This window comes from Lonchura striata, chromosome 16 (genome assembly GCF_046129695.1).
Source record: "Lonchura striata isolate bLonStr1 chromosome 16, bLonStr1.mat, whole genome shotgun sequence".
NCBI lineage: Eukaryota > Metazoa > Chordata > Aves > Passeriformes > Estrildidae > Lonchura > Lonchura striata.
Window position 1 is genome coordinate 6,788,875 of NC_134618.1, and position 144,179 is coordinate 6,933,053.

A 144,179-nucleotide genomic window follows, 5' to 3' on the forward strand; every position below is an offset into this window, starting at 1 on the left:
AAAATTTCAGCTGCAACCTGGGAGTTCATTAGTACAGAATGACATTGGAGGAGAAAGACCTGCTGCTGGTTAATGACAACTTAAATACAAACCACCAGCGTGAGGTGGCTGGGAAAAGGAAATAAGTGCTGCTGGATTATCCTGCAGACAACTTTTCCATTAAATACAAGATGACATTCATACCATTCCATAGGCTGAGGACAGAGGTCACCAACCATTCATGGACAAGAAGGATGAATTCACTGCTCAGAAATGAAAAGGACTCAAACCTTGCTTAGTCCTGAGAAGGGAAGGCTGCAAAGGGACAGGAATATTCACTGAGTGGCTCAAGGGGAGAAGGTTTTCTGTAAAAGCATGATGCTGGCACAAGCGCACACAGCCAGAAACTACTATTAATAATTCCAGACTAGAAGGTTTGTGAAAGTTTACAGTGTTTGGGATTGCTTAAAGGTGAGAGCAACAGGAGCAGTAAATGTGCTGAATTATTGACCAGGGCTCCCTTCATGGAGGACTGACCTGACACAAACATCTGATGTGGGACAGGACTGGAAAACCCAGGCAGTGCCTGCCTTTCCAGCAGCCTTGTGAGTGCACATATCAGGGAGTGAGGCAAGGCAGTCAACAGACAAGAAAAGGGAACCAGGTGAAGAGTTTGCAGCAGGAAATATGGTTCATATTCAATCAGTCCCCCTCAGCTACATCCTCTCCATTTGAAGAGGCTGGTAACCTGATCCAGAAAGCCAGAATTAAAAGCCAGAATAACTGTGATATTAAAAAATTAATTTCATGAGTAAAGAATAGAGAATTGGCAGAGCATTCTTCATCTCCTTGAAAAGGTTGTCTACTCCAGATATAATGAATACTTTCTAAAGTCCAACTTCTCCTTTGCTGCCAGCAGTCCTCCCTTTTAGCTTCTATTTAAGAATGAGAATAGGAAAACACCTGAGTGCTGCTCCCCAGTTATGTTTTTCTGTATTTGAGCTGGAATTATTCCTTCTTGAACATCTGAAAACCCTCAGCACATTGTGAATGTTACCCAAAATGACCGACTCAGGACTAAAGGAAAAAAGATCTCTCCACTGAGCAGTTCAGTGTTTCATTGCTAGCCAAAAACTGGAATTAACTGCTTCAATCAAGAGAAACAGGCTCTTGATATTGTTCAAGCCCTAGATGTAATTGCATGCCAGCAATGGCATTTTATAGCCATTCTTCAAAATATCAGAAATTTAAATTGCCTTATAAACACAGCTGGAAGGGCTAAATGCCCAGGAAAACATTAAACCAGTGATGACAGGAGAACCAGAACACATTGCAGCAAACTGAAAGCCTTTGGGCCAGTGTCCTAGAAGCCAACTGGCCACTGGAGAGAACTGCTATTCCTCCACATATCCATGAAATGTGGAGATTATTTGCTATAATATTTTAATGCTAATCTTCCAAAATACCAAACTTTTGAATGTAGCACCCTATATTCTTCAAATACCCGAATCTTAGATTTTCCTCCCAAATTCCATTATCCCTTTTTTCTGTCTATGCTCTCACTGATTGGCAAATCCCACACTGACAGCAGATGAAGCTGGAATGGAGATCAAGCACTTTGTATAAAGTCACTGTTTGCTGAGATGCCATCCTTGAGAGCCAGCTATGACCCTGGAAAAGTATTAGTACTGCAGCAACTTTCATTTTCACATGAAATCCCTTTCCAAGCAGAGAAGACTTGGAATTAATCCGGCCTGTGGGGTTATTTAGCTAACAGGGACATTCAGGAGGGACTGCAGAGCTGCTGCTGGGAGTGGAGAGGGGCTGTGCCCTGGAATTTCACAGCTCACCAGCTCTGCTTGACTGCACCAGCTGCTCTTCACACCCAAACACAAGGTCCTGGAGCAAATCAGAGGAAGATGATGGAAACTGCCTGCCCATCCTTCCCTGGGATCTCCTTCCTGGAACAGAAGGGCTTTGTCATTTGTGCCTTACTTGCCCTGAATTGGCTCTTTGTGCATATACCTCAGGGTATGATTTACTTCTTTTTTTTTAAATACTGATTTCCACAGAACTTAAAGTCAGCTTTATTTTCTCGTGCAAACCGGTTTGTATGCATATGTAGACGAGACTAAAACTGGAGAGAGCACAGGGGACTGTGGGACTGGGCAGTTCTGCCTGCAAATGGAGCAGTTTGAGTGGTTTGAGTCCATCTGCTTCGGACAAAGCCAGGAGAGCCCCGGGGCGGGCGTGCCCTGCTCTGTTTGCTGGGGTGGCTGCGGAGAGGGCAGCTCCATCACTCCTCAGCAGTTCATTGTGACCCTCCTGGTGTTACTGCAGGCAAGTTTAGAGGGCTTTTCCCTGCTCTTCAGGACCTGCTTCCTGATATTTCTCCTTATGACTTTTTCCTTCGGGGCTGCTCACACTGCTCTCTCCCATATCTTCCTCTCCAACACCTGAAAAAGAGGGAAATAGCTTGCTCTGATTTATGGCAACAACACCTGCAGGTTTGGGAGCCACAGCCCTAAAGGGCTCTCAGGCACCTTGCACACGGCTGGAACCAAGAGCTGAGAGAAAGCGCTTCTATGCCAAATTAAAGGGTCTGCAGAGTTGCAGAAACAACCCTAAAAACCTTGCCTGGCCCTCTGGAGGTGCAGCTTTCAGGCCCAGAGGGTGTCCAAGCCCCAGTGCTGTGTCCCAGACAGGCTGAGGATGCTCCTGCAGGAGCTGAGCCCCCATGCCTGGGGCAGCTCCTGCCTCCCAGCACACAGAGCTGCCAGGGTGACAGAGCCCACCCTGGGTCAGGGGTGGCTCCGTGTGGTGGAAAAGTCTCTCCTCCACCCTGAGCTTCCAAAGAAAGGCTCAGCAGTCTCTGTTGTTCGGTCTCAAGGCAGTTTATTGCAAGTTATCTAAAAGATTTTCTTCTGGGGCTGCTGTGGTTTGCTCAGAGCTCAGGCAGAGGCACACACACACCCTGACATCCTCTCTGACCCCGACTGCTTCTTCTCTCCCACCCAGGGCTGCTGCTCTCTTTTATATGGGACATTACGTGTGACATGGTTACAGTTTTTCCCCAATGCCTATTCCCTATATTAAATGGTGCTTTTCTACTCTAAACCAGTCTGTGAGTGCCAACATCACCAAGAACATGGAGGGAAGGAAGAAGAAAGAGGGAGGACAGGGCAGGCCCAGATCCCTCCATCCTAAAACCTCTGACCCCCATGTACAAAACCAAAACCCCCCTGTACAGCACTCAGAAATTCTTCCCTCTACTTTGTGACTACTTCTACTATAATATCTAAACTTTTGTGACTTCTTGTTCTTCCTGCAAAGTTGGTAAATGATTCCATGGTTCAAACCCAAAATCACAGCTGTTTCCAGCTGCCTGCCAGGGTCTCAAATGCTTCTGACCTGGACCCGGAACATCCAAAAATGTCTGAGGGACATTTTGAGTTCTGACACCAGGGTACTGAAAGACAGAATCCAGCCTCAGCCCACAGCTCCTGTGCTTGGCAGCTCCAGCAGATCAAACACAAACCTGGCATCCCACACCATTCCCCACTCTGCTGCTGACTGGTTTTGCACCTGTGTCCTCCACATTCACATTCAGGGATGCTCTCCTGGTCCCTCGCAGGGTGGAGCCAGGATTGCTCAGTGTGCGCTTGCACTCCGCAGTTTCCTTGACAAGTTCTCACTCTGTTGCCCATTATTATTATTATTCCCTCCTACCCTGCGCCTCTTGCAGGTGCCTGCCTGGGCTTACAGGCACTGGATGGAATTCAAAAGCTCTTTCCTCTTTTTCCTGTTTCACAGCAAGATGAATTCTGCAGCAGTGTCACCCAAATGGACACCACCCAGTATTTAGTGTACCAATACAGGAATGGGATGAAAACTTGGAGACTCCCTGTAATTTTCCCCACTAATCCCTGTCCCAGGGGAGCAGCTCTTGGCCAACACCGGCTAATGTAGATAATAGATAATGTTTTATCTATCTCCTCACTCCTGAGCCCTCAGTCACCACTGACAAACTATTTCTTCTCCCTTGGTTCTCACAGCTTCATCCTACTCTCCTATTCTCTTGACCCATCTTTTCTCTTCTCAGTGGGATCCTCATGAAGCTTCAACAATGTCCTATTAACACCTCTGCCATCCCCAATCCTCTGGTTTAGCTCCTTTATAACAATTATACTGAGATGCACCTTTCTCCAGCCATCTTCTCCAATCCCAGTATTTGCAATTTCCTTCTTAAGGCATCTTTGGCCTTAACATGGCCAATACTGTATTTCTGATTTTTTTCTCCACACCATCCTACCTATTCCCTTAATGATTCATTCTGCTACCATTTTTCATATCACCTGCCGTTCATCCAGATTTGTGAAAATTACAGCACATCTTTTCTGGTGATATTTTCAAATTCCTCTTTTTTTTTTTTTCTCTTCCTGAGGGGCTGATGCTTTATCTCAGCATTACTGATCCTCCCTCTTTTGTCCTCCCCCTCCTACGCTCCTTGCAAACAAACCTGCTGAGACCATCCTGCCTTGCCCAGCAATTCCTCTGCTGCTTTTCTTTGACCTCACACATTCGGGCAGTTTGTGCATCTGCGCTCCTTTTCCCCAAAATCTTCCCTTGTCCCCCAAAACACTCGCTGACCTGTGCAAAAAGGTTGTGCTTTTCTTCTGCAAAGGACTCTTTATAAAATGTTAGTAGGAAATCAGCCAGTCAATACCGGTGCGAGGGGCAGCTAGGAATAATCCTCGCTTTCGGCTGGCAGGGATGCAAACACACTTTATCCGTGTCCTCTTCCTCCCACCCGCCTTTATTGCAAGATCAGCTCCTGCTCACCCCTGCAAAACACACATTTTGTGGCCTCATCTTGCTCAGAGCCTCAGGCGGCGCAGTCACCCATAATGAGGGTGTTTCCCAACAAAAGCCTGTCACCTACCGATGAGACAATGGTTTCACAGGACAAAACTGGTCACGATAACAATGCTGATAAGTTTGCACAATAACCCGAAGATAGACGGATCCGAATTGCCGCTGATTGCACTAACTTAGTCACACTTGAAGGCAGGTGCTCCAAGTGGCTCTTCCTTTTTCTTTTTATTACTTTGACAATCCATACAAAAAAATAGCTTAACTTTTCTGCACAGTTAACTCTTTCAGTCCCGAGTTTGCACAATTTGAATAGTGTTTTCTGGGAGAAAACTTTTAGCATCCCAGCACAAATAAATAAGTTAAGATGGTATTTTCTGCCCTCCACTTTCCTCATCATGAAGTGCGTCAGGAACTGACTGCTCTCCATCCTACAGAAAAAACAGAGTGTGAGAACTGCTGATTTCCCTCTGAGCAACAGCCGAGTGAGAGAAGCAGGAGCTGCAGAACGCAAACGCAGGGCAGGGAGAGTCAGGCAGGGAAGTGTCAGAATCTGAGCTATTGATGATTCTGAGATTGTAGAAAGTCTCTGTCTGTCAGCCCCGCTACCAAAGCAGAAGCCATAATTGGTCTGTGCTGGTTCCAAGGTTGTTTATTCTGTTTATCTCTCACATGTTCTGCTGCCCTGCCCAGCTCTGTCCTGCAGGGCAGCGTGTGGGGCTCTGCCCTCAGTGGGATGTTACAAACATTAAATACCAGAAACTCCCTGGGCTGGATTTACAATAACGTGCCAATATCTGTCACCTACGTTGGACAGTGTGTCCCCAGCCTGAACCAACAGAAAAATGCCAACACCACAGTGAAACATGGAGGGCATGAAGAAGGAGAAAAAGGACAAGGCACACCCAATTTCCTCATCTTGTCCCCTTTGAAACCCTATTCTAGAATCCTACAATTTTCCTTTTGCACCCGTGCCACACTTAATTATTATATCAAACACTCCGAGCTGGTAATTATCCTGTAAGATTGAAAACTCTTTTCCATGGACAGAGATCACAGCCAGTGTCTCTGGGGGCTCTGTCCAGGGGGGTTCCTGACCCCTGCCAGGGTCCCAGACCCTCCAGGGCAGCCAGAGGGATGCTCTGGGTTCCCACAGGGAAGGTTTGACTTTGCCCTCCCTCGGCAGGTGGGTGCAGAGATGTCTGCAGAGAAGCAGCGCCCCGAGGTGCCCATGGTCATGTACGAGCCGCGGCACCGAGCGGAGCCCTCGGCCCCGGCGCTGGGCCAGGACGGTGAGCGGGGCTGGGAAGGGGCTCGGGGGGATCCTTGGCTCGCTGGGGGTTGGCTTCCAGCACGGCACCGAGCACGTCTGGGGTCCAGCCTTGCCGGGATGTGATGGGTTTGGAAAGTGTCTGTGCCAGCATAAAAAACCCAGGCTTGGGTTAGGATCTCCTAATAGGAACATCATTAAAATGGTTCTGTGCCTTTCAGCACAGCAAGTTTAAAATTCTCAGCATTCACAGTTCCAGCTAATGGCAATAAATATTTTGTTTGTTTAGTTAATATTAAAAACAAACAAACAAACACGTGGTTTATTGCAGTTGTACCGCTACAATAATTTCACATCCCTAACGTGCAAATGTTCATCCAACAAACTCTGTACGTGGATGGGCTTTGTGCTGCTTAAATTGTCATCTAGTTTTACAGAGGACTGGCCTTTTCCCTACCATCCCTGCTGGCCAGGCTGCCCTCCCAGGCTCCTCCAGGGATGAGCAGCCCTGCCCAGGGCAGCGCTGACAGCTCAGCTCCAGGGCACCAGTGCTGCTCTCTGGCTGGGCTTTTCCTCCTGAGCCCAGGCACTGCTCTCACACCTCCACAAGCACCTGGCAGCACTCCCCATCCTCAGCGATTGTACCTTCCTTACCTTCCTGCTGCTGAGGAAATTGCCATTTTCTGGACAGGACTGGAGGAAAAATCCAAATGGGAGATCAGGCAGTAACTAATAGGGCTCGATGTGTCACCTGTGACTCGTTTTCAGAGCATTTCACTCTGATCAGCTCTCTCTGTAAATATTTTTGTCTTCCACAATCTCTCTGGCCTGTTTCTAAGCTCAGCAGAGCTCTCAGAGAAGGAGCCTGACCTGTGAGCACCCAGCCGAGGCACAGGCACTGCCATCCAGCTTGTCCTTGGGCAGGAAGCAGTGATGGGAACTCACTTGTACTAAGCACATTCTTTTTCTAAATCAGAAGGAAATTATTTAGTTTTTCATTGTTTTAAATTTTTTTTCCCCCTAGAAATAACACCCCCTAAAAACCAACCAAAAAAAAACAAACAGAAAACTCTTCAAAACCAAAAACCACCCCACCACCATGAAACCTAAATGCCATTGCAAATCTTTACCACTTCTGGCAAGCCATTCAAGACAATATTGCTTTGCCACTATATTTTAGATCACTCTGGAAAATTCTGGTTTTATATTCCATTTGCACCCCTGTGGGCTCATTCCCTGGCTGCACCCACATGGTTTGTGAAAAGCTTGAGCACAGGCTGGACTCCCAGCTCAGGGCTGCTCTGCCTGAGGGTGAGAGTTTCTCCAGCGCTGCCCAGGCTTGACCAGCCAAGATTTCTCTAAGGGACTGTCCTCCTGTCCCAGAGCAGTCCTGTGTTTGGTACCACATCCATGCCAGCTGGCTGTAAAGCTTTTTATATTGATTTATTTTGAATGTATTCATGAACGTATTCCTTTAATGCAGTCATTTATTTCACCTCAGGTAGGCTGATTGCATTCTTAATTTGAAAGATTAGCAAAAGAACTGAAAAAGCTTGAGGTGTCTTAGTCACCAGCTTCCCTTCTTCCAAAGCACAAGGAAAAAGATATTTTAACTTTTTTTGAAACAGAGTATAATGAAATATCTTTGTTGAAAGCTGATAAAGTTTAAACTAGTAAAAAGGCTCTAAATACTAAATAGTAAGGGTAATTACCACTGAAAGTAGAAGTAGTGTGGTTCCTTTATCAGTGGAGTCCTTAAATTAAAATTGAGTATCATGAGAGTGTTATGCTGGAATGAATGATGGAGCTGCTGCCTTTCCTAAGAAATTATTTGGTTTCTCAGCTTTGGTTACAAAAGTGAGGCCAGCAGCCACTGCAGCTCTTCTGGCTTTGAAAACCCAGGAATTGTTTCCGTGGTTGTTCTCCCTGTGCTGGATTTGCACTCCCTGTGAGGCCCCTCTTTTGGGAACCAGAAGCTGTTGGCAGTTTCACATTTTTGCACTGTTTTTCTTTGCACAGGGGGCTATGAGTATCCTTCTCCCCCACCTTACTCCTACCGAGAAACCACGGTCATCGAGGAGCCCGGTAAGCCCAGGGCTGTGACATGGGTTTGGTTTTAGCATCAACAGAGAGGGTGGGAGCTTTCTGACCCAACCACAATCTCATAAGCTGGAAAATTTCCACAGAAATGTCAGAAGATAAACTAATACAAGGAACTCAGACTTGATTTTCCAGCATTAGCCAATCTACAGAAGTACCCATTAAAAAAAAAAACAACAAAAAAAAACCAAACCAAAATGGCCAGAAGCCAGGGCTTTCAGAACAAATAATTTTAAGGCCAGTGTTCCTGTTCTAGTCACCTTTATGATGTGGAGAAGCTCAAAGGACTTGCTGAGGAAAGGCTTTGAAGAACAGTCAGTAACACCTCATACAGAAAGAAAGGAGACATACATTTTTAAATATCCCTAAAACCAGAAGGCACTTGAACTCAGACATGCTCTATCCTGTCTATCTAACAGATACCTTCCCACTCCTCAAGTTTTGCCTCAGGCTACAGTGTGAAGTTGTACCCTAAACTTGTTTTAGGATCCTTAAAATGGTATTTTTTTACTGAAAACATTTCTGAAAAAAATATCCTTCATGTACCTACAAGGGGTGTGCCCCTCAGGGAATATGATAGTCAAGTCTAGCCTGCAAAAACATGAGCTAGAGACTAACTGAGGACAGCACCAGCAGCTGTTTGAGGGCATTTAGCTGTAAGAGTAACTGCTTTGATGAATTTCTCATAACTACTGAAAAGTTGATCCAAAAAGTTCCCCAACCTCCTTCAAATCTCTTCTTCAGGGAGAACAAGCGTTTTCATATAATTTTAAGTATCAGAAGACAAATCTTCAGTGTCAGAGTACATCCAGCAGAGGGTGTGGGGACTGCCTGCCTGGGGATTATCCCACAGACAATTCCCTGTGTATGTCCTTGTTCAAATAAACACTGGCTGGTTTTAGGTGCAATGTACTGGGATACACAGAACAACCAGCACAGTGGCTTTAGAAATTCACCTGAAATCAACAATAATAACATGGATGCCACATTAAGAACCCACATTCTCCCAGTTAAGGCTTTATAACTTGCAAAATATTTCCCCTGCTTCTAATGTGGCTGCTTCTCCTTTCCTCCTGAACTCAGTTTATTTGGTGCCCCAGCCTCCCATCATCGTCGCAGGGATCTTCTCCAGCAAACCAACATCCACGATCTGTCCTTCCTGCCGCCAGCACATCACCACCCAGGTCACCTACAGACTGGGCAAGCTGTCCTACCTCCTGTGCACCAGCCTGTGCATGGTCGGGTAAGTTTTCATGGGCACTGTGCAGATTCAGCACAGCAGAAGGCTAAAAATGAGTAATTAAAAAATCAAAGTTCTGGTTAGTGCCTATACAGACAGTTTGCCCTTCTCCACTTGATGAGAAGCCATCCTGTCCTTTCTAGATACAGTCATCATGGCTACAGGGGATGCAAACTTGCTAAATTTAACTCAGTATGCTTCACTTTTCATAAGACAAGCAGAAATTAGTACAGCGTTGTCTACTTCCCAACTGCAATTTGGAATCAGGCTCAGAAACAGACTCATGCATAAGACGTCAGAAGCAAAGATTAATTTTTTGGGAGATACTTTAAACATTAATAGACTTGTGAAAGAAGTGGATTCATGCAGTGAAAAGGCAGGCAGAACAAGGCAGGGGAATATCACAGCTGTGGCCAGCAGAAAAGGGAAGCAGTAATCATTCTGTGCATGTCCATCCCCCCTTTGGCTCTAGGTGCTGCTTCGGATGCTGCTTCGTCCCCCTCTTCGTGAAGATCTTCAAGGATGCAGATCATTACTGCCCATGCTGCCATTTTCACATTTATAGATACAAAAGACTATAGAAACAAAGTTTGTGCAATCAGATGATGTAAAGCTTCCATTTCCTAATGGCATAAGATTCTGCACATAAAACTACTGCTAGGAAACTCACAGGACTATGCTTAGGTTCTGCAGCTCCCTTGCAGGTGAACCCACCTGGTGAACTCTAGTTTACCACCACATGGTTGCACTGGCTTTAAAACAAAAAAACACTTCAAGAATAATTTGCACTATCATTTAATTTATGCTCTATTTGATTCGCTGGCCTGTGCTGCGAAGTTTTCAGCTGGTGAGTTCTTCAGCTCCTCTCAAATCTCCCACCCAGCCGGGACACAGACTCCTCTGGACCTCTCAGCCCACCACAAACCAAGGTTTGGACGTGGACATTTCAGAGAAGCTCTTACCTTCTCTGCACTGGAACTGCCTGGCTGGGATTTCATTTCTCTCTGCTCTTCTCCTGACAGGATCTACCCCTGCAGGGCTGTGGGTGGCACAGTGTAGCTGATTATTTATTAACAAAACACTAATTTATGAAACTGTCTTTACTCTGTTATGTATGAGGTAAAAAAATAAACCTGCCTTTGTTCACAATACTGGCAATTCTGCTGTCTGCATTGCTGCCATGTTGCACCCAGAGCAGAGATGCAGGTCACTGGGACATCCCTTTTACATTAAGAAGCTACAATGCAAAAGGCAAAGACACAAAGAAGAAAAATCAGCAAACAAAGCTTGAAAAAAGTTACCACAACATAAGGCCTATATTTTACCTCTTGGCCTTCTCACTGCAGTGCATCATCTCCCAAAGCAGGGAGACTTTACAGAACTTAATAGTTCCTTATCTTCGGCAATCAAATATCTGCAATTACAATGGCCAGGAGGTGCCCAGATCCCTCTCAACACTGACAGTAGCAGCAGCTGCTCAGCTTATTGCTGGCTGGAAAAATAATCAGAGAAGAAACTCGTGTATTTCCATGTTATACCATCCTGAATACTTTCCCATTGGCACACGCGTTGCTGAGGGCAGGGGGGATGCAGGGCAGCGGCACCGGGGCTGCACTGCCGGCCACGCAAACAGCTCCTGATCCAAATCCTGCCGGCGCTGGGACCACGCTCCCTGTCCCTGGTGTGTCCCTGTCCCTGTGCAGTGTCCCTGTCCCTGTGCAGTGTCCCTGTGCAGTGTCCCTGTCCCGGTGTCCCTGTCCCTGCTGTGTCCCTGTCCCTGCTGTGTCCCTGTCCCTGTGCAGTGTCCCTGTCCCGGTGTCCCTGTCCCTGCTGTGTCCCTGTCCCTGTGCAGTGTCCCTGTGCAGTGTCCCTGTCCCTGTGCAGTGTCCCTGTCCCTGTGCAGTGTCCCTGTCCCTGGTGTGTCCCTGTCCCTGTGCAGTGTCCCTGTCCCTGTGCAGTGTCCCTGTGCAGTGTCCCTGTCCCGGTGTCCCTGTCCCTGCTGTGTCCCTGTCCCTGCTGTGTCCCTGTCCCTGTGCAGTGTCCCTGTCCCGGTGTCCCTGTCCCTGCTGTGTCCCTGTCCCTGTGCAGTGTCCCTGTGCAGTGTCCCTGTCCCTGTGCAGTGTCCCTGTCCCTGTGCAGTGTCCCTGTCCCTGGTGTGTCCCTGTCCCTGTGCAGTGTCCCTGTCCCTGTGCAGTGTCCCTGTGCAGTGTCCCTGTCCCGGTGTCCCTGTCCCTGGTGTGTCCCTGTCCCTGTCCGGTCACTCACTGACCGGGGCCGCAGCCGCCGTCCCGGGGCACCGCCCCCTGCCGGGCACGGGGCGCACTGCGCGCTCCGCCCGCGGGGCACCGGGACAGGGACACCGGGACAGGGTCAGGGACATGGACAGGGACACCGGGACAGAGACACCGGGACACCGGGACACGGGCAGGGACACCGGGACAGGGGCACCGGGACAGAGACACTGGGACAGGGTCAGGGACATGGGCAGGGACACCGGGACAGGGACACCGGGACAGGGTCAGGGACATGGGCAGGGACACCGGGACAGGGACACCGGGACAGGGTCAGGAACATGGGCAGGGACACCGGGACAGGGACACCGGGACAGGGACACCGGGACAGGGGCAGGGACACCGGGACAGGGACACCGGGACAGGGTCACCGGGACAGGGACACCGGGACAGGGACACCGGGACATGGCAGGGACACCGGGACAGGGTCAGGGACACCGGGACAGGGACACGGGCAGAGTCCAGGTCAGGAGTCCCCAGCGAGGGCAAATGGACACTGGGGTTGAAGGTGGCCGTGGAAACGAGCTTCAGGAATGGCACTGCCCTCCAGCCCTGTCACCCTAAGCCAGCTGTCAGTGTGCACCACAAACTGCCCCTACTGAGCAGATCCCACCTCAGATAAGCTAGGCTGGGCATATATACCGATTTTTACTTCAACACCTACACCACTGCAGTCCTTAGACCACAGAAACCCCAGTCTTCTGAGTGCGAGATGTGCAAAGACATAATCAATACATGTAAAACTGTTCAGCAACCATTTTCCCAGCCCTACATGAAACCCAGAGCCAACATTCTGCAGCCTCAACACCCAAGGCCATTCCCAGAGCAGCTGCCCAAGCTTTTGCTCCTCTGTACCAAGGTCAGTGACTGTCCCCGCCAGTCACCCAACCTACTGTGATCTAATGGAATCCAAACCCACAAGGATGAAAGGCAGCCACACAGATGGCAGCACAACAGGTTTTACCAAATCACACTTTTTTTTAGGATGCTAAGATTTTTCTCTATTTTCAAATCTGGCTGTGAAACCACAACTGTTGCTGTTAATTAGTGGTAAATAATGCACCAAGTCAGTGACATTTATCAGGAAAGGTGCAAAACCCAAATTCACATGAATATACACACAGTAAAGAAAATACATAAATACATGAGTTGAGATGTGCAAGAGGTTTTTAACAGAAGTAGTTAGGACATTTTTACACCACTATTTATAGGTACAATAGTTTTACACAACTATTTAATAAAAAATAAATGCTTCCAGCCATAACAAATATAATTTCCTGCTGTGCTTGCTATACAGCTAACTTCAACATCACTTGGGGCAGAAATTAAACAGAATACAGGAGCCAGATTAGGACATATCACACATGAACATTTCCCCATTTTTCTGACCCCAAAGACCAGGCAGATTTAGCAGTCAACAACGACAATTACTGCTCTCAGATCAAACACTCTCCACCTCAGTGTTTCAGGAAAAACAAGGACTCAAAATGTGGAAGCTGACATACAAGTCAGATTTTACCTTCTGGCCAGCACATCTTACATTATTAATGCCATACCTGACACACAATTGGCTGAATTTTGTAAACTTCATCTATTTGATTTAACCAAAAACTCCCTGAGTTCCGAGCGGCCTGATAGCTGTAACTCCCACTCCTCTCCAAAATGAAGAGCCGAGAGACACCGATGCAGCGTTTACCCTGGGCTGTTTTATTTACAATATGTACAGTTCCTACAGAAAACGATTTCTCACAGAGGATATCAAACAGCAACCCCCCAGCGTGGCTCCGATGTGGGCGCTGCCGCCTGCAGCCAGCGCAGCGCCCGCGGCCGGGCGGTGCAGCTCCGGAGGCTGGCACGGGGACGCTGGCACGGCTGGCACGGGGACGCTGGCACGGGGACGCTGGCACGGCTGGCACGGGGACGCCGGCACGGGGAGGCTGGCAGGGCTCCGGGGGCAGCAGCTGAGGTAGATCCGGGATGCGGGAGGCACTCGCTCTGCTCGTCCTGCGGGAGGCCACGGCCGGGTGGCTCTGCCGGGTCAGGTCGCCGCGGCCGGGGCGGGTGAAGGGGCTGGGGCTGGCTGTCACTCTCTAGTCAGCAGCTACCACTGGTGTGATCTGCTCAGATTTCACAGAATGCTTTGGACTCCTTTAGGATAAAAGGCACTATAAATCTACAGGAACCACGCTCTATTTTCTTAGGGAGAATTCGGATGGGCTGTTAACAACATTTTGCTCTGATGCTGTGTACCATGAAATTCATCCTTATTGCTTAACACTTATATTACCAATACCTTAATTTAATGCATTCACTGTCTATTATCCAGATAATTCCAAAATCTAAATAAAGAAATGGAAAGCATGGCAATTTTGAAGACTCTTATAAGTTTTTTTTTTAATGAACAAACATACTGCACCTGAGAAACCCTCCTGCCCTCCTCTTCATAGGTGTTTCCACATTTCAGTAACAAGTTACTTGTGCTCCAAAACATTTTTTTTTTTTTTTCCAGAAAATCCTTCAGTAATTGAAAACTGCATATGGAATGCATCAAAGTATGGACATCACCAAACTAGTGATGTCTGAAGCACATAAAATCCAATCATCTAAAACCCAAAAGGCACCCAAAATCTACTGTTAGTGGCTTTTTCTTCTGAAATAGGAAGGATTGTGTTTCTTGAGATAGTCCCTAAAAGCTGCCACCATCCCATAAATGAATATGAAAACTTAGTGACATTCAGATACAAGCTCAATTTTATATCAGTCTAAACAACACTAAATATAATTAGGGCTTACTACTGCTGACCAGAGCCTCTGACTCACAGAAACAGTTTGGAAACAAATCCTGACATTAACTGAAAGCCTGTAGAGACAATCCAAGTACCAGTTAAAACTCGCTGGGATGGTGCAACTCTCCCCAGCCTGATGGAAATGCAAAGCAAAGGAAAGCTTTCTCCACTTAAGGCATGCCAGTTAAGCACTTCCCTCTATGCTAACCTACACACACAGACAGCAAAACAAAAGTAAACAACTAGTTTGCCTTGACTGGAAATAAGAGACAGTTAAAAGCACTGCAAGATACAAACTAAAAAGAGAATCAAACATTCCTAGAACTTGCACCTTCTGTTTTGGTTATGAATACAGGAAACACATTACAGAGGGAATCTATCACTCTATGAAGACACCTTACCTTTAGAGACTCCAGATTTCACTTTACACCATTTATAATATTAGACTTGAGAACCTGGACCACAAAATTTTGTACAGGCAGGCAGAGTCCAGTCTATCACAAAGACTCTAGTACAAGCTTTACAAACAAACTAATAAAATAATTTTTCCATTTGTCTTTTTTGTACATGGCTCCTTTCCTGGAAAATCTTTTATTTGTTAAGCTCAAATGTGACTAGTTAGAACATAAAAAAACCAAACCCCACAAAAACCTCCAAACCCCAAAACTATTAAACAGAAACTCCCACAAAGTTTCCCCAAAACAATGAATGAGGATTATACAATTGTCAACACTTAAGGAAAAAGAAAACCACACCTTTAGCAAAATCTCATGAATGAAAACATTTCCCAAAACTCTATTTCCAAGGAGAGGAGAAATCTTCTTCAATGTCCATGTCATCACTCATCGAAAAAAATTTTATAGAAAATTTTATTCAACATACAACATTTTCCAGCAAAAAAAGGCAATATACAGGAAGAGGAGTTGTACACTGCGGCTACAGAAACAAAATAAAATACTGGAAAAAAATGTAAAATTAAGTGTGAATTGCTGATTCTATCTTTACTGCACTCAAAACTAGACACGCGGCTGGCATTAGCTCCAAAGAAAAGGAAGCAGTCTGGGGACTGAAATAAAACTACACACAATGAATATCAACATCAGTGAAATTCACTTGCAGACTCACCCAATAAAATTAACCTCCAAGTGTTAAATTGTACATGTTCATTCATTAAATATACAATTGCTTTTTTCGGTTTTTTTTTTCTTCTTTTTTTCTTTTTTTTTCCTCCTTTTTTATACAAAGTCAACAGCTTACTAAACACTAGTGAGCATGCCCTCTGTGCTAAAAGGCTAGTTCTTGTGTTTTCCCCATCTCTTCCCATGGTAACTAAATTAATGATATTTATAATCTTTTCACTTGCTTTTGCCAACTTTTGAGTGTCATTCTATTTGCCAGAAGATGGCATAATCAATCGCAACGGTATTCCTCAATGGTTGGAAATTTCACATAAAGACCCAAATATCTGTTTTTAGGACTCGGGGCATCCACTTGGTAAAACAGGATGCAAAGTATTGACTAAATTAAATGAAAACTAGTTTATTAAAAAAGATTCTATGAAGCTGGAGGAGACAAAAATCCCGAATAAGTGCCAACAATGTACACAATAAAGTAGAGATTGCTATTTATTGATGATGTGAGTTTTTCTTTTGCATTTACAAATGCACAAAAATGTCATTTAAAGTATAACTGAAGGAAATAAATCTGATGTGAGTCTAAACATAAGACTTACTAGCTGCAGTGATGTGAACACCACACGGGAAGGGCAGCCAGTCAGCTTATGCCATCTATAAACGTACTACAGACAAATAATTTTGCCAATGTCAACTGTTCTACTAAACTCTTCCCTCATTATGCTGACAATTGCCTTGCATTACGTTTACCATAAAATAACTCTCATTGGCATCCAAGCTTTTATAAAAACACCTTCATTTTTGCTCAAAAAGGGCAGTCAATAGATACAGAGAAGCCAAACTGAACAGCCTCAACAAAATAAAATTAACATCAGCAGCAAATCCTCTTGCTGAAGACTTCAGATATAGTGCACGTGTACCAAAGTTCTACAGTTGTTAAAAAGGTGCACACACACACTTATTTTTGTCCCTTGCCTTGACAATCTGGTTAAGTAAGTCAGTTATGGATTTTAATAGCTTTTTCAAGGTAAGTGTAGCGACTTCTCTTTGGGGCTTTATTGAAATGGTCAAGCCCTAGCCATGGCCTTGGATGAGACATGTTGCCTAAAAAAGAAAAGAGAAAAAAACATAATGAAGTTTTAAGACTAAATTGTGAAAATGTTTCCATTACACAAACTAGTCCTGTGTGCCTGCCCACAGAGTGCTGGGAACCACAGGGAGAGCAGAGGAGTGCAGAGCAGCCCCACAGCCAGAGGGGCAAGGTTTTCCTTCCAACAGCACATTCATTCCCCAGCTCCTTCTGCAGCAGGCACCTGCTTTTTCTCTTCTTCAGTCACCTCCAGGACTTTACAGCAGTGAAGGGTGTGTTAAAGCAAGATAATCACTGTTATGGCCAGAGGCACATCACAGTACCAGCTTTCACCAAAGTGCTGAGCCTGTTTCAAACAGGGAGGATGTGCCATTGAAATATGACAACCAACAGTATTTGCCATAATCCCTGCTATTCCTATCATCTGGTTTAACTGGGAATACCTCTTTAATTCATGTAAAAAGCAAGTAATGCTAATTAGAATTCATGAAACTGACCCTCCTCTTTATTTTCTAAGAAAAAACCCTAGTCACTTAGATTGCAAAGAAAATATACAGATTTTTTTCATTTGTTCAACCCAATATTATTTATTCTACTGCTAGATTTAATGAAAAACACAGTCCACATACTTTTTGCAAATGGGAGAAATTCTCCTTTAAGACGTTCTCAATGCAGAGCATCCAATGCTCTTTGAAGTGAAATGATAAAGGCAGAAACTAAAGAGGCCCCCAGCAAGGGAAGTACATTCTATATTCAAAGCCATCAGCTGCAACCACTAAAGCATAAAACACATGACCTTGTTGGTTGCCTGCATCTGCATTTTGTGATAAATTTTCTTCAAACAAAATGATTAATTTTTTTTTTTCTTGTGTGACACAGTGGTCAATATCAAATTAAAAGAGAACTGCCAATCTTAGTGGGAGAATTTGAATGATTCCAAAGAAAAAAATAGATCCTACATGGTTGGTGCCAGCACAGTCACAGCTAGAGTTAGTGTACCTTGGGAACAGCAGAGGGACACTACTGACATCAGCTATGCCAATCAAACAGGACAATGCCCCAGCTTTGGTTCCATCAGTGTAGTGTGTGTTAAAATTTGGCATTTGTAGACATTAATTCCATCAAAGTATATTCTATCACAGGGGTGAATTCAATGAACAATCAAATTAAAACATTTTGCTGTCACAGGCCTTACAATTCCTACAAACAGTTGAAGTTCTCCCTCTTCCACATTCTGACATTTCTGTGCCTTTGACCTGGTCGGTTTTTCAAGCTGTTTTGGCACCACTGGCTCTGCCTTGCTCACCAAACCCAGCAGTTCATTCCAGACTATTGCCCCCCCTCCCTGACCCAAGAGGGATGACTCCCAGAATAAAATCAGGACTCTGCCTGCTCTGAGCACACTGGGTAGAGTTTATCTGTCTGTGGAGAAATGTCCAGCTCCAAGCTGACCACCCAGAGACCCTTCACAAGTGGTGCACAGAGAGGTCCTGCAGTGCCACACTCCTGGGCTCTGGGGTGACTTGTGCAGCTGCAGGCACCCACAGCTCTGGCAAGCCACGAGCCTGCCTGTGCTACACACACAGCAAAAGGACTGCTAGGCTCCTGCAAGTGCTCTCAAATAACACAGGTCTAACTCTGCAGGTTTTGAAATAAATGGACAGTTACAGGATTTCTTTACAGCTGTTACATCAATCCAGAGCACAGCTGGGAAAAATTGGAGAAAGCTTGACCCTAGCTAAACCTACCAATGAAAATCAGAATTCCTAATTGTCAGAAAAAGAGAACTGCAGCAAGTCTGTGCAACTCAGAGAGGAACACAGCTAAGCTGGGAGAAGAAACCCCAATGAATTCAAGGGTTTCAATGGATCCCTGACTGTGGATCCAAAGGTGCCATTCCCAAACAAAACTCTCCAAAGAGGAAAAGGAGAGATTTGGATTTAGAAGCACTGGTGCAGTTTGCCCAGAGGAGCTGTAGCTGTCCCACCCCTGGAAGTGTCCAAGGCCAGGTCTGATGGGGCCCTGAGAGACTGGTTTGGTGTGTGGCATCCATGGCAGCAGGGTGGAATTGGATGGTCTTTAAGGCACCTCCCAGCCCAACCCATTCTATGGCTATGAAAACACTCCTGGGGTGGAACTCCTGAAGGATTAACCTGGTTTCTCCAACACATAAATGTCTAAGAAAATAGAGGTTTAAATGTCAGTCAAGTAAACAAGATGGCAGCCCATCCAGAGACAAATTTAGAATGGAGCTTTATTTGTTCCTTGGTGAATCATTTCTTAGGGGAAAAAAAATATAAACAACATCTAACTGACATGTTTAAGATTCTTGTTAGAATCTTCAGATTCCTTGAAGATATCAAGAATAAACAAGAATTATTTTTCCATAAGAATCAAATATGCAAGGGGGTAGATGGACAATAAAGACAACATGTAACTGATGCTGTAAAGTGTGTTATACTGACACTGCACCCATTTGGTCATTCACATACAATCTTTTAACTCAAAAGGAAAGATTATTTATCTAAATGCCTATAAAATACATATTCTTGGACTAACACGTTCATGTAACACTGCCGAGTGTGCACACTGATGTATATAAATACTTGCTTGGTCACTACATCTAAGGTAAGTCACACAAAAAGAACAAACTCTTTCTGCATCCTGAGTTAAGGATGAACACATCATAACAACTGGCAGAGCAACTTCAGCAGGCCAAAAGAAAAGTGAGGTTGTCTAGTAACTTACCAGGTTGGGACTCAAAATCTTTCAAGTTCACTTCATACTCATCTTCGTTGAGATACTGGTGTCGGCCCATCATTACAATGGCAAATTTAAACTATACAAAGAAAAAAAAACCCTCAAAAACCAAGTGGTAGGATATGACATTAAAATTAAGTCTTCAAGCCTAGTTCACAGTCTAACTTGCAGCTGGTTATAAGTAGAAAACTTGTAACTTCAACTTATAACTTTCACCTTCAGGATTAGAATTGGAAAGGCCAATCCTAGTTAAAACCTCATCAACAACCTGGATAACAGGACAGAATAAATGCACAGAAAATCATGAACTCAGATCCTGGAATACTGAGTCCAGGTTCAAGCCCTCCAGGGAAAAAGACAGGGCAACAAACTGCAGCAAGTGCAGTAACAGTCCAGTGAGACCTGGTGAGGACTGGCAGGGAACCTGGCATTCAGGAACCTCTGGGAAATGGATTCTGTTTAGCCCAGAGAAGAAAAGGCTGACAGGAAGTTTTCCACCATCTGAAGGATGGGCACAGGAACAGGCTCTTCTCAAAAAGCTGCACAGAGGTGACCTCCACAAGTTGCAAAATGAAACATTCTGATTATGTGCAAGGAAAGCAAAGCTTTCCCAGTGATAGTGGAAATATTCTAAAACACAGTGTCCAGAACAGGGCACAATTCCCACCCTTGGGAGTTTACAAATTGCAACTAAAAAGCCCTGCACAACCTGACTGAGTCACGTTCTGCTCTGAATAGAATGTGATGTGGGGGTGGCTCCTAAAGGTCCCACACCAGCTACACTTTTCTGGGTTACTGTAATGTTTTCCAGAATATCTCTCTTGATGTAGTACAGAAATACTGATTCTACCCATCCCAACTAATTAGTCCTAGGAAAAGCATTATTTTAGTCAAGCAGCTGTTCTATCACACAAAATTCACACTTATCCCAGGTCTGGGGTGTTCCAACCTACAACAATAAACTCATTTAGAGTTTACAGCCAGCAATAAAATCTCTCTCAATCTGATATTACCTTTTCAAATTCTTTTTCTTGTATGTCCAGCATTGTCTGAATCCGCTTCATAACCTCTCTGAAGTGTTCACCCTAATAATTACAACAAGATTTTAATGTCAAAAAATCTAGGGAAAAAAAGGGAAGCTGTTAGTATTTCCTGCTTTAAGCTTCGTTGAAATAGATTGCCTCAATGTCTGTTATTTACAAAATTACACAAGTGTCAACATCATTCTCTACAATATGAAACAACAGCAGGCAATTTGCTCTACCTTCAGGAACTTTAAGTCTTACTGATTTATCATTATTCAAACTGCCCCATAAATTGGCCAGGCACTGCCACTGATGTGTCCAAGTCAGGTTAAAGTTAAGTAGCAAAATTAGAAAATAGGAATTTATAAAAAAAAACCCATATTCTTGCTAAGCTTGTTGCTACTTTTTGTACTGTGTTTCTGCATGCTATGTAAAGTGCCCAAAAAAGTGACAGATAATGTCAACTTAAAGAAGAATAATACATATTAACTGCCACATCAAGGAAATGCAGAACAAATGGTTTCCACCAAAAAAGTTTTACTCTTTCATCAAAAAAATGGAAATTAGTAAAATTATAATTTTAGAGTTTTAGAGGTAGAGAGACACGGACATATTTCTCATTCCAAAATTTTTAAAGTAGGTAGTTTTCATACAAAGTAACATACATGAACCAGAAAAAGCTTAGAAGGAAATGGCTAACTGCTTCCAGAAATACATTTTGATATTAAGAGAATCAGGGTGACATTCAGCTAGAACAGCACCACAGGAAAAGCTTGAGAATTTAAATTAAGCTTTCAAAATTAGCTTTTGTTCTTGTACCAACTTTCAGCCCTAGAAGATAAAGCACATCAAGTTACAGAAAGGATGAAATGCAAAGTCATCTCAAAGTGATGGAGAAAGCAACCCCATTTTCCATAATCCTGTCTCAGTGAGAACAGGGCCACTTTGGCCAACCATGGCAGGGCCACTTTGGCCAACAACTCTGCACTGCAGTTACTCAAGTGCTGCTGGAATTAGGGTTCTGGTTTGTTGGGGGATTCTGCAAGGGGCAGGGGATGACAGCTGCTGCCAAGTGACAGCTTTTTAGGTGTTGCACAGGCTCGCTGAAACACTGAACAACCTGGATATGCAACAGGAACTGAGCTGGGAAATTTAACCACAAAAAGGCACAGACGGGGCAGAACCTTTGATACATGAGCTGTATTTTCCTACACACTTCTTACATTAATGCATTTCTTCAACAGTACTTAAAGGAAACATCATCAGTATAATCCCACAGGGAGAAAAAGGGAGGCATACTGTACCTGGTGTATCCTCAGCAAGAATGGAATTCCAAATGTCCCAAAAACCTCTTTGTGGAAATGTGCCACTGTGATTAGCATCTCATTCTCTTTATCTATATCTACCTGGTCCAGAGGAATTTCCTAGATCCAGACAGAGACTCCAATCAGCTAAACTTCCACAAAAATAAACTAAAGTTTTGAAGTTATTTTTCTAGTTATTAAGAAACTGAAAGCATTATTGATGTATTGCTACTGATTTAAAACAATTCTATTCAAAAACAATTAAAAGAGCCGTGTTGTTTGACAGAGTCTTTTACCAGAGTCCCTCATCCCTGGCATGACAGCACTTCAGCTTCCCCTACTCAGGAAATATTCTCCTGGCTTCCCTGAAAGGCTTTTTGACAAGAAATCTTCTATCAGTGCAGAACTAGCTGACAGTAACACAGTCTCTTGCCAGCTCCTCATTACACTTTATACTGGAAACTTTTTTTTCATTTCTGATCTTTGAGGCAAGTTAGCAGATCTAAATGATGAGATGTTTAGGAAAAAAAAAATCACGTGTTAAATATCAAATTTGCTTCAAGAACCTCAAGTGTAACAGAAAAGGAAACAAAACCTTCTAGAATATTAGAGTACAAAAGTGATTCTAAGCATAAACATTTCTATCATGAACTCTCAAACAAACCTTGGCATTCTGGCAAGACATTAAATGTCCTTTGGACAGGCTCTTGAAAAGTCTTCATGCATTGTTATAAAAACATATGTAAAAATCAAATAATGAAACCATTGTAGGGAAGCAGATAGAACAAAGGAGTATCTTTTAAAAAGCATTCTCTTTAAAAATGCATAAATATCATCATGTAGTCTTAATACAAACATCACAGCATTTGAAGATCAGCACCCAGAAAAATAAAATTACCAGTTGAAAGAGTTTTCTCTCTCCAAGTCAGGTTTCAAAGCTTCTCAAAGACAAGCACAACTTACCTCTATTCGAAACGTTCGACTTGTTGCAGGTGACAAACACTCTAACAGCTCATCCTCCTGATGGACACCGATTATTTTGTAACTTACAATTTCTAGCAGCCTTAAAGATAAACAGGAAAAGCATTTTTAAGAAGGGAATAAAAAAAAATTCAATGCAACATTTCTTTCTCAAATCTTGAGAGATTAGTGTAGAATGTAAATGGATGCTGCTATTGTATTTATAAAATTTTAAATTCAAACTTTAGTAAAAATTAAGCAGTAAAGCCATAAGAGGTTAAATTATTTCTGGCTCATGGCAAAAAGCCAAGATGTGCCATTACAAAATATAGGTTTCTAGTGGAGATTATCTTATATATCCTCTTTAAATAACCTCACTTTTAACCCCTGTAACTCCTGAGAAGTGAATAGCATGAAATGCTTGGATTTGAAAGAATAACTCATGACTAACAAGTGCAATTGATGAAACTCAAGGATGTAACTTTATTAAACACATAAAAATGTAATAACTGTGTAAAAATTGTATTTATAGCTAAGAAGAACCCTTAACAGTGGCAATCTGGAAGCTTTTAACACAATATCACATTTCATCTATTAATAATGGTTTCTACAGTATTTTAAATTCTACAGATGCTTTGCTGCATAAAATCTACATGATCACATAGAAGAAAACATTGTCTTCAAGCTTTACCTTAATTTCCCTGAACCTTTTTCAGAGAGTTCTACAACTTTTTTACATTCTTCTAACAGGTCCCGCACACACCCATGCTTATCTGGATATACTGTTATTTCCTGTGGAATTTGAAACACAAAAATCATTAGAAAATCTGAAAAAGTAAACAACCACTAAAGCACAGAACAACTGAATTGTTCCTCTTAATCACTCATCTTGAAAAGACAACTTAAATCAACATCTATGTAATCTTCAAAATTTTTGTTTAAAGATCTGATTTTTTTTACATTTTTTTGTGCTCTTTGGGGTTTTTTTGCTGTTGTTTTGTTAGATCTTTTTTACATCATGTACAACTTTGTTCTATTTCTGTGTTACTCAGGGGTAGATCCATAACCACAGCCATACCAGCTCTGACACAGAAATAACAGCAAGTGTGTAATGGCTTCACTCACCTCTTCCCTAAACTGGCTATTTAGCCATATGCATTTAAAACTTCTTCTGTTTTCAAAATCAGTTATCTTCATTTTGAGCTTAAGAAAGAAAAGAAAAACACTTTAGGCATACTTTGAATAGGGCAGAATTATTTTTGTAACTCACCCCAGTGAAAAGAAAAGACTCTTACCTGTTGATAGTAGAGTTTTTTTGGTTGCCTAGGCTTGAAGAACTGCAGAAGATCTCTTAGAGTACCTTCATAATTATGTCTAAGAGGATTACCAGGGCCATCCCTATAACTACAGAAGGAAAGAAAACATGTTCTTAAAATCCATCTCTTCAAAATTCATTACTGCTCAGTAAATTGAAGCACCAAAAACATTTTTATTACTGGCTTCAAGTTTCACATAATTGTTATGACAGCCTAAGCAGCACAGCACATAGAACTTTAGTGATATTTAAACACAGCTGGGCTGCGGGAACAGAAAACCATTCAGGGTGTGTGTTAACTCTGCTGGATGTTTACAAGCTCACTGATGTCAGTGCTGCAGGCTGGCAGACCTACATTCCTCTGGAATTACTGGCATAGCAGCACATGCTTTAGATTGTGAAAGGTTAATTTGTGGAGCCATATGACACAGCAAATTCCACAATGACCACAGCACTGGAAACTACAAACAGCTACTCAAATTCTCACTGATGATGAAGGGAGATAGCCTCAGGTAACTACAGAGCATCTACACTCCATGAATACAGAGAGCTGTAAGTTTTGTGTGTACATTATTCCTGAAGCACAAACACTACTTTCTGCTCTAGTTTTATACAGATTCAAACCTAGTTTTACACAAACATGTGCAAAACCACCACTTTAACCAGAAATATCCCTTTGAGCATCTGAGAACTTGTTAGATTGTAGTCATCTTCATAAAACCTCATTTGCAGACTTTGAGGGAGGAGGGGAGAATTCAGTGAAGTACCTCCTGCATTTAAACTTTAAATCAGCAAGAATATTGCTTTTATGTGCACTTGTTTCTGCTCTCCTCCAGTCTAGAAATCTGCATTCACTGAAACAGCACTTGCATTAGCTTAGCAATTTATCCCACAGCATCAGGCTTTGAAGTAATTAATGATTTTTAAAATGACATTTACCAGAACTCTTCTAAAACATGCAATTCTTTGAGGCTCTAGAGACAGACATTGCAAGACTTCAACTGTCAAAGCAACCTGCTGTGCTTGCCAGAAAGGTAACACCTTACTGGTAGAGAATTAGTTAATGACCTGGAAAAGGCTAATTTTTGAGGAACAGCTTAGACACAGAATACTAAGGAATTTGTCTTACCCTTGGGACTTGAAAAATTGTAATAGCATTGGATCCGTGTTAAGTCTCTGAGCAACTGTCTTTGCAACCTGAAAATAAATATTTGGTAAGTTCTGAATTGTTTCACACAGTTATGACATTGCTCTACAATCATACAGTCATTCATTCCATGACAGGAACATTATGCTACTGGAATTCTGAAAGAACCCACTATGCCTACCTCCCCAAGGCTAAATAAACTAGCATTGTTAGCTTCTGAACACTTGACACAAAATAAGATATTCTAAGGAAAAAAAAAGAGGAAACTGTTTTATTATAGTATGTTACTGTTGTCAAAATGCCACTAAAGCCACAGAAATTGCTCCCTTCTTATTTGCTTGTTTTTGTTGGGTTGCTTTTTGCTGTTGTTTTGTGGTGGTTTTTTTTTTGGGGGGGGGCTTTTTTTTGTTTTGTTTTGTTTATTTTCTTTTTTTTTTTTTTAAGTTATAGTATAAGGGAAATAGTAAGACTTACTTTGAAGATTCCCACTCCTTTAATACACTCCAAGTTAGTTAGCTTGGTGAGTAATAACACTACATTATTCCCATGAGTACACTTTACATCACTGCCTCACAAAAGGCAGGGGCATTCTGGTTTTGCCTTACCAAAAAACCTCAAACCATACAAACCTTACACTTCAAGTGAAAAAAAAGTAAGAGGGAGCAATTGGCCTAAAATCAAATGATGTATAGTATAGCAAAACTCATCCCTGACTTTTCCTATGTATGCAGATGCTCAAAGTTTCTGCCTTTGGGGACAGAAAATAAAACTATGTTGTTTTAAGTAATTTTTTTTTGACATTGACAAAATCAATTGCAGGAGAACTGCAGGGAGTCAAATCTACTCAGTCTCAACAGATCAGACCAACTTTATTTCAGTTTTTTTTCTTATGTTTCCATGTCCAGTTTTCCTCATCTAAACACCCCAAGACATCTTCAACACACCAGGTCTGATATGTTAGTGTCACTGTGTATTAAACATCACAGTGTAAAGAAAGCAATACAGCTCGGTCTACAAAATAAATATTGTTGTTGATATTACAGGCACAAAATAGGTAATCACTAGATTCCCAAGGTGTTTTCCTTTTAATGGCCAAATCAGTTAAGCAAGTTTTACATGCGACTTTGAAAGCAAATGCATAATTTAATGAGAATATAATTTCCCTGACAGAACAGAATGGTCTACCATTCTGAAAGAATCCAATTATCAAATAACTCATTATTAATAAAACTGTGGGGTTTATAGTATTTTTTTCTCAAAAGTCTTAGTGGCTTCCTTAAATTTTTCATTGAAAACGAAATGTACACGATGCAAAAAATGCATATGGACAGTGTAAGAACTTTTAGAAAAGTATGTATAATGCATTTGTGAACTAGTGCAAAAGTTACTCTCCAAAAAATGAAACAAAAGAGAAACAGGACACATGCCTGAAAGTAATTCATCCTATTGGATAAAGTAACAACAAAGCCTGGGTCATTGGGGATGGTTTTATCACAGAAAATGACATCCACACGGTGATAGAGGTCTCGGAAGTATTCCTTAGCTGTCGGGAGCTCACTGTTATCATTTTCTGGGTCATCCCTACAAAAGCAAACAAATGATGACACCATTATACATCACATTGTTACACAGGCAGTTGGGGCTTTAAAAACATGTTCTACAGTAAGTCAGCAACAGTGGAGAGATACAGAGATGAAGTTTGGAAACCTTTTGCAAGAGCCACCACTGGCACACTGACCGGTGCAGTCAGCAGTGACCCAGAGCCCGGCGTGTCTGTGCGCTGCAGGGCCCTCGCCTGCCCTGCTGCTCCCCTGGCAGCCCGGCCCTGATGGGCTCCTGTGGCTTCACAGCACCACTGCAGCACCACTGCAGCAGGAGCTGTCCCTCCCTCCCACCCTGGCACATCCCTGTGTGTCTGCACTAATGCTGCACGGCTTTCCATGAACCTCTGTATCAAGTGCTTTGCACAGAGGACGGATGGACAGCGTTCCTTGGCACAGAGAGGCAGAACAGTGGGCACAGGGGCTGGTGTGGGTCACTCCTGACTGGTACCCCAACTTCTCTGCAGAGAAATAGCACCAGGGTACAAGCTGTGCACTTACCCAGGAGTCAGCAGCCAGCCAAGGGTGCATAACACCAACTGGGTCAACTGGGAATGCGAGTTCCAAGGCATGACATGAGAAATACATTCATCTCACATAATCTGGGGTAAGAGTGCTGAAGATAGACTAGCTGGCTTCCACCCACTGTCAGCTCATGGAGAGAAACAGAGCAACACAGTTGGGTGTGACCATCAGGAGTGAGAGCATAGAAATGCTGATTTATAGCCCTGCCAAGCTTATGAAAGATCCCTTTATTGGATACAAGATGCAGGAGCTCCCCTTTTGCCAAATCTCCAGCTGAAGCACCAGTACACCTAAGAGTGGCTCGTGCTCAGGCAAACTAGGAGCATCTCATCACTGCAGACCAGTAAGGACCTGACTGTGAGCACAAGGGAGAGGCAAAAAGGGAAAGCAGTTCAGTGTGGTTCTGGGCTGAAAGAGCTCCAAGAGCCTTGTCCAGTGGCCACGGTATCTGAAATGCTGGAAGGCTCTTCGGTGTCTGCATTACAGTGGCTCCAGTACAAAGCTGCACAAATCAGATGCACTGCTGAACACACTCTGGTAATATTATGAGCTATTTTAGATTATTGGTTTTCTAAATTAGAAGGACACCTTTAATGTGGCACACGATACTCAAATTCCACTGATATTTACACATTTCCCCTTGGAATAAACAAATGTGAACTGCCGAGAACACATCGACTATTGGAATGTAATATTTAGCTCTTGGTAAGAAAGCTAAAAGGAAGTTCAGCTTTCAAAGTGAACCAGGTGATATAATTGCAATAAGATGCCCCTTTAAAATACCTACTTTTGAAACACTATGATGTCACCATCCATGAGTTCATCAAGAGCTTTATCAAGAGATACATCATAGTCTTGAATCCTTTCTGTTAAATTGGGTTTAACTTCCTGCAGTAAAGAACAAAAATTATTGATCACAGAATAAAAGACAAAAATAAAGGTCACAAATAAGTCACCAATAGTGAAGAAATCAAAGAAGGTAACCTATACATCCTTTCAACTGAAACAAGTGGATAGCTATGTATCTATACAAATCTAATGTATGTATTATTAAATATCTATATGCATATTACATATTTATACTTTCTGATCTCTGGGCTGACCCAGGGATAAAAGAACCTGTGTAAACAAACTGGAATGGCACTGTAACCCTGGCCTGCCCAGAGCAAGGAGTACAGTTCTGCTTTTTAGGATGGCAGTGTGTGTGCTGCCCTGGAACCACCAGAGAGAGCAGCAGGACTGCTACCAGAAATTGCAACAAAAACACAATTCCTTCTTCTTACTCTGGCAAGCACTTCGTCTTGGCCAGATCTGCATCATCAGCACTCAATAAATGTAGCAGTTATGAAGATTCACTGCTTGTGTATTTGTGCAGAAACAGCACAGCAGACTAAGGATTTTGTTTACTGACTTTGGCCTGGAGAAAGAAGGAAAAGATGCAACATTTTCTCAACTTCACTAAGGTGGGCACTGGAAACACAATGGCCAGTAATGTCAGCAGCATTAGCTTCTCTGACTCAGCAGCACAGGCTCAGCACAACAAAGCTGCTCACATAGGACCTCATAGAGATAGTTCTTTTGGTTTTAAAGATTTACACTTTTATCTATTTAATATAAATTCTGTTTTGAAATTAACTCTGCTGCTACTCTTTTGCAGCACTGTAGACTTCAAAGTTACAGATTACAGTGCTGATAATTTATAAATTACAATTGTTATGAGCAACTTTTTAAATGAATTAGTCTTTTTCTCCTTTACAGCATGCAAAAGACAAAAAAGTTACAAAAAGTCTATTAATCCAAACCTCATAGAGGATAAGGTTAGTTTCTTGTGGAAATCCTGCTCTCTCACACATAACTGGAAGCAAGTCACCTGTTGGAGAAAAAAGAAGGACTGTGAAATGTGTAGCACTAATTGCTAGAGAGACCAACCACAGAAAGGAGAGAATCCCTTTCTTTACCCTGGGTATATGGTTCTACAATGCCTAAGAAACAGCCTTCCACACGTTAGGTTTCCCTTGTTGACATTCAACCAGACACACATTTATGGTTCCTTTCCACTTCACTTGAACAACAAAAATATCTGCAAGTTCATTGAAAATCCAAGATATTAAATAACACTGCTTCTTCCCCAGAAAAAAGGTTTAGTATCTTTAAAAAAAAAAAAAAAAGAAACAGCTAAAATACCGAATTTAAAAATATGTATAAATTAACAAAAGGAGACATTCAAAATGAAAAACTAAAATATTTTTACTCAGTGGGTATTTGCTGAATTCCTTAAATGGACCCTATATGAAAATCAAGGCTCACACGTAATTCAGGCTGAGCAGCTGCTCAGGCTGCCATGGAGAAAGGTTCTAGAAGAGTTACATGAAAAGCTATTGGGAGGGAAGTATCAAATCCCAAAGCTTCACAACAGGTCTGAAACAGCTGTAACACCTGGTGAGTACAGCAACAATGAACTGACAACCTGTGGGGTTTTGAGGCTCAGACCTGCAGAAAATGTCACTGACATCACATAGGGAAGAAAACTCTCAGGTGCTGGGTGAAATAAGAATTTGTTTCTGTAGTTTACTTTTGGTTTCAGTGATGGAATTATTATTAAAGTATATGCAACCTACTTTAAAAACTTCAATGATCACAATGAAATTGAAATTCAGAACTCACGTATTTTACAGGATATAGGGGTGTAGATATGTCCACAATAATTCAAACTCCGAGTTTTTGGATCATACATCTTCAGAAACAACATTACATCATCTACAAAGTAAAAAACAAGATTTAATTTTTAGTAAGGCTTAGGGAGGGGGAAGGAAATCACCCATTTTTATTTACACAGTAACAAATATGTCTTTATTAATTTGGTGCCCTTAAAATATAGGGAGCAATTTATTCAGTGAGTCTAAAAACATTCAAAGTATGCCTTCCACTTCAAGAGAAATGAAGGAAAAACTAATTTCAGCACTGTCATAGTTTGATGGATACATCAACGACATAGTTGAAAAAAGGAGTGCACAGCAGTTTTGGAGATACACCCAAAATGAAAGCATTTTGTATTTTAGAAATGTTTAGCCCATATGCTTACGATCTTTATCAAATTTGGGTAATGTTGCTCCAGTAGCAGCCATCTCTGGATCTACTGTTTCCAAAAATATTGTCCATGGATTCTCATTGTCACTGAGCTCAATCATCTACATAGAAAGATGTGAGAGAAGAAAAAAATAAAAGTCTCTGAAGACCCTAATATAACTTGGTATCTGCATTTTAATCAGATACAAGAACTTTTTGACATTGTACAATAAATGGGAGAGTTTTTTTTAAAAAAGTTGTGTTAAAGGAAGTTTATGGAATTTATTAAGACAAAAATATATATATGAAACTACCAAAAGCTTTGATGAAGCAGTAACAGTATGTTTTACTTAAAATGAACCCACTTTATCTTTCAAAAGGTTACCTACAGCTATCTTTATAATGACAAGGACATTAATTTAGATTAAAGGGACAATGAAACCAATCTCTGTTGTCTGTAGTATTTAGACACATTTTACACAACAGAATTCCTTAAATACAGAGGGTTTGCTTCTTTTGTCAAAGGGACAGTTTTGTTTTAATCTAACATAAGAAATCATTATTACATCTTTTTCCCACAGCAGAAAAATCATGCACCAACCACACTCCTGCCTCCTATGCCAAATAATCCACTAAACACCAAGTTTTCCCACGTACCAAACTTTCCCAGATACAATGAAATTAATTTTAAAGTAAAAGCCTGAAAAATCTTATGTCTCAAAGTTAGATATTCTTCAAGAAAGCTAAGAATCACAGGAGAGGTACAGAACTAATATCATCTCTCAGTGACTACTTACTGTTTTATTGCCATCTGCTTCATTATCTAACATTGCAGGTCTTTTTGTTCCATTACTTCTAGCTTGCATTGGCCACAATCTGATTTGATCCTGGGGAAATCCCTAAAATAAATAAAAATTGTGACAGGAAACTAAATCAAAACATGGGAAAAATAGGCTAAGATGTTTTCATTAAACTCAAACAGATCTTCTGTGTTAAAAGGTCTAAATTATGATTGCTGTCAAGATGTGGAGAAGGTAAGGGCGATAAAACAACCATAATGTAACACAATAAATACATGCAGGTATTCAGCTACAGAAAACTCACCATTGTTTGAGAGAGGTTTTGAACAAATTCTGTAAGTGTGGAGTTTTTTAATACTTTGAAAACAGTGTATTTCACTTTTTCTTCATCATACATATCATTGCCTTGGTGACCACAGAACTGATCCTCTGCCACTATCTGAAAAACGATATTTAAAGGTTACTTTTCAAATTAGCCCACGTAATACCTTCCCAGGATGCTTTACTGTGCAACCTCACTGGCCCTCTGGCACAATGCTAACACTATTCATGTATTCAGGAAGCAAATTTGCAAGAATACAGATTACAATGAAATTAAAAAATCATGATTGATAATCTCATCAGTGCAAGTAATTAAAATACATTAATTCTTACAAATCCTGAGCAATTAAAAACCAGTTATTCTTAGATCCCAAGTCTTGGAACATGCTCTAACAATCCTGGCACTTGGAAAAAATAAAAAGGCTACATAATTCTGTGACTGGTGCAATGCAAGGAGGCCCCTCCCTGTATTTCCCACAGCTCCCCTGCACACTTTGTTACCAGAAGCACAAATAGTGCAATGCTGTCAGTGTCCCACTGCAAACTCTGCAAATGCAGGGCAGAACAAGCTGGACTTCACCAGTATCTCTGCTTGTCAATGCCAGAGAGAACAGGCAAGGAAACATGGAGGCACATGGAAAATGGGTTCTACTTCCCTGTGCCAGATGGGCTCTGGAAAGAGCCATAAACAGGGTTCCTTAAGGCAATTCATAACAATCTAGTCCATCTGGCTTTTCCAAAAAGATAATTGCAAATATAAGCACTCTCTCCTTCTGCTTCTACTTGATGAGCTCTGTTTGGCAATAGTCCAGACCTGCAGCCTATGGCTAGATACATTCTAATTTTAGAAAATAATTCCTGAAGGATATAAAAGTGCAGTGGCAGGGCAGCCATTTGAAATAACCTGGTCCTTTTCCCTTTCACCTGAACTTACTATTTTTATTCACAAGCAAAATAAATTCTAAAGAAAACAGAAATGTTTATAACATACAGTACTGTGTGTTTTATTACGATTCATTGCATATGTAAATACACTTAAAAGCACAAAAATTATAATTTCTTTTCAAAAGCTACTTCAGAAGAAAAAATTTTAAAAAAATTTAAAAAAGGAGGAAAATCAAGGTTTGCCTGCAGGGTGGTTCAATATTTTAAATTTTCATGGTGAAGTAGTTGTGACTTGATCTGTTTCAAAAGCTGACCTGCACTTGCATATAGAGGTGAGCTTCCTGCCTCTCCTTCCTCTTCTGAGCTTCTATCCTTTTCTCTTCTTGTAGCCTTTCTACAAGTTGCTGAGGAATATCATGGTCGGTGACAGGCTGCAGAACTTCACCTATAAAGCAGATTTTATGATGTTATTTCAAGATCTACATCAAACAAGTTCTTTTTCATACACACTTGACTTCCTTCTGATTTGAAGTAAAAAAAAAAACTTTCTTCATCTTTCACTTAAAAACATGGTTTGATATCATCATGCTTTGGCAAAAGAAGCACTTCTACGACAAGCCAAAATGCACTACTCCCATGAAATATGTATCATAGACTTTTGAATGAAATATTCAGTTCAGAATTAAAAAAATATTTGCCACCACTCTCTTTTTAAAACATAGATCTACACATTTACAATCAATTTGATTTAATTCCACTACCCAAGTCAGTTCACTAAGTCCTGCTTTGCTCTATTCTCATTACAATTTCATAAATGCACTAGCATTGTGCCAGTGTCAAACCATGACACCATCCTAAAAATCAGCCAAGGTTGAAGCACTTTGCATGTGCCTTACTGAGCTCAGAGCTGACCCAGAGCAGCACATACTCTCTAAAAGTGAGAGAACGGCTGGTCGATCCCACGGGATCTCTACGTTCTGAGCGTAAATAAGGCAGTCCTGCTGTTCAGGACCACAGCCAAGAGTTCAGAGGTAAGGCAGCCCTGCTGCCTGGCTCTCAGTGCCCTGTGAGCACGGGGGGACACGTACTGAGCTTGGACTCCCTGATGTAGACCAGCATGTAGGCGTTGGTGCAGTGCCGCACGGACAGGTCGTCGTCGTGCCCGCCGTAGTTGTGCTCGATCGCCTCCTCCTTGGTGCACCTCGACACAACGTCGTCATCGAATTTACACCACTAGCGAGCAAGTTTTACAGAAAGGTGATTTTACACGTAAAAACATGTTCCTGAATGATAAATTAATCCTATTTCTGGCATGTCTTTCAGCTCTTTGAAGTTACTAAAATTATCTTCAAGCGGCATGACTTTTAAAAGGAAATCTAGTTCAGTATAATTTGTGCTACCTGCTACTTGTGCTCAGCATAAGGAAGTCCATAAATATCAAACTTTCACTGAACATTTTACAGTGATTACCAAAAGCACAATAATTATTCCAATAAGCTTCTGTTAAGACTTCAAATATCTAGTATTTCTGTAAGAAACAGAATATTGGCTTTATCTGTTGTAAAATGAAATAAAAAGCAGTGATGCACAAGACATCTAGTAATTCTTTATACATTTAAAGCAATATACATAGAATTTTAAATTAAACCAATAAAGCCAATTAAGAATAAATTACAAATAGCAACAAATTCACAGTAAAATCTGACTTCTACTCTTACTGTGAACAATCATTTACACACAAAACCAGTCAACTCAAGGGAAGAGGCACCTGACCTATAAATGTCCGATCCAGTCAAGTCACCTAAACCTGGAACAGTGGGACATACACAAACATGCTGAACTTCTGAGTCACAGAAACACTGGAAATAACTCATATTTGCTTCAGCAAAGTCAGCCTGAAAAAAAATGCTGGATAAAATCTGATTGCAGAACTTCAACACATATACACACAAGTGAAGGGATTTCCTCAGTTAAAAAGTCTTTTGTTAAAAGCTAAGTGTGTATGCACTCTTCTTTGAGGGGAAGAAAATTCTAAACATTTGCCCATTATAAAAACTGCAAGCATGCGTTTACAACACACAAATACTTTTAGATGCTTTTCAATACTCACTTTGCCATCACCCTTTGGATTTAAGTAAACAACATAATGTCCACCATGGTTATCTCCACTGTGTACTAGAACTGCATGCAGAATGTAATTTGCAGGATCTTTAGGATCTGTTTTTTGCAAAAATTCATCTAATGGCAACTGTTCAGGAAATTCAAACCTAGTTTCGAAAAGAATGAAGACAATTTTATTTGTAAAGATAAACACAAATTATTAGGCACTATTATGGAACATTATGTGTACTCCTAAAGCAAAGGATAAAACTTGAACATGTTACTGTTACAATGCCACTTCTATCCAGAACATGCTGCACACAGTGGCAGAATTTATACTGTTTAAATATGGAATAAAGATAAACTTTTCAAGCAGCTCAGGAAAGCATGCCTTCAGTAACAAGGGCAAGAGCACTTCAACTGAATTAGGGCTGGTTTGGATTAACTGCATCAAGGCAAAAGCTTTAAAATCTGTTATTTTCTAGCAGACAAATGCAGCTTCCCTAGCACAGGTACCACTGGACTGGAACATTACTCTGAAATATCTCACCTTGGTGAGAATGAGATAATTGCAATAAACATTTAGTTTACAACCAACCATGTATCTCCTCGAGAAATTATCAGTCTCTACTTACAGTGAGTAGGCAAATGGCTCCCTCCATCCATGGAAACAGATGGAGGGCAAGCAGGTAACTCCTTACTCATCCTGCTTACTCTGGAGGCAGCCTAGCCACACACTGCACAAAGAATGCTGCACAGGCCATTAAAAGATGCAGGCACCTGTTCATGGTCAAAACAATCACTATGGATTCCCAAACATTCAATCTGTCATTCTGAATTTCAACATTCAACCAGTGCACCTTTAGGGGACCTCCACTGTGTGTGACTGCTCATGCTTGCCTCTCGGAGCTTAGTCAAAACCAGGATTTTGGGAAGCTATTTTTTACTAAAATCCATTCACAGGTCTAAATTCTACAAAAAACCCCAACCCACACACCAAACCAACCCACTTACCTATCATTTATCTTGATGTTTTGGTCAGTTTGAGGATCATACATAAACCTCATGAGCTGTAGGTGTAATACTGGTGGCAGTGTTAGGAACTTCACGCCTTTCTCTGCCTCCTAGACATTTTAAAGGAAATAAGAGGGTTGAAATTGCAAGATTTTTAGCAACTCAAAATACTTGTTTGTTTTAGACACTCTTCACATAGACTTTTATAGACTTGACAACAATGTGCACCAGCATGTTTCAAAATTTGGGTGCAATTTGAATATCCTAATGCTGCACCAACTTCCCATGAGCTACACCAGTAACACGAAAACTCAAATTAAATTTAGGCCACTCATGCAAGGATATGTGGACACCTCACTTCATTAAGAGCAAGTTACCTGCATAAATAAAATTGGGAGAATATGGAGGCAAAAGATCATTTTTGTTTAATTTAGAATTTCATGTTCACTGCATCCTGCCAGCATGGATCTGGCTACTGTGCTATACCTGCCAAAGAACTGCTAAAGACTATGTAGAACATTACTGACAAAACCTGGTATTTCAAAGCTGCAGGAATCAGCTTTAGTAAAACATTATTTATAAAGGACTTCAGCTTACTCCAGTGGGTGCAGCAAAGTGCAACTGAAGAGCTCAGAAACATGTGCACACACATAAATGTTTAATTTCCATGGGTTCACTTGGTGTTCTTGCTGGGAATACAAACATAAGCTGTCCAAAGTTACTTTTAGAGCTATGCTGCTTTTTTACTTGGCACATGTAAAAACAGACTACTTGTAGAGGAATAACTTCTCAGTCTTGAGATCAGTGGAAAAGCAAACCATTCTAGCAACTGGAAGACTTGGACCTATAAAACTCACTACAAATTAAATTGCTGTAAAACCTGAGCTCCATTTTAAGAAACCTAACACCAAATAAGAGGTGGTATATTAAAGGTTTGTCTAAGAAGAACCATCATCAAAATATTTTGATAAAAATCTAGAATGGGTTTTGAACATTGTTATTTTATCAAAGATAAAGAAATAAGATTTAAAACCAGATTAAAAAAAATAATACCTGCAAGCCATGTTCTCCTGCATCATACTTGTTATCACCATCCAACTGCTCCACTGCAACGTAGTCAATGAAGGACTCAAAAACTGAATGAAAAAAGATTGGGGAATTGTACAGAAGAAGGAAAAAAATGTACGTTTACTCTAGCCTATAATACATTAATCAAATGAAATATCTGGACAGGTGAGTTTGTGTTTGAACATTTCTGTCCTTACTTTAAGCATAGTTTTATATTGTTTAACATCAAGAAATGCACCATATTGCAGAGGCATAGCTAAGAATACCAGTAGATTTTACAATCATACAGTTACAGCTGTCTGCCACAGCTCCTCACTTCCCAACTGTTAAACATCAAACCAGATGCCTCTGTTTGCTGGACTCTTACACATCCTTTCCATGCCTCATACCCCAGGTGCTCAGTAAAGGGATGACAAGGGACCACTGTTATGCTGTTCTGAGTAGTTTATTCTTTTTTTTTTTTTTTTTTTGTTACTATGGCCAGATCTAAATAAGACTCCATTTCATCCAAGTTCATCTTTAAATTATAACTACAGTGACAATACCACTGTGATCACCATGGCACAGTTTTATGACACCAGAAAACTCCTAAAGTTCTTAGAGTTTTATGAAGATACCAGTGAGAGAATTAGGGAGGAAGTAACAGGGAAAGGAAATGGAGTAAGGAGAAAAAAAAAAAGAAAAAGAAATGTAATGCAGGCAAAAACATTCTCTGCATTGAAAATGTTTTCAATAAGGTGTCCTAAAGCACATATTTCCAATCACTCTGCACCAACAAATCCATTTGAAAACAAGAGGCACTAAAGTTGTCCAACATACTGAAGTACTGGATGGGTGCATATCACAATGTATCACTTACTATTTTTCTTTCCCTTTATACTTAGCTGGATGTCATAATAATCTTCTATTCGTTCAGATCGGTAGTCTACATGCTTGCATTGGATATAAGACTGGGAAGAAAACCAAATCAACAAAGAAGTTCAATTTCATAAAAGTAAAATGAGAGCTAATTTAAATTATTTTTGAGAAATGTATAAAATACATACCACCATCTTCCCTCTGAACAACTTAGGAATAGTGCCTTCTACACATGTGCCTTTCATTTTATTTTCCACATTATCAAGCAGCTGAAAGAAAAATCAGTTTTTACACAAGATAAACTTGTAGTTTTTAAGTTTATTTATCACACACACGACTACTTAACTGATTAGATGCTAGGACACTTGGACAAAAATGAAATGTGTATTTGTACTGCCATCTCCTTTCTAGTCCTTTAAATCCTCCTTGTTCCCCTAAACGGAGGGCTACTCCATTCCTTTGAGTCTGGAAACCCCCACAGATATAACAATGCATTTCATCTTCAAAACTGCATTTCTCTCCATGGCTATAGAAGTACCACTAGCACATGTGCCAGCAACTTTCAAGCTCCCCTACTCTTTACAAATTCCTCACCCACAAGAAATCCCATTCTTTAAGAGAAACCAAGGCAAAACTCTGCCTTTGAGACCTAATTTAAATTAATCAGGACCACTATTACTCTAATAGTTCCTAAACTATTATATACACACAATATCAAGAGAAATTTATACATCACAGACCAGCAAGAAATAGTGTCAACATACCACTCGACATAATTCCTGGACATCATGTTGCATGAAGCTGTCTAAAGTTTCCCACCTTTGTAAGGCAAATAAATAAAAAATTACTAATTAGGAAAAAAACAGCTCAGAAGACATTTTTTGATTTCTTTGCAGATCAAGAATGTAATACACAACAAGCTGTACAGACTGAGGTTTGAGACTGGCTGATGCACAGGTTCTCTAGCTGTGTAGGAAGAAGGGGCAGTGAATTTGTGAGAGATTTTGGGAGCTGTTCTGTGCCCACCTCATTTCTCCTGTGTGGGATTGGGGCAAGGACAGTAAAGGCACCCAGAACCAGCTAAGGAGGCCACAGGCAGGCTGTTGCTCTTCCAGCCTACAACCCAGTCTCAGTTCATGGCAAAAAAACCTCTTAAATAAAGGCTTAGGAGCAATTCAATGCCATCAGTTTCCACAGCAGGTTTCCAGCTGCCTGTCTTCTGAGGGCCCTTCAGGTGCAGTCAAGTGGTGTTCAGGGATTATTTCAGCACAGGAAAGGAAGCAAATGGATTTATAGGAAAGACTGGCTCCTTTGTGCTCATCTAAACAGTTAATCCTGGGCATGCAGCTACTCTGAGGAGGTATTCAGCTTTCTGAACTGTACAAACACACGGTGTGAAAGCAGGGGTGAGGGCAGCAGGATCTAAATGCCTCCCAGCCAGCATGGCACACTGCAACAAGGGTGTTCAGCACTCCTGCCTTCAATAAAACAAGAAGCATTAAGTGTTTCTAGTTCCAGCATTAAATACACTGGTGAGAACTGTAACTTCAACTCAAGAAAGCTTAAGTTCTAAGTATCTGACAACTTTTTCTGCAGCAGCCACCACTCCCAATTTTATAAACTCTGTTGACTGTAGGCTCCAGCTTCAGTTTGATGTTCCACCCTGGCCCTGGAACCAGCAGCAGGGTGATCAGGAGCAGTGCTGACTTTATCCTCCCTCCCACTCTCTTCTCAGTGACTCACCCCCACTGTCACACAGCACCAAACTAATCTCCAAAGTGTGCCAACACCTGTGTGGGGTCCACATTTAAACAAGCTGAATCGAGTGACCTGTCAGATAATTAAGAATAGATAATAATGCTCTGACTCTCTAGGCTTTAAACACTAACCAGCTCATAGAACAAACCCAAGAAAAAGGTCACACACTAAAATTAGGATAAAGAAGGCCTCCTTCAGACATAGCATCAAGAAGTCAAACCTAGAAATTCACAACACTCAGTAAAAAGGAATACCCTAGTAATACCCAAACACCTGAGGCTCACAAGGCCAAAAACCCCTCTCTGATTCAATGATGAAGGAAGGGGAAAACCTAGACCTTCAAACACATTCTAAAATTCTTTTCCAAGAACAGAAGCAGGCATGAACACATTTTTAAAACCCTGCTGTTGGATACAAAATTAAGCATCTGCAATGCTTTCCCTTGGGAATTCCCTTGGGAAAAGCCTCATCAAGCTACTGAAAATGACACAATTAGGATCTTGAGATTAAATATTTACTCTATCACCAAGTCCTGTCCTGTAACAGGACAGCAGGACCACTGATACACCAAATATACAGTGTGCAACTAGGAAGAGAGTATGGCCAGATAAACAGACAACACTGAGGCTGCTGATTTCCTTTTAAGATTCCCCTAAAGGGGGAGAGTCAAGGTTGCAAAGGTTTTAGGACAGAGCATGATTACAGGCTGTAGCAGCAGATGCAGGATGAACACAAGGAAATTGCATGAAAAAGATGATACAAAATGTGTTTTGAAAAAGATGTGTTCCTAATGTGCTTTGAAATAAAACACGGCTTTTCAGTATTACTACAAGACTAGCCTATAAATACAATGAGACAAAGTAATACGAAATAAAGTATTTTAGAATGGATTTTATTGAAATCCTACTCCTCACAAGATAGGCAAAGAAAAGACTTGTAAAGGTTATACTAAGGCTAATCTTTCTGTCCTAACTTGTGTCTTCAGTATGTTGTAGGAAAGTGTTACAGTAGCCATCAATGGTCAACAACACGGACATGAGAATTACTGCTGTTGCACAAAATCTAAAACAGATTCCATTTTTTTAAAGACATTAACAATACATGAACTGCAATGTTTCAAGACTATTTTGTTCTGAATTTTACTTAAGTCAAATGCATCACACAATGTTCAGGTAAATGAAAACCCCGCTTTTAATAGCTCTGTTTCTGTACCATTCCTCTTCCCAAAAAATCTGACTTTTGGATCAGCTGTCTTTAGTACTGGCTACAAATAAAACCCTATGCAAGTAGACTACAGAAAGTTAACACCATGATACATTAACACTTCTCTGCACCTCTCTAAAAGTCACCTTATTAAAATAGAATATTTTAAAAGAAAAGCTTTATGAAGCCTTAGTCCAATAAACAGTCCAAGTTTCTGAAACTTACCCAAATGATTTTGTTAACTTTTTAGTTCCAACTGGCTTGTCACTATGTTGCAGCTCATAAAACACTCTTTGCAATGCTAAAGGAACACTTTTGGATGAATCATCTCCTTCTGTGGGCATCATGTACACAGCCTGAAAAAGCATTTAGTTCAATTAGTATCAGAAAAGTTTATTGCTCATCCTGTTTAGTCCATTCTTTCCTCTTCAGTGACTTCCTTCATAGACCTCAATTTAATCAACACTTCAAAAAAGTCTGAAAAAAATCTTGCACTGTAGTGTAAAAACATTAATTGTCTGGAGCAACTCTCCTTAAAGCACAGTGGTTAGAAAAATGTGAACAACAGATTCCATTCATGGTTATTTTATCTAAATAGTTCCCTTATTCCAGCCTAGAAGAGTAAATGCACTAAAGCATTTAACACCTTCAAATACCTTCTCATGTCTGGTATGCCTGTGCAATCATCACAGTAGGACCAGATACAGCAGTCAATACTACAGACTTGAAAATAAATGGTTTTGTGAAAAAGCAACCACATGAAACTATAAAGGGCAACAAGTGAACAAAACCAGAAATAGCCCACATGGAGAAAGAAGGCAGAGGAAGCTCTGAGAGTCCCTGATTCATTCATTCCTACTTAGCATCATCGCTGTCCAGCAAATAAACATCTTAACAATTCAATTCACTGATCATACTGATCTGGGAAGGATTGGGAACAAAGAAATTACACAAATAGACCAAACAGGGATTAGGAGAGTTCAGTAGTCACTGAGATGAGATTTACATTTTAAAAAGTGTACATCAATACATCTAGGGGAAAGGAAGAGCAAACAAAAGGGAGATGTTCATTTGAGAAGCATAAATATGAAAAGGAACAGACAGCCCTGGAAGGAGATTAGGCAACAAATGAAACTAAAAAAAAAAACTCCAATATGAAGTAGCATATGAGAAAATACCCTGCTAAAAACAGAGAAATTGCCATCTGAATTTTTGCCTATGAAACAACAGGGAATGATCCACTTCAGTGAGTGAAATGCTGAACTGGGTGAGCTCAGTGCCTCTCCCTCAGTCTGTGCATTAGCCAGAATTCCTGAGGTGTGCAGCACATCTGGCTTACCCCGGGCTCCAGCCCCCCCACACACAGCAAGGGGAGCACTGCCTGCAGGCAGCTGGGGACGCTGGGCAAAGCCTGGCACTGCTGCAGGACAGCTCAGCACACAGGGCTGGCAGCCACACGGGGCACGCACCACGGTAAGGCAACACTGACACAAAAACTATACCATCATGTGGCAAAAGACAAAATAAGAGAGAAAAACAACAAAAGAAGTGCCTAAAATGTTGACAGGTCAGTTTTCTATTCCAGTTCTGAGGATCAACTATATTTTCCAAAAGTACAGCAACAGAAATACTTCAAAGAATAAAGAATATCATCAGAATAGCTACAGTAAGATGAGATAAGAGAAACAATTTCATTAAGAAAGCAAATCCCTTGTGACAGAAAAACAATGCTTAATTATGCAATTGTAAACTAATATGGTAATTCACATGACTGTACCTTTAAGATTTTTAATTTTCAGAAGTTACCAGTTAATAGAGATGACCTAAAACAGAATCATGAACACAAGTAACTTCCAAATTTTATTTACCCTCAGTTGCAAGGTACTCCGTTAGTAGTACTTACACATATTAAAAGGAAGCATTAATAAAAATTCACTGAAATTTATCAACTTCCTTCTGAAGGGGTAATTTTAAGAACGATAGCCCAACAACAACCTAATGGCAACAAAAAAAAGTTTTCTTTTTGCTTCATTTTGAGATTTGCTTAAACTGCTTTTATAAATTTTATAAATGGAAGAAAACTGCATCTTAAATTTTATCACTGCCAACAGATTTTAACTGTTGAAACTCAATAAACTTTCAACTTTTTTAATGTGTCTTCAAGAGTTTTGCGTGATGCAGTCTGGAAGAGAACTCTGTAGGTTCTGATCTGTTTCTGCCTACAGGTCCAGTTGCTCAGGAACAGATCCAGTTAAGTTCTGAGCATCTCCAGGAATGGTGATCCCACCACCTCTCCATACATCCTAATGTAAAGCTGTACCACCCTGATTATGAAAATTTACTTCCTAAAATCAGAACACTCAATTTCAGAACAATTCAAATAAGCTAATAAAGTAAATAATTTCCATCTGCTTAATTTTTATCATCCAAATGCAGAATCCCAGTTAACCAGATCAATCCAGGCAAACCTTAAATATTACTATATATTAGTTAAACCTTTGATTTCACAAGCAAAAGTTATTTCTTTCTTTAAATTATCCACACCAGAACAAGTCAGCAAATTGAAGAGTCAGTTTTAAACCTCTTCCTGTACCTGGTTTATCAGCCTTTTTAAGAGTGGGTGTCACTAGCTTCATGTACAAACAGAAGTAGTTCAATGATCAGGTCTCAAATCTTCCAAAACTCTATCATCAGCCCCTATTAACTTTTTTGAGCATTTTATAAAGGCTTTTTTAAAAAACAAATATATAGATACTTGCTATATTTAAATAAATAGAAACAAGGCATGAAAATCAAGTCAATAAAAAATGCAAATATAGTCATTTCTTTACAATGCTGATATATTAAAAAAATACTAAAATGCTAAACCTACAACAGGCTAAAAATCAATCTTGTGATTGACTCTTCCTTCAAAAATGCATAAAATAGAATTCAGAATACCTTGATAATTAATCAAAATAAAATCATTTGCCTTTAGTTCCCATTTTTAAAAGTGTTTTTCTCATATACCATCCGGACAATTAATTCCCTTCCTATATCTCTCAAGTAATAATTAAATAATAATTTACAATTTACTTATAATTACTACATTCCAGCTGTCATTGAATAAAAACACCAGTTTTATTTCTTTGGAAATTCTACCTATGTTATGACAAAGCAGACATTTAACACAGCCTTTCTTGGCTCTTCATTCTGTTTCTCTATTTAGGTAATATTGGAGCTTTCTCTAAGTTTAAGTGTTTCTCCACACTACCGCTTTTTAAATATTATCCTCTTCAAACCTTTATTTTTTTTGCCTTACCCTCCCAGATTCTGAAATCTTGACCTCATGAAAAAGGAGTGAGGCATTCTGATCCATGTAAAAAAGCAAGGTCTATTATTTAACACCTGAGATGTTCCCTCAGGAAATGAATACTAAAGAGGGATAGGGACATGTATAGGCATATTGAGAGATATGAGAAAAATTTTAGATATTTATATAATAATAGAATGCTACAGGTAACTTTGAACACATTGCTTAAAAGCATGAATTACTTAAAGAAAATAAATGCTGTGCATGGAATTCCAAGGTCAGGTAAAATACACTGGATAACTTGAGAAGAGCCAGATCAGGGAGAAATGGACCAGCATTTACTATTTTAATGTATTTATATAAACATTCTGTAATGTTCTCATGAGTTGTAGGGACTTTTACAAGGGAAGCAGCAAACAGCTCCAAAATGGACTGAATGCAGCACAAGCACTGGAGGCACTAAAGGGACAGCTCAGGTAACAGAGCCCAGGCTCAGAGCTGGACCCCTCTGGGAAGTCACCGCTGCCCCTTGCCCACTGGACTGTGGTTAAGCACACATTTATCAGTCCCAAATAACAAATATCAATATGCTCTGATATGAAAGTTCCTTTCTTTATTCCCTACCACTGAAGCCATCTCTTGTTGCTTAAAAGGGAGGTCTCATTTCCAACACCCAGAGCCTCCCATGTGCTATGTGGAAGCAGAGCAGAAAAGAAAGGACCTCTCCATCAATCCTCACCCACGCTTCCCCAGGGCCTGACTTGCCATAGGTACGTGCCTGCCTTTGCTATTGTTCATTGCTTCCCCAGCTCTGCTCCTGACAGCAGCTTCTCTGTGAACAAAGCTCCAAGTAACAGCAACAGAAATAATTTTTTCTTCCAAGGAAGGGGGATTCACTGAAATTATGGAAATTGTGAAAAGCAACCCAAGGATACTGCACGTTTTGTTTTATTTTACTTTGGTTTAAGAGGAACAAGTTTGGTCAAAGTGAAAACAAAAATGTAAAGAATACTTTTTTCAGACAAAGAAACAACTGATTATTCCTGATCTGTACCAATGGCAGATAAGTGCTAAAGCTGTCTAAAACTGCCACTGTCATCTGCTCTGTTTGGAGGGACTCTGAAAGCCTGAGGAATGAGCAAGGAATTGAGCATTCCAGCTGATGTCCTGGAACAATTAAGAATAAAGGAAGCTGCAGCTACCAACTCTAGTAAATGAAGTTTTCTCACATGGTGACTAGCCAGCTTTAAAGAGATGCTAAAAGTTGCTTTTATTTTGGGGCTGGAGAAGAAGTGCAGGGGAATGCCTGGTAAAATTAGTTCAGTTGAAACCAATCTGTATTACAAAAAGTTTTTCTTCTTCACTACTTCATGTTACATACTGGTTTAGTGACTACAAGACAGTCTTGAACAAACTACTCAACTGCATTAGATGAAACTATTACAAAACCACTTTTTTTCTCTCAAGAGCAAAGTGAGTTGTCCAAAAGAATAAAATGCACAAACATTGAGTGCTGAGCAAAAAAAACAGGCATTATAATGAGTGATAAACTGAATGAGTAAATTATACCTCCGGCAAAAAAAAGAAATAGGTGCATCATGTAAAACAAGTCAAGTATTTATCTGCTGTCCATAGCATTGGGAACACCTCAGTTACATTCTATTGGAGTTTAAGGCATATTATTTTTTCCTTTTTTTTTTTTTTTTTTTTTTGCAGTGCTTCAGAGTAAACAGCATTGCAAAGAGAAAAAAAGAAATAAATGCCAACTGGGACACAACAGGGATATAAAAAATAAGATGGTGGGAAATTAGAAACAGCAGAAAGCAGGTACATCAAAAAGGGAAAAGAAAGCTTAACTGAACTGCAACTAGCCTACATAAGAGAAAGTCCAAGTTAGAATAGTTCATTTTCACTAAGAGACAGACAGTAAGTGAAGAAATGCACAGAAGGATGAATTAGCATCAATAGGAAACTCCAATACACTGAATACTGCCAAGTTGTTTTTTTCTCCAAGTACATCCCCTCTTCTAAATAGCCAATAAACAGAAGTGATGACTAGATATTTTTAATTCCAGTAAGGGTACTCCACCGTTTTAAAATTACACATTATCTAGTGTATTTTATCCTGGCTTTAGATTAGATATTTATTTAAAAGGTATTTAAAGAAGTTCTTTCCAGAAAATAATTAACATCTACAGTAAACAAAAATACTACTAAAGTAAATATAAAATTATTATTGAAAATTGCTGAAAGTACAATGCTTTCTATCACTACAGAAAGGCAATCATAGTAACAAAAAAATTCTGCTGCATAATAGCAATTTCAAGATGGAGCAAATATGTATCTTTGTGCATTGTTTATGGGCTGAGAAGCCATAATTCCCCATTTTACTTATTTCAGAAAAGGGAAATTGCTTCCATCTTTTATCTGCAAGATTAAACTGCTTTCCCTATCCCCAGCAATTCCTAGCAATATTAACATATAATACAAAGAAACACCCCCTAAGCTCAGGTCTTCTTCAGGTGCTCTGCCTGCTTCCACAGAAGACAAAAGCTTGTGTTGCACAAACTACAAAAGGGAGCTTCCTGTACTCTGCCTGCAGCAAGACATGCATCACCATGTAAGCCACGAATCCTCTGAAAGGATAAAGGAGGCAAAAGCATCACACAGGTCTGGTCTGAAGCATTATAAATGCTAATTAAAACAACCAGTGTTATAATTTCATGTCCTTTCATGTATTACTTACCTTTCGTAGCTGATTTGTGAAAAATAAAGTCTGTAACAAACTGTTCATGTAACAAGTTGCTCCCTGGTTCTTTAAGCCAACATATCCTGTGTGCTTCTTTGAATCCCACCTAGAAAATAGTTTGTGGTTAAAAACAAGGAAGTTCTGTATTCCAGTAATAAAGAGTGTTTGTTCTGAGGTAGTGCTGCAGGTAGGTATCAGCTACTCTCCACTGCTACTGAACATTCAAATAAACTCCACTTCACTGCTGCTGCCAGTAACAACAGTCTTTGCAATTAGATGCTTAGTGATTTTATTACTTCTTTCTTTAAAATATATTCTATATGGCAGAAAAATGATGTCCTGGAGAGTGACCTAGAGCTCAGAACTGTACTTTTAAGGGCAAGTCTGCACCTCTGTACAATCCCATTGTTTACAAGTGCCATGAAGGAGAACAAATGAGATGAATCAGTTTGACAACTGTAAACCAAGGTGAGTTAGACAGCAAAGCCACTTGGCTGCACCTGAAACCCCATCAGCTCCCACACCACAAATGCTCAGGCCAGAACTGCAGAGGTGTTAAATCACAAACCAACTCACATAGAAGCTGAGGCTCCACAGCATTTTGGTGACTGACGCAAACAGAAATTTAAGCTATACAAAATCTCTATGTGACTATGAAATTATTGCCATGTGAGAATTCATCAACTAGTAGTGACAAAGTGAGAATGTCTAATGGAAGCTACAAATGACAATAGCACAGAATACTTGAATGACCACAAGCAACATAATAATACTAGAATTAAGAATTTTTAACATTGCTTTGTTTTTAATCAAATAACTTACGCTACTCCATGTGGAGCATCTGCCTGAACATAGACTTCAAAAGTAACTTTGTCCTCTTCTATAAAGCCTTTTTCAGGATCAGTAACTTCCTGTAAAACATGAAAGACACAGGGACATGAAAAGTGGAACATGCAACATGACTGCAGTGAAGCATCCAGTTAGACATCACTTTCTAATTTCCAAGCCTGAGCTATCAGTAGTAACAAACTGAAGAAGAAAAACTGAAGAACACCAAAGCAGTTGTTTTTCAGCTTACTAGATCTTAATTATTTTTAGTGAATCAATGCAGGAAACTTGTTCCTGCCTTATAAGATTTTACAGTAATTTTTCTGTTTTCAATGATGTAAGAGTCAGTAATCAAATGTTCTGCTTCTTCTGGACAATATTGCAAAACCTTTGCAAATGCCTTAAAAGCTCTCACAATTCAAGAGAAACCTTAGTAGTATTATTAGGGCATTAGATATACATGTACATATACACAAAGAACATGTTGAAATGCAAGCAAATTTATGTTGCTTCAGAATGTCAGTGACTATCACTTAGTGATAAAACACAAGCACTCAAGCAGAAAATAATAATGAGGGAATATTTAAATTACAACATAAGTAAAAGCACTCTGCAGAAATCAAATTAATTGAGTAAGAAATTGAAAATAAATCTACAGCAAAGATAGGAAAAAAAATAACAGCTTTGGGAAAAAACCCCTTTGCATCTCAGTATGCAGCAGTACAGGTATAAAACTGCTCCTACCTAGCAATAGATTAATACATGTCCAATTACTTACACTCCAGGCCATGAAGTTAGAAAAGCCCCAGTCATTCTCCTTATGAAAGAACAAGTGACTAATACGACGACTGAATGATTTTTCATCATCCTTGTAGTTTATTATCTTGAGAACTGCTTGTGCATGACAGGACCATGACCTACAAATACAGAGGAAACATTTTAAACTCTTTCAAAACTATGCTTTTTATAGCCATTACATAATTTTTGTTAGGCTTTTTTGGTACATTACTTTCACACATCCAGCTTTTTTTCCTTATTAGATGTTAATTGTTATTGAGGGCATGAACCTCTGGGGCTTTCTGAAGCCACATGATGAACCTGGAATGGAGATTTTCTTCTGGCAACAGTGTTGACAAGAAAGTGTGTCAGTGACTTGCGGGTTGGTTTAAGAAGCTGACGGCTCCCCCAGGTGAGTTAGCTCTGATCTGCCTCACTGCATGCAGGGCCAGCTTCAAGTGCTCTTGGTGCCTACAGAGTGGGAGGTCTCAGCCTTTGGTAAACAAGGGATGAGAAGCTTCTACTCTCCCTCCCACAAGATAAACTCCCCAACACTAATTGTCTCAGCAGCACTTCATGACCAGTGGTGTCCAAAACCACCCTACTTGTGCAAGGCAATCAGTCCGGACACAGCTCGGCCAAGGCCCTGTCACTGCCTCATGCAGCAGCACTGCTTGCTCTGCTCCACCAGCTGCACCTTGGTACTTCTGATCACCCTTTTTCTGTAAATGCTTGGATGTGAACCACATCTCCTGTGACCTGTTAATACGCTTACAACGTTTTCTTTACATTCTGCCCTGAGCACTCACGTCTAAATTCTAAAAACGATGAAGAAGGGCAATTTATTATTCAGAGACAACAACAAGCTTTGTGAGATTTAGTGACTGAATGGAGTTACCCCCTATTGGAAAGGACACCTGAGAGGTCTGCAATCTTCCTCAATAAGCTACAGGAATGCCCCAGGAATCTGTAGTTATATTTTTAAATTTTTCTATTACTTACAAAAGTGATCAAAGGTAGTCAATGTTCATTTGCATGCAGGAAGCCAAGAACACACACGTGTTCAGATCCTTCTGGATGAGTGATGAACTCCACTTGAGAGGACTCATGCCCTGCTCTGACTGCACTGGTAGCAGTTACCTGTTCACATGCTTCACAGGGCAGCATTTATAGCTTGGCATGGTTAGAGAAGCTCCATTTTCATTTGAAATAAACCCAGAATGTTTTCCATGCCAAGAAACCTGTCAGTCAAGGGCTTCTCCTTCAGCAAGCATATATCTAAATTCTACTGCAAACTTCTAGTCACACAAGTTGATTTTAGCTCATCCTAAAGAGGGGATTATTCTTATGCTTTGAGATTAGAAAGGTGGGGGGTGGTAAAGGGCACTCAAACCCTTGCAAAAATTCTTTCCTCTTGCAGAAAGTAAGGGATTTTTTTGTAGATGTTTGTATTTCTTGCAATAGATTAACCAGTATCAAGTGAGGACTTGTACAATAATTAAAAGGGCCTTACGTGGAATCCGATTCAGCATTGCACTGAAGGAAGAATCCTACACTTTTTTGGTGTGGTCTGTCCGGGTAGAGTCGTGGCATTACCATGATCTTCCATGGCAAATTCCGAACGAAGCAGGGAGGGCTGAGCACTGACTCACTCAACCTGTTGAAGCGTTCCACTGTAAACTGAAATGTTGCTTCTGATCGCCAACTTGTATCTGTAACACACACATACCACTGCTTGAAACACCTCACATTCTTCACTCCAAAATGACCAACATCATGTAACATGAGCATGTTTCATGAAGTGGTATACTGGAAGCAACAAAAACATCCCCATCCCAGAGGGACAGTGAACTACTTAATTACTGACGTCTTCATTTTTTTCATTTTGAAAAACACCACAACTCCATCCAGGCAAACATAGTGCTGCAAGACAAATTCCTTTTGTACACCATTTCCTTAAATGCTACTTTAGGATTTGTTACCACTCCAGCTTCTTCTAAAGCAGCAGGTGCAGCGAGACAGACACATCAAATGTTCTACAACTAAATCACAGCCCACTCTAACTCTTCTTGTTGTGTAGCATCTCCACAGCCCAGTTTAAGTCACTTCCCTGCGTGAACCCATATGCACAACGGAATTTCACAATCTGTTCAAATGCCCTGTTGATATCATGTCACCATTTAGTTGGTTTTGGCTTGCAATAGTATATTTTAAAACAGATGAATGCCATAGGTTAGTTGTTGGATTCTTGTAAAATCGTATTAGTTTGCTGAAAATCAGCTCAAGAGTAGGATCCTCTTTTCTTTGTGCTACACGAAGACTTTAGAGATTTTTAGTGGTCTAGGACTTAATTAAATGAGACTATTTTTTTTTTTTCAAAGAGCTTATTTTGACACACACAATTGAAGTAATTTTGCCTTCTTCCCACATACCCAGTTCTTCACCTACCACAATCTGTTCTGCTTCTGCAGTACACAGCTATAACAGGGTGCTGGAGACTGTGACAGCTTCAGCAAGGCACAAGGCCAGGCTCTCTTTACTGTGACATGCCTCATATTGCACTCAGGGAGAGAAAACCTGCAACTTATCCCAACAACTCGACAGGCCAGGGGTGCACAAGACACTCCCTGGGACACACAAGACACTCCCACCATGACTCCAGTCTGACACTGGTGTCACATGGAATCCTGCTGGCTCTAAGGAGGTTGGACTAGCACGCAGGGCAGCAGGCAGCACCCACTGTCACCCTGCTGCTCCCACTGCACCCACGGGGGATGCACAACTGGAGGTGTGTCACACATGCAGTGACACCCCAAATCAAAGAGCACTGAGGGACAACACCACTGAGCCAGAAGTCAAGAGTGTGAACTGTGACAAGGCACACAGTTCAACAAATGTGTTCCTGCCATACACAGACAGCAGTCATTTACTCAGCTTGGCACAGCACCAGACAAAGTACTGAATCATTTTTCCAAAATACAGGTGAGTTCTGATTGCTCCCTTACTTAAAAAAATGGAACACTTGATTACAACATGCAACAGGGTAAAAATTATACATTTCATACAGCAAATTACCAAGTTTTAGCCACAACTGCCAGACAGCTATGACAGATTTCATTCTTTTCCCTTGTGAAGCAGTTGTCCTACCCCTGAACTGCAACATAGAGTATTTTTTTGCGTATGCTCTGACAGCCCTAAGCATTCCAATTATCTCTTGAAGGTACTACAGCCCAAATCTGCTTCCTGTCCCCTCCACTCCTGCAAAGACCTTCGTGTTGCCCTGTGCTGTCAGCTTCCAATTCAAAGGATTACTTTCTCCTTTTTCCCTGCCTGGAAGTGCAGCTAACTAGCAGTCTGGCACCTACTTTAAAAATGCACTCTTCCCAGTTTCACTACTCACTGCCTGTTGACAGAGTGAAGAGCTGATCTTCTACACCCAAGAACCTGACAGGCTGGAGACAGAGGTGCTCTAACTTGATTTGCAGCCAGAATAAAACAAATCTGTAACACACTTAACAATTTAAAATCAGTCTTGTATCACACGTGTATCGCAAACCAACTTGAGGCCACCTCCCTACTCACAATCATGATATCAGTACTTCTGGGCTCAGTTTGAGCTTCCAAAAAATGAGCCAAGTTTGCATTCTGCCTCCTTTGATGCAGCTTTCAAAGCACTTCAGCGCAAGGATGCAGCAGTGCTGCTACAGTGTCAGCTAAAAAATGCAGCCCACGCAGCATCTGCAGATGCTTCAGAGAAAGGTTGCCTGTATTTCATGATTTGTTTTCAGGAAAGCCTGTGCATGAGAGCTCACCAGGGAATGGGAACTCTTATCTGTAAAATATTTGAGCAAGTACTAGTAACTGCTCCATAAAAATGCAGCCTTGTAACACAGGTCAACCCTAAAATAGAAGTTTCTTTAAGAATAACAACTTTCCTTTCCTTCCAGTAAGCCTATTTTTTCTTAGGAAGTATAATGGATTAAAGGGTGAATTTTATTAGAAAAAGAAGTTTACATAGCAAACGTGAAAATTATTTTGAGTATATCAATAAATAAAGCCTTTTTTTGCCATCATGAGCATCTCCTCCAGATGCCAGTTAAAGACTGCAACTGGCAGCAGGATAATTTAGTAGTGACTGGCAAGTGAGACTTTTATATATCCCAGAACTACAAATCGAACACAAGGTCAAAAGGACTGATCCAGCTGACAAATACTTGGAGAAATTATATGCAATGGACTGTCTTTGCTATGTGGAAAACATGTTTTCATTGATGTGATGAATGTCACATTCAGCATCTTCACAGAAGAAAGATCCTCCAAATAAGAGATCCAAATACTGAATAGGATCCATTTTAAGGCTGAAACACATATTTAAATGTTGATACTTTTGGGAAAAGCAGTTTTCTTTATTCTCTTAGTAAATGTTGCTACCTTGAAAGTGCACTGGAGTTATTAAAATATTCTGAACTTGAATTATTAATGGAGAAACTGGCTGAATATTCTATGAATATTTTAATAATGATCCAAATACAGCATGCAATACCAGCACATGGCTAAGACTGATGCTTCTGAAAGTCCTCTTGCCTCTGCAATTCTTCACAGAAATGAGACTTCAGGAGATAATGGCAAAACTGTGATTTTATGTTCAGCTAGGGACCTTCTGTTTGAACTTTAACTTCTAAGAGAATTTACTCTATGTGTTGCTTTGAATACTGATGCACTTGCAAACAAGTTTTGATCAGAGTCTTATTTTTATTATTTTTTACTTTATTTGCAGAGGCTGCTATTCCAGCTTTTACAGTCTGGTTCATTTAAGTCCATACAAAGCACAGTACAGTCCTTCAGCTGATTGTTTTTAATTGCTAAGACTTCACAGAGAGCAGCAACAGGTACTGGTCACAGCACTTGAGAGAACACAGCCTTATCTGAAAGTCCTGCTGGTGGTCCACTGCTGCTCCCATTCCCTGTGCCTCACAATGCCTGCAGCCTGTTGCCTAGCAAAGGGGATGAGAGCTGCATTTTTTTTCCCCAATCTTATCAGTCATTTCTTTATGTGGTAAGCTGGAAGAACAAAATCAGCTCAAAAGTTTCTTGAACTCAGAGAATCACCAGAAAGCTGATTTCTATGATCCAGCTGGAAGCATCAACCTTTCATCTTCTTGTTCACCTCTCTCACAGGAACCATTAAACTCATTAATTTCACAGAAGAGCTATCTAAATTCTCCTCATGCATTCTGTATCAGCTCAGATTGATGCCCCTTTCTATGGGTAACAGCAAAGGAAGACTGCATGTTTATCTGAGAAGCCCATATCTCCCACTTTGGAATCTCTGAGCTGTCCATTACCCATGCCCATCATACTGCAAACCAGGTTAGAAAGAGCACAAACAGCAAGAGAACAATTGCACTGATGTGTAAATAATGCAACAGCAAGCAATTAATCTGATTTACAAGACTTGAAAAAGAAGCATCATCCACTTATGTGATGCAAGCCTTCAGGAACATTTTTGCAACTCTAACATTTTGCAATAACACTCTTCTCTATCTGTGTCAATGCACAGCTGTAGCAGCACCAACATGTAGCCAGACACTCCTTATTCAAATATTATGATGAGGAACTATTAAGAGTATTGCTTAAAAATCACACTTGATCCCTGAAGGATGTCCCACTACAGAGTGAGCCCAAGCTCCTGACCATGCTGGAAGTCCATAAAGGCATGAGAAGCTTTCACAAACCTTCTGTCAAATGCCTTCAGACACTTCTCCCCTAGTGCAGCACCTTCAATACCCAGTTCTGAGAGGAGTCAACAGGTGGGAATTCACAAAACAGGTTCAAAGCAGTTTTTTGGCTAAAGGGTCAATGTTATTCTGAATGAAGAGGTGGGTATCTGATTACTTGCCAGCCCTAATATAGCCTGATTTTCATCAACTATTCCTGTAGTTTTAAGTCCCTATTTTGGCTAATTTGTGCAAGTATGTATATACAGACCAACTAGTGGACAATGATTTTTTTAATTCATCAATGTGTTATGTACTGGTTGTATCAACAGCAAACACTACCTGTCTTTCTACATATAAACATCCCTATCAAAACCAGAGCTTAAACAGATCTGTTCTAGCCAGTTGGTGTCAACCCATGTGGTCTTCTCTTGCCATCCTCTAAATACCACAGCCTCACAGACATTTAATATCTTTTATAACAGCTTTCGATAAGAAAAGACTGTGAGCAATAAATCAAAACCCTCTGAGATTAGGTAATCACACAAATAAAATTCATAGGCTAAGCAGACTGCATTTTTCTTTCACTGCAAGAATCTGGTCATAGAAAATTTTATCTTTGCCAATGATAGAGAGGTGATTCAACCACAAGATGCTTTTATTATGCATTTAAACCCTATTCTCTTCATGGAACATTATTTTTAATCAATATTTTATGTTCTCTGAACACATGAAAGTAAGCACTTTTTTGACCTTTAATTTTGAACTCTGATTTTTCTGAAAAAAAAATCACAGAAAATTTTTTCATAAATCTAACTAAATGTTTAAGCCAAGTCTTAAATATACTCTCACAAGACAGCATGGAATATGGAACAAATCCCACTCATATGATGTTTCCCTCCTCCCAACTCAATTTTACTTAATTCTTCAAAATGAGCAGTCCCTGCCCGTATCCTTTCCTAAGAAAAGTAATATCACTGCACATTTTCATCACTAAACATAAGAGATTTAGAAACTAGTTACCTTTCTTTAAATATACCCAGAGTTATAATTATTTGATCTTCTGCAACAAACTGTACACCTTTATTTTCATTTAATGGACCAAGAAAAAGACTTCAAAAACCCATGTCCCCGTTTATTAACAGGACATTAGTACATAATTTTCCCTTTGCTTTTGCAAGTAAAATTAGTTGTCAGAACTGAGAACAAAAGATGTTCATCAACAGAATAGTTACCACTGACTTACCACACAAAGACAAAACCAGATCACAGCTGCCACCTGACAAGAGAGCAGGACAGATAAGGATTCTAAACAGCCTGAAGGAATTGCATAACTGATAAAATTACTATTCAGCAAAGCCCAGCTGCAGCACCTTTAAAGGGCTGTATCACAAAACATAACAATGGACAGTAGCACTTTCAGCAATTTTTAAATGAGTATCTAGAAAGAGCACAAGAAAAAATCCCAAGCCTTCAGAAGTCTAATCCTATTGTACAGCTATGTCAATAGGATTCCTACACAGAAAACCAGCAGCCATAAGTACAGAGGGATTCATTTTTAATGAGCTGCAGATCACAGCACACAGGTAAGAGATGGACTATTTTCTCCTCAAAATCATAAAACTAAGGAAGCCAAACCAACCATGTATTTATCAAATATTTACTTACCATCTTCCATGTCCTCCTCAGTGTTGTTATGTCCGTCAGCCATCGCTACATTCCCATTAATGACAGGATTTTGAGTAATTCTTGGAGGATCATCTGTATCTCCAGCTAAGACAGAAAAAAGAATGTAAAAATTAAACATGTAATTAATACTCAGAAATTAATTTTTTTGTCTCAAGTAGTGTTTATGGGACAGATGTATAGTGCACACTTGCACAGAATAGTATTTAATTAAGTTATTGTTCAACAGTTGTACTGGTGTGTGCCAAACGAAAATTCCCCATAGACATGAATATTTATGGACAAAGAAAAAAGTCCACATTAATGTGGAATACAGATACAAAGAACATAAACCGACTTTTAAGTTTCCAGATTGCCTTGCAATCAGTATCTCATAATCAAATTGCATTAAATAAGAACTTTTTCTTTACTTTTTCTTGCATTCTTAGAATGCAAGAAATTTTTACACATGTTCAAGTTTCTAATAGCAGACTTTCTAAACTAACAAGTTACTTTAAGACTTCTTCAGTGTTACTATTTTTTTAAGAAAAAACCTGAACCTCTAATTACATGTAATAGTACGATTTAAATCTTGGGGAAAATTGGAAAGGAAATCTTTTAGGATTAAGGAACATTTTAGATACATTTTCCAATTTCTAGCCATCACTGCCATTAAATTTTGCTCCAGGGACCATTACATATGTAAATGCCACTAAACTAAGAGATATGAAACAACTTGATGAACTAAAACCCTACTATTTCTAAGTTGCATTGCTTTGATTGAACAAGAACCTTCCTGATTCCTCCAACAACTGAACAACACACCCTTCCATTGCTTCCACACCAAAAGCTAGTGGATAGTTTCAGCATGATTCCAGGAAAGTGGATATATTCTTGGATAAACTAAACTGGCTTGTATCATCAAACTGTAAAACCTATAAGCCCTTGCAACCATCTCAAGGACAAGCACCACTTAAAAGACACTCTAATTTAAAAGGTCTGATGAGTTTCTCATTGCTGTACGAGTCATACTATTAATTTATATATTCTGCTGCCCCTCAAAAGCCCCAAGGTCACCGATTTGTGTAACCAGGAGCAGTTTTATACCCAAAAGCTACACACTAGCTACTGACCGCGTGCATTGCTGGGGAAGCGGGTGACCTGCGCCACAGGATGGAATCCGTTCCCACGGGACACCGCAGCTCCCGGCTCCAGCACAGCAGCCGGGCCGTGCCCCCGCCCGTCAGCACCCTGGACAGAGCTGCCCTCGCCAGCGGCCCCGCCCAGCTCCCCGCGGCTCCGGGCTCCACGCGGGGCTGCCCAGGGACTGGGGTGCCAGGCTGTTCGCAAGGACTCCAGCTAGCCTGGGCACCAGCTGAGAGCTGAGTTTCTCCTCGGCAAAACAGACAAACACAAGCGCCAACAGGAACCGCTGCGTGATCGTCTCCCGAGGCCTTTAAAAGCCAGCGAGCTCCCACCAAAGGCAGGATAAGCCACGGGAGAAGTGCAGCGGCTTCAGTCACCAGGAGCTTCGGAGCGCTGCCTGTCCTCAGAGCGCACCATGCTTCTGCAGCCTCATTCCAATTCACAGCGCACGGGAAGATACTTTCACACCCGGCACTTCTATTCTGATTGTTTACTCTCCTAGTAAATCCACACAAGTAGTAACCTCTGCCCTCGGCACGACAGAAACGGCTCAGGTTAGAGATTTACTCCTGGATTAGAGCTACGTTAGATCACAAACTTAATGCTCACGCACGGCTTTTGGACACTCATTAGGGCGCAGCAGATCTCACTGAGCTAACAGTGAAAGGGGTGCTGTGAAACACACACCGCAGCAGTAACACATGCACTTTTCTAAATTCTCGGCTTTAGAACAAAAGCAAAATCAAGTAGGACTTGAAATTTTGGCTTTGTAAGAAAAAGGTTTGCCGAAAATTGGCTTGGGTGTGGTAGAGCCTCAGGGGTCCCCTCGGTAGCAATCGGCACTGGCAATGCTGCAGTAGAACAGCAAGTTAAAGATTTACTACAACAAAATTATGGGGGGGGGGGGGGGGGGGGGGGGGGCAAACTCCTGCAATTATGGGTTTGAACTCCTGCAATTAAGAGCAGGAAAAATGACAAAAATCAAGAGTGAGAAGGAAACATCTCCAATTTCATTTCAACATCCTGCCTTCCCCCCAGCTTTTTTAACCTTTTAACAGCATGTGCTGATCTTAACAGAAAGCTGTCCTCTGGGTCATTCGAGAAGCATACAGCATGTTCTCAAAAAGTAACAACTGTTTATACTAAATTAATACTAAGTTTTTTAAAAATTATTTTCCTTCCTAAAGTTATCATCAGTGCAACTTAATATCTGGAAACAAACTGAAGCAAACACCTGAGGAATAGTTCTATTCTTTACTAAAAGCATATCCAAAGTTACTTTTAAACAGGGAATTTAAATATTGACCCCATGTTTCATAGGGGAAAAAACTGCCCTTAACTAAGAAAATAAAATATTTCTATGAGATAATGCTCTACATTCTCTGAAAGTATGACTTAGAGATCATAGCAACAGCAATCAACTTAAACGGAGACAGCTTCTGAGAGATACTGTTTAGTGATAAGACAAATGGACCATGATGAATGCCCCTGCTGTTTCTTCTGACACAGATGGACACAAAGTTTGTGATCCAGCTTTCAGATATGGAAACCAGATAACACCACTCAATGTTTTTTGCTACTCTGAACAAATGAAACTTTTTAACTGCTAAAAAAGGTCAACTAATACTTTACACAAACAAAACACAATCCTTCTTCAACAGATGTACTAGCAAGCACTATAACAAAATACATTTTCTGGTAGAGCATTGAAAACAAGTAATTTGTGCTTTTCTCTCTTGTCTTTAAGAGCTCATTGGAAAGTAAAGTAAAATCATACCAAAGTTTAATTAAGAAACATGTTTTCCTTTGCCTTAAGCAGAGGCAATGCCAAATACTTATTCAAATTATACATTACAGGATTAAGAAAAAGAAAAAATACCTGTCCACACTGGCCAAGAAACCTTCCTACCAAACATGCTACTTAATACACTGTTGTCTTTAATGCAACGTAAACCACATTGTGTCAACATCACTCCAGTCATGTCATCTGTGCAATTCCACATCAAAATACCCAGTTTTAATGATATCCCTGGAATAAATTTGACATGCAGTCTATGAATCAACTGAAAGTTAATATAAACCACATCAATTAAGGAAGTATCACAACAAAGCGACTTTAAGAATAGGAAATTTTTTAACTCTTTAAATACATTACTGCAATATTCAATGCATACAGCTTTAAACAACGAAATTGTAGACATTGTGAAAGACTGTTAAGCATTTCTTTTTCACCTCCTCAAAATGCAACACATAAACCTCTGTAGGTATTCTTTTGTTACAAAAAGGAATGCAAGGCAACATGAAAAACAACGATGACAATTTCTTCTGAAACATTTCTCATATACCTTTTCCTCTCTGCCCATGGCACTGTGTTACAAATGAAAAATACATCTTGAAGAGTTTACAGGAGGTCTCTGAGTTTGGAGGCTAAGACAACTTCCAAGAAGAGACATTTCAGATATTAGTGAGTTTGTGCACAAAAAAAGAGCTTTCACTTAGTTACTGAAAGATCATGAATGCTGAAATAAGTCTAGACACTGAGATATGCAACTGGAACAAAACTGAAGTGTGATGCCACAGTTTGGGAAGATGGTAAGAAGTGTCAGTCATCTTACACAAACAAATTACTGGATTATAAATAAGTGACTCTGCAGGTGCACACTTCTCATCACTCATTGACTAAGTCTGTAACTGAAGTGCTGAGATGAAAGCCTGAAAGCAAAATGATTGTGGCAATTGCTGCAGGGGAAAGAGGGAGAGAGAAGGAAAAAACCCAACAAAGTTCTCTGAAACTATAAACTTGCCATATAATTACAGACCCTACAGAAAGTATATATATAAAAAAAACCCATTTGTTATGGACTATGAGCTCAGTATTATCATATTCAAATACTCACACTATTAAGCAATCAGAATTAAAACAGCATCACTGAACTGTATTCAAAAACAAAAAAAAAGCTTTTCTGATGGATTCAACCTGTTTAATAATATGAACTCAAGTATCACAGTAAGATACATTGCTCCATTGTTCTACTGTTCACAAAAAGAAAGGAATCTCAGTTTGCCATATTATTTTCCTACTGATGAGAAAGTAGAAAAAATTCTGTCGAGTTCATGTGGCTTCTGGCATAACTTAAATGCAGTTCTAAGACAGGAGCAGTGCAGAGTGCTCTGTCCCCAAGCTGCAGGACACGTTGCTCAGCATAAACACGTGTCTGCATTCACGTGTGGCTAAAAGCTACAGAATGATTCCACAAGCACAGAAATTCCACTACAGCAGAAACTGCCTCTATTTAACAATGAGGAGAGCAAGCTCTAACTTTATTAAGCTTTCAGTCATGACGCACATCACAGCCATAGTCAAAGTCTGAAAGCTTATCCATAATGGTTGTCATTAGCTTTTGGAGCTGGCAGCCACAGAGGAGAAACTGAAGCAGTCTCGGTAGCACGTTATGAAACATTTGTTTCCTTTTGAGGTTAAGAAGACCACAGTGGAGGAGTAATAGTGATACTAAAAGCTTGGTTACAGTTACACACACATCCGCCTCACGAAATCACTGGGACTGAGGGCTCTCACAGCCCCTGTGCACAGCTTGCACAGCTCTCCATGCAGCAGCACCACAGCAATCCCAAAATGAGCAGGGAGTTGTACCAAGGGCAGCATCAGCAGCCTGAAGGGAGTCAGTCATTCACTGCTGGCAGCAGCTTGAAGAATACCATGAACTTTCACAGCCAGGGTCTTGCTTTTAATGGGGGAAAGCAGAAAACAACACAACTTTCTCTTCTTCCGCAGGACTAAATGGACATTCCAGAATCAAAGCCTTCATGAAAGTTTTGAAAGGACATTTTTCTTTTAAAATATATATACAACACTATACACAGATATTATAAAGGAGTGTGTATGTGAATTCCACTGTATGAGTGAACCTGCAGTAAACACTGGGAAAAAGACTGAGCAAAAATATCAGGTGGCATGAGATAAGAATAAACACAGAGAATGCAAATGAGCAAAATCCATGCTGTAGTAGTCATCCTACATCAGCATCAAGGATATCCACTGCATCTCAACAAACAGTCTAGGTCTAGCTTTGCATCTCAGCGTCAGGACACAAAGATGTCACACCCTCTCAGGGCAGCCCAGCAGAGCCATGGTCCTCTGCACTCACTACAGAACAGCACTTCTAACCATACCATAATATCTTCAAACATTTTTTAAAAATATTATTTTAAAATATATCAGTATTTTAAATAAAGCAACATCTAAAAGTTTATTTTGGTGCATAGTTTAAAATACCAGCTGAACATGGATAATAGCTCACAAGTAAAAAAAAAAAAAATTAAGAAATCATCATTACTAGAAATCATAATTAATAAACATTCCATGGTTTCAAGCACTATAATAAATATCACCTCTTCAGCCACCAAATTGATCCTTGCTATTGGAGCTACTGGCAGCCTATCAAAATCCATAATTGAGAAATTCCTAAAGCAAGCAGTAAATGCCACACTTTCCAAAGCAGCTACTGAACTGTGGTGGTGCAAAGAGGACACTCAAGAGATTCAAACAGAAAGTAAGAAAATTGCTTTTTGAAAGCAAACAAAGTTTGAAAAATGTGAAGAAGATGAAAAAATATCTGCCTTAAGCTGGAAGTAACAATGCCAACAGCTCACTTCACAACTCTGGAGCACAGACTGCCCAGACCATGCCCATAAGGGGGCTGCAGGCACTCCGTGGAGCTGATTTTTACACAGCTGTAACAGCTCACAGGAAAACCTTTGGGCTCCAGCAGTTTGCTTCTCTCAAAGTCTGGAAACCATTGCTCTGAAAGCCAGATGAATAGAGTGGCTCCCAGGAGGGCAGGGTTTAAAAAGAACAATCAAAATCCAAACAAACAAAATACCAAATAGCCAGACCAAAAAATAAAACCAAAACAACCACACGTACCAAAATTAGCCAAACAAGCTCCCAACTCCATGATCTGAATGGAATTCATTTACAGAAGACAATCTTTGAACTACTAGAAGTGTTCAGAGCAAAAATTTCCCCTCACTTGCTCTGAAAGAACTCAGCTTTCCCAAAATAAGAGAAACTATTTGGCCCCTAATCCCTACCTGCAGTTAGAATACAAACACCACTTACTGCACAAAGGGTCTCAAGAGAAAGGGAATTAAATGAAAAGAATTCCACACAGTTTCATTTTTACAAGACAGTCCTAGCTTGCTATAACGAAAAATCTGAAGAGGAATCAGCAATTTCTGTACTGTGCCTTTCAAAAGGCATCCAAAAATAAAGAAATTCACTTAAAACATTTCAAAAGTATCAAAAAGTAACAGAGACTGAGATTAGATTGGCCAGAAGAATGGAAGGAGAGAAAAGGGAAGTACACAAACCCCCATGATCCTATGGATCAAGATGTAGATAACTGCTGTCATGGATGTTTCCATTACTTGCAAATATTATGTCATTTGTCTTAGTTAAAAGTTAATTCTCCCATTAGCAAAACTGGGGAAAATTTGCTTTTGTTTCATTTATTATTTTTCTTTTTTCATGGTTCATTATTTGACCCAGTGCCAAAAGGTGTATCTAGAAATGTTATGTACCTTAACAAGAAAGTGATGAAGGACAGTGACTAAGTCTTAAGGGGAAAAAGCTTCTAGAGAATTATCAGGAGGCAGAGCCAAGCTTACAGACTAAGGGAAAAAGGTATTAGGGGCATAGGAAGCAAGAGGACTTCCAGCTAGGGAAACAAGGTTTAAAGATTTTCAATCCTTTCAAAATTTGCTCTTTTACATTTAGAAAGAAAGCAGAAAAGACATTTATTTTCTAAAGAGCAAGTAGCCAATGTTAAAGCATTAAAAAAAAAAAAGATGAAGCAGTATTATACGTAAGTCTCTTGCTCTCTAATTGTCATCTGAAACAAGTAATTATTGCATTATTGACTGGGAATTGCAAATCTCCCACAGAATAAGATGATGTTACACAAGACAGCAAATGAAGAACTGGGATGGGACAACTTCCTGGAAGCAGCCTCATCTCTGCCATGCCCACAGAATATGGAGCAATGACTAGACAGACAGTAACAACACTGCAGCCACCACTTATTATTACACTGATCAATCATTCTGCTGCTGCCTTGCATTCCCATCACTGGGTCTGCCTGGCCAAAGAGCACATTTTGACAAAGCACAGCATGGCCAGTCTGGTTTCTAACTGCACCAATGTAACTAATGAATGGGAACAAAACTGTATTAATAGATTACATTATTATTCTATCCTTAGATAAAACAAAGCAGTTACACTCTGAGAAGCTCCTGAACAACATTCAGGAACAATACCAGTCTTAAGGTAAATAGTATCAGAACTGTCATTCCAATGATACAGTTATCTTCATGGGAAAATAAACAAGAGTTACAACGTAACTTTGTGGACAGAAAAATAGCTGAGAACAAATAGCCTCTACAGTACCTGCTCTATAACTAAGAACTTTGCTGGAGCACCTCATTTATCTGCTGATCTTCAAAGACAGGAGCAGTCTGACGGCACTTTACAAAATTAAACTCTTAAAATAGTTTAAAAATGTCATTAACTTCTACTGACACATAAAAAGCATTTAGGATATTATAAATAAGAATACTCAGTGGACTTTAGGCTGCCATTGAAGAAGTCACCCCAAAAACTTACTGATACCAAGAGTGACTAAATTACCTGCTTGCAGCAGTTTAACCCTTTGCTTTATGAATAATTCAGTGTCAGATGAAAGACTGTGTGAACCAGTGTTCAGTTTGGACACTAACAACACACCCATAATTAGTGAACAAAATTACAACTCTATGCTCTTGGTGAAGAGTGTGTATAGGCAGCCTTCACATTTCAAGGGATCTTTCAAAATCTTTTTAAGCCCCAGGTGTTTAATAACTGAGGTAGACAGCAGCATTGGCATGAGTTTTTCTTCAGTACAGTCAAATTATTTAGCAGAAGATACCAACCTGCCTGTCTCATTATCCTGGCTTTATGCATTGTAAAGTGTCACAACCTCTTGGCAGTCATCAGGGTAAAAGAAAGTCTGCTGAAACATCTTCCATAGCTCCTTTTCTTATTGTGAAGAGCTTTTTAGCTTAGGCTATGCTTCTAGAAAACTATCAGATCAGGAAGAAAGGCAGGAAAACTGCTTCTGGCTGCCCTGCAATACTCAAAAGCCAGTAACTAGAACAGTTGACAAGATAAATTATTTTCTTCCATGATCAGGAAAGGCCGAAACATCAGAAGTGTCATGACCTATTACAGCAGCAGCTCCTGGACTTGCACTACCTTCTCCTTGCAGTATCTAGAGCAGCAAGGCTACAGAAGCAACTACCCCAACTTGTCACGTCCTGTCTGCACATTCCAGAGATGGCAGTGTGATTACATCTCTGCTGCAGGTCGGACACTCAGTCCAAACCTACCGAACACACCCTGAACAATGTGTTTTTTCAGTATCACACCCCTCTTTATGTTTTACTGCTCTACTAAGTAATAGCCTTCTCTACTGCAACAACAAAGGCTACCATCTGTGGCATCACTAGAGTGCCTGCAAAACTACTCACAGAAAAAATTAAGTTCTGAAAGAAGGAAGAAAAGGATGCACCCTCAGCTGGAGCCAGAGCAGTCCAAGGGCCACAGAGTATTTACACTTGTACACTATACCCAGCATGCTACAGTGCTGTGGTCATGTTCTTGGTGTGTTTAAGACAGACAATTAAAAAGCAATTAAAATGAGTATATTTGGTTAATAATATTAGACCATTATGCAATTAGTGATTCTGCTCCCTTTAGCACCTCTCTCTTTCCTAGTGGAAATCCAGAAAAACACACACCTCCACCACCTGGACCAGCACAGTTTTTATTACTCAGATACATAAATTTTTCAGAACTCACTTCTCTATAATTTTGGATGAGTGCAACCCACATTTTCAGAGAGTCTTGGGGTACATCTATTTAACTAAATACAATAACTGAACACTCACCACATGCTTAAGCAGCAAAAAGGTTTTGCACATTTACCAGTAGCATAAAACATTGCCTTACATGGGTATGATCACACACACCACTTGCCCAAACCAGCTCTGAACGTACACTGCTCCTGCGCAGTAACTGTGCTACAAAGTATTATTCATCACTATTTCAGATTCTGTAACTCTGTTTTGAGACCAGATTCATCCTTACAGCAAATGCTAATTGCACTGCTCACGCCTGAACTCAGCCTTGAAGCACATTGAGTTTTGCTCACACTAGGAGTATCACACAAAGGTAGCTTGAGTGTATTTTCCTATAGTGACATGATTTTTAGAAACACTGTTGATCTACATTGGATTAAAAGCAAAATTAATTTCCCAGTAGAGAATAACACTGGATAACAAAATGGATTTGCACTGGAATTAATTTTATAGGCACTAGGAGCAAAAAATATAAACCGCCTATTCTAGCCCCATCTTTTAATTTATCTTTTAACAGAAAACATCACTCCAAGCCACAGAAACTGTGCAATGTGCCCAAACCCTCACATTTAGGGATCTAACATCTCCAGCACTTAAAATACTTAAAATAACAGTACTGTTATTTTCAGTAATGCTTTTAAAGGTCTTCCTTTATTATTGGAGATTTGCTACACTGATCTTGTTTTCCCTCTTCTTCCTGATGCTCCCAGCTGTGCAGAGACATGAATAGATACCTAAGGTATTCCACGCTCACAGAATCTGACTCTGGTTGCAGGCAGCTGGTAGTTCTAGACTAGGTGAGAAGAGGGAAAGGCAAACAAATCAGATTCAGGAAAATAACTATTAAAACTAATTAAAAACTACATAAAACTGAAAAAGCAGGCAAGCACAGTTAATCGTATTTCCTTCTCACCTGACAACACAAACAAGCTTAAATCCAGGCTTCTTTGCTGCATAGTAAAGGATTCAACATCAAATTCACTCACAAGAAAGTACTCCTTTGAGGATAACTATGAAATATGTTTCAGAGGTGGCTGTTACAGCAAAGCAGCCTGAAATCCCAGGCCAAAGCATCTCCAAAGTTCATCTGTTAGTCCCATGGCGAATCTAGAAAAATGTAAAAGTTGTGTCCCTGAGGACACAAGGAGTGGTGATCTCTGCCATGCCACTGGATGCATACACTGCCCAGTTGGGATGCATAACTGGAAGATCTCAGTAGCACAGTATCTGATTACATTTTCCTTGAGGTGGTAGCTTCTGCAACCAAGAACCACTAAAGGCTCTAATTAGCACAGTGCACTGAGTACTAGAGCAATCTGAAATGCAATATGGAAGCAGAAAGTTATTGTTTATACAGAAAAACTGTAAATCAAGACTGTCATGTGTGTTGGTTTGGCTTCTTTATGAGTAGAGGGGGATACAGGATTTTGCACTACTTATAATACACAAGGGACTTCATACTAAATTACCAGAATGCAAGTTTAAAGAAACAAAATCTGCTCTCCAGACTTTAAGCACATCTTTCCTTTCCTGGTCAGTTATACAGGACCCTTCCCAGTCTACTCAGACAACACCTCTAAACAGCCATTTGATATCTTGTACCATCTTTATTTTCCTTGTTGTAACTTCACTTCTCCTATACCTTTTCAACATGGAGCAGGGAAGCAAGGCTGTTAACTAGGATGCAGCAGTGCTCAAAATGCAGCAGCACAGTGAGCTTACACAAAGCTTTTATTATTCCCAGTTCACTTCCAATAACAATGCTGTGAATGGAAGAAGATTCTATGAAGAGCAGTGAAAAGGCAGAGGCAGTGTGGCCAGGCTCAGACACCCTCAGGGTGTGCACAGCAGTGAAGGGAACTTGCCATCCCTCCCCTGCACTCATGGTTAACATCAGCATCTGCCACTCACAGACTTCACACACTAGGTTAAACAACCTTTGCTCAATCCAGGCTGGCTAATCTTATGCAAATATTCAGGGTCTCCATAATGAACTTTTGAACATTCATACAAAAAACCTGTTACTAGCCTAATGTATTTTAAAAAACCTGAAAATTCTTGACTGAGAGCAGTTTTGCAGAATCTATAAAACTTTACTGTACAAAAGCAATGCCTATGGCTGAAGTGTTTGGCACTTTTCATTCAAAACAAAGAGCAGGCCCAAGTCATACTTCTCTTCCACTTGAGGAAAACCATTCCCAGTAGTGGAGAAGCATACAGGCAGTGTGGGGCTGGGAGCAGGATCAGCCCCACTCAGCCAGGTGTGCTTCCTCCTGGTTTGAGCAGGGAACTGCTCCAAGCAGCCTCTGCTCTGAAGAACCACCTCGGCAGTGAAGTGCAGAGCTGAACCAATTAGTGTGGGGTGCCTGGTGCTGATAAATCCTAAACTCACATCAGGGTCGCTTTTACAAGTGTAGATTAACCGTGGGGAAAATGACAACAACAATTAAACCATTCAAGGCCTGAGGTTTGAGGATTGCTCTGTTAAGTCCTTTATGTGAACTGATACACGTGCACAGCCTGGTAACACAGGAACATTTACTGCTTCCTGCCAGCCATACAGGGAGCACTGCTGACAAAATCATTCTTTTCTACTGAAATTCAGTTTTCACTGTGTTTAGTAACAGATACATTTCAAGTATAATAGCAAACCACAATTTTAAACGATTCCTACTACAAAAATGAGATCTACACTATGGGGTTAATTTTAACGTTTGTTTTTGATGTAATTAACAAGAAGTAATTACACTCTCATCTAAAATTAACAACTGTAAAATAAGCAAAACAAAAAATGTTCCTTTTTCAAATGGGATGGTCAGGAAAATAAATTGCTTTCTTGCTCTCTAAGACATAGATTTCAGAGTTCTACTCTCCACTAGTTCCCCAAATTCCTAAAAGACATGGTTCCCAGGAGCTTTTGAGGTTGCTCCTTAATAAGCAATTTTCCAGCCTTGCCTGTTAGTGCTGTGCTGTGACAAAAGCTTCCCTGACCAAAGAGGATGAACACAAAATGACCATGCATGGAAGTGGTGCCGAGCTGGGATGGGAGATTTGGTGACATTCCTGCCTTGAACACAAAAAAAGCTCAGGGTTGGTGCCCCAGGGAGCAGAGACTGTGGGGTGATTTACCCCATCCTGCTCCCATTTGGAAATCCCCTTCCCTCCATCAGTGTCCCCCCATTTTGACTGGAGTCTGCATGAAGATTTTTGGGGTCTAGACACTCCCAAGAAACCCCAACCATTAAATTTCTGGCCAGCCTTAATCTACTGAAATCATCTGCCAGGTAGCTGCTTTCTTCTACTTTGTAGCATGAACACTAGCAATCATTAAAACAATTTTAGAAGCCTTAACAGAGCATTGATTCGAGTTTTCCTCAGTCTCTAAAACAGAACCATTAAATCCCAAAGCAGTTTACAATTTCTTCTTACATTTAGTTTTAATTAAGATTTAACCTTTATTTTCCCTTTCCATTCTGACAGCAACCTTTCTACCCTCAAGTGTTAGTGGAAGAAAATTATTACTGAGGCTCTAAGAAAGAGCTGATTATTGTTGTAAAAAGATCGGCTTCACTTCACTGCTTTGAAGATGAAAGTCACTGTACTGAAAACATCCAAATGTTAGCAGACACCAAAATTACCACTAAACAGTGTTAATTATTTAATACTACCTACATGAAGAACAACTTTCTTCAAACAAATAACAGCTGAAAATCTGTTTTGTATGGAAGCTCGGGTGTCAGTCTCCACTATTTACCATGGAATTCTTAAAAGAATGCAGAACAGGAACTTTATAATCCTCAGTTAAGCACTCCACTGACAATTTTATCACTTTTTCTTTGTCAGCAATTTTAAGTCGCATTCTTTTCTTACTGAAAACAAAAGAAAACTTTTAAGTGACTGAGAAAGCTTTTCCTGTTTAACTATTCAGTGTTAAATAGCCAACCAGCTGTTCTGGTGCCAAACAGGCTGCCGTGGGACCTCGGAACCAAGTCCCTGCCTCCCCAGGCCTATTAGTTAAGCAATCACAATCAGGAATGAAGTTATACTCTGTATTCTAGAGAAAACAGCATACAGACCCAGGCATATACAGATTTTGAGGCTAACTTGCTTTTCCAAATCCTAACACAAACACACTGAAATCCAAGAGGCAAAGAAACTGCTGTGTACTCCACAGGCACATTGGCTGTGAACAGCCAAATTCAGATCTGCAAACCTGAGCAACTTGTAATACAAACAAGAATAAAGAAGAACCTACTGATACACACTGAAACACATCTAAACCAGAGATCTTTTAGAACCTCATCACAGACAGAGCTTCTTGAACCCTGTCCCTCATACAGTAACATCTGCAGCCGCAAATTTCAAAACTACATGGTTTATGCAAACAACTATTTCAGAAACAGAAATTTGAAAGATGCCTTCAAGAAGGAAGACCTCACACCTATGTAATTTTATTTTCATTTCATTTTAAAGAGCAACCAAATGGCAGGAGTGGAGGGATAATGATGCTTCTGATGGAGTTTTTTGTATATGGTGGGGCTCTTGGATATTTCAGTGCCCTCAGTAATGTCCTGATGTGTCACCATCCCAAATAATTACCCAGATTAGTTTTCCCTTGTAAAGGGAGACAAAAGTTGTTCAAAATTTTTCTCCTTTTTCTGTGGAAAACCAAGTTACTTCACATGTGGCAGCAATTATAATTAACACATTTGTCATCAGAAATTCTGAAGAGGAAATTGTATTTCACTGCTCACATGTTTGTTGCATATTTACTTTCTTACTACATATTACATTTATTTTTTGTTTCAAGAGCCAAATCCTCAGACAGTATTTCAATAGCTTTCTGGTCAACTATTCTTAGAACATAAAGGCAACAAAACAGACTTGAAAACATTTTAGGACAGTTGGCTACTGCACGTCACTCAGTGAATTACATCTTTCTTATGCTTTGCAGAACACCCTGATTCCAGAAACATATTTCCAGTCTCAATACTCTATTCTTTCTGGCAAATCTTCCCAACTGCTTCTATTTTCACTCCACTGCTAGTGCCACTCATCTGAAGCAAATTTTGAGGACTTCCAAAATTAATTACTGCCTTCCTGCTTTGCCTCTGGCTAGAAGCTGGTATAAACACCATCACCAAATTAAGCTGTATCTAAAATTCCTTATTCTATTGATGATGAATGATTCTTCCTTTGTCTCAGGACAACACAAAGTCTCTCAAGCTTACTCCACACCCTGTATTTTTCTCTTTTAATAATGCAGCACTCTGTGGTCTGTGTCATCATCAGCCACTACAACCTCACACACAGCTGGGACGGAAACCCTCACTACTCGCACTTCTTCTGCTCCAGTTAGTCCATTCACATTTCCTGCTACGACTTTTACCCCACAAATGCTCTCACTATTCCATGTATATCTTTGGAGTATACAAGAGCAGATTTTTTTGATCAGTCCTCCCCACTACTGGATCCTCATTGCCTCTCTTTTTCCTGGACTTCTTTTCAGTGACTTTAGAACTGCTCAGTTTTCCTTGAGGGGGTGTGAGCACGGGGTAGTGCAAGGCAGTGTATCACAGGGGAGAAGAGAAAAATAAACCCAAACACAGAGGTACACCACAAACTGTCTAGTATGTAATTCCTGGCACTTCCTTAGTTCCAGACCTTTTTCACCCAAAAAAAAAAAATCAATTAAGAAGCCATAAGGATGTTCCTTCATCCAGAAGCAGAGAGGACTTGAGTTAAGAGATCTCGCTAAAAAAAAGTATCTGCAATTAATGTGCATTATTTGCAGGTTTTTCCACTAAAAAGTGACTATTTTTTAAATTTATTAACCTTACTGAAATGAAGCAGAGAGTTCCAATTTAAATGCCATTACAGTCAGGTCTGACCCAAACCTCAAACAAGCTCCAGATGTTACTGGTCAAAATCTGAATTGGAGCAGGATTTAAGAATTACTAGAGACAGTAATACTTTAACTGCAACTGTTATCCCTTCTGGAGGGGGAAACTTTTTCTCTGAAAGAAGGAAGAGACACACTGTGCCTTTGCAATAAAGAATAAGAAGAGATATAAAAGACAATTTTAAAAAAGGAGAAGATAAAATAGACAGGGACTGAAAAGAGAATGGTTACTTTAGTGGTTATTTTGCTGGAGGTTATCTCAGGGAGGAGAAGCTGCTCTCTGGGACACAGCTCTCAGCCCAGCCAAAGAACCAAAGCGACCCTTTCACAGAATATTCAGTTATTTTACCTACGGAAGCCAGGTGGCTACAAGTGGCAGTGCTGTGTTTATCTGGGTGGTAACAAAACACTGGCATACTTCAAACAGCTAAGCTACACAACAGGAAATTTATCTCTGCACATGTAACAGAAGAGTCTTTACCTGTTTAAGCTTGTTCACAAACCCCATCAGACACAATACACTGTGTCTAGATTTTTACCTAGCAGATGTACTTTTTTTTCCCCCATTACATCCTTTGACCATAAAAATGTTAAAATAAACATACACTGTTAATTCATATGGCCACGCTCAGGTATTTTAATGTCCCTTGTGGATGTTTTATTCTTGATGCATTTTCAGCAAGCTTTAAGATCAAAGAAACCCCACAAGACCAAAAAGAGAGAAACACAGACAAGGGGACAGGCTGAGTACATCTCTGTCTCACTTTGACTTGGACAATCTGGGTATATAGATATTTCACTAAACATCTACATGATAATCTGTGGGATTCTGGAGACCTCTGAGATTTTATGAGAAAACTTCTATGAAGCTGTAGGATCTCCCCATCCTGCCCTTTCAAGGCAGGGCCCTGGGATTTCAGCCACTTGCAGCTAAATTGCAGGAGAGAGGCAATGCACCCCAAAGACCAGGCTGCACACACAGGAAGAATACCACATCTACTACTGCTGGGTTGCACAATGCCAGGCAAAGAGGTGCTCCTTCAGTGTTCAAAACACTGCAAATGCCGCTCTTCTTTGAAAATTAAAGTATTTATTTGAAAGAGCTGACAGTATAAATGACCCCAGAACAAAGAGAAACACCTTTCAATTAACCTACAGGCATCTGGCTTTAGCTTTTGCTGTTGCCATCATACCTAACACATACAGTGTTCACAGACAAACCTGGGTTTATAATTGGGGGGAAGGGCATTTTCCTTATTTTCTGCAAATCCTATTAGAAATCAAATCCACAAATTTCTCAAGCAAACAATAAATGCACCCCCCATGCAGTTGCACACATACAGACAAACTCAAGACACTGGTTCCAAGCACTCCAGCAGAATCCTGGCATCCCTCTGCAGGTGAGGTTAAGAACCAGCATGGACTGACAAACTCCTGCTACACAACAGCACTGCCTGCACTGCATTAACTGCAAGTTACTGCAAGAACTGCTGTTCTAGGGACAATTACAATTTTTATTTTAGGAAAAAAGTCTGCTGGACGTGCAGAGTTTCCGTGAGATTTTTGTTATCAGTTTTAACAACTATGCAATCAGATTGGCTAACAAGATACAGCTTTCACACTTTTTGTTCTGTGAGGACTAAATCAGAAACAGTAGTAGTGGTAATTTATATTATTTTAGTATTACTGACACTATTATTGTAATACTTGATTTACATAAATACCTTATCTGAGATCAAAGAAATGACCCTACATTTTATTTCATATACTTGGTACTTTCATGTATTTGGTCTGGCCAGATCTTGAACAGGATCAGCAATCCAAGTGCCAGCAATGCAGTTTCTCAACATCCAACAATCAGAACCTGTGCTCACACAGGTCCATAACCTTCATGATGCTTTATCTTCAGGGGAAAACAGAAAGAAAGGCAGGAGTTCTAGGGCATTAAGGGTTTTCAGGTTTTGAATTTTGTTCAGAAACACAGAGGATGAGTGAAAACCTCAGCAGGTACATGATGTGCACACAAGAGCTGTACCAAGAGCCAGCCACTGCTGGCTCCTGCTATCTCACTGGTGCTCTATTAACTCTTTAAAATGGCAACATGCACTTCAATATAGCTCCAACAACTTAACTCTAATCCTAATCCTTGTATTTATTGTTGCTTGGAAGAATACATCTCAAAGAGCTGTTAGAACTCTGTGGAAGGGAGAAGGTATTTCTCACCACTACAAGTGGCATATCTACAGCAGTTTGTATTTTCTCCCAAATCTTACAACACAGAAAATGATTAAGCAATCTGGGTAGGCCATAAATCAAATTATTCAGGTATATTCAGGTGCTGAACTACTATTAAAATAGCATCTTAAAATAGCTTTTGTTGCTGCTGCTGAAGATTACAGAGACAGCTGAAATTTCTCTGCAGATCAAGGAGGCAGCTGCCTGCATTCAACCACCACAGAACTTAGTTACAGATCTTGGTGAGTGAATCAACATGGGAAAGAAAAACAGTATGGTGAGGAAAGCATTCCAGCTCCCAGAAAATTCAAGGCCACTCAACACAGCCAAGTATACAGCTATTTTTTGAATACAAGCTGAACTTCTGAAGTGAACATATACCACTAAAAATTCCATGTGAGCCGAGTGCTGGCACCACTCCCTGCCTGGCAGGCAGTTAACACACCATCTTCTTTGTCCGTGGCAGCAGGAAAAAAGAGCAGGTATCCCTCCAGCCTCTCCTCTGCTCAGGCCCAAGGAGCACCTAGACAAGGCTGCAGCCAAGAACAAGGCATTCCTCCCAGCTGCCCACTTCTCCAGGTGCCCTTCTGAACTGGTCCAGGAGGCAGGGCACAGTTTTTCTTTTGGAAGTAGCTACATATTTTCAAAGCTTTTCCTCCCAAAGCAGGCCTTCCTGTACCTTTGGTGCACCCTCACCTGAGAAACACAGGAGCACAGAGCAGTGTCCTGGCATCCCAACAGGTTGTCCAGCTGGGAGATGGTTCCCCAGGAAGGAAGTGCTGGCAGGAACAGGACTGCTATGGGCTGCAGTACCTTCCCACTGGAGAAGAAAGTTACTAAATTAATAACCCCTCCCCAAATTTCTGAGCATGATGTAGAAATCAAAATTGCACACTACCAGCAGTGGGTTTACAACACCAGTGGGTTTACAACACTAGCTTCTCACAGAAGGCAACCGTCCGTATTTAGGGTAGAAATCAACCATAATTGCTCAACAACTCCACTTCAAAAAATTTCTGACTCCAGAAAACACAAAGATCTATTTACAAAGCTGTATGCTGCCAAAATTTTAAATACTTCTATTGTACACCCATCCTTTGATTTAATAAAGCATGCATCTGAGGTGGTTAATGTGCATTTCAAGGTATATTAAACATTTTTGAGAGATCAAAAATTAGCATTAGCCCAGGTAATCTCTGCCAACATTTTGCTCCAGCTATGCTAACTAGACCCTGTCTAGCATTAAGCTCATCAATTCTAAGCCAGTTTTACCTTCTTAGGTCTAACCTGTGAATGTGATGCTAATAGCAATAAGCACACTTTAAGCTGAATTCAGAATGACAGAATTTTCATGCATCTTCTTCTGCAAACTTTCCAGATCAGGAAGCAGGTTAACTCTGAAATTCTCTGCTTCTAACACACTGCTAAAAACCTTTATTAGCCAACCATCTTCCAGAAATCAGTGTCTCCTGTATAAATTAGTACCATTACACTGGCCAGAAACCTTGGCTGATCAAACAGGTGCAGTAAACACTAACTCCAGGTCTGAATGCAAGCTGGAAATTCTCATCCCACACAGAAAGACAACTTGGACAGGAGACTAAAACCCCCACAAATAAATTTAGATAATAATTTAATGTAAATTATTATTTAATTATATATAATATTATTTAAATTTATAATTTTGATTACGTAACTGTTTGACTTCTTAATATGTACTTGAAACAGAAAATAATAGTAACCCACTTTGTACAGATGAAAAAACTGAAGACCCTTCATATATATCTCCAAGCTAGAAAATGCAAGAAGCTATATTAACCTAAAAGGAATACCCTTGTGGGAAGAAAAGAAAAAGAATAAGTAAAACAAATGAAGACATGCAGAAGCAGACATGTCATAGGAACAACTTCATCCCCAGTAATGGTTTGCATCTGAACAACATTCTATTTTTATAATGGTAAAACCATGTATCTGCATCAAGAGCTCGGTAAACTTGGATTTTATACCTTTGGAACTTTGCTACAGCCCTGCAAGGCATTTCTTGGGGGAGACAGGCCCAGGTGTCCAATAAATGGTCTTGGGTATGTTTTAAAAACAAGTTAAAGAATCCATTAATGGCTTAAGAATTTTCTCATCCTGCTGCCTCCTCAGTACAGTTGACCCACTTGTCTGAGGGGCCAAACAAAGCAGACCAGTGAACAGAGCTAGGTTAAAAATAAACACAAAATAAGGATGTTATTTTAAATTCAGATTTAAATCCATTCATCTCCTTATAAGCAAAGAGGCAAAAGGGAAGCACAGAGGTCAAAAAACCCTGCTCTAGCAGACAACCTCTTCTCTATAGCAATGTTGAAGTGAACTAGACACAGCTCTTCCTTCTGGCTCTCAGCAGCATGTAAAAGTCATCTGATATGATGAAGTCTGATGCCCAACCAGAATCAACCTTTCATGCAGTTTGTGCTCAATTCTGAGTTAAGCTCCTCTTTCTTGCAGGCATTATTCTCAGCTGGACTGCTGCACAGCCACCTGACACTGTACCTGCCAAAAGACTCCTTGGACGTGGGAGATCTTTGATGTCTCTGGCTCCAGAGAGGTCAAGCACACACACCTGCTAAGTGGGCTTCTGCTGGACTAATTTAAACAAAAGCCAGGTGATGACAATAATAATCTTGAACAAAATGGGCCTTCATGTGTTGAATTCAGCGCTGCTGGTACAACTTCACCAGCAAAAGCAAGTGTTTACACATTTGGGTAAGTAAGGCTCCCATGGCTCATGTTCAGATCTTGAGCAAGTTTTACTTCAAGAAATCACATACCATATTCTTGGATTTGACCTCAGTTTTGCCCTTCAAAGATGGCATAAAGTACCTAAATTTTTATTCATCTTAATTATTAGTTGAAATACAGATTTACACAAACACTTCTGGGGTATGTATGATCTGAAAAACAAACAGATAAACATACTGAGGAGAACCACTTGAGGCATGGGCTCTCACTGCACGCAGTTCATTGTAACTGCAGGATGCTGAAAGGTCTTATAGAATTAGTTGGAATGTTCTCTTAATCCAGCAAGAGAGGTCACTGCCCAATGAAGCTGAAGTGAGTTGAAAAGCCTGAAGACAGATGCTGAGGTTCCACACACCTTTCCTTCAGTGGCAATGCCAACAGGCTCGGTCCCACCTCCACACCCCAACCTGCCCCAGAGCCAGCTCAGCTCCTGCTCAGCTGCAGGGACTGAAGAGTCCCTGGGTCTGACCCCTGATCTCCAGCCCAGCACAGGGGACACAGCAGCCATGGCTCATCAACAGGCAGCGACACAGGCACAACGAGATCCTTTCTTGTGCAACTTTCTAATTACTTTCCCATTAATCTGTGCTATAATCAAAATCAAGAGGGTTTCCCCAGCAGAGCTCTACTGATAAGCAAAGGAGCTGCACAGCTTTCCCTCCTTCAGAGGGAAGCCACAAGAATCCTTTCCAGTAAGGACCACATCCTTCCTACTCCAGCCCTCTCTCCTAGGTTGGGTTATAAACTCCAGGGCACAGCATGAGCCTGATGAACAAAAGAAGGTGAAAACACAATACAAATCTGCTGAGGATGAGGAAATACTTTAAAATCAATATAGAACTTAAGCAATATACTTGAAGGAAAAAAACAATTATTATAAAATTCTGTGGTTAAGCTTTCAGAACTAACTACTTTTAAAGAAATTATTAGTCAGTTTTTAGTTCTGGCAGATCTGGGGTTGATTTTACTGTTATTTTTAATTCCTCAGCCACAAGGACAACTTTTAGGAAGAAGAAGAAAAAAATCCAACACTTAAGCTTATGGTTACCTTTGTGGCATGACAGAAATACTACAAAGTGTTATATTAGTTTTTAAGGGGACTGGTACAGAGTGCAAGAAGTATTTGAAGCAGTCAGACTGAAATAGAGGAGGTGAAAGCCAGGAAAAATGAGAAAGAGAGGAAAGCAGATGAAAACTGAAACACCACTACTCTAATTGCTATTAGCAGGAAGAGTTTTGCATGTGCCTTGTGACCCACTATTTAAATCATATAATATACAGACACATTTGAGTTCTCTGCGTTCAACTTCTAATAGTTTCTCCTGTTCTCTAGAATTAGGTTCACCCCTTAATATTATTAAGCACCTAACACTTAACCAGGTGAAGAATTCTTTAGAAGAAGTCAGTTCCTTGCTATTCCCAAGGTAGGAGGAAATCTAACTAATCCTTAGCTTGCTTTAATGAACAACAGAAGGTTCACACAGACTCTGCTTAAGCAAATTTTCTTATACAACAAGGACATCTCACATTGTCTTAGGATCTGAAGCCTGTATACCCACACAGCAGCATGTGAGTGTCCAGTCAGCTCCATCTGTAACAGAACCAAAGTAACCATTTATCTAACTGGAAGAATTAAGATATGCTCTGAAGGAAAACTTGTGCCTAAAAATTGTTATGTGATTGCAGGTACCAGAAATACCTGGTTATAAGTAACTGAGACACATTTCACAGCTACTGAGCAGCAAAGAGGCAGCTGCATCAAGAGCACTGTCTGGATTTGTGAGCAGGAAGGGAGAATCCAAGTTCTGCCCCACCTCCAAATGAAGTGATCTCGGGTCTTGAAAAAAACCAAAGATGATGCAGAAATCACCAAGGCTCTGTACTAGGATTCAGAATTCCACTCTAAGACAATATGCATTTTTAGATGGGAGAAGGAAAAAAATAATAAAAAGAAAAGAAAATGTTCACTCCTCAAACATTTCTTAATGTCTTCATTCTTTTCCAGCAATAAGAGACCGTCAAGACTAAAAAATGCAACAGGTTACTTTCCAAAAACTGCATACTACTAAAGAGCACAGTCATACAGGGGGCTGAGGCAGCCTGGTAAGACCAGATCCATAATGGCCCCTTATCACAGCTGATGAGCAAAACAGCAATGCACAGAAATACAGATTCCAGGCACAGGGTGGCCAGCCTTTCGACCCTAATACCTGCACACTGGAATGCTGGTATACAAGCCTCTACCACAACCATGTCCAGCAGTGAGAGAACCACAGAAAAGTCCTCCTTTCCTCCTCTGCTGAGGGACACAGGCTTGGCTGCACATGGGAGCAACAAGAGGGGGTGGCACAGGCGCCCCAGTGCCTGGACAGGGTGCCTTGCTCCCACAACAATGTGTTGGATGGATATAGGAACATCTGTTTCTCTTCTTAGAAATGTAATTTTTCCCTCCTTAAATATCATATATCAAAATAGATAACATCATTTATTGCCTTATCTACTAAAGATAGATGTAATGTCTGTACCTTTTTAATTCATGGTCTACATATTTTATGAAACCAATTTACAAAACTAATGCTTGATCTATTTATCAGAAAGATTACTAACCCCCTAAATTGTACTTGGAGTTTAAAGCCATCACCAAGTTCTAACAGGTACTCTCACACTTTTCCAAAATCTCCACCAAAGTTCTGCTGAACAGTATCAGGAATATCAGAAAACTCACTGAAATGTATGGGGAGGAAAATCTCTGTTATGGGAATACACAACCATTCCTTTATTCAAACATAGCAGAAATTCATCCAATTGTTGCAGTAGGGTAACATCACATTTAGAACACTAAACCAGAACTGTCCTTAAACCTTTACCAAAACACACATGCGCAGCTGGAGATGCCATATTCTTAAAAAACATCCTTACATCCTTACACCGAGCCTTGTGAAATCATCAGATGATCAAGATTAGAGTTCAGTGAACACCAATGATACTCCTACACATCCTTTGCTATTTACACTAGGAAAAGAAGAATTATGAAAAATGACCTTAATAATTTTCACAGATTTCTCAATTTAAATTCAGTTTTACTAAAGTGCATTAAATCACTTAACACACAACATATAAAGCTCCAAGTTCTGTTTCCCAGAAATTTTATGTTTCATATCAAAGAGATGTGACTATATTAAAAAAAAAACTCATCACCTCTCCTAGGCTTCAAAATACTGCAGTACTGCTAAAAAAAAAAAATCTATTTTGAACTTTCTCCTCATACGACATCCCAGCTCACAATCCACATCATCTTCCTCTGGCTTGCAATATGCTTTGGAGTGCCAGCCGAGGGGCTGGTTCTGGTGCAGAAAAGCTGACTGTGTTCAGGACAGCTGGAAAACTGTCTAGATCCATACACCAGCACATATGCAAGAACAGGCTGAGGGAACAGTGTTTTTTCTTCCCCAAGTTAAGCAGGATGGTCCTGGCACACCTTCTCTGAGTGGCATCACTCTGAAGCTCACTTTACAGCTGCAGTCAGGGAGAACTCAGGTTTGCAGACAGTGAACATCCTGTTCTCCTGAGACATTTGATGGTACAGAGCATGATAGTTTTGTTTAAATCTTCACCATTATATGGGTCAGGAATTACTTATTTTAGTAATGTTTCAAACGGCTTCCAAACAGCAATTAAAAACACTAACTGAGCTATGCTGCATTGATTACAGCATGGAATTTAAATTTTCTCAAAATTTATCACTTAATCTCCACATTTTTAATACATTTTGCCTAACAAATATGCTCATGCTGTTACACTGGACAAACAAATTGTCATATTCTAGATCATATCAAATCCAATATAAAACAGTTTTCAAATGCATTTTTAAATTCTGAAGAGAATCCCCAAGATTCTCACACACTATAGTAAGATTAACACTGTCTTCCCCAAAACGGAAATAGCACAGTATTTTCAAAATCCATCTACTGATTTCCAGAAGCCTAATTATTTCTAGTGGACAAAATCAGCCTTCTAGAGAATCTAGGCAAATCAAAGTCAGAATAAGACATTATTTTCAAGCTAACCATGCTTCATTTTGCTGGCTAGTCATTCAAACCCTATTCAATATTTCTGAACTTAAATAAATAGTTTTACTACAATCAGCAAGGCAAGATGAAAATAAATGGATTAGCAGAAATGTTAAAATGTTGCAGTCTAAGCCTGCAACAATATGCACAGATTATGCACTTATTAGGTGCACTTTTGCTCTTTTTGCTATTATATGAAATTAAAATGCTATAACCACTGCAGCAAAATAATTAAGAGTGACCAAGGGAAATGTTTCAGAAAACAACGCTATATATTTAATAACTTGACAAATAAGATAGCCCATCTCCAGCCCCCCTTCTACTTGTCAGAGCTCTTTTTAGTAACTGTTAACCTTGTTTCTGGTAATTTCAAATCAGTATGTAGCAGATTTTGAACATATTAATACACATATGTATTTCAAGGGAAAAAGCATTCTTGTCATGGATTACTGATAACTTGTATTGCAAGACACCCAGTATTTTACTCCTTCACAACACACAGCCCTAAGCCCTACAGCCTCAAGACACAAAGTCAAACTAAAGCAACTGATCTGAGGCACCTCAAAGCACAAACTAACGCAAACAATGCCCTATTTTAAATTTATTATCATTCAAGAAGAATTGGATGCTTCACAAGCTTTAAACCAGTTCATTTTCACCCTTACCCCAAATATCAGATGATGTCATGCAAGATGTACTGGTTAAACTGGTTTAACTGCTACAGGCTGGATGCACTGTTTAGATTTTCTTGTGATAAATTACTTTGCAGCACATGAAACTGATTCAGTTAGTTTTTAACAACTATCTTCACCTTCTCTTTTAAAGTCGTTTGGGCTCTTATTGCTTCTCCTCACACAACTTGACAGCTTGCTACTTTACTTTGTTTAACTCCCTAGGCACAACAGGGAGCAGTTTTTACCACTTCCGAATTCAGTCAAGAGCATGGAACAACTGGAGTGCTCTAAGGAAGTCTGAGATACAGAGCTCATCCTGAGGAGTGTGGGATCTGCACTTCCCTCTGAAGCTTGCACACATTTTCCACTATTTCCACTTTTTCACAGAGTTTACTAAATCTGACAACTTACTGAGAACCCAGTTTATGGAGAATGCACAGAAGGAACTCCAGACAATAGCCTGCACTCTTCAGAAGCCACCAAGGCCGTTTTCCTGGTTGGCATGAAGTGGCTACTTGAGAATGAGCCAATGCACATCTTCTCCCAAGGCCAAGCAAGCTGTTTCCAGAGCTACCAAACATGTTAATTATTGCGAGTAAGAGGTCAGGCCTGGTTCTCTGCTCTAGGTATAACCCCAAAATTAACTTAATTTTGCTTGTTGTCCACTGCATCAGCATTTTTATATTCCCTCGCTTGACCGTCATCTAGTTCATGGAAAATGTTGGAGAGGGGAAGGGGCAGGAAGAAACATAAACAAGCAGATACCCACAGCTGTATAATGAAATTAGTCTGGATATCCTCCTCTCAAACACACAGCCCCACTTTATCACCACCTGGCTAAAAGCAACATCGAAGACAGCAAATGAGCACTGGGAAAATAGGGATACAGGCTTCAGGAGGAAGGTAGAGAAACAAGGAGAAAAAGAAGTGAGCACGGGTTTATATATGCAAATGATATTAAATTGCCAGGAATTGAGAATACTAATGAGGACAAAATATGAGAGGGAAGCAAGCATTCAGAAGTCAGGCAAAAATAAGTATTTTAGACCAGTATTCCACAGTGGGTCTGAAATCTAGCAAATTCTGTCAGTAATGAGCAAAACAGGAATGAGCAAGGAGCACAAACTTTCAGCTGCATGGATACAGGAAAATAGAGTGATTTTAAACTTTTCACATACACCCCAGGTTTTTCCTGGGGGTTTTTTGTACATATGTTGCATCATTTCACCTGAAATTCAAGTCTCAATTTTAAATTGCCCAAAGTAAGGGAAAACTTATAAGACAGAATTGCCTGAGAGGCTGCAGAATTGACACAAGGACAGAACACAAGTGTGCAACCTGAACTATCAGTCACTGCATGTTCCCTGCCTGTGATACTGTGTTGCTAAGCCTGCGCCGGCTACTTCAGGAAAGAAACTTCCCTAATGAGAAACACACGTACCTATGGAATTACAGGCAGAGGCTGAACCTACAAAAAACCAGATTCAAATTATAAACAAGGGAAACCTATGGTTATTAAGCTGCAAATGAGACTTTTCATGAAAGAACTCTATGCAACATGTAACTGTAGATTTGTACTAAGCCGAGTTCTTTTTAGCTCACGCATTTGTGAAAAGATGTTACAGAGGAAGCATATATAAAGTATCAGACTTGGATTCAATTACACTTTATAGAGCAACTGACTAGCAAAGCTAAAGCCCCAATTGTTTGTATGATAAAGCAAACTACACACCGTACTTACAGTACAAAAAAACTATTATTTATTTCTTCCACTAAATTTATTTAGCATACAAATAAACTCTTCAAAATTTCCACAGGATAATTTACTAATCAACACCCCAAACTGTTAATTTATCTAACACCCAGGCACCAACGGCTCATCTGCACACTCCCACTCTGTTTCGGCCCAAAGGCAGCCAAGGCAGCCAGAATCACATGCTCTTATGAAGCAGTGAATAAATGAGGGGTGCACACAGAATCCAGGAGCAGTGACAGAATTTGGCCAGGTAACTGTTGGCATCTGTGCTACCTCAAGCTGCTCTTCTTGTTCCTTCCCGCCCCAATGCCCTCACCACATTCACACAATGCTAAATGGGACTGCCAAGTGAACCCAATTAACAACCTGAACTGCATCTTAATCCCCCACTTTCTATTTGTAATAGTCCCAGGGAGATGCAGGAGCCCAGCCACTGGTATGGCACATGAGGGGACAACCAGAAGCAGCAAAGATTGCTGTCCAAGTGTCTCCTCGGCTTTGGAAGTAGCCGCCTGCAGCTACAGGGACACAACCCCTACTGTGCTCTGAAATTTAAAGTTTCTCTGTCCACATATCACTCCTGCCAAGCCCAAGTAAGGCTAAAGCTGATTACTAACACCCACGGGTAACAGGACTAAATGCACAGAGGGGTGACAGCTAACACAGCATTGCAGCGAGAACTGGGCAGGTGAGGCTGCACCACCCTGGTGCTGCTGAGCGTGTACCTGGCCTTACTGCGGCTGGCACTGCTGCTTTCCTCCGTCATGCAGAAATTAAGTTTTCTTTCTAAAGCATCTTCATCCCTTATGAAGTCCAAAAGCCCTGTCCAGTAGTACTTTCATTTACACAGAGTGTCCATAAGGTCATCAAGGAAGAGTAAATTAGTCATAAGGGAGAGGGGAGGGGAAAAAATAGGGACATGAGAGCAAACACTCAAAATACCATATCTGATTCAACCCTGAAGAGTTCAATCCCACACTGACTACTACATCTGAAATTGTTACTTCACTCTTTAAAAATTGTTCATCTAGTGTAGCTGTACACAGACTAAGCAAACCTTCAAGTAATTTCAAATCAAGATGCGCAATTTTCCACTGTGCATTCTTCACATGCCTCCTAAATCTAATGTGATCACTCACTAAAGAATGGCATGCAATACTGCTCTGTGCATGTTAAAATTAAGCTAACTACATGTTATTAAGCCTTTTCCTCACTGCTTGAAAACATCTCTAAAGAAAGCACTAACACCCATATATTAGGATGACATACATTGTTTTACAGATTAAATTAATATCTACCCATGATGTCAACTTTTATTAAAAGTTAGCAATAATCTGATCTCTGCAGTCCAGTAAAATTAACATGTTTCTCTAAGAAAAATAAAGTATGGGAAAAAACCTCCACAGGCTAAACTTTTCTGGTTTTGTTTTTACATAAATGGACAGTTCTGTAAAGTCTCGAAAATTACCAAATTTGTCATATCAGTTAGAATCAGCTGTGTGTGGTCTAATAGATTTCAAATATATTTCAGTGTCACTATGTTGACATGTGCAGAGACTCTTTTCTCCAATGGAGGTGGCCAGCAGCATGATTTTCCCAACCATCAGTGATTTCTGCATGTATTCTGGACTCCTGTATTCCCAGTGGGGGGGGGGGGGGGGGGGGGGCAATCCAGAGAAGTTCAGGACACCCTTAAACTGAATAAAAATGTCTAGCATGTCTCAGTGAGCCCAGCATGGCAGAGCATCCAGACCACAAAATTCAAAATAAACACAGTAAATACAGTCAATATTCTAAAAGACTTAAAAAGGAGAAAACACAGATTACGAATGACTGTCAAACAATCTGCTGGAAACTGTAACCCACAAGATGCTAATAACTTGTATGTATACAAATAGGAGGTATATTTTGAATCAACTCCTTTTACTTATTAGTCCCATTTGTATAGAAACATCTCTCTGGAGATTTTACTAAAATAGAACTGAAGAGTAACTTAGTTAATAAATTCTAGCCATTATTGTATGAAACAGACACCTATGTGAAACAGACACCAGGTTTTATGTAATGACCTTCTAATCCTGAAATGTAACCTCACAGTCACTGTGACAAACTTCCACTGAAACACCTTCACTCCTCCCAATTTCAATGGCTATTATTTAGCAGAAAGATGCATGTACTAAGTCAACTGTCCTGTTTCCAAGCAAAATATCTTCTGCTGGTGAGTATTTATGTCATTCTTGACTAAAACTACTGAATGAGAATTGTCATCTTCACAGCCAGGCGCTCTAAACGATATTTAGATAGTTGGAGGTTTTGACCTCCAAGTCAATCGGTACGAGTAGCTAGCTCACTGTAGCCGTCCTTCCTTTGGGAACGAAACCCTGCCGCACATTTGCCCAAAATAATTTTACAGCGTTGAAATCAGATGGAAGGTGTTGTCCAGAGGAGAGGAGGGCGTGCAAAAACACCACCGCCACAATGCAAAAAAGAGAAAGGGAAAAAAAAAAAAAAAAAAGGGCCCCGCTAAAGGCACCACTGGAGACTACACCGGACGGGGGTAGGGAACATGCAAACGTAGTGCCTCCTTTATGGAGCCAGCGCAACTGCATGACGGTGCAGGATGCGGGCCGCGGGCTGTGCAGGCGCTACACATGGCCAGCGCTGCCCGCCGACCCGCGCAGGCCCGGCCGGCAGCGGGTTCTGTAAATAACCCTCGGAGGAGGGTTAATTAAAAATGGCGAGCAGCGTAGCTGCCTGCATACAATGAGCGGCCGGGCAGGGCAGGGCTGCAGCCCCCCGCCCGCCCCGCCGGGGAGCCCCGCGACAGCCGCGTCCCCTTCGCCCGCCCCAGGCGAAACCCTGCCCCAGAATCGCGGCAACTTCTTGGCCCGGACCCCCGTGCCCCCTCCCGGGCTCGCCCCACGCCCGGCGGGAAGCTCCGAGGGTCCGGGGGCGCGGGGCTCCTTTTGTAGCGGCGCTTCCCCCCGCCCTCCCCCTCCCGCGGTGCAAATTCCTGCGGAGCCCCCCGGGCCGTCCCCCCCGGCCCCGCACCGCAACTTTCCCCGGCGGTCCCCCGCAGCCCCGCCGAGCAGCGCTCCCCGCGCCCCGGAGCCAGCAGGAGCGGCCCGGGCAGAGAGTGTTTACCGCGGAGAGCGGCCCAGGATCCCCGAGGGGACGCGGCGGCGGGGGAGCCCCGGAGCGGGGCAGAGGGGCGAGGGGGAAACTCTCCGCGGAGTTGAGGGCGCGGGCCCTGCCCGGCTTTACCTTCCATCTCCATGTCCTCGGGCTCGCTCAGCTGCTGCTCCCCGGGCTTCTGGTGCTGCTGCTGCTGCTGATGGTGGTTCATGTCGGGCTGGGGCTGGGGCTCGGCGGCGGCGGGCTGGGCCTTTCCCGCGGGGGGCTGCGGGCCTGTGTCGGGAGGAGAAGGGGCGGAGGAGCGGCGGGGCCTCGGCAGCGGCCGGGACTGGGCGCCCGGCTCGGGGGGCTGCGGCGGGGCTCCGGCGAGCAGGGAGCGGGGCGCCGGCGGAGGCAGCGAGACGCGCACGTATTTACTCGCTATTCGCCCAATCTCGGCGGCGGCACCCGGTCGGGGAAAAGGGGCTGGGAGGAGGGTCCGGCCGGGGGCGGCGGCTTCCCCGGGGGCCGGAGGGGAGGGGACCGGGAGGGGGGGACGGGAGACCCGGAGTCAGGGCCCGGCGGCGCCCGGCGCTTCCCCTTCCCCCGGCGAGGTGTCCGCGGCGCTGCGAAGTCGGGGAGGCGCCGCGGGGCCCCTGCCGTGCCCTCCCGCCCCCCCCGGCGCCCCGGCACCGCCGCTGGCCGACGCCCGGCTCGCCGCTCCCGGCCCGCGGGCCGCCCCCGTCGCCCGAGCCCCGGCGCGCTGCTGCCGCTCCGCCGCCGCCAGCGCTCTGTGCCTCAAAATGGCGGCTGCGGTAACGCCGTGAAATGTCACATCCGCATGAGGGGGAACAGCCCCGCAGCCGGGGAGGGAGGGAGCGAGCGGGAGAGGGAGGGGAACAGCGCCGCGGCCGCCGCCGCCGCCCCAGGAGGCCGAGAGGGGCGGGGACAGGGGCTGGCCGCCGCCGCGGCCTCCCCGCCGGGCCGCCGCCACCTGCGCGGGGAGCGCCGCGGCCGCGGCTCTGCGCTGCCCGCCGGGCCCTTGGCCGCGGCCGGGAGCCCGCTGCTCGGCCCGGCTGCTCGGCCCGGCTCCGGCTGCTGGGGGCCGCGGGCCGTGCTCGCCGTGCGGGCCCGGCCGGGAGCGGAGGGAGCCCGCACGGCCGCGCACCGGCACCGGCCGCCCCGCGCGGCAGCCGCGGGGCTCCGGGCCGGCTCCCGAGGGCTCGGCCGCCCGTGCGCTCGGGCCCGCGGGTGTGTGGCCGTGCGGGGGCCCGTGGCCGGGCCGGGGGCTCGTGGCCGGGGTGGGCCTTGGCGGGGCTCGGCCCGTCCGTGGCAGGCACCCGCTGCCGCTTGTGCGGCATGGGCAGGCGGGTGAAGGACGTGTTAGCGTGATGTGTGGAAAGGGGAAAATCTGCTGTCAACGAGGCTGCTCCTTGCTTGCATACCGCTTTTTTTTTTATGGGCCTTGTCTGGAGGATGTAGTCGCTCTCAGGGAAGAGTGATGTGTTTTCTCAGAATGTATGGAGAACGCAGGGGTGCGGGTGATTGAATAATACCTTGTTGGTCCAGGCTGTGCTTAGACCAATGAAGGAAGCAACTTCTTTTAAGGATGAAAGTAGTTGGAAGGTCAGCCGTGCAGAGTTCCATTAAACAGTCCAGTGTTTACTTCAGGATCCTGGGAAATAGGCAACAGGATAGTCTCCAAAGGGAAGGACTCAGAACATGCAAAATTGGGCCTCCTGAAGGGACTGAAAATGTTCCTAAGTAGGCAGTGCTGGTCTGCCTGCAAGTAGATAAATGAAATGTAAAAAATTATTTGTTTTTCTAGTCCATAAAATGAGGAAAGCTAAACCAATTTGAGGGGAAAATTCAACATGTCTGGCTTCTCAGCAGCCCCGGAGTCTACAGGGGTGGGCAGAGGAGGAAGATAATTTCCAACTGTGGTGTGTGAAACCCTGCCTTAAGAAGTAAATTCCAGGTCTAGAAAATGGAAAAATAAGAAGATGAGGATAGTAGTGGGAGGGTCAGGTTTTATAAGCACTTAATTTGATAGTTTGCTTCTCAAAAATTATATTCTGACTTTCCCTGTTGTTCCTCTGAATTTTCAAAAGCTTTTTAAAGGAAAATGAATTACAGATCTGGAAATTTTTTGTTGGTATTGACCCAGGCAAAAACATGACAAATCTGCCAAATCTGGATTTAAGTGTCTCAGCAAAAGAGGGAGATTAGGACAGATGTTCAGACAGAGATTGATGTACGTATCTTTAGTCTGCTCGTGTCCTAAACTTTGAATTCCCTACTGCCAGTCTTTCCCTATAATTACCTTCCAGAACAATTACTCTTTCCTAATGACTTCCATTCCAACCTCCTAAATCATACACAGGTTTAAACTCATCCCTCCATCCTCCCTTCCAAGTGATCCCCAATACAGGATGAACCAGTATGTCACAACAGGAAGGTGGCTACGGGTTATTACCTGATTCTTCAGCCACGGACACTGCGCTTGTGGGCAAGGAACAAGTGAGGAAAACAATTTCACTACTGCAAAGAACAAGTCCCTAAAATTAACTGTAGGCTGATGTTATCATAAGCCTTAAAAACATTGTTTTGTATGCAAGAGCTTCAGTTCATTTTAAAGTAGATAATTTTCCAAAATTATTAAAATAATGTTCCAAAATTCCTGCTGTTGTAAGCGAGTAAAAATTGTGCAAAATTCATCTGTACAAATCCAGTACTGTGGAAAAGTGTAAAACACAGTATTGAAGAAAGAAGCAAGAATTTTCCTGTTGTTAGCTGCATGTGGGAACAATGCATCATCAGTTTGTGAAGGCAACATATCAAAATCCAGCACTGTATATTCCTAATTTAAGTCAACTTTATCTTTTGAGGATCCAGCTACAATAGGGTCTAAAGTACCTTAAAATGTTTTGAAAAGATGTATGAAAATACATCATTTATATTGTGCAAAAATAGCAAAATTCTATTAAGAATTTATTCAAGTATTTACATCTAAGAGGGAATAAATTTTAAATATAGGTATATAGTAATGCTAAATGCATTTATGAAATAATTGTATTTTATACCATCAGCTAGTGATTGTAGCCATGTGATTTGATTGTTTCTAAGCAGGAAATAGAAATCTTATTAATTGTTGAGCCTAAGGTGAAGTCCAGATCTCAACATATGCTAACACTTTATCCTAAATACATGAATAATATGTCTGCTGAATATTCCTGACCCTTTAGCACTCCCTCCTGAAATGTTCTGCTCTTCAGCACAGGACACAAAAGCTCTGTCCTTTGAAGGAAAGGATGGTCACCTTTGTATAAACGCCTGACCATGTCACTGCTGCCAGCTCTTCGCACTGATTCCAAATCACTTACTCATCCAGCTGATCCATAAATGCCTCCTATTTTCTTACAAATCTGTTTCTGCACTGTACACCACATCCTCCGGTGACTCCTGTCCACTGCAGTTCTGATGGCAAATTCCTTGTGCAGGAAAGCTAGGCAAATCTCTGGCATGGGTTACTGATATTTACAAAAAACTAAAGTAAATACCATTAGCGGGAACATTGTGAATAGAGTCTAGGTATCCTTTTCTTTAGTTCTTGTCCTTCATTTTTCACTCCTTCCTTTCATTTCTTACACCCACTAACAGAATCTTCTCCAAAGTTTGGCTCTATCCCGTCTCCCAGCCCAGTCCCTCTTGGCCCTGGGCCAGCTGGTGAAGCTGCACCTGAGCAGGGATTTCATCTCCCAGCTGGGGCCATGGGTCAGCAGGCAGAGGGGATCCCCTGTGTGCCCGGGTCAGTAGGGCTGGGGCTGGCTGAGCCTTGCCACATTCCCTCCGCATTACTCATCCTAATGAGATGGAGTCAGAGGTGCTAGTGCCTTTAAAATGCCATTGAAGAGATGGGCTTTGTTTTGCGAGGCTGACCTGCTCCCCAGCCTCCCTGAAATGTAAAAATAAATCCAAGTCAGGCTGTTTATTTTTAAAACACTCACAAGCCCATGTCTGTGCGCCAGGCTGAGCCTTCAGGACCCAGAGAGAGCCCTGTGTCTCCCTGTGCCTCTGCCCTCCAGGAGAGAGATCCTGACCGTGCCAGAGCTGGAGAGGTTCACCCTGTCCTGGTCTGGGCTTCCCCCATCTTCAGCAGGGCCTGATGGCTAAGGTTTGGAAAACTGTGGGAGGGAACTGTGGAAAACTGAAGGAAAGGAGGAGGGTGCTCAGCCCATCCTGTACCCTGTGGCAGAAATGGCCAGACCAGGCGTTTCTGCCAGCCTGCTTGTTTCCTCCCTGCTGCAGGAAATCTTGCTTCCCACTTGGCTCCATTTGCTGCCCTGGCTTCAGCCTAGAGATGGCCTCTCCCAGCCAGAACTCATTTCCAGCACCACGGATGGTGCTCTATGATGTGTGCAGGTGGCCATGTCTATAATTAAGAAGATGTATAGCCATTTAATGGCAGAAGGGCAATTACACCAGCACACACCCTTAATACAGATGCACTAAACCAGCAGAACTGGGGTTGCTGCTTGTGCAGCTTATTCTGCTATGTGGATGAATATCCATTAATGCAGACGTGCCTCTGTTCCAGCAGGCACTGACACACACTCAAGCCACTGAGTATGCCCCATTCAGGCAGCCTCTTCTGGTCTCTCGTAGTTCTTCTCCTCCATCTCACATATGCACAATCAGACACTTGCTGCCACAGTGATAAAAGTCGCTTGAATTATCTCATGGTGGCCAGAAGCCCCTTATTCCAGTGTTTATGATCCTTCCAATGCTTTGCCCCATTGCCTGTGCTGCCTGGGTTGCTTTCTTCACCTGGAAAGAGTGAAAGGAACCTTTATTTAGGGACCCAAAGAATCATATCCATTGTCTCAGGTGCTCTAGATGAACATGATTGCAAACCAGAGACCTTCCAGCTGAAGCAGGTGATCAGTGATTCAAACCCCTTCAAGTTGAGTGTGGGGAAAGAAACAATCACAAGCCTCCTGCAGCACATGAGACAGGCAGCCAACAGGCAAAAGCCATAAAATGCTGTTAAAGGTTCAAAATTAACTGGGAAAACTAGGTTATTTGTTTGATTGCAGTGTATGGATTTAGCTATTGCAACTTGTTCCACAAGTAGTGGGATGGATGAAGTTTCATGCCCTGTAAATGTATTTTCTATGTTTTGTAACACTCAATATCCTGCAATAATCTCAGTCTTTTATGGCTTTTCCTTCCAGTGGCAAATGGCTCCGAATAACCCCAGTCTTTCTCTGAGCAAGGGCTCGATTCGGTGACCTCTGAAAGTTGCTCCAAGCTGCAATAATTCCATGGTTCTTTACTGTGCCAGCAACTTCCACAAAGCAGGTATTTCCCACTTCAGTTTTTTATCCCTTTACTGATTGGTGGATTTTTTGAGACTGATGGACAGGCAGACTGTGCCTGTTTTGTTTCCTCAGAAAACTAGGGTAAAATACATAATTACAACATTTTCAGGAATGTTCGCAATACAGAGATCTTTGATTTGATGATTTCTCTTTGATCACACTAACATTATATTTTAAGGAGAGATATAAATCCTTATTCCTTAGTAATAAAAGGTGGTGAACCCATTACAACTGAATACACCATTATGCAAAGATTTACATGATTTAAAGTATATTTCGTAGTAGTTTTTCAGAGCCAAAATTTTTATATGGTTTTCACAGACAAGGCATCTGATGTCATAACTATAAAAAAAAAAGAACTGACAAACTTGAATTATCACAATAAAACCAGGACTGTTTTGCTGAAAACTTGAATGCTTACACCTAAGCTGGTAGGTGGTGATCAGTCTCTGTTTACCATCTTTGAAAAGTCCAGTGATTCTTTTTTCTCATCATATTTTATTGGACACTGTAAAGTATAAAGTAAAGCATTACAGCGGTAGACATCCAAAGTAAAAAGGGAATGGAAGGTACTTTACCAGTCCAGAATGTGAGCTGTGGGTATATTAAAGTGAGTTAGTGGCCTTTTCAGAAAAAATAATGGCTTGTATGTTCTGTTCATCCTTGTATCGCACATTCCAACAGAGTAGTGGGATCAAAATGAATTCTTTATTTAACATAGCAATTGATTACCCTGCTGCTAAATTTTTTTAAATTTTTAATTCTACAGATTTTTGACATTAAAAGCAAGGATCACCTGTAATGGCATTTGGCCACTTTTCTATTCAACTGAGAATACCAAAGAATTTCCGTGCATTTTCCCAGAGAGTTCTTGAACACAAGAAGAACAGAAACTTTCCAGTTAAGGTACCACATTGACTCAAGAGATGGTACTTCAGTTCTTGTCTTTGTCACACCTGTGACACACCTGTGACACCTGCTCTGCAAAGCACCAAATGGCTGACCCAGAAGACCACAGCTCACATTTAAGTTGATCTTGCCATCTAGAGGCATTAGTTGTGTGTCCACAAATCTATTTCTCTGCTTTGATTGCAGGAAAGGGACACAGAGATAGGCTGGTACTGTCTCTGCTAAACAAAATGCAATTTTTTTCTGCCAGGTGTTAGTGCTGCTAGGCAAACAAACTGTTAAGGAAACTACTTTGTTAAAATGAAAATGAATATAAAATAAAACATGAAAAAATTGAGTTTTTAAAATTTGAGCCATTTCTCCTCTCTGAAATCAGCTCCCTTTGCCTGACTGCACATCACATCCCAACCTGGATGCTGAGTTTAGCTTTTGTGTACTGTGAAGCTGATGGCAGCCGAGGCATCAGTCAGAGACTCACTCTGCTAACTCCAGAAATTTCCTTTTCTCCTTCCTATGATTTCTTCCTCAGAAGAAAAACCTGCCTTCACAAAGCCCTTCCTACTTTCAAGGCTGCACATTAATGATGACCTCCTCTCTGATACTGGTTCTTCATCCTGTCTTCACTTCATCCCCACATTTTAACAAACCAATGCAGGCCAAGGACAGCATAACCAGGGGATGCCATGGCTACTTCCAATCTGTATCTGTCATATTAAAATAATCTCTTGTATACTAAGGGGTAGATTTGATTTCTTTTCCAATGTGTTATTTACAATCTGGCAGAGTTCAGTACAAATGTGGGAACTGATCCTGCAATTTGATCAGCCCCGGCAGACCCAATGAAGTCAATGGAGTCTGCATGGATGGATCAGATTCCAGTATTTAAGAATATTCTTGTAAACTGTTTCACAAGCAAACCTCACAAAATCTGTAGTCACAGAACGACTAAATAAACAAGGCAAGTGACATCTGTAGTTGGCATTTTTACTTCATATGAGTGTCACAGCATTGGCTGAATTGATCAATTTTTAAGTGACAGAGAAAAGACCCTAGAGGGAATAAAATAGAAGAAGTGAAACTAGTAACAGAGAGAAACTTTTAAAAGATAAAATATGAGCTTGGGAAGACACACCTTTTGCTTTGGAGTGAAAAGAACTAGGTCCTAGAAGACAGAATTCTTTTTCTATCACTTTCAAGTGAGAGCCATGATCCTGCGGGGAGCTCTGGGCAGGAAGATCCAAGAATCAATGCAGTGTCCTTCAGAGTCTCAAGTTTTTATTTCAGGTCAGAAATTCCAAGTAAAATGAACGAAAGTATTTTCCCTTTTTTTTTTTTTTAATCAGTTATGAAGCTTCATAATTCCTAGACGAAACTCATGAAGTAGAAGCCCTTTGGCTTTTGATAAAGATGTGACTGCTGAATTTAGCCCAGAGTAAGTTCTCCTATTATTAAGAATTATAATTCAGTAGGAGAAAGAAGGAGTTTGATTAGAACTCCCTGCCCTCTGATTGTTCAGATATCAGCCTTATTGACATTGTCACCCTCCTGTTTTTCCTATGCTATCTGCTAACCAGCAAAGCTGGAGGGGTCAAAGTGCAAGCCAGCCAAAAAACCCAGGACAGAATAAAAAATGGTATTTTTAGTCTTTTGTCTTAAAGGCCTTGAGAAACAAGTGAGATTTTTTTGCCATCTCCTCCTTAAGGTAATTTTCAGAGGTAAATTCTACAGACATTTGAGCAGGAACTGAATACTAATTCCTAGAAAACTGCTCCCCATGTGTTTTTTTGGGGAGGAGTTTCTCAACCCAGCAATGCCTGGGTTCTGCAGCGTGTTGCAGAGAGGAGGAAGATACCAATTAGAGTAATGGAGAGAGCAAGGCTTGGAGCACAGAGATAAACATCTGGAGAGCTCCTTCAGGCAATTGCATTTGAAGACTTGAAAATAGGAGGGATTAATTTAACTGGGATTCTGAAATGGAACTGAAACTGGAGTTGTTTGCTAGTGAGTAGTTGTACTTCTTCCTATTGTCAGTGGCAGTTTACATTCAGAGGAGTTTGGGAAGCTGGACTTTCAAGAACAAAGAAGAACAACTGACAATAGTGTGGGAATCAAGAATTAAGCATGAATTAACATTTCCGTGGTGGTGAAGTCAAAGCAAAGTGTGGCCGTCTGACTACCTTTATTTGTGCTCAATATTTAGCCATGAATCTGAATGGTATTTAATCAAGCTGGTTTGTTATCTGTCTAGGAGACTTCATCTGGTGCTTACAGCAGGCTGCACTGTTTCAGCACACCCTGCTTTCTGGGCAGCCCCTCCTATGGCCACTGGAGTGGGAGTGCAGTGGCCTTTCACTCAGGCTACGTTTTGGTTGATCTTGGGTTTTAACAACAAAAAAACGTTTGATTCTATTGAGAAAGCTTGTGAGGAGGGTCAGAGGAAGATATTTGGAGCAGTTTTAGATATATCATATTTGAAACACTTCTGATGCATGGTGTGGTCAGTAGTAGAAGGGCATGGGAAGGAAAGAGAATTTTCACTTTTATTTTTCAGATTTGCTATGCACAGAAAATGAATTGATATTTTTTCAGTATAAAGTCACTTCTTATTCTGGGAACTTTAGGACAAGATACTTTTCAATAACTTTTGGCTTGATCCTGCAGTTGCTGTATTAAACAAAAAGCAGTATTCCTATGATTCCTATATTCTTTCCAGCAAGCATATGTACATGGTATATGAAAATTTCATGTCCCTCATAATTTCTTCCTGACTGTGCCTGTCAAGGAAGTGCTCACCAAATCACCACAGCTTTGCCAGTGGTGAATGCTGTTGCTGGAGTGTTATGATGCATGCAGGAACCTGCCTGGAACTTCATTTCCCTGGCTGCTCTGGAGGCTATTCCAGTGTTTTGGCAGACTGGTGGTGCTCATTATACTTCTTGCCTCAATGCTCAGCGTGCATTGATACTTCAAAAAGCTTTTCTTTACTATCTTAACAGTCAGAATCTTCTACAAAAGCCTTAATTTGGTGCATCTAAAGGCTCAGTAGCACAGCTTTTTCATATTTTGGTCCATAGGTCAAATAAGCTCTCACCATCAAATTGAATGTTTCTGCCAAGGGTTTACTCACAGTCATCTGAATGATCAGGGACAGGGGCTCTTATTTATTAAGAGGATTTTATGCTTCTGAGTAGCTTCAAGGAAATCAGTCTCAGGGATCCTCCACAGCAGAAGCTGAAGGAGCAAACACCATCTTTCAGCATAGCCCAAGGCCCAGGAGGCTGGAATATTTAAAGTTCTTGTCAGCAGCTTTATATCAAAGACAAATGTCTTGCTTCTGCCCTTTGATGAGAACAAGGAGAAGATTTTTGAGTGGTGATCAGCTGGGTTTCAGACTTGGAAAGACTACATCTGTAAAAGAAGAGCTGGTGCTTTCATTAGATGATTCCTAGGTGATTTAGCCCATCATAGCACAAAGTTAAGGCACTGACCTTCCCCAATGCATGTGGGAAGCAGTGCGTCCAGGCAGTCTGGCTCCTTGATGTGAAAATGCCAGCTTTCACCTGACCTGCATTACTCCAAGGTAGATCCTTAAGACTTTGTTGTGAGTTCATATGGCAATGGGTATTTTTAAAACCTGCTACAAAAAGCTCTGTTCTAGGGTCTTTATGAGGGTCTGCTATTGCTGACTTCCTTGGATCCAATCATTGTCTGGTTTCTCAAAGAGTTTTTTGCTGACAGCATGTGAGTTTCATGCATCAGGCACTTCTTTATCATCTTTTAGATTTTAAATGCTAGAGTGCTGCATAGAACTCATCTGAAAGTCCCTGCAAAGAGGAGACTTGAGGCACTTTGCTATTTTTACCCTGAATCTTATAGTGAAGCCCTCTTCTAAATTTTTGTTAATAACCAGAAGTAAAGTTGTAAAGGCCACTGAAGGTGAGCTATGTGGATTTTCTCCATGCCTCTACAAAACCATTATGCTTTTTATTTGGTCTACAGCAAGAATTGCTATTTTAGTCATCCAGTGCTATGGAAATTGTTTCTGGTATTATAGAAATCAAGCTTTTCAAGACAGTAGAAACTGTCTGTTTCAGGATAACATTCCTTAGCTCTGAGTTGCTTTTGCTCTAACTTTGCATACATCTTTCAGAGAATGCAATGCTGTGATGGAAATCTCTCTGTGCTTTTGTTTCAAATATGACTTGGCATCTGTATTCATCCCTTTCTCCCAATAATTCCATCCTGACATGTTTTTTCTCATAGTTGTAACTTCTTTTTTCTCACCTCCTGATTCTCCAGGGGTAAGAGATCAGAGAGCCCTCTGGAAAGGGCAGCCACTCACTAGAGCTGAGTTCCCTGAAGAGACTCTTCAATCCCGTCCTTTAACAACAGTAGACTCCGATAAGATACTGATTTTGTAACTTCTGTATTGTTCTGTCAGGCTTCCTTCCCACTCTCATCCTCTTTTATTTTTTGCCCTGTGATTTATTTCTCTGGTAAAACATTGACTCCTGCTCAAACTGGGAGCTGCATGGAGCAGCTGATCCAAGTTGTGGAGGTCACCAGTTTGTACTTGGCACTTGTACCCAGCCACCACCTCTCTGGGTTGTAAAGGCTTGTGTTTATCTCATTCTGAGAAGTCAAGATATAGAACTGAGAATCTTCACTGAAATGAGGATCTGAATGTTCTCCTCCAACAGTAACTGTTTTTTTCAGGATCTGATATTCCACAGTCAATACTGTTTGGGTGTTTCTAATGCACTATAAGATCTCACTAGGCATTCACAGCACTAATGCTTAACCAGAATTAAAGAACAAACCAACAATTAGGAAAAACCATTCATACATTAATTCAAAAATGGGTTATAGTTATTATTTGTTCTGGGGATTTGAGTAAATGTAAGAGAGGAGGAAGAATATTTTCAAAAACTTTAGACTGAGTATATGAAAAATGCCTTATTACTGCTAGGTATTAAATCATGGACATACCTTTCCAGGACATACCTTTCCATGGGTGGAAGCCCATGCCTAAAGGGGTTTAAAACAGCAGGAAGCAGTCCTGTACAGGTTAGACAGACACTGAAGACCTGAGGAAGGCAGACAATGCCTCAGCCAGCACAGGTACAGATGGAAGAGGATGAGCCCTGATGCCCTCAGGCTCACACAGCTTTCCAAAGGGGATAGTCCTGTACATAACTACACACATGGCCATTTGCAGACCTGCAAATCTACTGCAATTGATTTCTTCCTCTCTATAGCCCATCATTTGAGAGCTGAAAATTACTTATAATAGAGGGAGTGCTGTCTAAATGTGAGAGCAACTTGATGTTTAAAAAGGTTGTTTTTCAAAGATTCTTCCAACTTGCTGCTGATCATCTCTCAGTCCAATAGCTCAGCACTGGTTTCAAGGGAGTAGGACACTTTTTCCAGACCAATGTCCTCATTTCCTGTGTGTCTGAATAATAATTTATAGCAGTTTCACACAATCCCAGAAATATTATGTTGCCAAGGTTTAAAGATGTCACCATTGTGCTCACCTTTCCCATCCTCTTGCCAGGTGTCACTGCCCTCAAAACAAGGACAGCCTTTTGTGAGTCAGCACTGGGGCTGCTGCAATTCCGTATTAAGGCCAGTCCAGGCTGGAGTTATTTTCCTTCAGTGTATTGAGCTGACAGTGGCAATCTAGGACCTGGTTCCCCAGAGGATCAGATATCTCTGCTTTGGAGAGGAGCAAGACTGAGGGTGGTGCAACCTCAGACTGCTGATTTAATCTGCTGGTCCAAGCATGCTGGAGTCTGGTTCAGCATCAGATAGTGGCAGTGATGGAGAGGTTCTAGGCAGGGACTAGAGGCCAGGTAGATTGTTGGTCTGTTAGTCTGGCTGTGGAGAGCTTGTACATGGTGATAAGCCATTTTTGAATCCTGCCAGGAAAAAGCTAGAGGACTAGAAATCCATGGGACACCCTCAATCTTCTGCTCCAGTGGAGAGACAGAAGAGTGAAGTAGGTACACACAGCAGCAGGGCAGCAAGGAAACCTGCAGGAGTCACAGCTGGAAGGACTCCAGCTGACTCTTGAGGACTTGTAGGAACAGCTGTGATTTTGGAAATTGGTGGCTGAGCAGGGGGAGCTACATCTTAGTGTGGTGGTGGAAGGGGACAGGAGTGGCAGCCCAGGCCTGAAGGGAAGAGAATCTCCAAGGTTAGGCTGAGGTCCTGGTGTGGATGGGCTCCTGAGAGCAGGGCAGCCCGGGCAGTGCCCAGGGGCTGTGCCAGGTCCAGCTCCAGGAGGGATCTGTGCATCTGTCATGTCCCTCCTTTGGCCCTTGGGCAGTGTGTGCCTGGCCTTGGCTCTCTGCCCCTGGTGGGTCTGGGCACTGCCAGGGAGCTGCAGCTCCGCAGGGAGACCTGTGCCAACACACATGCTTTGTGTGCTCCCACAGTCAGCTTTTCTTTCTCTGTTACATAACATTCAGGCTCGTTACTTTTCTTTCCCTGTTATTTTGGTTAAAAATCACTTTTTTTGTAAAAAAATTTAAAAAGCAACATTTTGTAATCTGTCAGGGAAGCTGAAACTTTTCAAAGCTTAACTCTTCAGAGCACTTTGGAAATTCCCACCAGAAAACATCATATGAGGCAACTGGAGGGAACTAAGACTGGTTTGGGAGTCATCGGGATATTGGACTTCAAGGAAAACAAAACAGCAATAACCTGTGAGAAGGACAAAGTCCTATTGTTCTTCCTGTTCTTCTGGCTCCATCAGCTCTCTGACTGTTCCTGCACAGAGGAGCTTCCTCGTTTTTTCCCAGTTATTTTTCAATCCACTTCTTTCCATTTCCAAAAGACAGAATGTGAAGTGGATCAATTAAAAAATAACAAATCTCAGGTTTCCTAACACCAGGCAAATACTGCCAGAGCCCATCTGACAATGCCCAGGACTGGAGGATCCCTTTGGGAGCACCAGCTGGCACCAGAGGGGAGCAGGAGATGACCAGACCCAGCAGCAGCAAGGCTGACAGAGCTCTCTGTCTTCTCTTGAGACTGAGAGAATTAAGTATTTTTACAAAACTTTGTGGAGAGAATCTTATTTTCATTTGTTTTCCTAGATTGATGGTGTGCGATTCTTCCTGCTTTATTTATGGAGAGATGATTTAGCCACATGATTAACTAACAGAACAACCAATTACACACATATTGTAGTAATTGTGTGTTTGCATACAGAAAACTCACCATGGAAATTACATGAATCAGGCTCATGTCAGTGAAAAGGAGGAAGACTGCCTGTTAGAGCAGGAAGAGTGTCAACCACATCCTCCCATACAGACCTGTCACAGTGCTTGACTTTAACACTCATGGAGATTCTTTTCCCAAAACCACTTTTGGTGACATTTTAAACCCCCTGCACTTTAATAGATGCTCATGTTGGACATTTATTTTGTCGGACAGTGACTCACATAAACTCCTTGTAGCCTGTGTTCATTGCTAAATGTTTTTACTGTGCAAAAGACACTTGAATGGGAATGTTACAAATGGGAGGTGTTTGTGTGGTGGCTTGCAGCCAGCAGAGCCAGTGTAGCCTCTGCTGCTTGGGACACTTCCTTAACCGTTAACACTGGAAATAAATAAATACATGTAGGTATTGCAGATGCCCTGTAGAACAGCTGCTCCAGCTGCTCCTAAGAAATACAAGTCTTTGAATATCAATGACTTCCCTGTTAGGAAGTTTGAATCATTCCTTGAAGGACTGGATACTTAATGGTTGAATCCAGGAAGCAGAAAAATAGGTTAAGTAAGTGAAAGAAGCACAAAATAATAACAGTAATCTGTAGGCAATCTCAGTTTGTCCCAGAGGAATATTGTCACAGATAGGCAAAATGGTTCTGAGATATATCTGGAATTAAAAATTCACAAATTCAGACTGCCTACACCCACTCCCAAATTAATTTGCTGTAAGGTTTGTCATCATCTCAGCACACTGATGGTGAGCCAGGAGAAATGCCAGCTAATTCATGAACAGAGGGGATGGGACTGGGCAGCAGCATAAAGAAAATTAAGAGTTCTGTGATTTGTAAATCACTCTAATGAAAAAGACCAACACCAAAATAGCAGTTCTAAGTCTTATTTTTCTTTATGGATTTAAACTCATTGTTATACACCAAGGAGGCAAATACATCTGTGTATCTACACTACTACTGTCAGTGATACTGAGAGAAGGGAAGGCATTTGTTACAGTCACCAGAAATATGAATATATAATTAAGGTTAAAGATGGATGCTGAAAACTGATAAAGGGAACCAATAAAATTATTAGAGCATGTCCTCTGAATATCCTGGTCTTTCACAGAGAGCACAGGCTGGAGCAGCAGAGCAGAGGGTCACACAGCAGCTCACCCTCCAGCAGCAGCTCATCCTGCAGGAAGAGCCCAGGACAGCCATGGGTGGGCACAGCCTCCTGCCAGGAGCTACAGGAGACTGCTAACAAAATAAATGCAAAGCTCACATAGCTAACATGCTATAGGCTTTGCAAGAGACATCCCCAAGTTCTGTAACAGGAGCAGTTCAGCACAGCCAATCCGTGAATTCAGTGCACTGAAGCCTTCAGGGCTGTTGCACACCCCTGGGTGCATCTTGCAAATCTCAGGTGACACCACATTCCTGGAGAAGCACAGTAAAGGGGAAAACAATGTGCCATAAACCATGGTCATGTTCAGCCACCAGCCTCAGGTGGCTTTTCACGTAGCCTTTACAACAGCCATAAACCAGGCCTGTGTCACCCACCCTGCTGTGGGGACGCTGTGGGGACACAGGCACCTTCCCTGCAGAGCCAGCCCTGCCCATCAGGTGTTCATTTATACACTCAGGAGGGACCTGCTCACTCAGAGCTTTACAAGGGGAAGTGCTGGGGGGCTCATTTGGTGACCTGAGGTCTGGGTGTTTCAGCAGGGAAGGGCTCCCTGCTTCCCTGGCCAGCCACGCACACTCTGCATGGTTGGAGAAGAGCCATGGGAAACCTCTTAGGGAAAAGCTTCCTGTTTGCCTTATAAAAGCAAAGGTGAGCCCCATGTGAGGCACGTGGTGTTACTTGTCATTGCCTGGGACCAAAGTCAGGTGTGCCACCCTCCTTCCAGCAGCGAGGAGGAAGTGCCCTCTGTGCTGGTCCTCAGCATGTCTGTGAGGGGTCAGGCTGTGCCCTACACATTTACCATTTTTTCCAAAAGCAGCAAGGAGATTAGCTCCCAAATGGATACATCCAGAGTGCTCCATGTGTCACTCCAACAGTGTGCTGTCCAGGGGAGAACCCACCATGCCTCCCCAATGATAAAAGCTGCAAGGAGAGCACAACTGTGCTATCAGACATCAGAGAATTTGGTCTGCACAGGACAATGTGCAGAAACCATGTCTCATAATTTCTGTTGTTCCTAGAGCAGTGTTTATAAGCAACAGTTCTCCCCTTTGTAGAGTCCTTAGACATAATTGACTGTATTTTATCAAGTTTCTTGTCTGTCTTCCCTTGTTTCTCAATGGGTTGCCATGCTGAGAGCATAGGAAGCAGCCTCCTCCATTCCTTTCCCTCCTGCTCCCCTGGGGATCTCTCCCTCCCCAAATTGCAAGCAGATTGAGATGTCTGGCATCCAGAGAAGTGGGAAAACAAACGACTCTCTCACAGTCCCCGTTCCACTCCCTGTGAGCCCAGCTGGGCTGTGTGCTGGCTGTGCACAGGCCATGAGCTGCTGCAGCCAGCCAGCCCTGCAGGGCCATGGGGAGCTTTGTCCCAGCACTCCTGTGAGAGACACGTGCTTTGACACTCATTCTGGCCTCTGTGAGAGAGCTTAGACTCCTGAAAAGCTCCCTACCTTAACTTTACTACTTTTTATTTTTTCCTGTTCTACAGGCTGCAGCATAGTGGATTCAACATCCACAAAAAAGTGCTGTTGGAATTTTTTGCAGCTTTCAGTGGTTCAGATGAGACGAGCAATCAAAGGGCAAGGCAGAGGCATGGCTTTTCATTGCTGCTATAAACAATCAAACTCAGACTTTGCACCATGTAGAAGGCTGTGTTATAAACAAGCACGGCTGCTATCATATTACCATCCCCAGGCTGATTTATATAAACTGCCTTCTGAGCTCTGATTAGCTTCAAACACACGTGCTGTATAGGCAGAGCAGATTGCAGGAATAAAATTTTCAATAAGACTTCTAATTATTCAGGTGCCTACTAGTGAGAAATTTCTGTTCCAGGGAAGTTGCATGCAGTTTCTGAAGTGTTTTAAGAGGAAGGTAGTTAAGCAAATGAAGATGGACTGGTATTTCTCTCTGAGGAGGCTGTATCTCTGTGCTGTTCAGGCTGTACAGGAGTCAGGAGCAGTAATTGTTCTATAGATCGCTAGAGGGGCAAATAAATGTGTTGTAAAGTTAAGGTAGAATGAAAACATCTGCATCAGGCCCTTTTAATTTATTCTATGAAAGGAATATTTAGAGCTAGTGAAATCCAAGGAGTTTTCAGGCATTTGTTCAGAGGTCATGATCATGACTGCTGTAAGTGAACATGCACAGTTCAAACTCTAGATAAAAAGGCTTTCTGTCAAGGCATGTCATAGAAAGAACGCCCTTCCACTCAATAGTTCAGAAATCACACAAACCCTTGATTATAGACATATCCCATGATGTAAATCCCTCTTCCCCATAAAGATTTCTGAGGCAAAGACTCCCTCTGTTTTTGTGTGCAGAGCCAGACCTACCTATGGCCAAGAATATATCAACTCCTGCCTGTTCAAATGGCAGGGCAGTGAGGCTGGGGACACAAGAATTAAACATTATAGTGGAGGGGTAGCTGCTTCGAAAAGTGCTGCTGAAAAATGACTAGGAAACAGCTGTCCCAAAATAAACTCGGGAAGGTGCAGCGCAGCGCTGCAGCTGAGCCCTGCATTACCAGAGCAGCGGCGCAAATGTGCGAAATAAAGGGCGAGCCTTTATCAGGCAGAAGTCCCCGCTGGCCTGGATTCCCCCGCAATTGAAAGCAGAGCCATCTGCAACAATGGGAGCTTTATTTATCCCGCACAATTGCTGCCAAAGCAGTCCTGGGACGTCCATGAGACCGCTACGAATATGTTTGGAGCGGGATGGATCTGGCAGCGCGCTGCGAAACTGCTGCATCACCAGTCTCAGGTCTGCCGGCTGGCTGCACTGACTGGCAGTTTTTGGGCAGGGTTGCTACGGAAATTTTAAAGCTTTTAGGAGCCTGAAATGGCACTGTTCAGCCTGCCTGCCCCTGTGGAGACTCATGATTGCTCTACCCTCTAGGGGCAGCGGCGAGGATGTAATCGCTGCTGCTCCGGGAGCTGATGGAGACTGGGAGTCGGGGCTGTGGGATTGCCCGGCCCGCATCCCCCGCCGCTCACAGCTCCCGCTCCGCTGCAGGGTGTTCCGAGCAGCAATGCAGAAAGAGACAAGCCAAGGGTAAAACGGGAGTCCTTTTACATCCTTTGTCTGAGGGCTCCCAGGACCCCATCATGACATTGCCCGGTTTTGTTCTTTATTCAAGGTGGAAGTAGGTATGTGCCAAAGGAAGGAGTATTTAAGATTTTCCTTTGTCAGGGACGTTTGGCACTCCTGATGTGCAGCACGGCATTTGTCAGCAGAGCAGAAATCCGTGGCCATCTGAGTGTCCTACTGAACTGTGCTTAATCCTGTTAGCCTCGCTAATACGACCTACTTCTTCCCAGGACTAAGAGTCACCCGGGTTTCGTGGGAAACAATCATGAAATGAAATCTGCTTCCATCATGCAGGACTCCTGAAAGAAGAGTCACTTACTGACAAGCCTGGACTCGGTACCAGAGAGGCAGCAGGACCAATAAATTCACACCAGAGAGCAGCTCTGCAGGTTGGAAAATTATTACCCTGGACATTATTACCAAGCTTGCAGGACCTAGGGAGCAGTGGGAATTTGGGAGCATCAAACTGATAACTTATCTGAAAAACCACTGATTGCATCAGGGAAAATGGAGCCCTTATAGCAGAAGGACTCAATATTCTACAAGAGCTTGGAAGAGACTTGGGAAAACACTTCACTGCCTCGTGGCCAGGGTCTTTCTGTAAGAGAATTTTCAAATCTTCAGTGAAAATAAAATAACAAGAAAAATTTTAAGGGGAATAACCTTTCCTGTTTTGTGAATGTGCCGTTTCTTTATGCAGTCTTCCTGGCTCCTCACTACATGAACCCTCCAGATGTGAGGGCTGAGGCAAAGCTCAGACAAGATCAGGATGGCTTTTGGTGAACAAAAAGAAGTAGGGAACTGCAAAACAGCATGACAGGTTCTCTCTGAGGTGATGCTGACCTTATTTCCTAATGGGCTGAAAAGAGAGAGGCAATAAGCAAATATAAAAGGATAAAAGGAAATTTTATATTAACTGTCTACTTGGTCTCTTCCCAGAGTGAAGGTGAGAACCTTCTTGGCAGCTTCCAAGTACCCTGGGTTCTGCTCCTGGGTAAATGTAAGTGATGCATTGTGGAAAAACTCAATTCTACAGTTTGAATTTGGCTAATTAGAGGGAGCCTGTTTCGTAACATGTGACCCTTCCCATGAGAGAGGCACACTCAGAACTGGTACACCAGGGCAGATGTAGATGCCAGGTACAGCCCGAACCTGAGAACCAGAGTCTCCAGTGCATGGTTACCCTGTTCCTTAAGAGAAAGGCTTCTATTGTGCACTGCAGCCCAAGGCACGGCCAGGTGGGGGATAGAAAGGCAAACTGAGATGTACTGCCCAAGCACAAGGAACTCGGATAGACCCAAATTAAAGCCCGGAGTATCAGCCCCTGGCATGCCGAATGTCACAAACCTCTCAGCAATGCTCAGAGATGTCACCAAAGTTTCTGTGCGACATTCAGTTGTCATTTCTCCCTGGAGACATGCAGGAGGACACTGTCACAGCCTGCAGGGCCACCAGTGTGATCTATGCAGTGCATGGGAGAGCACAGAAGAGTTTCCCTCGTTATCAGATGCTTGAGAGAGTCTTTGTCATCCTGATACTGAGAGCAATAAGGTGATAAACCAATGGAAAGCAAAGCTTGCAGGTTGACAGTGACTCAAAAAATATCTGGTAGTCCCCAAAGTGTTCATCTCCCCCTCCCATCATCACCTCCAATTTGCTTAGTGCTATTTGCTTCTCATTTTGGTTTAACCTTCCATTAGCTCTGGCATAGTGGCAAACTGTGAGACCATTCAAAAACAACCTGCTTATCTCTTGCCTGGGCTCCTAAATCCCAAACTGTGAGACATCTTGCAGGGGGAAGAACAAAATGTGCTGCTTTATTAGGAGATTGTAGGGATCCACAGTGCTCCAGGGAAAAGATGAGAGGCAAAGCTCAACAGTGGAGGAGGGTGGAAGGCCTGGCAGGAGTTTGTGGGAAGGCTCAATAGAAGAGCCCACCTCTTCTCCCTTGTTTTAGGCAAATCACTCTCTGAATGTGTGTTGCAGGGCTGTCCTGAGCAGCTCAGTCTGTGTTACAGGCAGCTGTGAAACAACACTCAAATATCGAGGTGGTTGTTTGACAGTGATAACACAGCTGAGTGATGGAAGCGTCTCAGTGGGGAAATGGATATGTGGAGTGGAATGGCAGGGGAGATAAAAGGTCGTGAATGCTGAACTAGAAATGTTGCTATTGGCGTGCAAAAGGATATAAACCAATCTCTTAGTATGAAAACATGATAAAATAATGTAATTTTCATTGAGCAAAGTAACACAGGGACCTATTTGGAACCTCTCTTCAGTCCTCCCAGATTCAGAAGTATTAGACAAGTAATTTTATTTCCCTGTCACAGCTCATTATGAGAGAACATGGCATGCTCTGTACCCTATCTGGTTCTAAGATTGGTTTTTATCTCATAATGTTCTGTATGTGAAAGTATCCTGATCTTTGATCAGCATTAGACCTACACAAATAAAGTTAGAGCAATTTCACTGGACGTTATCTCCAGAGAAGGCAGGATTAGGAATAAAAGATTGATTGGAGGTGCATTGACAGAGCTGGATGCTGAGCTGTGTCTGAGTGTTTCTCTGAATTCTGAACAAGAGCAACACATGGCTTCTGTGCTGTTTTCCAGCTGGTTCTGCTCTGCATGGTGACTAATGTTACACTGATCTTGTGGAATAACATCAAGGATCATATGAAAATAGTGCTTTAAGTACAGTTTGCTACCAATCAAGTGGCAAATGAGGCGAAAAGCTTGAAAGAAACATTGAATCACCAAGCCAAAGCTGTTTGGGCTTTGCCCAAAAGCTCCTTTAAAAACAAAAACAGCTTGAAGAGTCCTCAATAGTGTGTCCTTTAATAGTGTGCCCCAAATTAAGAACGTGTACAGAGTGATACAGCCTCTGCTGCAGCAGGATTTCTTGTGTGTGTCCCTGCTGCCCAGCAGGCAGATGTGGGCCTGCTCCTCCAGAGCTGCCCTGTGCTGCCTCTCCCACCCTGCTTGGACCAGTGATGCTGCCCAGGGCCTCCGAGGCTGCAGTCAGGGACTGTGGTGAGATAAGTGTGATGACTCACTCCTCTGCTCTGTTCAAGAGTGTAAATATTATACAGCTTCTCTCTATTCTAAACGAAAAAAGAAAAAGAGTCTTTTTAGGGTTCTGAGCAGAGCGCATGGCAGAGCCACAGGCAGACTGCATTACATCCCTGTGAACTTGCAGATTCACTTCTTTTTTATGGGAGATATCTTTAATTTCTTCCACCAAGTTAGGGGAGAATCATCTTCCTGTCCACCTCCTATTCAGTCTTCCTCCCATTCTATCCTCCACAAAAATTGTTCACTAGGACTTTTCTGATGATGCTAAAACCTGATAAATAGCCCATAAAATGCAGAACTATCAAAATATGAATCAGTCATGAAGCACCTCACTCATGGTGAGGTGACACAGATTAAAAACCAGGCTGGGGAATTCCTGATGGATTTTCTGGAGCTTCATTTAGGGCTTCAAACTTCTTTTACTGTTATGCAAAGAATAAAACAAAGAATATCTTTATTTGTGGAATGTATCAACTTGCTTAAAACAATACAAGCAAATGAAAACACAGCACTGCCTCCTTTTTTTAGTAAGTTTGCAAACCAGCATGGTCTAGCCATTCATCCAAAAAAATTCAGAGGAATTTGAAACCCATTCCCTTGGCAGCAGTACGGAGGACTGAATTAAATGGGAAAGCCAGCTCTTGACAGCAGAGAAGTTCCCTTCTGGTATGAGACATAAAGCTCACATCCTCAGCTGCTAAAACAGGTTTAGACTACACCGGGAACTGTCTCAGGTTGACTCCAAAAGTGAAGATGAAACAAAATAGGAACCAAGATACAAATAGAGTTATTTAAGCACTGACCTCTGACTGATTTGGACAAATAAACTCCTGTCACCAAATGTCCTGGTTGTTTGAAGGTGCCACGGCTTTGGGCTGGAGCTGTTTGTCACCAGAGGCTCAAGAAGCCACCCAAGAGACCCTGGGCACCCATAAACCAGAGCCCTTGGCCCCTCCTGCAGTGCCAGGGGACACTGTGGGCAGGAGGGAGCTGTTCTTGCTGCCAGGGAATGTCCCTGAGTGAGTGCAGCCTGGCAGGACAGGCTGGCACAGGCACTCGAGGTCTCTGCAGGAGCCTGGGGCACAGGGGCCAGCCAGGGGCTGGTGCCATCCCCACCAGCCACACCTCACTGGGGGAAACCAGCCTGGAGAGTGGCAGGGGTGGGGCTCCACCTCAGCCTCACTTGCAGTCCCCTCTCCTCTCCAAAATCTCACTCATGGATGATCCAGTGTATGGCAAGGATCCTTATTCACTCCTATGTAGTTAGAATCTGATTGATTTCCATCTGGTGATTTCAGAAGTGGTTGCCATACCCAGATTGCCTCGGGTCATACATTGTGTTATTTATACCCTTCCAAAGGAGAAATAAATGCAGGTAGATGACATGGGAAAGTGCCCTGAACCAAGCAGAAAGCTTTAGTGATAGCAGTTTTATCATGTGTAATGATAAACTTAATATTGCAGAAAATGCTAAAAGGGAGAAGAAATGAAGACAATTTGTATCTTTGTGGATGAACTGTAAACTACAACACCACGGCAGTTCTATCCAGAGAACAAAAAGCCACCCCCCTCACTGGTTGCTCTTACACTCAACAGTTAAAAAATGACATTGGTGGATAAATCTTGCTGCAGACAGAATAAAGCATGGCCCAGCTGCAGTGCAGGGCTCTTTCCCTCTCTGTGTGTGCACAGCGGGCACTCTCTGTAATGAAGGATAATTGTGTCAGTACATAATTAGAGATAAAAAAGCAGGCGGGTGAGATGCCAGTGATGAGATCAGCATGGCAATCCTCCTAAAGAGATAGATATCTACTTGCCACGTGGTCTGGGGGCAGGACTGGGACTAGGGTCAAGGAACTACATCTCTGTCTAGGCTGTTGCATGAACCTAAGGGAACATTAACTTTTCCTTGTCCCATTTCCCCCGTGGTGTGAATGAAAGCTGATTGTTCAAATGAATGTCACTTCTCTGCAGAGGACCCATGAAAAATTCAAGCAATATTTGCATTTAAAGGTTCTTTCCAAGATGCAATGGAGCAAAGTTTACAGAGCAGTTCAAAGGCTGGAAGACTTGCAAAAAGAGTTTAGAGGGATTATTTATGACTTATCTAAGCACTGATTAATGGACAGTGTCTCTGGAGGCAGCCAGGATCCATGTCTACAGGGAAAGAGGGAATGGGCAGTACTGAAAGCATCAGTTATCTTCTCATAGGTCAGGCTGTTGACACATGACTGGGAGAAGTCTAAGCTGTTCTGTAGATTGAGGTACTGAACATGAGACCTTATTCTAGAGGCACAGTGTCAGAAGGGTTAAGGTAAGAAGGGGGATTTGGGAAGAAAAGGGGTTTGCAGGAGACGATAAGGTGGGAGAAAGGTGAAAGGAGACAGTAAGAGTCAGATAGCAGGGTCAGGGTTGGTAGAGGCTCTCCCTGGGCATCAAGGGTAGCAGAAATCTCTTCAGCCATGCCTAGGAGGTGGTGGGACCTCGGAAGTGAGACCCCAGCACACTGGGATGTTCCTTCTCTCCCTCCTCTGTGACTGCAGTGAGCGTTAAACACCTGGTCTGGGCAGCACCTGGATCTAAACTCCAATATCCTGTAGGAAAAGTGCCAGGTAAGGACCATCAGTGCTAGAGCCCCAGATAAAGGGTTTTACCAGGGCAGGTGGTCTCATGGCCAGTGCCATGAAGAGGAGGCCTGAGGAAGCCCTGACAGGCAGCCTTGCTCTGACTTGTGAGGAGCAGCCATGCAGCTGAGTGCAGAGAGAGCAGGGGCATTGTTAAAACCACTCCTTTGTGGGACATTCCTTTTTTTAAAGACCATTCACTTAATGCTGGAACAAGAATGGGAAATGCCTTGTCTCAGGCTTCCTGTTGTCAGAGCAAAAAATGATCCAATATCCTCCTGCAGGGGCTGGCCTGGGCCCAGACCCCCAGAGCAGGAGCAGGGCCACGGGGCTGGGGCTGCTCCTCCTGCCCACGGGCACCGTGCCTCCTCCTCCAGCCCTATTTTATTTCTAATTCAGCTACTCAGAGGGATGCAGGGAGGAAGAGGCGGGTGCTGCCCTGGGTGCAAGTCCAAAGAGCATTGTTTTCTCATTATGAGCATTGTGTTGCTATCATGGATAATTATAATCTTACATCTCGTTTCTTTTTTTTTTTTTTTTTTTTTTTTTTTGGAAAACCACACAAAAGCACCGAAGGCAGAAACTTCTTGGTGACAACCTAGGAGATGTCTGTTGTTCTTCCTGGCTGTATTTTATCTTATGGGGATTTGAGGGTATTGCTATGGAAGTGCCAGATATTAAAACCTCATTATACTTCTGTTTGCAAAACAGATCTTAATCGCTCGCCATCCTGAACAATTACCCTGGCAGGCAAATTGTGGAAAAATTAACAGCCAAGAAGGATGAAAAATCTTTTCGTTTTTCTTTGTTGAAACAGCAAAATCTGCATGCAAATTCACTTAATCAGCCAAAACGCCCTGCTAATGCAGCCCTGTTCCCAAGGAGGCACTTTTCCAATTTTCTAAAGTGGAGCTACTTGTGTTTCCTAAACCTTGTTCCAACTATAGCTATGAAATAAAGTTCAGTGTTTTTCTGCAACCTGTCCCAGCATATGGAGCTGTGCTGTGAAGCAGAGGGATGCACTCCATCCTTCCCTCAGCTCCTTTCCTGTGTGACTCCCGGGAGAGGTGGGAAGTGCAGAGCCCCACTGGCCCCGGGGCTCAGCCCTGCAGGTCAGCACAGGCTGGCACTCAGGATTAGCAGGGCAGCACTGGTGATTTCTGCTATCTCCAACAGGAAAAAAGCTCATTCACTTTTACTGAGCCTCCTGAGTCTTTCCCACTTCCAAAAATTATGTGGTAAGTAGGGAAGTCTAATAGGATTGTCTTGGTTTCATGGGGATTCCAGTCCTGGAATTCCTGTCCTCGTGTTTGACTGAGTTCTCTGTGGTCTCTGTTACCCCTTGAGGTCTCAGTTACATCAGCCACAGGTCTTCTAATTGTCAGTTCAGGCTGTGCTTAAGGCAAAACCACTCTCATGAGGTTCAGAGGGTATTGCTTTAATGGCAGCCATTTCACTAAGTGATGAATTTTATCTGAATGCTTACTTGCCTCAGAGAAGATTAATCTCTTTTAGCCATTCCCCCCCTGTAGAGAGGAGCCATTCCTCCACTCTGGAGATCTGACTTCTAAAAAGTTTGAAGTGAACAATCCGAGTGCTGCTGCTCCGAGCCAGGACCCAGGGCTTGGGCACCAGACAATTGCTGAGGTGAGAGCAGAGTCCCCTCCAGGTGACCTCAGCCGTGGGTGAGCTGCAGCACGGCTGCTCTGAGCCCTGGGCACAGGGCTGGCCAGCCTGGCCCTGCTCACAGCCCTCCTGGGCTCAGGCAGAGCTGCTGGCCCCCCAGCAGCACCCCGGGGAGCCCAGGGTGCCCTGCACCCACCCGAGGGGAGGGCACGATGTATCCCTGGGCCCATCCAGCAGGATTCTGCAATAAATTACACACACCTGATAAAGCTTCTGGAATACCTGAAAACTGAGAGTACAGGGCCCCATGTAGGTCCGTGGGAGATTTGAGGGTTGAGTACAGTGCTTGGGCTGGCTTTGGTTTAGCCACATGTTGAGGCTGATGATGGGATGACAGAGATGGGAGATTTGACTCCTCTGGAAACCTCTTCTCACCTTGCCAAGGCTGCACTTCAGCACTGAGCTGGTTAGGGGATTTCTGAGATCACTGCTCTCCTTTAGGGCTGTAACTATTGAAAAATATCAAAAGATTAATGGAGATTACGAATTGTATAATTTGATTCATGTCTCAGCTCCCGGTGGCCAATATTCATTTATTTATTTATTTCATGAAAGTTTAGTACCCGGATGGGAAACTGAAGGCAGACGTGAGTGTTCCAAGCACAGAGCCAGGACTTCTGTGGCTGTTGAAGGCTCCAGGAGGAGCCCAGGGCACAGGGAGCTGGGAGCAGGGAGCTGGATACTGGGAGCTGGATACTGGGAGCTGGATGCTGGGAGCTGGGAGCAGGGAACTGGATACTGGGAGCTGGATACTGGGAGCTGGATGCTGGGAGCTGGGAGCAGGGAACTGGATACTGGGAGCTGGATGCTGGGAGCTGGATACTGGGAGCTGGATGCTGGGAGCTGGATGCTGGGCTCTGGGAGCTGGTTGCTGGATGCTGGGCTCTGGGGCTGGATGCTGGGCTCTGGGGCTGGATGCTGGGCTCTGGAGCTGGATGCTGGGAGCTGGATACTGGGAGCTGGATGCTGGGAGCTGGATGCTGGGAGCTGGATGCTGGGCTCTGGGAGCTGGATGCTGGATGCTGGGCTCTGGAGCTGGATGCTGGGCTCTGGATGCTGGATGCTGGGAGCTGGATACTGGGAGCTGGATGCTGGGAGCTGGATACTGGGAGCTGGATGCTGGGCTCTGGGAGCTGGATGCTGGATGCTGGGCTCTGGAGCTGGATGCTGGGCTCTGGGGCTGGGTGCTGGGCTCTGGGGCTGGATGCTGGGCTCTGGGGCTGGGTGCTGGGCTCTGGGGCTGGGTGCTGGGCTCTGGGGCTGGGTGCTGGGCTCTGGGGCAGGGAGCTGGGCTCTGGGGCTGGGTGCTGGGCTCTGGGGCTGGATGCAGGGCTCTGGGGCTGGGTGCTGGATGCTGGGCTCTGGGGCTGGGTGCTGGGCTCTGGGGCAGGGAGCTGGGCGCAGGTACTTCCCCGCCCCACTCTGAGCTCCGGGCGCTGCTCAGGCCGCCAATTTAATGCTAATTTGAGCTGATGGCCGTGATTTCCAAAGCACTCAGCGTCATTGTGCGCACCTTTTCAATCTTCTCCCTTCGCTCAAGCCGCAGGCTGCGGTCTGCCCCGGCTCCCAGCTAATCCCGCCGGCCCTGCAGGGGCAGGCATTGCTCGGGAGGCTGGACAAGGAGCAGGAGCAGGAGCCGAGCCCGCCCAGCTCATCCATCCCCTTCCCCCGCTTTCCCTGCACCCTGACCTCCTCCCCGCCCCAGCGGAGATTCTGTTCCCCTTAACAGGCGCTAGGCAGAGGTTTTATGTGAAGTATCAGCACGAAGGTCCCTGAAAATTATTTCCTCCCAGGAAGCAACGCATCCACTGGCTATCCCGGGAACGTCTGTTCTTGAAGCATTTACAGTGACATTGGTCATTGAGGATCTGGTTTGATTTTCTTGTTTATTTAGAAAGACATAGCTGTAAAGCTGCATAATGAAAAAAACCAAACCAAACCCAATTAGGACCATAAGGTGCTCCACTTGAATTTGGAATATTACTTTAGATACACTACACGGGGACAGAGGCACCAAAGACTCAGAGATTATGCAGCACCTAAAGGCAAACATACCGGAGAGTGTTTCTGGTGGGAAAGTGCCTGTTGAGACCTTTCACGTTTCTCTAGAGACAAAGTGCTCTTGTGTGAGGCAGCCAAAGCAGCCTGTGCCCAGTCTCTCCGCGGTGCCGCGGGGCTCAGCAGCCGTGCAGCGTTCCCGGCTCCCGCAGCGTTCCCGGCTCCCGCATCATTCCCGGCTCTCGCATCATTCCCGGCTCCCGCAGCGTTCCCGGCTCCCGCATCATTCCCGGCTCCCGCAGCGTTCCCGGCTCCCGCAGCATTCCCGGCTCCCGCAGCTGCCGTGCAGCATTCCCGGCTCCCGCAGCATTCCCGGCTCCCGCATCATTCCCGGCTCCCGCATCATTCCCGGCTCCCGCAGCGTTCCCGGCTCCCGCAGCTGCCGTGCAGCATTCCCGGCTCCCGCAGCTGCCGTGCAGCATTCCCGGCTCCCGCAGCATTCCCGGCTCCCGCATCATTCCCGGCTCCCGCAGCATTCCCGGCTCCCGCAGCATTCCCGGTTCCCGCAGCGTTCCCGGCTCCCGCAGCATTCCCGGCTCCCGCAGCATTCCCGGCTCCCGCAGCTGCCGTGCACAACCTCGCGGGCAGAGCCCAGGGGATTTTCCGGGCTGCTGTGCCCATGAGGAATTGGCCTTTATGGAAACACGGCTTTAACGCCGCTACCCTCAGCCTGCCCCCGTGGATGTGGGTGACCCGGGGAGCTGCTCCCGGTGCCAGGGCTCTCCTCTTCCCCTGCGGGCTCCCTCCGACCCCGCCGCTGTGCCAGCGCTCACGGCCAAGCCCCAGGCACAGCCTGTCCTGGTCCTGTGCCCCCCCAGACCCCCACCCAAAAACCCTCAATTCTGCAGAGGTATTGCCAAGGTGAGAAGGGTGATGCAGGAAGGGACCTCCTCAGACCTGCTGAATGCCTCTTAAATCTGCGGATCCATCTCTGATGTTAGACAGAGACGAGCTCACAGAGGGGCATCTCTGCTCCCACTTCTGGAGAAAAGGAAATTTCATTGTTTTGCCCACAGGCGATGGCACTGACACAAACATTTAGTGTGCACAATGACAAATACTCTATATCTGAGCACATGCATACTCCAAGAGTCACCAAGACGGATTTAAGCACATCTGAGCGCTCAGCAGGAACGGGGAGGACAGAAGATTGAGCTTAAAACTTTGCAGCCTCGCCTTAACAAGAATTTCTGACAGTTAAGAGCCAGCCTGCAAGGAGCTCCTGCCAGGCCAGGTATTGTATGCGAGTCCCCCTTGCTGCAGGAGATTTTTAGCCAAAAACCCCCATGTCCCTTTATATCAAACGAGTGGATGCTGCCAGTCCGAGCAGAAGGATGAGGCACAGCGCAGGCACAGGGACGCAATCTCAGGAGCGAGTGAACCATGATCCATCTCGGTGGAAGCTAAAACCAATGCAGAGCTAAAGCTCTGTGAAAGCTGCAAGTCCGAGGGGAGCTTTGGGGCTGAAAAGGTGAATTTTGTGTGGGAAGGGCGCCGGGGAGAGGGCAGCTGCTGGCCCAACCCCCAGCCAGGATGGATGAGAGATGTCTGCTTAACAGCCCACATTCCTGGGCTTTGCCAGCTTCCCCTAATCTCCCGGTTTTAACAACCACCTATTTGTCCCTAAAGTGGGGCTGCAGGGGAAAGAAAAGTCCTTTCAAGTACACAGGTTCCTGCGGCGTTGCTAATTCTCAATTATTATATGAGGCATTTCGCAATATTTTGTTTAATTGATTGCCTTTTTTCTTTTTTTTTTTTTTTTTAAGCGTCACATGCTGGAATTGTGTAAACGTGAGAATATCAGCCCAGGTTTTAGTGTTTTTTTTTTTTTTTCGTAACCTGCATCTCGCTCTTTCAGAGGCAGGCAAGGTGATTTGGGAAGCTTTGTGCTTTTAGAGGCAGTGTCGGGATCAGCCCCATTAGTCCGAAGAGCAACTTCCCAAAAATCCGGGAATCTGAGGGATGAGGTGGGCAGACACAGCACGGTGTCCTACAGGGACAAGAGGGAAAAAGACCTGCTGCTCCCTTGTCCTGCAGGAAGGAGGGATGGAGGATGGAGAGGCCGGGCGAGGATGGGGAGCGGCTCCTGGGCTGGGCAGAGCCTCCCGAGCAAAACGCGTCCCTCCAGAAAGGACAGCAGCCCGGTTATTTTGTCGTGTCCGGAGTGAGCGTGGTGGCAGGAGTGAAATCTTCCTTACATCCAGAGGAAGGAAAAACTTTTTTTTGCACCATCCCACAGAAAAGGCGCTGCCAGCGCATCTTCCAGCGCGAGGAGCCAGAGGTGCCGCAGCACGGACTGGAAGGAGAGGAGTGGACGCAGCAGCTTGAAATAAGATGCAGAACAAGTGGGGGCAGGAGCTGTGCTAAAGCTCTGCTGCCAGCTGCAAATCCCAGGGAACGAGGGACTGCTGCTGGTGCCTGCGGGGCCGTGCGGGACTCTGCCTCATGCCGCAGGAGCAGCAACTGATTTATTAAAAAAATATGGAAATTGATCTAGTACCGATATCCAGCTGTGACGGACAAAAATTCTCTAGCAGTTTAAAGTTAGAAAGTGTGTGTTTATTCAACGCCGGGCAGAGTGCCGGATCGCTCCCAAATCCACACCGTGCCTTTCAAGTGATTACAGAGTCCTTTTATCCATACAAGTATTGAACACCCAAAATACAAATACATATTCATAATTTTGGTACATCCCATTCCTCGCTTCGTATACTAATCACTCCAAAACTATTCAGCATGAAGTTTGTTCCTTGGAATGGGTCGGTGGTCCCTTTCATGGGGAGGGGTCCCAAAATGAGGAAGTCAATGAAGTCTTCCTCGTTCTGACCTTTCTACCTTTTCAATGCAAATATGACAAATGAACTCTTGGTAGAACTCCCATTCCTTGTCTTCAATTGGTTTCAGAACAGAGGAGGCCCCAATTGTCTTATGTTCCTAAAAGCTATTTGTTAGTTTGTGTATTCTTCATTACAAACCCAGCTAACTAATCATTGTGTTGACAAGTAATTAGTTATTAGTTAACTACTAACTTTTAACTTCATCAAGGCCTACTCATTTATTTTAATTAACTCTAGTAAGGCTTATCTCTAACTAAAATCTTATCTCCTCTAAAATCTCTAAATTCCTTAAAATGTACATTTCACAACGATGCCAATGGAGTGCTGAGGTGCAGCCCATCCGTTCTGTGCCCACACAAGGCCACTGACCTTCTCTCATTAACACCTAAGAGGGGTCGGATGGCCCTGCAAGTCACCTGGAGAAGTGATTGATACTCCGGGATTTCTCTCTCTAGTATTTCTCTAAGTCACTCCTCACACAACTCGTTATTTTAACTCCAAAAGGCTTTTGTTTCCTGGAAACAAACACTCTTAAACAGGTTCCCGAAGTTAGAGCTGCGTTACCGTTACGTTAGTGTTTAATACTCTTTGAGGGTAAATTGAATTCCCTCTCTTAAAGCAGCAGGGAGACTTTAATCTGATGGTTTCTATTAAAGGAAAAGGTTCCCTGTGAAATTTTGCCGATGCGTTCAGTGGATTGTGAGAGTCACTTTTATGGTTAGTTATTCATGTTTTCACTTTGAAGTGTAGGGTGATGCTGTGGTAAACCCCGCAGCGCTGGGAAGTGTTTATTTTGAAGGAGAAGTTATTTGTTGGAATTTCTAAATGTATTCGGGGTAGATCTTAAAATAATTAACCCACCCTGGAAGGTCCGTAGGTGGAAGCCTGTGGGGAAGCGTGGCCACCCTTCTCCTGCCCTGGAGGCGGGCGTTAAGCTGAAGAAAGGAGGAAATGTTGCTTGGCCTGAAGTTACATGAAATAATTTGGAAGTCACCAGAGAAACAATCTTCTCACAGCAGTGTGTGGCTTCTGGACACGAGCTCCCTGCAGACACCCCTGGGAGCTGGGGAAGCGCTGGGCAGCGGCTGTGAGCCGGGCTGGGACACGGGCAGGGGACAGCAGCGACACACAGAGCTGGCAGCAGCGGGACGGGGACAACAGGGGCAGCAGGGGACAGCAGTGATGGGCAGGGGACAGCAGGGGACAGCAGCGGGCTGCAGGGGACAACCGGGACAGCAGGGGACAGCAGTGACGGGCGGGGGACAGCGGCGGGCGGCAGGGGACAGCAGAGGACAGCCAGTCCCCTGCGATTCACCTTCCCAGACCTCTTTCCGTGGGTTGCTGTGCAGCCGCTGGCATTCCCAGCCTTTCCTTCCCTCCTCCCGCTGAGCGCTCCGGGCCCGGCAGAGCTCAGCTCACCCGTGCTTTTACCCACCCAGAAATCCTCCTCCGAGCACTGAAAATCAATGGGCAATTTCCAAACTGATAATAACTTATTGCCGGTCCCCCCGGAGCGCTGCGGGGCCCGGAGGGAGCCAGCAGCATCATCGCGGCTGTCACCTGGGGAGCACCAGCAAGGTGCAGCTTACGATTGCCGTGCCCGCTTTGGCTTCACCTCCCTGAGAGCCGAGAGCGTCCCGCAGCCGCGCTGCCAGCCCGAGGCGGGGGTACCCGGGGCAGGGTGCCCGAGGTGGGGGTACCCGGGGCAGGGTGCCCAAAGCGGGGGTACCCGGGGCAGGGTGCCCAAAGCAGGGGTACCCGGGGCAGGGTGCCCGAGGCGGGGGTACCCGGGGCAGGGTGCCCAAAGCAGGGGTACCCGCGGGCAGGGTGCCCGAGGCGGGGGTACCCGGGGCAGGGTGCCCGAGGCGGGGGTACCCGGGGCAGGGTGCCCGAGGCGGGGGTACCCGGGGCAGGGCGCCCAAAGCGGGGGTACCCGGGGCAGGGTGCCCGAGGCGGGGGTACCCGGGGCAGGGTGCCCAAAGCAGGGGTACCCGGGGCAGGGTGCCCAAAGCGGGGGTACCCGGGGCAGGGTGCCGCTGTGCCCGCCCCAGGGGCGCTCCCGGATCACGGAGCGCTGGCCGCGCTGGCAGCAGCGCCCTGCCCGTGGCCGGGCTGCGGGGACACTGCCCGGGGAGCCTCCGCCGCTCCCAGCCCGGGCTGGCACCGCAGCACTCCCCGATTGTTCGCTGGGTCGGGTAATGTTCGAGCACCGTGTGCCACATCAGCCCTGCCCGCCAGGAGACTTTATTCACAGCTAGAGACACGGGGACAGGGACAGATTGCGCCTTCCACCGGGAGTGGCTGCTCCTCCTTAGACCCTTGGACCCAATTTCCTCCGGGATGTGTCCTCTTAAAGTGCTGCCACAGATTTATGGATTGTATCCAGATAGAAGGTGACATGCACTATACAACCAAATTATCAAATGAATCAAGCCAGTTGTTATTTGAAAGAGAAAATGCTTCTCCCAGAGCTCATAATTTATTAAAATCTGAAATCAAGAGCTGAATATTTATAGTTTACTTTTGTTGCTCTTTCTGGAGCTCTCTAGACAGACATTTTGTTCAGCTGGCCTAAAAAATTAGATCTGCGCCCAGAATGAAGAAACCTGAAGTGGTCTCACAGATTTCTTTCCTTCTGGAAGATATTGAGAGTTTTGCCAATGATTTTTTCCATTTAAGAAGGCTTCTGGCCTTTAGTGACTTCGGGCACTGTTTTTGACAACATTGTCCAAAGCACAGCTAACAGTGTCATGCTATAGCTGTTTTAAATTGCAGTGGTAGAAGGAATAATTATTTATAGATTATCACCTAAATTGGCATTTGCCTAAGAAATGGGCTTATTTGTCTAAAAATCTATTTCAGGAGTTTTTTCCCCAAATCACAAAGAGTAGTTCAACACCCACTATAGAAACAGATCACCTACGATTATAAGCACATCTGGGTTTATTACTAAAGGTTGCTTATTCAAATTATGCTCACAAGTAGTTCCTTAAGGAAATGAACTGAAACTAAATCCAGGTAAGATAGCTATAGAGATCCAAACTTCTTGTCTTAGTGCTGCCTTAAAGCTTAAACACTAGCAAATCCCCTCCAAAGTCAGCTTGTGTCCAAGGGTGGGCAGCAGCTTTATTCCTTCCATCCCAGTGAAATCCCTGCTGAGGAATGAAGCAGATGACATCGAATCCATGGACTTTATACTCACATTCAAATTAATGGACATGTACCTTTACACGAACAAAATGAACCATATGCTAGTTTTTAACCCTGAGTTGAGGGCTTTGCATACATAGGGTGAGACACACACACAGCCCTGGATCTGCAGAGGAACAGCACGATTCAAAAGGTGAGGAGGAAGCTTTAATAAAACTGGTATGGTATGGGGCAAAAGACTAAATTAGTAGGAATTCATCTCAGCACAGGCTGGTTCTTGGAGCAGGTTCTACAGATGTTCTTTAACAGTAAATATTTTATGTCTTTTGGTGCCTGTCAAAGCCTCCTAACACAGCTGGGAAGTTTAAACTAGAACTCTCTGTAAAGGCACCTGCTCAGGAGAAAAAACAGTGGCAGATGAACCAGTCCCTCTCTGCACTGCTGCAGTTTGGGAATTCTAGTGCAAACATTGGAAAAAAGCTGTTCTATTTACAGAGACAGAAGGCCAAAGCCCTGGCTGGAGCAGTGTCTGGTGTCCTCAGGGGCAGGACATCAGGGAGGACATCAGCAGAGGTGGCAGAGGGAGAGGCAAGCAGCAGGATCCCAGCTCTTGTGTGAGATCCAGTGCCCAGTTTCCTCACCGCTGGACAGGTTTGTTTGGCAGGGTTTAGTATTATGTGACAGCTAAGATTCATCCACAGGCTGACCTTCCAGCTGGACATGTGAGGAGTACAGGCTACAGAGAGAGGCCTGACAAAACACATGCAAGGACTGCACTCCTTCTCTGGGACACAGATACCTCCAGTGGCAAGCTCTGCATCCTGATGGAGCCACACTCAAAAGATGGTATTTTCTCTCTGCTGTTGAGATTGTTGCTGACTTGGACAAATTTTTCTCTGCTTAAATAACATCTTCATGTCAGAAGACAGCAGTAGGAAAATCTGCTTAGCTCTCAGCAGCAAACTTCTACCCCCGAGTTTTACACAAGGAAGCATGAACTGCCCAGAAATGCAGAGGATCCACACTTATGCTCCAGGGTAACTGGATTTTCCTCCCAGCACTAAAATGCTCATTTGCCCGTGGGTTATTCAGCAGGGAGGCAGCCAGTGGCTCGCCATAGGCTCCCTGCAGCCTCTGCAATTATACAGCAGAGCGGTGCTGTGCAATTACACAGCCTCTGCCATTCAAATGCCGCAAATCATTTTGCAAGCACTCATTAAATAACTTGCACAACAACCTTGCTGATAAAGTACACATGCTAATCATGCCTAAGCATCACAGGCTGAGGCACAGAAGATTCAAGGACTTGCTCAGGGTCACACTTTGAGGATCAATAGAAGTCACTGGTGACTTCCCTCTCATTATCCAATGCCATTTCTTATATGCAACATCCTCTATTTGGATTTTAAATACAGATGACTGATGCCTTCTTTCTATTCCTGTTGGAAGGAATCCATGTGTCAAATCTGAGTGCAAAAATACCATATTTTGATACAAACATATGCCATAAAAGGATATCATGCTAGTAGAGCTTGCAAATTCATAGCTCTTTAAGTCCTGAAGCATCTCAAAGAGCTCTTCCTGAGTATTTATGTGATTTTCACTTTACCACCTCTCAAGTGGAACATAACATTCCCTTAATAGCACACAGCAGTACCCACCATAGAAAGTGAAGAACCACTTCCAAGGATAGGTCTGAAAATGAGGAGGGATTTAAACCCAGAAATAAGATAGTGCTTCAACAAAAACCTTGATCCAGAATTCCAACTTATTTTCCCTGCTTACCAGAAATTCTATTATGAAAATCTGATTTTCTGCATGTGACAGAGTAGAGGATCTCAGACACAAAGTTTCAGACTGGGGAGTGTCATGTGTGCTGAAGGGCAGGGTCTCCATACTCACACCTTGGTACCACAGCATCCTTCAGCACCATCAGATTGCACTCACTCCCTGGTCAAACAGAAGGAAAAAAGGCTACTTATAGTCTGGTTTGCTGAGAATGGTCCCATAGTATATAACTTCCCAACAGTTTTATTTATAAAGGGGAAGATCAGCATTATTGTTCTTGGGAATGGATGGAGCCATGGACTCAGGAATTTATAAACCATTGCTGTGGAGGTGTGCACCAGGGAAGAGCTGCTCTGTGCTTGCCTCACTGCTGAGGATGGTTGCCAGATTCTTGCAGGCTTTGTAGTGGGAACTTGGGGAACACAGAAGCATCCAGACCACTGTGATGCTGCTAATGAATCCATTAATTTCTTTAATCCCTTTATTTTGTTTCTCCTGGACTCCTGATGAGACCCCTGGCAGTTTCCATCTCCCCTGACTGTGCAGGTGCAGCCTTTCCCAGTGCAGCATTCCCAGTCCAAGGGGAGCTGTGGCTGCACAGGTCAGGGCAGCCCCACGGGCTGGGGTGTCCGGGAGTGGGTTCTGCTGGTGCCAGGCTCACTGCCCCAGCTGCTGTCCCTGTGCATGCCAGGGAATCCCAGCCCTGCCTTTGTAGGGTGTGTAGGGGTGAAGGGTATGGACACTGAGGTGATGGGACAATCATGTAAGGTGAGAGAGAACATCTGGAGGGAATGCCTGGAGATCCAACTGCTCTGCAGCTGCTGGCCTTGCATGGAGCTCATATCATAGTTCTCAAAGCTATTTGAGAAAGAGAATATGAGTTCAAAGCTGGTTCAAAAGCAGTGACAGCGAGGAGCCATTTCCATGTAAAGCAAGGACACAGCCCTGCTCAGAGCAGAGGTGAGGCCCCACCACACCCAGGGCTGAGCCTTCTGCCAGTGCCTGAGGCTCTGCAGGAACAGCTTCTCTGCCACCCATTCCCTTCTCCCCCTCAGATGTCCTTTCCCAGTACTTTTGCCTTCCTGGCCTTTCTGATGAGCAACATCTTCCACAGATAGGCTTTAGGGGTGGAAGGCACCACCTAGCACAGAGATCATCTCCTTTAGCTTCTCCTGCCATGGCCCTCCTGCCACGCAGAGGCTCGGTGAGCTCCCTGCTCCAGGAGTCAGCACAGGAGGAGGAGGCACCACTGCTCCCTTCTCCCTCCCACACAGCCTTTGTGTAAATGGGGAGTTTCTGTTCTATTTTTTTAATCTGGTGTCCTCCTGTGAATGCCACTGGGAACAGAAATTCAGGAAACCAAGTTTTAAATGTTTGGATGTTCAGATCCTGTTAATCAAGGCTGGAGTTTCTTAATGAAGGAAAAAGAGCAGCACTTTCATTTCGTTTTCATTTCTGTGAGAGAAGAGGGCTCCAGAAATTAAGTGATAATTTCATTAAATTATTATCCATAGAAATACACCCAGATTAGTGTGATAACTCAGCTAATGGCATCTGTAATTATTTGATTACACATGCTGAATTATGGATCTATGAATATTAAATATATTAGACACTAATATGAAGCCAAGGGATAATCTAACTGTCATGAATTCAGATAAAGCAGTTGTAAAAAGCATATGTGCAGTATTAAGTCCTCCAAATGAAAACCAGCAGTACATCCCTTCCCAACTATAACTCAGTGTGAGGCTTCTAGGCTATTTAGAGAAACATACTGCTTTTTAAAACAGAATAATTATCTTTTCTCCCCAAATATTTGGACATCTGTGCACTGACATACACCTTCTCCTCCATCCTCATCTCCAATATCCCTTGAACTGCCAGCTGTGGCACAACATGAGCCAAGACACTGAGTCAGCTCCAGAGAAGAAAATGTTAATACATATCCCATATGTATTTTTACAATTTGTTTCCACTGATCCAGAGGGAAGGACCTGGCACACTGACCTTAAGTTGACAGAAATAAATACAAATGAAGTTTATGAAAGGGATATATGATGGTTGCTCCCTCCAAAATGGAGAAAACATTATGTAGAAAACATGATGCGCCATGTGGACTAGAACAATTCAGTTCTGAAAAAAACTAACAAAACAACAAAAGATGTGGCAGCAGAAAAGCATGACTTCAGAGGAAGAATAGTAAGAATTCCTGGGAAGAAGTGAAATGTAACAAATAGCTGATCTCATTGCTCTGTGATAACTGTTGGGTTTTGGGTACAGGAAAACCCCAGACCTAAAACACTTTATAAAATACCCAACAAGACCCATCTGCTGCCCCTGAAAACACATCACAGGTACCTTGCAGCCAGGTAGGACTCACTGTACTCATTGCAAAGGTACCAAAACTGCTCTGCTCTGAATGGGCAAGTTCAGTCTCTTCAAACCTGTGGCAGACTTGAGACAGCTCAGGAAACCAACCCAGTGCTCCAAACGAGGATACAGCCCAGGAATTCCCAGCCTGAGCAGATCCCACAGGTTCTTGTCCACCTGGCAGCCAGCACCAGCCACAGAGAGCACCTTCTGGCTGGCACGAGGGTACTTTATTCCAGATAAACCACCTGGATGGATGGCAGTGATCACCCCTGGGCTGGCAGGGTTCCAGCTGACACAGCCTGCTAAAGTCAGTGTGTGCCAGTGGGAGCACAGGGAATTTAAAACAAATTTCAGCTGAGTTTTAGAATGTCTTATTTGTTCTACAAGTTGTATTGGGGTTATTTATGATTTTTCCTCACCATTTCAGCAGACATTTTTACCTCAGGGAAGGCCAATGTTTAAAAAACTCTCCTTCCCTTAGCTTAGTCCTTCTTCTTTCCTCCCAAAAGACGAGCTAAAGGTGAAGGAATTTGGCAGCTAGTATTTTACCTGCAGAAGAGAAGAATGACTTAAAACAGAGTATTTAGCTGCTTCTGCTTGATGACATGATATTGTTTCATGTCTGCTCTGTCACTGTAATGTGTCTCAATACCTCCACACTGAACGAGGCCAATGACCAGCTTGGGCATCCAATTTGACTAAAAACCAGTATTTTTACAATCACAGTAAGATGAAAAAAATGCCTTCAATCTGATCTGTCTTGTCATGTGATGAACAATTGGGAATGCTGACATAAAAAAAAATGAGGGGAAACTTCTGGCTGAGGACCTTTTGGTGAGTGCCTGTACTTTGTCCCTGTTTGGCTGACACTGCCCACAGTGACATGGGGTGAGCTGGAGCAGCAAAAGTAGGCAGAGACAACCCAAAATGCTTTGATCTGCAAGGCCACAACAAGAACTTCACATCTGGAATAAAAGGCAAAGAGAATATAAGGGAAAAAAAAAAAAGGTTTTTTAGAGAAAGCATACCCCATTTCCATGTTTATTAGATTTTAGGGTTTGTTTCTGTCTGTTCCCAGGAGTAAAATACAGGAAGAGTTACAGAACATTTGTTGACAACAACTGACTATAGCAATGGGGGGAGAAAAATGTGCTTTGGAGTAAGTGCTTCAGCATCCTCATAAATCTGCACTGGAATAGACTCTGGCCATTGTATTTCTGAGGCTGTTACAACAGAGCACAGCATGGTGGTTGCTCTCACCATGGCAACCCAGAAAACTGCCCCATCACAGAAGACTTGCACTCTGCAACACCCATCTCTCCCTGCCCCTGCTTCTCAAAGGAGCCTGATGCATTCAGGACTTGAAGTAGCACTTGAAGCCTGAGCTGCAGCTCCAGTGGCACTTAAAGTCTCCTGCACTCCATCCAACAGCAGCCACTGGGAACAGGAGTGGCAGCTCTCTCATCTGCAGAGAGCTATTGAAAAATGGGGTCAAACCTGGGAGACAGTATTTTCAATTTCTTCAATACACAGCAACCTTTTGGGGCCCAGCACTCGCTCTTTATAGAGAGTATTGGAGAGGTTTAATAACCTGAGCTGAAGTTTTGGTTGGGTTCCTCCCAACATTGCCCTCTACCACAGTACCACTACCCCACTATGAAGAAGAGTGCTCAGATCATGGCCTGAGCCCTGGAGGAAGTGATTTTAGACTGTTCTGGGAGCACTGGTGCTGGGGTTCTTGTCACCTCCTGCCACCCCTGCTGTCCTGGCTGAGGCTTCTGGCAAATGCTAGCCAGGCAGCTAGAGGTGATGTCACATTACATCTACAAACCAAAATTTGTCTGTTAAACTTTGCGTTCTTTAGTATTTTCATTCTGTTTAATTTGAAATATTTTACTAACACCTCATGGGAAAAATCTTATGCAATCTGCCTGGTGAGACAAGGTATTTCATTAAGCACTTCTGGAGTCAGTAGGACATCATCACCCTCTCCTTCCCTCAGCTAGAAAACCAGTCACTGCAGAAGAGAAATCACATACATTATGCAGTGAGACTGAATGACTCCACTACCTTCCCCAGCTCACGTTCTGCTTGCTCAGGACAAATTGTGAAGAAGATTTTAAAAAACTGACACTATAAGGATCCCTGAAGTGCAGGAATTATTGCATTCTTTTGATGGCACAGAAGTGTATTATCTCCTCTATATAGGTGGAGAATTGAGCAGAGAAGCTAGAGGATCCATTTTTGGAAGTTTTATACATCCTACTCCCACACAAACGAAATGAAGTCTTCCCTGGCCAGGGTCCTAAGAGATTACTGGTATTCCAGTAATCTCCAGAATACCAGTATATACTGGTGTTCTGTTCTTGAATCCTCCAATAGCTGAGATGCAGGACTGCAAATAATATATTTAGCACTTGAATTTCTTTAAACTTGAGCAGTCAGTCATTACATACATAACAACATAGGAGTAGGTGGTTTGGATTTTTCCTACTCAATTGATTAGAAGAGTGTGGGGAGAGATGCACTTTTTGGAAGAAATAATTTGGTGAAGAACTGAAAGGACATTGAAGTTGGTATCCAAAATCCAATGTCTAACCTCTGTTCATAGTCTGTCTACAACTGTGCACAATATATCCACTCGCTCTTTTAAAGAAAACCTTCATATTCATTTGTCCTTGAGCAAGCAAAAAGTTTGGTAGCTTCAGTGGGGGTTCTGCTGAGCTGCAGAGGCTGGATCAGGGAGCTGGCTGTCACGGCTTACTCAGCCATCTAATCCTGCTAAAATCACTCCCTGCAGAGCTCCAGGGGTACAGTGAATCAGCCTGCAGCACTCCTGTTGGTGTGTGTCTAGGCCAGTGTGGAAGAGGTTTCACAGCAACTTCTCTGAGCTAGAGAGAAGTTTGATAAGAGGATCCATATTTACCCCTGAAAGAATTTCCTACCAAGGTCACTGACAAAGAAACCAAGAAAGAGAGAAGGATAAATAAGAGAAACCTGCAACTGTCTATTCTAATAAGCACTTTTTTGTCTCTTCTGACCAATGAGTAAAGTGTAAACTTATGAGCTTTGTAAGAATGTATAAAAAGCATGCATGATAAAATAAAAACAGGTTTTGAAGCCTTCTGAAATGGAATGTGTTGCTTTGTATTGTCTCCATCTCAACCATCTCAACTATGACAGGCCAGTGTGAGTTGGTCAGCCAGGCTGAGGCAGGCTCTGCTCTAGCACTGGTGTAGGCACCACAGGAAGGGAGTTCTCATTTACAACAGTATCAGCTATGAGAAGATGCTGCTCTCCAAAGCTAACAGCACAAATAAGTGTTTGCATGACTGCACCCACCAAAACAAGTAATAAACTCGTGCTCTGCCTATGACCCCATTTCTTGGTTTCAGAAGTGGTGGGTTATGTGACATTGCTGGCTTGTGGAGGTTTGCTGACAGCTCAGAGAGAAAGCCATTGGATGGAGACTTCCTGCCTAGAAACAAACAAACCAACCCACCTCAGCACAGGCTTAGATTCAGAAATGCTCTTGCAGTCTGCAATTCCAAAACACTCTGCAAAGAGTAATACAGAATACTATGTTTTGTTTCATAGACTGTGATGCTCTATAAAAAGAGAGCACCTAAATGTTGCAGTGACTCAGAACTGCCTTTGGGAGCATGCAGGCAACCTGCTGGAGACCTCTGGCATCCTGCTCCTCCTTCAACTAACACATGACAGAAAGTGCTGAAACACCTGCCAGCTGCAGGGATTTGCACAGTGCCAAATATCCCAACATCCCACCACAAGCTCACATGGAGAAATTCTGCTTTCATTAAAGTGTTTTAAAACCCCCTGGTTTCCTGTCTCACAAAGGTACTGCACAAATAACCTCAAAAAGTCAATTATTACACAAATAATTGACTCTACTAGCAAAGGAAATACTTAGATGAGCTCCACATTGTATTTTTCCCAAGACTGATGTTTTTTTAATATACAGTCATGTATTGGCAGTAAGCAATTATGATAGTTTTACTGTTAGAATGTGACCTGTAGCAGTCAGAGATAATGGGATATTGTTTCTCCTGCAGCCTTGGACATGGCTTTGGGATTCAATTTTGGGTAAAAATTTGCATATTGGGCCAGCAATTCTACTAACCATAACCATAGCACAAGGTCCCAAACTGAATTCAGCTTGCAGAGCTGTCTTAGTGCTGACAACATTAAGGACTGCCAGCTTGTGCACAGACAAATAGGGTGGTGTTATTAGAAGTCATCTGCTCATTCATTGTATAGCATGAAAATGTTATTTGCTGGTCCTTCACAGCAAAGACCATCTCTTTCATTTGTACACAGCCCTCAGCAACAGGACCTTGTTGGCAAATCTTGATTGGTGTACTATGTAGAAACTGTTTTTATTTTTATTTTTGATGATGTACTAGAGATTTGAATTTTGAGAAAAAACAAACAAACTGTTTAGAGAAATTTTATAGACAAGTAAAGTTCTCCTTGCAGAGCAGTTCTTAAGGCATGAAGAAAGATTAGGCTGCTGAGCAGGAGGACAACTGCACATTCACCTTGTGTTTTACCCTGCTATGCCAGAAATAGCTTTTATTTCAGTGGAACCAAATATGTAGTGAGGTATTAACCAGTAAAACTGAAAACTGTGTTTTCTACTCTTTTTGGTAGAGTTTGAATTCACACATAAATGATCTGTATCTCATAGGAGTCATGTGGTCTTTCCCACAAAAGGAGAGTCTTGCTCCTTGTCTGGGTTGTTTAATGATTTTAATATCAGAGTCCTGACAAGAGATTTGGAGAATCTTGTTCTTGCAGAGTCAAACTGCTTTCCTTCTCAAACTGAGGACAGCTTTTGAACAAAGTCTCCGGATCACTACTTTAGGCAAAACCAAATGGACCAAGTGTTACTCAAGTTGCTTTTATGTGAAACCTTTTTTATCATGGTCTTAGAGGTTACTAAAGTGCTCCCAGGAAATTGAAGGAATGATGCAGATGCTGTTGATACATCTTTCATTTAAAGTTATCAACATTTTAAAATCCAAACCAGCATACAACTAATCTTTTTGCAGTGTTTACCTAGTATTTTTTTTTTCAGAGCAAACCATTACCTAGGAGAACATATTAGAAAAGAAATCCTTTAATTCTAATTCCTTGCTTTTCTAGTTCCCTAACTCAAAATCAGGAGAACATGAGGCTCTTGGAATCATAAGGAACCCTCATACCTTGATGGTCTCAACCTTTGTCCATTGGTTTCTGTTTCAGACTGATCAAGTGTTTGCACTAAGGGTGCCCTATCATCATATTTTTCAGTTGGGAACAGCAGTAACAGCCAGCAGACCTAAAAACTCATCTGAGCACATCAGGAGCAGCTTAAAGTGTCTTGATTATGTGATATACAGCAGTCAGTGCACGGCTGTTCTCTGTGAGCAGACTTCTCATAAATGCCTGCTGCTAGCTTGCTCAGCCACACTACATTGGATGAAAATTTTTGTCTGGGAAACATTACAATTTGCAGCTGAGGATCTGCCTTCCCTGCTGACCTGCTTTTCTGGACGACAGCATGCTGAGAGTCTGATCCCAAAGGACAAATGGTGAAGAGAAATGAAAATATTGTCACTCAGACATTTTTTTCCTTTGGTGAAATGAATACCTACTCCCTTCAGTTCCTCCTCTTAAAATATCATGAAAGTTCTCTTATACTAGTATTCAGGTTTGGCTGTTGCACAGTGAAAACATTCCCATGTCTATATTCAGCCATCTACACCTTTAGATAATTTAAAAATTTTAGTGTACACTTTGGATAGATTGTATTATCATTAAACCTTTCTCTTCCCCCATTCCATATTGTCATATTAAAAAAAATGTTTTCCCTTATTTATCATTAAATTCAACTCCCGGTAAGAGTCTGCATAAGGGAATAAAACAAGTCTTCAGAGCCTTCCACAATTAGCATATTCTCATCATGCTCCAGTAATTATCTCCCTTGATACTTCAGTTGGGATGCCACACTACTCTCATCACTACAGCATTCCCATGGGGGAAATTAAGAGGCAAAACACTAAGATTACTCAGATTCCACATTTGCCATGTGCACATCAGTGCCCTCATGGACTTTGTGCATCTGACTCTGGACAAAAAATCCCTTACCAGCAACCAAAACCAGCACAGTTGTGTTTGTGCCAGGCCACTGACAGTGGGTCAAAAGCACAAAACTTGTTCTTTATTTCTAGGGAGAAAAAATTCTTTGGTGAATCAGTGTTGCTTAGAGCTGCTTAGGAGGTGTAGGGAAGAAAGAAGAGTGTTTGGGTATGTTAAGGGGTTTCATACGGTGCTTTCATTCCTTTTTCTTCTCTCCTTTGCTGCCTCCTCCACAAATAACCTCAAAAAGTCAATCAATATTGTCTTCATTCTCCATTTAATTCTCCTTCTCTACTAGCAAGACTCATTGAGTACATTATTCTTCTAGTCCCAGAAAGTGCTTGGCTCTTTTCCCAAGGCCCTAACACCCTTTTTATCTTCAGGTGGCATAAAGAAGTCTGTAGACCAAGTTAAATTTCTTTATTTTACCAAAAAAATGACATTTTTCTAATTTCAAAATACAGTACCCCTATATTCTCAGCTAAGCCTCTCTCCATTACTATCCCAGAAATCACCAATGGCCACTTCACAAAACTATAAAAACTATTCATACAACAACTCCAACATTATCCACCCCACCTAGTGTAACGTGTAAAAGGAAAACAACCCTCAGAATCCCAGCAGTTTCTATCAGCCACAGCTACTCCTGAGAACAGTGTGTAGCCAGGTTTGTCTAAATTAAAGCAGGAAATTCAGTTGCTAAGTTTTTACCCAGGATTGCCCAGAGATGCATTACCATTCCCTGTTTGGTTTGCACTGAATGGGCATCAGGCACAGCCAAATTTCAGGACAGTCTGCCTGATAAATCATGACTGACACTACATTGTATTGCAGGAATGAACTGTTTATTTCACAGTTGCCAACATTATGCAACTCTTTAGAAACAGTCAGAAAACCAGATGTGTGGTACACAATGTAGAAAAAGCTATGTCTCCTCCTCTTCCTCAAGCTCCCTACCCTAACTTCTGGTCTCAGAGAGCATCTGCAAAACCCATGAAAGCTGACAGGAAATTCTGCTATGTTTCTGATGAGGGAGATGAATTTCAGTACTTGATTTATTGGAAAACACTAGAACACAATCCCATCACATATTATTGTGTGATGCTTTACAATATTTCAACAATTTAAGAGTATAAGGAATGAGTATTTCCAAGTTGTAGGTACTTTATAAGAAATCCTATTCGATAAAGATCTCCTCTTCAATTCTTTGCTTTTTTTAAACCAGTTGCACAGGAGAAAAATCCATGTTGCACCACAATATGTACTTACTGCTCTTCTGCTCAATGGATGATTTACAAAACCAATTTGGCTGAAGTTCATAATCTTAAACAAGAATTGGACAGAGCCTTACCTAGAAAGGAAGGGAATATCCATGCCTTTGTGTTTGTGCATTAGTGTCATATATCTGAGATACTTATATTAAAAGCCAGTGCCAGAATTTGAGTTTCAGGAGACATGCACAAAGTTATAGGTGCTCTTACCCCTTCTAGTCCCATGGAGTGCCCAGGCATAACCCACAAGTAGGAGTTCCTTAGTCTCAATGATTAGGGAAATAGAGTAGGTGCAGCTTTAGCTTTCAGTTGTCCTCAGAGATAAAAACCCCCAACTCAACAGTTCCAATTATGCCCTCATACCACCTCTTTCCCCGCGATATATGATTTAGGCTTGAATTCCTGACTGTTTTAGGAACTTGTATGAACATCCAAGTAGAAGAAGGGCACAAGCACGGACAGGATCCGTGGGAGAAGGGACAGCCCATGAAGCGGCGCGTTTCTCCCAGGGTGGGGTGGGCAGGGCAGGCTGCCGGCGGGTCCGTGCCGGTTTGGGGGCCGGTTTGGGGGCTGGCGCGGCTGGGCGCGGGGCAGACCCGGCCGTGAGGGAGGCGAGCGCAGCGACCGAGCGCGGTGCGGAGCTGGGCAGCGCTCCCACGGATCGGGCTGAACGAGCGCTCTCCGCGTGGGCAAAGCAGCTGTGAATGCAGTCTGCAGGCTGGGACTGTGCCCGCTACAGAAACGGCAAAGAACGTGTAAAACAAGCAGAAAAGTGATGCGGTGGGTGTGAACTCTCGGGGCAAAGCCCTCAGCCGTTTCTGCCGGACGCTGGACCCGGGCCCGGCCGGGTCACAGGGCTCGGCCCTCGGGCCCTGTGCGGCGCCATCTTCCCCCGGGGCCGGGGAGGGAAGTGGCTCCCGGGCGGGCTCTGCCCGCGGCGGCCGCCGCCCCCTCCCGGTACGGGCGGCGAGCCCGCCCGGGGCCGCGGCCGGGGGGGCGCGGGCGGCGCCGCCTCACGCCAGGGGCGGGCCCGGGCCCGGGGCCGCGCGAGGCAGCGCACTGCGCACGCGCACCGCGCCGACGCCCCCGGCACGGGGCTGTGACGGCGTAACCAAAGCTGCGCTAGCCCCGCCCCCCGGGGTGTCCCGCCTGACGGACGCGTGAGCGGACCAATGAGCGTGGGGGGTTCCGCACGGCCCGGCGGTGCCGGGGCGGGGTGGCCAATGGGGCGCTGCGGGCGGGGCGGGCCGGCTGCGCGTTCCCAGGCGCCTCGGCCGGGCTCTCAGTGCGCTCGGGGCGGTGCCGGCGCTCGGAGTGTTTGGGGCCGGCCGAGCGACGGGCGGGCCCGGCATGGGGGTGAGGTAGGGCCGGCCTGGCGCACGGAAAGAGCGCGACCGGCTGTCGGGAGCGGGCGTACGCGGCGGTGGGACGCGGAGCCGGGCGGAGGATGGAGGACAAGAAGGAGGAGGGCGAGGCGGAGATCCAGGAGCACGGGCCCGAGCACTGGTTCAGCAAGTGGGAGCGGCAGTGCCTGGCTGAGGCCGAGCAGGAGGAGGCGCTGGCGCCGGAGCTGCAGGACGAGGCGGCGGCGCAGCCCGAGCACAAGCAGCAGAAGCTCTGGCACCTCTTTCAGAATTCGGCCACCGCCGTGGCGCAGCTGTACAAGGGTGAGCACGGTCAGGGGCTCGGTGGGGGCACAGCTGGGGCGGCTGCGGCCAGGAGGCCGGCGGAGCCCGGGCGCGGTGGGCTCGGGGCCGGGGCAGTGGGGGGGTGGGGAGGCGCCCGCAGCGGTACAAAGGGGCCGAGGAGGCGGGAGGAGCGGCCGCCGGCCCGCGGCCGCCCTCAGAGACGGACGGGAAAACAAAATGGCGAGAGGGAGGGGAGCGGCGGTCGCGGCCCGGACAGCGCCCGGCGCGGCCTCTGGGGCGGCTCCTGCGCCGGCCCGGCCGCGCCGCCTCCCCCGGCGGCCGGGGCGCTCGGAGCGCGGCCGCGGGTGCCGGGCGCTCCGGGAGGGTCCGGGCGGCGGGGGCGAGCCCCGAGTGCCGGGAGTGGGGGGGCCGGGAAGCCCGGCCCTGCCGGCGGCTCCCGGCCCAGCCCCGGGGAGAGACTCCCGACAAAATGGCGAAGTGGGGCCGGGCTCATTGTGCGGCGGGGCCGGGGCGGGGGCGGCCGGGCGCTCCCCGCCGCGCCGGGGGCACCGCGCCCGCTGCCCCGGCCGGGCCGCTGCCCGCCCTCCCCGCTCGGCCCCGAGCCGGAGCTGCCTCCGGAAGGTGGAACAAAATGGCGAAACCTAACATGGCCGTTCGGAGCGGGTGACTCCAAAATAAACAGCGTGTGTCCTTCCCTCCCTGCAGACCGGGTGTGCCAGCAGCCGGGGCTCTCCCTCTGGGTCCCCTTCCAGAACGCCGCCACTGCGGTCACCAACCTCTACAAAGGTAAGGGGCTGCCCCCCCGCTGCCCCGGCAGCCCTCTCCGCCGAGCCGGGCCCCACTCTGCCTCTTGCCCCGGCTTACTCATAAGTAGGGCCTGTTAATGTCTCTTATTCACCCTGATAAAATCTAACCCGAGACTGCTTCCTGAATCTTGCAGGTTTTCCCTGGTCCACTTTAGCTGACGGTAGCTGAATCTTTTCTGTTGCCTCATGTCAATGACTCATAAACTTAAAATCGGTTTTACATTGAGACCCTTGAAAAAGGGTATTTTAACATGTGTCTGTTTCTTGTGAATTCAAGAGAAGTGTACAATGGCTTGTTAAACTACTGAAATTCCCTGTATTGTTTATATTTCATGGTGCATTAGGTGTTGGGGTGTCAGTATAATGCCTTCTCTTTCGTGGTGAAGCGAAGTTCGGTTTAGTGTTCATAAAATTTTGCATAGCTCTTATGTGACAGAAAGTTTTATCTTCTTGTGGCACTGAGGCTTCTTAAGTAAGCCTCAGTTTATTTTAAGCACTAGAATGTCATTATGTCTGTGTTCAGTGTGGCTGTAAGAAGGCAGTGTTAGCCAGAACTTTTATAGGAGTGTGCTCTGCATGTGGATGTGCTTTAGTGCTGGTTTACTGGGTGTTTCTGAACTCTGCAGTTCTTTGGGTTGTCCCAGGAATTCTAGTCTGCAGAAGGATCATTCAGTGGTTTTTACTTTGTTTAAAAGGTTGTGCTAATGCAATGCATATCAGTGAAAGCTGAAATTGGCACATTGTGATTCCCATTGTCACTGTCTTCCATTCCAAGGAAGGGAAGCACTTTAAAATTCCAGATGTTTGATTTTTTCCCTTGTTGTTTTTTTTTTTTTTTCCTTGGTCTGTCTATGGCATTATCTGTAGCTCTACCTCTATGCTTCTACATTTGCCTCCAGTTTTGTTATTTTGGATTTAAGCAGTTGAACTTGATGTATTTGTGATGGGTGATAGGTTTCTGGCAGATGTGGACAGAGCAAGGAGGAGGTGTAGGTGAAAAACCCTCACTGCCAGAGTCTTGTCTCCTGCAGAAGATGCATTTGAGTGCTGCGTGTGTGTGTCAGGTCATGTGAAGGGGCAGCACCGCAGAGCAGGAAGGTGCTGGCCTGAGGGAGTGGGTCACTAGAACGTGTCTGGGGACAATAGTCATTTCAGAATGGTGCTAGGATAGCAGCAGGTAGTATTAATAAATTGTCTGGAATAATTACAGTCTGTCTTTACAGATGGCATGGCTCTCCCTTAGAGCACCTTTAGTATGAAGAATTTGGCTGTTTATTTATGGTTAAAATGTTAGATTACTTGTGCTCTAGGCAAAATGAGCCTTTTTTTTTGGCAATGATGTGATTAACCGATGGTGATTGGGGAAACTAGACTTTAAGTTGGAATCTGACTTGAGTCAGAAAAACAAAAAAACAGCACCTGAAACAAATATTTTCTTCAAACAGATCGTAAAGTACCTGAGTTACTCAGGAATGCCATCTTTCAGTTTTCAGTTAACTTGCAAGTCAGTAGAAATTTGGTGTTAACATGGTAGAACCAGCTGAACACTGTCATAACTGACAAGTTGGAGTCTCTTACTGAGCTTGCTTTCCCTAGTGGTGAACATGGCTCTTAAAAAAAAACCTCATGTTTTTCACATTCTCAGTACTGTTTGTTTTGGAGGACTCTGTCAAAATACTGAAGGAATACTTGGTGTGGTGAACTGAACACCACAAACTGCCTCTTGCCTTGTCAGCTGCTTTCTGATCTGATAAAAAACTTGGATTTTTGAGGCATCATCTTTTTAACAAGAGCAACCCGAGGAAAAGTGCATAATGAGAATGCCATGATGTCTGAATGTCAGCATTTCTTCTGAATATAGATTAGAAGTTTAATATCACACAACACTGATGGTTTTATGTGCTGAATTTCTGGTGCTGGTGATAGTGACTGCATTCAAGGCACTTCATTATCTTGATTGCACTAAAAAAGTGAAGGCATGGCTTTGTAATGTAGGATTTAGAACTTAAGGCCACTGTGGAAAGTTCTAGGTATATGTTAGAATAAGACTTCTGAGCCTGTAACTTTACCTTATTTTCATTAAAAAAAGCCCTGAATATTTTCTAAAGTTGATTTTGACTTAGTAATTTGAGAATATATGCAGCTTGGCTGCTTAGGTTTTGCCAGCTTAACTTTGTAAACAAAGTAGTTGTGGCTTTTACCATAAAAATCTAATCTACCCGGGGTAATGATGCTTGAAACTTCTCTGGGCTGCATCAGCAGTCAGTGTTTGACCTCATACCTAGTTCACAGTTAGCACTTTGTAAAGCATTCTCATACACAAAGACAGCAGGGTATTGACGTAAAGCCGGTCTCCAAGCCTCAGAAGGACACTCCTGGTATTTCAGGAAGTGATTAAAGGAGTATTTTCAGTTTCCAAGTTGGCTCCAGAGTGTTTGGGCAGCTTTTACTGCCAGTGCATTGAAGTCCGGGCTGCTGTGGAGTATAAAATGGCAGGAGGAATAATCTGTCGTGTTACCATTGCTTTCAGAGGAATTAGCATTTGTCAATGTAGCCTTCAGATTACAAAGTAGTACAGAGTGGATAAAAGTAACAGGTTAAGTGTGCTTTATTTACTTGTTTAGTTTATATTCCAAAAGCTCCAAGATTTAGCTTAGCTCAGTTTGAGGTGGCTTTAGTCTTTTGTGTTAGGTTTGAAGTGCTGCTCTTTGGCAGTGTAGCTCTCACTGCTGTCTTTCATGCTCTGTCCAGTGGTGCCTTAGAATACAAGTCCAAGAATAACATTTAGTAGTAGTACTTTTTAGGTTCTGAAGTGTGACAAAGATACATTAGATGTGTTTGTAAACCAGTATTTTGGGATAGCAGTTCTTAAAGAAATACCTTTATCCTCTGGCTTTTGCCTTGGACTTCATTAATAAAATAAGAATATTAAATGCTGTTTAAATCAGCTTTGCCACGTTGAAAAAAATTCTGGAATTCAAGTAAACAAAATTGGAGTGGCTATGTTCATGTCTTTTAAGGAGCAAGAGCAACATAACAGTTCTGTACATGAAACTGAAATAGGTGTTGTCAAAGCTCTGATAGCAAACTTATGACAAACAAGATGAGCATAATTGTGTAGTGAACAGGATTTGTTCCACCTGTTACTGTGGTTTGAAACTTACTTAAACTGGTAGCCAGAAATACACTTCCCGAAGTTTGAAAGCAACTTAATACATTGGAGACACAGTTATAACTGATGTGCACAGGTGACTGGTTACATTAACAGAGAGGGAAGTTGCATTTTGTAATAGGATTTATTGTAAATAGTGTGTTTAAAATTTTTGTATATCAGAATTGCCATGGATTCCTAAATGGAGAAGGAAGCTTTCTTAGCTTTTGTCAACGGTATGTTGGCTAATTGAAAGGCATTGGGGACAGTTGTGTTCTAACTAGTTTCAAAATTGTGGCCTCTGAATTGCCTCTGCAATTGAAACCTAGCTGAAAATAGAAGAATTTGAAAGAGCTCTTGAGTTTCCTGGCAGTTCCTTACCTGTCAGAATGAAAAAAAGCAGTTACTCCTTTCTTACGTTGGGGCTTCCTGGCTGTATTGATGCACTTTGTGTGTCTAATTCTGTTGTCCATTGTTTTAAATCAGTCTGACAAGCTCTGAGTGTGTTTTTAATGTAAATAAACAGTGCTCTGGTGTTGACCTGAGATATAGTAAATGCTGTTTAAGTGGTGCTGGAGTTGCTGTTGACTACTTGACTTATAAATAGGATGGAATGTTTTGGCTAATATTTTCTTCAGGTTTTATGGAGCTTCTCTTTGCTGCTGCAGCTGCCTTGGTGCTGCCTTATGGTGTAACCTGTAGAAGATGTAAATACTTCTTCTTTTCCTTGGTTGGTAGGAGGCCACATCAGTGCTGTGCCATGCTGTACATTGCTGTGTAACACTAAGAACTTTTTTCTGTCTTCTTGCAGAGAGTGTGGATGCCCACCAGCGAAGCTTTGATTTAGGAATTCAGATTGGCTATCAGCGTCGGAATAAGGATGTGTTAGCCTGGGTTAAAAAACGCAGAAGAACTATTAGAAGAGAAGACTTAATCAGCTTCCTTTGTGGAAAAGTCCCTCCTCCAAGAAATTCTAGAGCTCCCCCAAGACTGACTGTAGTATCCCCTAACCGAGCTACTTCAACAGAAACTAGCTCATCTGTAGAGACTGATTTGCAACCCTTCCGTGAAGCCATAGCTCTGCATGGTAACACTCACTTTTTCAATACTACTTGGTTAAAATTGGGTGGGGGTTCTTAAAGCATGTTTGGCATATCGTAATTTGTCATGTACCTGGTGTTCCAGCTGAAGGTATGCTCTTCATTCTTTAAGGGAGCTTTTGCTAGTATAAGGCATGTGTTGGCTGCTAAAAATTTGTATAGTTGAGTATTTTGAATGAAGAAAAGGTACTGAATAAAAATGAAATTTGGGTCTGTAATATTGCACAGCTGTGAACTCAGCAGTTAAGTATCAAGTCTTGGTAGTGTTTTTGAAGCATGAAGAGACTGGGCATTCATACCAATGCTAAAGTAAACAGAATTCTTGGAAAATGTCAGTACTATGCTAGCAATTAATTAAACATTAAGATTTGACTACTAGCAAATTTCTGAGGGTTTAGGGGGAGGGAATTTGATGTCTGAGGCTCTGTCTCTAATTCTCTAGTACCTGTTAGGCACTGGATAATGCAGTTCAGCATTCTACTTAAAGTACCCTTGAAAAGGTGTTTTGGTTACACATTTTTTTTAAATAGAGTCCTGGTCAGAGCTTTGGTCTAGCTCACTTTCAGATTTACGTGTCTTCTAATGTCATACTGAATTGCCTTCCTTGCCATCACCAGTAATGTTGGGTGTATCTCTTTTCAGGCATGAATATTCAGTAGCTTATTCTGTATTGGATTATGTGATAGACAGATGTGCTTTAAATTGCTCTTGAGGTGAGATGAGGCAGTTCACCTCTGGGTTTTATGCCTACTAAAATTCAAAAGGGTAGCAGATACCTTGAGGTACAAACCCTAGACCATTCTAAAAATGAAAATTAAGCTATCTAGAAGTGCAACCTAAATGAAATCTCTACTGTCTGGATATTCTTACTCTGGGGGTAGAATTGATGGGTTAGTTAGAAGCGTGAACTCCTGAAAATGCAATCTTGGCTTCTGCTGTGCTGTGGTGGTTTTTAAAGGTGCCTAGTCCAGACACTGTTACTGACTAGGTACAGCCATTTAAACCAAACAAGCTTCCCCACTCACTCATGTTGGTTTTGGCAGTTTCCTGTCTCATACTGGAAGGGGGCTAGGGAATTCTGTGCACCACTGTTGCTTACTCAGTGTAGATAAAATTAATTTAATGAGAACAGCTGTAGAAGCTGGCTTTCACTGTGGTAAGCACCCTCATAAAAATGCTTTTCTGAAAATATAGTTGAATCTGTGGAGCTGGATTGAACTGTAAAGTCTCAGTTTCAGGTGAGAGGAGCTTAGGTAGGCTCACTTCAGCCCAGTGAGCTCTCTTGAGTAAACTTGGAGGCATTGTTATTGGTAATACGTCTCTTTTTGTGTTCATGTATCATTTCCTAGCATCTGCTTTGTACAGAGGTGGTTTATGGAAGTAACTTCTCTGAAGGATGAGGATCTGAACAGCAATGTGTAAAGTTTCCCATGTTTCATAATGTAATGCAGAATTGTGAGGAAGTTCTGTCCTCTGTAGTGGCACTGCAGGGGCTCAAAATGTACTTTTCCCCTTCATCAGCTGGTTGACAAGATTACATGTCAGTCACCTTCTGGATTAGGTTCTCCTCATATCAGTTTCAATCTGGTCCTTGACACAAATGCTTTTGTGCTAATCCTTTAGTGACTAGGCTTGTATTGGGCCTTATAGCTGCTTTTAGGTTATTGCTACAATATCTGCATTACTCCAGCTTGTCCCCCCCCCTTTTTTTTTTTTCTTTAAGGAAGTTGTGATTAAGCAATCTCATGAACACATTTCCTATTTATTGTAGGGCTTCTCAGAACTATGTTTTGATTTTGAAACCTGCCAAGGATCTTCAGGTGTGTGTAAATTGTCCTCATTAGGCCTGTGCTTATTGTGATTTTTAGCACACTGTTTGAAAGTGCTGCTTCTAAGTATCATGAGGGAGCATGAGAACCTGATGAGAGTGAGGAGCAGGCACAGAGGTTTTGAGAGGAGTTTCCAGCTGGCATGTGAAGGTGGGAGGCTGTTTTGTGCTGGTTGGTTTCCTGGTGGGAATAGAGTATTTGTTCATTAGCCATGTGGATGGGTTGAATTAGATTTGAGAGATAATGCTAAAACTTTGCTGCTTGCAGCAAGACCTCTTATAGTAAAGCAGGGGTAGGTATGAATAGCCTATGGCACCAAGTAAAGCTCAGTGCAAGCAGAGCTGGTGTATTGACTTCTCAGAAATAGGTACTAATATGTGTCTAAAGATCATGGCATTATAGCTTGCTGATCTTACCTTTTGATGTGTCATGTAATCATAAATGCATCATATGCACATCTGAAAATTTTGACAGAAGCAGGGCTAGCAAAATAGCTAATAATTCAATATTTCCTGGAACATCAAACACAATTCTAGGTGTATGCTAGACTAAAACATTAGAGATTAGCATCCTTTAGGCATCAGTACAATCTTTAAACTGTATGATTCATCTGAAAAGAAATATCTTAAAACTGGATTTTTGTCTCCAGCCCTGTAACCTCTGACCTGTATTTTATCTCTGCAAGATGGTTGACAAGTTTTTTGGTCAGGATATTGACCCCAGAATTTAATCTTGTGATACTGATTATCAAGTCTTTCTACTACAAGAAGACTTGAGAGCAGAAGAGCAGAGAAGAACCTGTTACAGTAGCTAAAAGCAAAATTATCATGACAAAAAAATTAGGCATGAGAATGTTTAAGATGTATGTGATCTCCTTTTTATTTTAATTCCATGGCAATTATGGTTTGCAGTTGTTACTGAAGTTTTTAGTGTTACTTAGGTTCCAAAGTCTTATTCTCACTTACTCTTGAGAGAGTAAACTTCGGTAAACAACATCTTTTCCCTTATCAACTTTTCGCTGTTAGCATGCTGATGGGTAACCTCTGAAATAAAGCAGGGCTGGTGACTTGAACTGTGAATATTTGAAAAGAAGTTCAAGCCTTTTAGAAAAACTGAGTATTATTTCAAGGTAATAAGTGAGGTCTTACTCTGAAATGCCAGTGCAGTTTTCTGAAACTTTAATGAAACCTCAGTCTGATCCTTGGTGTTTTAAGATGTGTAGTAGAAGATAATACCTTTGTTGTCCAGCATCTCAATTACAGAGCTGGGTTTTTAACTTCCATTAGTCCCTGAAATGTCATTGCAGCTAGGAAAAGTATGATGTATCTTCACCTACTCTCTGGATGTTTATTGACATTTCCAGTTCTGTAAGAGATGAGTTTCAAATGGCAGAATTACATCAAGCTGAGTTAACAGTACAAGATTCCCAAACAGTGCCACGTGCTTGGCCACGTTGTGCCTGGCTGTAGCTGCTGTACCAAGTCTGGTGCACAGCCCCTGTCCTGCACTGTGGGATGTGCTCCATGTTCACACACTGTCCTCCCAGCAGAATGGGAGAAAATGCTGTGATTGGAGGAGGGGCAGGAAGCAAGCTTAGAAAGGTAATGTTGAAATTAATTTGACTTGAGCATTCTTAATCAAAAATTAGGTGAATTCAGGAAAAAATAGGGCAACAGTACGGTGAGAGAACACTAGTTCTTTTTCTCCTTAGGTTTAATGTTGATGTGTATAATTGATATGATTTGTTCTCTGTGGGTAGGGAGAGCACTTACACCTAGAAGTGTGTGACCTGGCCGCTTAAGAGTCTGAATTTCCACTAGGCCTTCATATTTGCTTCTCAGAATATTGAAGTGCAGTTTAAAACAGGAGCATTTAGCAGAGTGGAGAAGCAGCAGCTGGTCAAAGAGGGGATGGAAGAACAGAGTTCAGATTGGTCTGACACAGTTTAATTTAAAGGCTGTGTGTGTATGTGTGTATATATATATATATATAGTTGTGATGGAATTGTGTATTGGTATGTGCTGCTAAAACTTGCTCTTTGAGCCAGTATTATGAAAGGGTGAATATGACAGAAGAGGGACAAGGATCTCTCTGCATGCCATTTTGTATTTATCTGGGGTTAACTAATTCCTGCTTTAGTCACACTACCTAAGCATGAATGTTCCTTTTGATACTTCCTGATTAAAACTTATAGAAACAATAGTTAGTACTATCACTATGTGGAACAGTAGCTGTGATAGTGACCTGAATAAGTTGTACATGGGCATGATTGTAGTGCAGATGAAACAGCATTTACAGTTTGTTTGGCCAGTGGTGATAAACTTGCTAATTTTGAGTTGACAGTTTTAAGTATTTATAATGCATGAAACACACTTCAGTCAAGCATTCTAATATCTTGATAGTTTTGGAATGTACTTAGTTATAAATTGGCTAGTACTGGTCACAGCTCTTTCTAATAGTACTGTAGGACCTTCAAAATATAACTCTTTGTAAAATCATTGTCTATGAAATGTCATTTTGTTGATGAAAGATATGACACAATAGAGAATGTACTAGGTACTGCAAAATCTTTGAGATACGTCTTCCACTTCAAACCTTTCAAATTCAGAAATGGGTAAGAGCCATGTGGGACCTTCTTAAAGGCTTCTAAGAATAAAGGTTTCTGGTAGAAAGGAGTGGGAAACTTCAGAGGTGGATGTGAGACTGTGGAAAAAGTGAAGCCACTTCAGCAGCTCTTTGGATCTCTGTCCTGTTGTATGGACAAAACTGATGTGCCTGTGGTTAGGCCATATTAATCACAATATAGAAATTTGAAGTTGGGAAATGGTGTTTGCTGACAGTCATGTCATCTTACCACTTCCTAGTGTCAATTGTTGCTTTAAATGCTTTGGGAAGAGCTCTGAGTCTGCTGAAAGCTTAAACTTGAGTAATTCACAGTAAATGGTTTTTCTGAGATTTCCTCTGCCTTGCCACAGCTTCCCAAGGAAAAACTTCACTCTTTTCCTGTTGACCAAAAGTAGATTTTTATTTTAAGCATTGCAGATTGTTCTCAGAGATGTTGGTTCTATAAAGTGGCATCTTGATATTTGAATGTATGCCTTGAGTTTGCTTTGACTTTTCTCTGTTAGCTCAATTAGCCAATCTTAATGTGCAAATCCAAACTGTGATCTGAGTGTTTCATTTGGCAGTTTTGCTCTTCTGGATGGATGGGCAGTGCTGTGTCATGTGGTTAACTGCCAGGAGCTGAGGCTGTCATTCTGTCAGTGTACCCAGCCATGACTCTTACTGGTACTAAATACCTGTGTGAGATGCAGAATTAACCTCTAGCTCAAAGCCCATGCTGTGATGCAATATCCTTGTATTCTGATCTGTAGAAGTTAATGCAGAGCTACTCTCCTGCCTTAGACACTAAGTTGGCTTGAAGATTTTGACTTCTAATTATCTCCTGAAGGTTGTTTGTCTATTTAAATGTACAGTGATTCAGCATTACCTAAATACTGGGAAGTCAGTGACTGCTTTAGGCATTGCTTGTGAACTTTGGTAGTCTGGTTTGTAATATGTTGCAGCATGTAACAGATGCATCTTTTAACCGTATCAACAATTTTCTAGAATGCTTGTTACTTGAAAAGTCTCCACTTGAAAACATAGTTATTGAGTGGTGCCAAAAAATGTCTTTTGACATCACAGATCAGTTTTGGGGTTTATTTGGAATAATTTTTCTTCCCTTACTTGGGCACTAGATGTAGTTAAAAAGAAGTCATGTTAAAACTGAATTACTATGTTGCTCCTTTGGTATGAGTTGTATAACAGTAAATGACTGATAAGTGATGTAAATTGTTGACTCTTAAGTGTAAGTAATGACACTGAACTTGTATGGTCACAGCAGTTTTGCATGGAATAGGGATGTGGGGGAAAATCTCTACAATCAGTTTGGATTTGAAAAAATGTCACCTGTATGCTGTCAGATTTTTTCCAATTTAACTGTACAGGACGAATTAATGTTTTTTCTAATGTATGTCATGCCAGTTGAAATTAAACTACTGATGTCTTTGAATTGTGAAGTGATTTGTTACCTGCCCAAATTATATATGTTAGTAGTTTATCCAAGATATGGTATCTGAATTGACTTTTTATCATACATTTGTCAACAAGTTTAGCTGCATTTCTTTATTTGGTAGATGCATGGGAAATTCTTTTCCTAATGGTTTTGAATTTAAGTTTGTCTTTAATCCTGGGAATGCTGTCACAAACCTCATTTCTGAGTTACCTTTACACTAAAACAGCATCTTCTGTTTAAATACTTTCTGCCCTTGTGAATGAACAATGATTTTGCTATTAATAAAATCTGCAGGGTGCCTCATGGAGTTCAGACCATGCTTCTGGGCTCTGTTTGAACACCACTTGGAGCTGTAAGCAAGAGCCCTAAGAAAGAATCTGTGATTAGTGGCTGTGTCTGCTGGTTGTTGTGTAATGCCAGATCTGTGTAAAGTATTTCCTGTGCTGGTACAAGTTGGAAACTTTAAATGTTCATTTAGTAATGTTCAATAGAGTGAAGTCGGTTGGGCTGCTCCATCCTGACTTGTGTATCAACCTGCCATTGCTGCAGATGGCTTTTAGACTTCAGCTTCTAACTGAGGTTTCTGGTGACTGATGTAGTTCTAGCAGTCCTCTCTTCCAAGAGCATCTGAAGTTGCCTGTTTGGCCTGCCAGCAGCTGATGGATTGGGTTTTTTTAGGCTTGACTTGTCAGTCAAGACTTGGCTGCTCATTTGACAGTTAACGGAGATGTGAATTAATGCACACACAAGATTTGTGATGGCTGGACAGAGCTATAGAATATTTGAGACTGGAGACAAGAACTCTAAAAATTTTGAAGAGAGTGGAAATCTGAGAGTGGAATCTTCCTGGACAGTTCAACATTTCGTTGAATTGTTAGAAAATGTTTAGATTTAGCTTTATCTTTCCTAGGGCCAAGAGATGTTTCTGTACTCTTCTAATACTGAGATTTGAAAAAGTTATGATAGCAAAGATGTTTGTCTTATCTCTGAGCTCGTGTTTATTTCCAAATACAGCCTGAGTTGGAAATTGAGAAGAGTAGTTTAGAACCTTGTGTATTAGTCCTCACTAAATTTGTTTCACAATGTCCCACTTTTGTAAAATTGTAATGTTACAGAAGGCAGAGGTTAAAGAAATATGAAAGTCTTTTTACGGCCTTGTTTCTACAAGAAAAAAAACTTCAATTTAAATTGAACACTATTAATCTGAATACAAACCAAAGTACTTGCAGGGTACCTGTGACAGTGATTTGTCAGATCTGTTGATAACAAATTTTGGGTGATTGTAATGTGGTTTTCCTTTCTTCAAGTGCATTTCTGAATTTAATAATACTAATGTGTTGGCTGTTAGTGTTAGTCATGAAATAAAAGTTTGTATTTATGCACTAGTGTGGTGTACACCTGTCTGAGACCTGCTGCCATACTGCAGTTTCCTTCAGGGAGTGAAAGGGAGCATGGTGATGGTATTGACACAAGACCAGGTCAGTTCAACTCAAAAGTCCTTCTCACGGCTGTGTCCCTCTGGTGAAGCCTATAAATTGATTTATCTGCTCTTGAGGATGTCCCTGTTTTGAATAGCCCGTCATGCCTATGGAGTTAATGTTTGCCGGAGTGTGCTGTTACATCCCGCTGTATAGCTCACTTTTAATGTC

General features: G+C 42.8%; 3 protein-coding genes and 1 long non-coding RNA gene across 6 annotated transcripts in view; 3 read left to right on the forward strand and 1 right to left on the reverse strand.

Annotated features, from left to right (window-relative positions):
* Nucleotides 1–6,049: 6,049 nt before the first annotated feature.
* Nucleotides 6,050–10,042, forward strand: LITAFD (LITAF domain containing). The gene is made up of 4 exons (XM_021539916.2): nucleotides 6,050–6,143; nucleotides 8,141–8,206; nucleotides 9,305–9,464; nucleotides 9,934–10,042. Exons 1-4 carry the CDS (start codon nucleotides 6,050–6,052, stop codon nucleotides 10,040–10,042), a joined length of 429 nt encoding a protein of 142 aa, XP_021395591.1.
* Nucleotides 10,043–16,150: 6,108 nt separating this feature from the next.
* On the reverse strand, nucleotides 16,151–85,528 carry USP7 (ubiquitin specific peptidase 7). 2 transcript variants are annotated; one of them, XM_021539933.3, is made up of 32 exons: nucleotides 85,308–85,528; nucleotides 55,503–55,607; nucleotides 55,081–55,113; nucleotides 49,631–49,829; nucleotides 48,119–48,257; nucleotides 47,335–47,423; nucleotides 46,510–46,618; nucleotides 40,697–40,827; nucleotides 38,275–38,329; nucleotides 37,699–37,779; nucleotides 37,512–37,602; nucleotides 36,638–36,720; nucleotides 35,585–35,694; nucleotides 34,581–34,737; nucleotides 33,559–33,703; nucleotides 32,785–32,915; nucleotides 31,569–31,703; nucleotides 31,262–31,363; nucleotides 30,481–30,586; nucleotides 30,063–30,155; nucleotides 29,201–29,268; nucleotides 28,186–28,286; nucleotides 26,700–26,853; nucleotides 25,255–25,322; nucleotides 24,106–24,214; nucleotides 23,936–24,013; nucleotides 23,502–23,602; nucleotides 22,814–22,913; nucleotides 21,851–21,970; nucleotides 20,535–20,606; nucleotides 19,510–19,600; nucleotides 16,151–16,775 (listed from the first exon to the last, which is right to left on the reverse strand). In XM_021539933.3, exons 1-32 carry the CDS (start codon nucleotides 85,387–85,389, stop codon nucleotides 16,669–16,671), a joined length of 3,345 nt encoding a protein of 1,114 aa, XP_021395608.1. In that variant the 5' UTR covers nucleotides 85,390–85,528; the 3' UTR covers nucleotides 16,151–16,668. The 2 variants fall into 2 exon arrangements, with proteins under 2 accessions (XP_021395608.1, XP_021395609.1); XM_021539934.3 differs by lacking the exon at nucleotides 55,081–55,113 and having other exon boundaries at nucleotides 85,308–85,526.
* Nucleotides 85,529–85,913: 385 nt separating this feature from the next.
* Nucleotides 85,914–91,829, forward strand: LOC110475642 (uncharacterized). Of its 2 annotated transcripts, none has more exons than XR_002466305.3 (3): nucleotides 85,914–85,972; nucleotides 90,392–90,518; nucleotides 91,308–91,829. It is a non-coding gene; the product is annotated as an uncharacterized LOC110475642 (long non-coding RNA). The 2 variants fall into 2 exon arrangements; XR_002466304.3 differs by lacking the exon at nucleotides 85,914–85,972 and adding an exon at nucleotides 86,440–87,677.
* A 39,405-nt stretch (nucleotides 91,830–131,234) lies between these two features.
* Nucleotides 131,235–144,179, forward strand: part of HAPSTR1 (HUWE1 associated protein modifying stress responses) — a 16,565-nt gene continuing 3,620 nt past the window's right edge. The window contains exons 1-3 of the mRNA XM_021539935.2: nucleotides 131,235–131,605; nucleotides 132,293–132,373; nucleotides 136,356–136,631. Of these exons, the coding sequence (XP_021395610.1) occupies nucleotides 131,386–131,605; nucleotides 132,293–132,373; nucleotides 136,356–136,631 (577 nt within the window). The 5' untranslated portion in view covers nucleotides 131,235–131,385. The remainder of the gene's footprint in view (nucleotides 131,606–132,292; nucleotides 132,374–136,355; nucleotides 136,632–144,179) is intronic.

Coding starts and splice junctions, on each gene's coding strand:
- USP7 (XM_021539933.3), bottom strand. CDS start 85,389: ATGAACCACCATCAGCAGCAGCAGCAGCACCAGAAGCCCGGGGAGCAG. Junction 49,830..55,080: donor TCTGGTTTTGTCTTTGTGTG/GTAAGTCAGTGG, acceptor TGTGTGTTACAG/ATACAAGTTGGCGATCAGAA. Junction 30,587..31,261: donor AAGCAGATGGCAATAAAACA/GTAAGTAGTCAC, acceptor CTTTCTATGTAG/ATGATTGAGCTCAGTGACAA.
- LITAFD (XM_021539916.2), top strand. CDS start 6,050: ATGTCTGCAGAGAAGCAGCGCCCCGAGGTGCCCATGGTCATGTACGAG. Junction 6,144..8,140: donor CCCGGCGCTGGGCCAGGACG/GTGAGCGGGGCT, acceptor TTCTTTGCACAG/GGGGCTATGAGTATCCTTCT. Junction 9,465..9,933: donor ACCAGCCTGTGCATGGTCGG/GTAAGTTTTCAT, acceptor CTTTGGCTCTAG/GTGCTGCTTCGGATGCTGCT.